Here is a 144179-nt window from a genome sequence, read left to right as displayed (position 1 = left end):
ATGATTACATAGAATTTGTATTAATCTATGTGGACGACATTTTATATATAGGTAAACATAAAGAAAGAAGAGAAACATTTGTAACTAAGTTAAATGAACATTTCTCATTGAAATCTTTAGGTAAAGTAAATAAGTATCTTGGTGTTCAAATTAGTAAAACTAGAAGGGGATTCAAGCTTTCTCAGAAAGATAAGATCATAGAACTTTTGAACAAATGTAATCTAAATGAAGCAAAACCTTGTGACACTCCAATGCAAACTGATTTCCTAAGAAATGCTGATGAATCATCCCCTGAATTCAAAGATAACACGTTCTATAGATCAATCATAGGTTCACTTCTTTACATTTCTAATTGGACAAGACCTGATATCGCTTTACCCCTCAATTTATTGTCCAGGCATGTCAGCAAACCAACGATGTATCATTGGGAAGCTGTTAAAAGAATATTAAGATATTTAAAAAATACTTTAGATTTCTGCTTAATGTTAGAGCCTAATAATGTCAAGGAACCGAAACTCACATGTTACGCAGATGCAGATTGGGCTGGAGACACTTCATGCAGAAAAAGTACATCTGGTTACTTATTTCTCCTAAACGGTTGTCCAGTTTACTGGTACACTGGCAAACAAGATTTAGTGGCCACTTCAACGACAGAAGCGGAATATGTTTGTTTATCTAAAGCAGCAAATAACCTTGTATGGTTTAATGATCTAATTTCTGATGTTTGGAAAAAACCTGCTCTACCTTTTGTCATGCATGAAGACAATAAAGCAGCCATTGAAATATCTAGATCTGACGCTATTGGACAGAGATCTAGACATATAGACATAAAATTTAAACATGTGAGACAATTATCTCAAGATGGATTTATTAAAGCAGTGCATTGTGAGACATCAGAACAATTAGCTGACATATTGACAAAGCCTTTGCCATCTAAACAACATAAATACTTGACTTCCAAGTTATATGTATTATATTGTTCTGAATCTGAATGTAATAGATGTAGCATATCGAATCGGCATTTAGAGGGGGATTTGTCACATGTAAATGCCTTATTCTCTAATATGTAAATAGTATATGAACGGGATATCAGGGGTTAATTTATTCTTCACTTATTAATGTATTCATGTTTCACCACTCCCATACCTAGCTCCGCCCATTGTATATATAAGGAGCTGCACACACTCTCTTCTTTGCTTCTATCTGTGAATATTCAGCGAATATAGAATGCCTTATGTAAATAAAAGAAAATATATTTGAACTCTTAACTCTTATATAATTTATTGAGTCTGATCCTGAAAATATTGCAACACAATCTACCATTCACTACATTCTATCTAACTCCCATTCATTTCAACAAGGTAAATTACACAGAAATGCACAATCTGAAAACCAGTGTATTAAATAATTGCTCAGAGTGGCTTTTCCCAATTGAATAGCCAGTAGCAGGCCTCCATTTCTGGCAGTTGTCCCAAATATCTGAAGGCTATGGAATTGGGAAAGTCAGGGACAGAAAACATAGCAATCCTGTTCATATAAAAGCAAGCTCTTGCTGTGCCTAAGCTCAAGAAATATTGTACAAGGACCCTGGGAAGTCCTTGATATAGCTAATGGTGCTTCAAATGTATTTGGCTGATTATTTTGTAAGGAACAGGTGTGTACATCTAAGGATGTGAATAAAAACTATTCTGAAGTGATCTGCACATCTTGCACATGTTTCTGAATTTTAACTCCCTGGTAAACAGCGTGATCCTGGAGGACTTTATTTATCCATAAATAGCCTCCTAAGGGACTCACTGGAAGAAAAGATATGATTAATAAAGAATACAGTTAACCAATGTGCTTAACCAAGATGCAGTCAGTTCCTGGAAGTGATAGGACAACATTGATATCAATAGGTCTTTTGACAGCTGCTTCAATTTGAACCAGAATGATTAGGGGACTGGAGGCTAAAACATATGATGAACGGTTGCAGGAACTGGGCATGGCCAGTCTAGTGAAGAGAAGGACCAGGGGAGACATGATAGCAGTCTTCCAATATTTGAGGGACTGCCACAGAGAGGAGGGGGATCAAGCTATTTTCCAAGGCACCTGAAGACCAGACAAGGAATAATGGATGGAAATTGATAAAGGAGAGGTTCAACCTGGAAATAAGGAGAAATTTTCTAACAGTGAGATCAATCAACCAATGGAACAGCTTGCCTTTAGAAGTTGTGGGAGCTTCACCGCTGGAGGCTTTCAAGAAGAGATTGGACTGTCATTTGTCAGAAATAGTGTAGGGTCTCTTGCTTGGGTGGGTGGGGGTTGGTCTAGATGACCTACAAGGTCCCTTCCAACTCTGTTAATGTGTAAACTGAGATTCACTAGCCTGTCCTAATCTTAATCTGAATTTTACCTGAGTATTCTTTATGAAAACAAACCAAAATGAACAAGTGACCCAGGTAGAACAATAATCCCAAATTCAGTCAGGAACAGTTGACTACAGATAAATCACAACAAACTGGCAAAGACCCCCCCCCAAGCCTCCTCCCAAAGAAAGGGAGAGCAAAAACAGATCTAGATTGAGCAAAGTAATAAGAATTAAAGCAGGATGAGCCAAGAGAATTGGAAGCAATCAAGGGAATCTCTTCACCATAGAGGAAATTAGTGAAAAATATTTCACTACACTTCAATGTGTAACAGTTCAAGTGATTGACATTTTTTAAAAGAGAATTTTGGTTTAAGATGTTTATGTTCTCTTTGGCAGAGAGGAAACTTCTTGCCAAATTATTTCCAGGTACCACTTATTAAAAAATTGAATCTGTCTATTATAGCTTCAATATATTCATTATCACAAGAAATAGACCCTAGGGCAGTGATGGCTAACCTTTTTGCCATCGCGTGCCAAAAGCGAGGGGAGCACAGGGGTGTTGTGCCCACACGTGCCCACACCCATAATTCAATGTCCCCCGCGCATGCATGCGTAACCCCCACACGTGCGACCCCTGCTTTTGGCACGCGATGGCACAGTGGGCCCGATAGGCCTGTTTTTTGCTCTCCCCAGGCTCCAGAAGCTTTCTTGGAGCCTGATGAGAGCAAAAACGGCCTTCCCCATCCCCCCAGAGGCCCTCCGGAGACCAGAAATGGCCCATTTCCTGACTTCTGGTGGGCCCGGAAGGCCTGAAAATCAGCTGGCCAGTGTACACATGTGCGCTGAAGCTAAGCTAGGGCAATGCTCGCGTGCCCAGAGATATGGCTCCGCGTGCCACTTGTGGCACTCGTGCCAAAGGTTCGCCATCATGGCCCTATGGCAATGAAAGATGTCATTTTGGTGGGCAGAACACTATTACATCATTGTTCTTTCCAAGCAACCAGTGGTGGGTTCCTCCCGGTTCGGTCCGGTTCGGCCGAGCCGGTAGCAGTGACAATATGATGTCACCGAACTGGTTCTCCCCCCCCGCCCTCCCACCCCCCCACCCGCCCCACGTTATTCTTACCTTTTATTTGGTCCCACCCCCAATCTATTGCTGCCTCCTGAGTCCCAGCTGATGATTAGAGGGGAAAAAATGTTTAAACTCTTGCCACAGGGCTTCAAAGGGCCGTCCTACAGCTGATCAGTGTTAAAAGCAAACAAATGAGTTGGGTCGTAAGTGCGAGGACTGGTCGTAAGTGCAAGGACCTTTCAGAAATGACTCTGACCAGCTAGCCACGCCCACCTAGTCACATGACCTCCAAGCCACACCCACAAAATAAGCCACGCCCACAGAACCGGTAGTAAAAAAATTTAGAACCCACCCCTGCAAGCAACCATAGAGAACACATAAGAAATAGTCTTGATCTCATGGTCTGCTTTAGCCAAATTAATCCTATTTCAAGAAATACTTTCTCTATAGCTAACTATCCTTTCTTGCAGATTACACTAGGAAGCCACTTTCTATGGTAACAAACCACTTGCTCCCCAAATTTTTCCAGTATACATCTCTTTCTTTTGTAAAGAAACCCCTGGTGTTGGTGTCAATGTAAGAAATTACTCTCATGCTAATCATCCTAAATGAAAGGGGTTGGCCTGACCTACTCAAATAGTAAAAATTGCCTAACTAATCATAAGTACAAAATAGGAATCCAAATATCGATCAACAAGAAAGAACATTAGGGAAGAGATAGGCTAGGGATTGATTGGTGAATCTATTGATATTCCATCAAGTTATTTTCAACTCCTAGCAACCACATAGCTAGAGTTTCTCAATCTATGGAGAAATCCAGGTTGGTCCTTAACCTGGTATTTCATGCTTTTTAATCAGCGGTCACCACCTGGTGGTCCGTGGACCATGGGTGGTCCGCGAGAAAATTTTGATGGTTCGCAGAAAAATTATTTGCATTTTTAATATTGCACTAAATCAGGAGTCCTCAAATTACAGCCCTTGGGACCGATATGTGCAATGAACATTTGTGTTGCTGCAGAGAGTCTCTCTCTTCGAGGTCTTTTTGTGTGGGTCGGAGGGAGGCAGAAATTCCGACTTGGGGTCTGCTTCGGCCTCCTGGTGCAGGGCTTTGGGCGAAGGCTGGAGGGAAGTGCCGCTGGTGGCAAAGAGCCAAAGGGCCTCATTCCAGTGGGACTGCATCATGGCCTGGAACTGGCTGACCATCTCAGCCCGCTGAGCCTCCAGGTACCTGGCTTTGCACTCTCACAGGTCTTCCCTCTACTTGGAAAGCCTATGCTCGTAGTCCTCAGTGAGGTGCTTCTGCTAAGCCTCCTTCTTGATCAGATCCAATTTGAACTTAGCTGTTTTGCCAACTCTTTCTCGTGGTGGCTGCTTAGCTCCAACAACTGCTTCCTATTGGGGCCCTAAGGAGCCTGGGCAGGGAGGCCCGGGCAAGGAATTGGCCACACCCACCAGTCACATGACCACCTAGCCACGCCCATCCAGCCGGTCATTAGACAGATCATATTAGTGGTCCGTAAGATTTAAAATTATGAACTTAGTGGTCCCTGAGGTCTGAAAGGTTGGTGATTCCTGCTTTAAATGATGTACTCATCATCCCTGTATCTGAGTCTATCCCCCTTGTTACTGGTTCTCCTCTTCATGTCTTTTGTTTCACCTTCCCCAGCAGAACAGCCTTCTCCAGAGAGCCACATCTTTGCATAATGTGTCTTAAGTAGGGGATTTTGAGCTTGGTCATTTCATTGCTTTGAGTGAAAATTGAGGTTGATTTGTTCAATGATCCATCATTTGGAGCAGGTATACTTGTTAGTTATTCTTAGCCATGCTCTAGATCCCCACATTGCAATATTGTCTTCAGGATTCATGCAGCTCATCACACCACATTAATCCTGAAGTTGTCAGCAAAGGCCACCTTCTCCCAAGATCACTTTGCATTGCAGTGAAAGAAAAATGTATAAATGAAGTTTCTTTTTGCTTATGCTCCATACAATTTTCTTGCTGGTGTTATGGAATTGGTTTGCCATTGATTCTTCTTGGATATTTTCTTTTCTTTCAACTTCCCAGTCTATCCTATGTCCTTGGTAATTCCTAGTGGATTTATCTAGGTATGAATCAAGCGAAGTCTGGCTTAGTTTTGCATGATCAGCTAACATCAATCTTCCTGGTGAAGAGAACTCAGCTTTCATCTATTGTTATATGTATACACTTGTAGTCATACTGTGCTGGGTTGCAGAATTTATTCATATCTCATTTCTAAAAAGCAATTACTCAAGGTTTTTATATCCTGATGTATCCACACCGCAACTATGTTCCTCCTAGTTAATGGAGTCACTGTGGGTACGTTTGAAGCAGAACTTAAGTTTCAGTAAAATGTGCTAAGTACACTTAGCTCAGAAATGTGAGATGGAAAGAGCTCTGCTGGATCTTGCTGGGAAATAAACGACAGATGTTAGCAATACTCTGAGATTCTTGGAGCAGTGAAAAGAGAAAGGCAAATTTAAAACATGAAAAAAAAGGCAATATTAAGATATAAATGAATTGGATTGGCCTGTGCTTTAAAAAGACCCAGTGACAACCCTTCTTTAATAACAATGTTATTAAAGCTGTTGGTGCTGTTTTCCTCCTCCAGTTACATTCTATTTGTATGTTTGCAAATAAACAAGATTGTGTACAAGTCTGGAATGATCTCTTCTCCTAAAAAAAGCCAGACTTGGTAAGTAGTGCCCTTGTGTTGGTACCTGGAGGTAGAAAGTTTCCTTGGGTCCTATGAGAAAGAAAATAGAGAGAATGAGAGAGAGAGAGAGACAGAGAGAGAGAGAGACACACAGAGAGACAGAGAGAGAGAGAGAGAGAGACAGAGAGACAGAGTAGGAGAGAGACAGAGACAGAGACAGAGACAGAGAGAGATAGAGATAGAGATAGAGAATGACAGAGAGAGAGAGAAAGAGACACACACAGAGGGAGAGACACAGAGAGAGAGAGAGACACAGAGAGACAGAGAGACAGAGACATACAGAGAGGGAGAGAGTCAGAAAAAGAGACAGAGAGAGACAGAGACACACACAGAGAGAGAGACAGAGACAGACAGAGAGACAGAGAGAGAATGAGAGAAAGAGAGAGAGAGAGATTATTAAGTCAATTGACCATGTCAAATGTATAAAACTGATACAAAAATTCAAATAAATATAAAGGAAACAGTAGCACATGTTCATAATAAATCAGCTTCCCTATAGTTAACCTTAATATGATCTAGATATTCTGCCCTTTTCATAATGACCTTTAAAACAAAGAGTGAAGTCTTGGTAGTGATTTTCAGGTTCATTGCCTGTGGGCAATAAAGCTATTGGATTGTGCCCCAAGTACCAATGATTATTAGAACATAGTTAGGAATTCAGCAAGAATCGCTGCTTTTTTAAAAATGATGTTATTTTCTAATTCATTGAAGAGACATTGGGGGCCTAGATATAATTGCTTGTTCCCCATGGAATTGCTTCTCTGTAAACATGCAGAGGCTTGCACCACAGAAGAGTCCATGGAGGAAGGGAAATTAAGTTTTCACTTTGACATGTGATACCTTTTCCCCCCCAAATCAACAAATTGTGTAATAGGTTGTGTAAGATACGAAGCTGCCATGAAAGGTTACCGTTTCCCAGAGATACGTAGGATTTCTGTGCATTTTCTGCACTTAGCATTCTAGGAAGTCGTACAGATGCCACAAATCCCTCATGAAATGTTTTGCAAAAGATTCAAAAGACAAGGTAAACAGTGTGTGTGTGTGTGTGTGTGTGTGTGTGTGTGTGTGTGTGTGATTGGGACACAGGAGAGTTTACACAATGCTTTTACATAGAGAAGAAACATAAATGTCTGGCTTCCACAGAGCAAGCAAGTGGAAAATAATGCACTCACAGGAAAGCAAAAGACGGATCGGTTGATCATTTCCTGAGGTTTGTTTGAAACGGTTTTCCTAATATCACTACTGCACATTCAGTCATCTTGACAAGTCATATCTATAATCTTATCAATGTCTTCTGTTGACTATGTTTATTTTTTTTTCCAGGTATAGTATCTTGGTTGTGTGATGTACGTTAGTCTACCAGGTAGCTACTGATGATAAGAAGCATGCCCCTCAAAAGAAATAGTGAAATAGTTCAACCCCAGAAACATTAACTACCACAGCAAAAAATATTGTAAAATCAGATCAGTCACGTGGCTGACCCATTTTATCGCCATGTTGTGGCCCATACGCGGCCTGTGCAGCTAGTAGCTGATTCAGACAGCAATGAGGCTGGTGTGGTGCTGCGCCAGCAGCCTGTGCAGCTGGCACTCGAGTCGGACAATGAGGAGTCTGGAGAAGTTGTGGTGCCAGAGGTGGGGATTCAGCCAGGGCCTTCAGAACCTCCAGAAGCTCCCTTAAGTGAAGAGGACAAAGAGGAGGAGCCTCTTCTTGATGCACAGGCACGCAGAGCTGCCAAAAGGCAGGAGTGGCTCCTTAGGAGGAGGTTTCCTCGAGAGTAAGGCTTGGGGCTAATTGGCCACTCCCTTAGCCTATTTAAGGAGGAAGGCCGACTGAAGCAATTTGCAGGGAACAACTTAGTTCACATACCTTCATGTCTTGTCTTGCTTATCTTATCAGCTTCCTGCAAATTGCTTCTCGGCATTCTGCCAACCATAGTAAACTTTCAGTTATTATTCTTTGAATTCTTGGCAGCTGTTAATGCAATTAATTAACAGCCGTTGTTGTAAAACACTGGTTTATTTAGTAAACTAAGGTTTGAAAGGACTTTTTGTATACTGCGTTTTTTGGGGTCCGTAGCTGGGGCAGAACACACCATTATAACATGTAACAGTAATGGGCAGGCTTCATTACATTTGTAAATTGAGGACTATAAAGTAGGATAACAGATAACAGATTAACAGAGTTGGAAGGGACCTTGTAGGTCATCTAGTCCATCCACCCCGCACAAGCAAGACTGCCTCTATTCCTTATCTGGACTGCCTAGCATCTAAGTCCACAGAGAAAGCAGATAGCAATAGTGATTCCTAGCAGGCATAGAGCAGACAGTCCAGATTAATAACATCTGTTAAGGCCAGATCAAAGCAAATATATGCATCTGGCTTAAATAATATCTTAGTGAAAACATCATAAGAAAGACTCTTCTTTTCACTAGTAGAATAGAATGGCCCTTTGTTCTGGGCCATGATTTGTTTGAACTATAATTTATTTATTAAAAACCATTCTCGGTTAAATTAACTATTATTGCCTGAGTTTGAAAATCCATTAACCCATCATAAGGGCTCAATTCCCACAGTTTGCCATGTCAGTGTTTCTCAACCTTGGCAACTTTAAGATGTGAGAATTTCAAACCCCGCAAAATTCTTCAGCCAGACAGATATCATGATTCAGTGCAATGTTTGGACTTAGACATAGAAAAGAGAGGACTGCTTAAGGAAGGGATACACAAAGACCAGCTGTGTGGGCTCACTCTCTCCATGTTCTATACAGACCACTGCACTTCCTATTAACCTTTGTATCAGATAATGTAGGAATTATTGAGTATTCTGTTAATAGTTTACAATTATTTACATAAGGAGATACAGTATTTGTTTGTTTGTTTTTATGCCTTTATTAGTTTACCTTGCATGCATGAAGACAAAAAGCAAATATACATTAGCAAGTGTCTTTTGTAATAAACCTTGAATCCTGGCTTATATAGTGTAAAAAGTCTGTTAGGTAGCAACATACCTGGATGTATAACTGAATTATTTTATGGAACAGAAGGTAAGTATTCTATGTTTTGTGCTATGCTCCCAAAATGAAATAACTTAAAGTGCCTAGAAATTATGTCATCTTTGAGAATGTAACCTAAGTATTCAAAGATCTGATAGTAACTGACACGCTTGGCAGATAATCACATTCTTAGGGGAAAAAACTGATTAAGTCCTACTGAAAACAATAAATAGGCACAGTCAATTTAACTCTAATAACTGATTATGTTGCAAATAACCTTAATCTGTGTCTGAACAATCACAGTTGAACACATGGAGAAAGGAAACTCCTGCTGTTTGAAATTTGTGCATCAAGAAGCCATATAAAGGCATTCTTCACAAATTCATACTGACCCTTATTAGTTAAAACCATACAAAGATCTTCAAATAATTGAGAAAGACAAAACATCTCTTGCCAGAATACATTCTGCTCAGATTATGGGAATTATTTGAAAGGTGGCTTTTCTTCCTCCATAAGAACCAGCTTGCCACGTTTTATTAAATCCTGCTCCTGGGTCTCCAATCATTTGCAAGAGTGAGCAAGCCAGCATTTATCTCCATGTTGCAAAAAAAAAAGGCCAATTTTTGTAAACCAAGTCATTGGTAAAATCAGCCTGGATCATTATGGTCCTGCTTTGTTGGCAACGTCACAAAAGCCTTTCAAAAACATTCCTCAAACAACTTCAAGAAATTCATCACAATGGCAAAGGCAAAATGTGCAGCCAGCATCCCCCACTGACATTCTCCTCTATAGCTGTCATGGTAGATTGTTACGTGAATTTCGAGAGAGAGAATTTCTAACATGCTGACCTAGTAGCCATGGCAACTATAGTGCTATGATTATAAGTTATTCCAATGCTTTTTCGCATTGGCCACAGGGCCCTGGTAATTTATATGACTCAGCTGCGCGTCTGTCCACAGCGATACGGAATCCATAGAAAATGCTGCTTGAAGTTCCTGTCCCTTTAGTTATGCATAGAGTAAGACATTCACAATCCCTATGATATACAGCAAGATTCATGGGAACGTTCCCTGCAAATTAGTCACTTCCAAATCTGAGGAAGAAAGAGATGGGGTTGGTGGTAGGAAATCTGGAGTTTTGATATTAATGTTATGTTTACATGCTTATAACATTTTTATGCATCCTTTCATGAAGAACAATTCCAGGATACTCAACATAACCTTTCTCTAGGGGTCTTTCTTTTTACCTTGTTTGCTGTTTATACCCCGCCTTTATATTTTTTTTTACAAATAACTCCAAGCAGTGAACATCTCTAACTCACCTTCCTCCTCCTATTTTCCCTTCAACAACAATCCTGTGAGGTGCGTTGAGAGAAAGTTGACTGGCCCAAAATCACCCAGCTGGCTTTCATGGCTAAGGCAGGACTAGAATTCACAATCTTTTGCTTTCTGGCCTCTGCCTTAACCACTAGACAAAACTGTTATATCTTTCATAATATAACAATAGATATATAGATATTGATACACAGACACACAAATACACAGATACAACTACAGATTGTGGAATGTAATGTATATTGCTTATAAGTTATAGCCTATAAATATGATATTATATTTTATATTATTATATAAATATTTAAAAAATGCCGATTGAAAGGTCGGCAGTTCAGTGGTTCGAATCCCCAGTGCTGAGTAATGGGGTGAGCTCCCATTACTTATCCCAGCTTCTGCCAACCTAGCAGTTTGAAAGCATGTAAAAAATGCAAGTAGAAAAATAGGGACCACCTTTGGTAGAAAGGTAACAGCGTTCTGTGTGCCTTTGGCGTTTAGTCATGCCGGCCACATGACCATTGATACGTCTTCGGAGAGCGCTGGCTCTTCAGCTTTGAAACGGAGATGAGCACCGCCCCCTAGAGTCAGGAACAACTAGCACATATATGCGAGGGGAACCTTTACCTTTACCTACAAATATTGTAGGTGGATGAGGTATTTCTAGAAACAACTGACTATAAAATAGTTTAGCTGCTTTCTAAAAATAATTTTAATTTTAATTTTAATAACGCAGATTTTTATTCAAGAGGCCAGCACTGAAAAGCACCAGAGATCTAACAGGAGTGGCAGCCTGGGAATGACCTTGACAAGTTTTTGCAATGTGACAACCTACGGATACACAGAAATTCTGTGTTGAAAAAGTTGACAGTTGCAATTCCAGCAGCTATAGAAAACTCATGGTTGGGGAGAAGTGACCTAATGTCATTGTGAGCAACAGATTTCAAGAAGAGCCTATTGTTCCTTTGTGCCTTTCCTGTGAGTCAGAAGGATCTGATCAGAGATATCTTGACATCAATAAAGCAAAAAGAGCTTGGGAGATGAAATGGATGTCTTAACCTACAAAGCGTATATGGATGGCTCATGCAGACCTTGGATTACTCATTCCTGACCTAACTGGGTTAGGCGAATATTCACAGTGGGTTTTAACTTTTTTTAAAAAGTGGGTTTTCAGGAACCACTTGAAAAATTGAGTTAGTTGCTGATGTCCCCCCCCACCCCACCCCAAAAAGAATAAGCGGTGGAAGCAGATGAAAATTAGATTTATTAGGCTTGTGGTGGTTATAAAAAGCCAAGAGAAGCGTATGGAGAAAGATCAAAATCAAAATAGATGTAGTTGCTGAAGGGAGCAAAAAAGAATATTTTGGTGTCCCTTTGATACTATAGAACTACAACTTTGAGATGGGAGGAGACTCTCAGATGAATGAAGTGGCCTCTGAAAATGACTTAGGTAGCATTGTAATAGAATGTGTCCTCTTTAATCAATGTTGATGAAGATTCTCAGTCATCCAGGTCTGGAAGTTGTGTCATGGCAACGGGACTTACTTTCTTATTGGTTTGAAATGTTTCACTGCTTTTCCAACTAGCTTCTTCAATCTGAAAAAGTTGGTTAAGGGAACCTGAAAAGGTAGAGAATCACTGGAGTGTACCAACTCCTAAAATTCTTAGGGGTCATTAAGTGTGTCCTCCCTGGTAAAACTGTGAAGTTGAATTTCCTGGGGACTGATGAAAGAACAGGATAAAATATGGGGGACAGGTTGTGTCTGAGGCCTTCACCTCTATTGAAGGAAGAATAAATGGCATAAATGGGTTCACTCACTCCTCTTGCAAACCACCTATTTTCTGTCAAAAAGGTGAACATTACAATCCTTAAAAGAATGTCCTTTTTCTTTTAAATGAAGAAGTAAAAAAAGTCTTTAGTTGATATTTGGGAATCACCTTCAATGAAAAACTCTAAAAAAAAAAAGAGATGAGAAACCTCAAGATGACTACTTCTCAGTAACAAAGTTATACCATGAATATGATTTGATGGATGTTTTCTTTCAGAAGCAAATGAAAGCAAAAGGCCATGACTCTTCCTCAAACTTAAATATATATAGATCAGGTATTGCCATTTTTAGTCCTCTCCTTTCAGAATGGAGATTGGAAATTGTGTCTGAATGCTGGATTGTAATTCCATCATTCCACCCAGAATATCCAATTGTCCCAGACGATAGGAATTGAGGTGGCATCACAATTTCTGAGGATCTATAGATTTCTCATTTTTCTTTTAACAGAGCCATTGGCAGAGCATTCTCTTTCCATTTCAGTTTTTTCTCAAACAATTGGAAAAAAATTTCAGAATTCTGATAGCCGATGTCCTGATAATGATTTGAAATTGTGAAATTTTATTTCAGGATGCATAAAGGAATGAATATATGTAAGATATCTGAGGGGTGATCAAAATTTGCAAGATGGCAGACAAAGCATCACAACTGAAATCATGTCATCTTGCATATTTGGCACCCTGCACTCCTCTGCAGACACTATTTAAGTTTACATATATGTACATATAGATACATATAGAATGTCTTTCATATTAAATATAATTTCCTATTTGCTTCAATATTTCTATCTATTTACAATTATCTGGCTGCTTTTGTTAAGACTTAGCATTAGGATAATTCTCAAACAGAAAATTCTTTCTGATGATTTCATCAATTCCAAATCTGCTTAGAAAACAATTTTGACAGAGTGTAATCAATCTTCTGTTCCTTATGTGATCAAATACAGAACACAGTAATCAAAACAAGCTGTTTTAAAACAGGTCATCTGTGTTTTATTGAATTCAACATGGACATTAAATAATGGTTTCTATCCAACTATCTTTTCAAATAACATGAGGCATTTTCAATTTTATTGAACCCATAGTTCCAACCTATATGGAACAGCTCCAACTTGAATGAATTAAAGATTGTGTTTACTGTCCTTTTGTGTTAAATGTTTAAAAGGCAATGTGGCTAATGATGCATACATCAAATGTAAAAGACATTACTGCAGAAAGCTAGAAGACAATTTGACAAAACCTTAGAACATCCAGTGAAAACTTTCTGATTAAACCTACATACAATTTAAGATGGACTGCCCTCCCTGTCAAATTTTTATATATATATAATTTGTATTTATATATTTATACCCGTCAAATTTATATCTATTTATATCTGAGTCAGAGCTAACTCATTTTGACATTCAATTTCAAAAACTTACATACTTATTTTGTACTCTCTTAAGCAACTATTTTTCTTCATAAAATATATTCCTTCTCTCTCCAATAATGCATCTTTAAATATGTTTTATTCTGATGAAATTCCAAATGTAGTTTATCTTGAATATGTTTAATGTAGTTTATTTTGAACTAAGTCATATTAGTTTGAACCAAGAACTTGTTACAATATTTAGGAATAATCTGAAGAACAATTGGGTTCCTCTCTGAGCAGAAATGGGCGATTTGAGCAGATGGAGAACTGCATTAGGCTCTGTTAAACACTTTATAGAATCACACAACTTCATGAGTGGTGGATGAAGCCTCAACACATACCACGTATATACACAAGCCCAGTACCTTTTCCATCAAATTTTCAAAGGCATAGGGGTAAAGTCAAAGTCTTTAAAAATGTAGCTAAGGCTGCATACATAAGTGGCCTTAATTCCTATGTCTGGTGAATGATTCAGATAATGGGAAATGTAAGAAAATTGTCATGGCTGTAAAAAAAAATAATGATGGCTCATATTGTTGACCCAGGCCCTGAAGACACAGTATATGTGCAGATGGCTCCTCTTTTCTCAGGTACTTGCAGACTCAGGGATTCAGAGTCATGGTAGGTCACCAGGAAAAGCACCCAAGATCCCGGGTGAGTCATCCGAGAACATGTAGTGCAGTGATGGCTAACCTTTTCTGGACAGAATGCCCAAAGCATGAACCCCCAAAATGCAATGCACGTGTGGCCCCCTGCATGTGCCCTGGCCCTGCACATGTGCGTGTGCTCTTCTCTGCACACGCCACATGCACCGCGCATTGTTGTGGTCCACCAGCAGCCTGAGGAACTGGCAGCAGAGTCAGACAGTGATGAGGCTGAGGTAAAACAGGGGACAGTCGTGGAGGCTGGGGAAGGCCCGGATGAGGGCTTTGCGTCGGAGGCGGAGATGTGGCCAGGGCGATCAGGAAGTGATATGCAGACTCCAGAGCCTCCAGAGGCTGACAGTAGAGAAGCAGAGGAACAGGAGGAGCCTGTTCCTAGTGCACGTATGAGAAGAGTTGCCAGAAGGCAAGAGCAGCTACAGCAAAGAGGATGTCTCAGGAGTAGGGCCAAGAGATGATTGGCCCCTCCCATAAGACTTAAATGACCAGCAAGAGCTCTTGGGTTCTTTGTCAGAAAACAACGTTGATAGACTTGTTCTTGTCTTGCTGCATTTATCTCTTGTTGGCGTCTTCTGCTTCTGAACTTCTGCCCAGAGAAGCCTTTGGCAGGTTGCCTAATTATACCAAGATTGGTGATTAGACTGAAGAATTTGTGTTATGAAGAATTTGTTTTGATTTAGTTTGGACTATGTTGAGAATGAGTTAATTCTAAGCTGTTCTAATAAAGCCTGTTTGTTTTGGAACTGTTTGCATCTAATACTACCTACTTGGGCCTGGGTCACAACACGCATGTGCTGCAGAGACCCAAAGACCAGCTGCTGGTGGGAGGAATGCATGCATGTGCAGTGGAGTTGAACTAGGGCGACGGCTCGCGTGTCATCAGAGAGGGCGCTGCATGCCACCTCTAGCACCCATGCCATAGGTTTGCCATCACGGATGTAGTGTCCTTAGGGAAACACCCAAAAGAACAAATTTAGCTACTTCTAGCAATTTCTACTTCCTCTTGTCTATGGTGCACCAGCCTTTCTTTTAAAAGGGACCTGTCTTTGTTCAGCTGAATAAACACATAATCTTAAAGGCACTTTCTGGTTCTTTTGTGTATTTCTACCAAGCCATACCTCAAATCTGGCACAACAATATCTGCTCCTGAGTTTTAGATATTGTCATTCTTGGTGGAATACCTCTTTCAAATGGTAGTTTTTGAAGGTTCTGTTCTAAATTATTGAGAATGCTAACCAACCAAGCCAACCATCTGATATTTCTATCCCAATGAGGATAAGAATGTAGTTCTTATTCTAGTTGGATGTCTTCAGCTCCTACCCATTCCCAAGGTCAAGAATTGCAGCTGAAGAGTCTCAGGCAAGATGAGAGAAAACATCCACTTCCCTGAATGTAGATGTTGCTTCAGGTGGATGCTTTGTCTATGGATGCTTAGTCAGCAAAGAAACTCATTACAGTACATTGCATGAACTGAAGAAGCTTCTTGGATGAGAAGCAAAACATCTTCAAGGAAAAACAAAGTCCAATTGCCTTTTGAAAAAGCACCTTTGGGACAACCATCACCTCACTGACTGAGAACCTCCATAATAATTACAGCACAACTTTGAAACACAGTGAGCAGTTGACTCAATTCTCTATGTTTGTTAGCTGAGACACCATTTGCTTTAGATGTTTTAATTTGAATTGCTGCACTGAGCAGGAATTTGGACACAGTGCTCTAAACAGTCCTTTCCAGCTCTATTAGAAGAGCCTTCTAATAAGGGATAGATAGATCCCCCTATCCCTTAAGGATCTTGATATCTGAATCCAAAATTATTCAAGATCTCCAGGCTAGGAATTGAGATCACTTGATTTAATGTTGCATCTTTTCTAACCAGTGCTGCTCAGATATATTAGGCCTAAAATGTCACTATCCTGGTCAATAAGCATGCTAGCTAGAAAGACTCAATCTGGAGAAGACTATATGTACTTTATGCATATAATAGGATTATTAATTATCTCTTGCATTTATTATAAAATATTTAATTTTCAATTATAGCTATGCATTATTTACATTGGAAATATTTCTTTTAGGACTGTTTCTGGCTGCCAAATAAGAATTTCATAGAAAGGTGAAATTCTATCATATGGAAAATACCACCAATTTAAATATTTAATATAAGAACACAATATTGTTTTGCTCCTTTCTGGTTATGCTTTAGTAAGAAAATAAATAATTCAAAAATGTCTGAGTGGTTTCATCTTGATATTTTCGAAGAATATTTTTGCCAATCATTAAGAATCTCTTTGTCTTTGATACCCTTTAACTAGTTATCTTGTTATGTTTCAGTGTCCTATCAACTTTTACAATATATAATATTTCAAATTATGAGAAGCCAGTATCAACATGGTATTGGAAACATATATCTTGTTTACGGTAAAAATCCTGATCTTTAAGTTACATCTGGTCTACAGCAAATCCCAGCTGTTATTTTAAAGTTATTTTCCATGTCATTGCTAGAGATAATAACAATGTGATGGGGTATCATCTCAACCAGATAGAGAAAAAAATGTGTGATGGATTTGTAAACAACATTTTATCTTTATTCTCAGGAAGAAACACAGCAAAATTGTCACTGTTTTTGTTCACTGAAATATACAAGTATAATATCACAGAATTCATCTATTTTTGATGTTACAATACATTCTGGCACCCCTTTACAAGCCAATGGACTGGAAGTAGCAAGTGAAAGTATAATACAACCTGGAATGATTCCAACATAATCATCTATGAACTCTATGAGGTGATTGATCAAATCGTGACAATTTTTTTCTGCAGACAAAATTATTTTTGAACCAGTCAGTCATTCCACTATTGCAATATGAACCAATGAACAGAATGGAAGCAAATGTTCCTTGTTTGTTCCCTGTGGGAATTGGTTCTGAACTGGTTCTCATTTTCTTCCCACTAGTTGAGATGGAAGAGTTCGCAGGCTGGTTAGAAAGGAGACAATAGCAAACCCTCTAAAGTTTATTCCACTTAAGATGCACATTTATCTGAGCATGTAATGTGTGGGACTATTCATATCTGACTTTGCTGAAGGTGGTACATGTGAAAGAAGAGATCATGATAAGTGATAATGGATGTTGCGGTCTTCCAACTTCCCCAATATGGATGCTACTGAGATAGGGAAAAAAAGGAGACAGTTGGGGCTTATTACTCTTTTTTCAAGAGTAATAGGTATTCAATCCAGGGGTGCTATTCATCAGGTTCTGTCAGATTCTGGAGAACTGGTAGTGGAAATTTTGAGTAGTTCGGAGAACCGGCAAATACCATCTCTGGATGGCCCCAGAGTGGGGTGGGAATGGAGATTTTGCAATAGCCTTCCCCTGGAATGTGGTGGGAATGGAGATTTTGCAGTATCCTTCCCCTGCCATGCCCACCAAGCCACGCCCACAGAATCAGTAGTAAAAAAAATTGAATTCCACCACTGATTCAACCCCTAATTTTAAGGGTGCTCCCAACATACCAATCTAATTGGTTCAGTTTAGAGATTTTAAAATATGAAACATATGGATTAACTTTTCCAAAACTGAGGTATATCTGTACCCAAGGAAACTGAAAAAGCATGCAGGTAGATCTCAGCAATGAAAAAAAGGGATTCTCCTAAATATCATGCAGCCTATTTTTGTTTTTTGCTTCTAAAATTATTTGCAATGGATTACATTAGCTGCTATTAGAAGGATAATTATAGATTGGATGGCCCATCTATATCTCCATGCACTTATTCTGGTTTACAGTGATCTCCACAATCTCTTAAAAACAAAGGCCAATTTTTAGCTTGCTTTGGTTAGTATCAATGATATCCCAGGCTGAAAATTCTCAGTTACAAATGAATACATCCTTAAAGCAGAAGAAAAAAAGCCTCTCACAAAAAAAGCAAATACAGCAACTACAAAACAAAAGGAAAAAGTAGCTTTGTGTTGTAGGCTTTGCTGCTATCCCAGGGTATTTTTAGGTGTGCATAATAGCAATTGTTGATCCTATATAAGCACTTTTTATATGAAGATAGATAGATAGATAGATAGATAGATAGATAGATAGATAGATAGACAGACAGACAGACAAAGAGGTAGAGGTAGAGGTAGAGGTAGAGGTAGAGAGATAGATAGATAGATAGATAGATAGATAGATAGATAGATAGATAGATAGATGTTATAGATATTATATATGTCAAATGTTTTCCTCAGCACACACACAAAAATGAATAGCAAATTAAATCAGTGGAATGTACATAACTTCTGCAACCATTCTAGGCTCCATGACTTTTTCATAACAGTCTTTGTACCTTTGTATCTTTTATTTGTTTCAGGAAACATAAGTATAGACACATGGAACATAGTTGGAAAACAAAGCATAAAGTGGTCTTTACAATTCCAGCAGATTTGTAGATTGAAAAGACAAAAACATTGAAAAAGTAATATAAAGTCTCCTTTTGATTAATGGTACAACTTGTAAATAGTCTATTCATGTGAGTTTTTTTTTTTTTTTAAATCTCTCCATCTGATGAAAACCTCTCTGAAAGCGCTGTCAAGAATCCCTCTTCTCTCTGAAATGAGGGAGGCATGGAGGAGATAAAAGACCTTTTTGGTGATGGCCTCCATACTTGGAACTCCTGACTTGAGAACTAGATGAGGCTCTGGTCCTCATCGTTTTTAAATAAAATTTCAAGACAGTTTTATTGCATCAGACTTTCAAGGCTAGCTAAATGTAATTGGTGTCCAGCTTAGGGGAGGGTTACTTTATTATGGTGGGCTTCGGGTTGTTTTTATAATTTTATGTGCTTGTTGTGTTTGTAATTTTAGATTTCTATAACCTGCCCAGAGTCTTTGGAGGTGGGTGAATGATAAAAGTGCAGAATAAATAAATCACAAAGGATTAAGAAGAATGGCAACTGCTACCTTTTGATCCCAGATGGATGAATTAAGCAAATCAACAACAACAAAACCCATCATTCCTTCTCCAGCCGGTGCTCTCCAAATATCCTAGACTTCCCTTCATACAACCTCCAGGCAGCTAATAAACGATGCAAGGGAGGATTAAGGAAATCCGGTCCACCTGGTAAGCATTAGGAGCAGGGGCAAAAGACCCCAACCTTTTCCTCTTCTAGCCTTTGACAAACAGCCAACCTCGTCCATACCTACCTCGCCATCCTGGCTTTGGCACTTCTTTTGTTTTGCTCTGAGCAGGTTGCCGTTTCCACAACGCGCTGCCTCTGATGCCCCCCCCCCTCCCAACAAACCCGGTCCCCTCCTCCCGCACCTGCTCTTCTTCTGCTCCGGGGCTAATTAAACCAAAGGTGCCTAAAGGGAGCTCTCCCCTGGGTTGCGCTCAAGCCAAGAGCTGTGCTAGGAAACTCTGCTCGGAGCTGGGGGGGGGGGGCGATGCTCCCCCCCCCCAAAAAAGGCGCTACTGGATTTCCAGCTTCCAGGGGCGAGCGAGTTCCACGCTCTGCCTTGGCTCTTCTCCCCCTCAGTTTCCCTCCTGAGCCTCGCTCGGTGCCTTCGCCAGTCTTTGTGTGCGCAAAATCAGGACGGCGAGTAGCCCGCTGGGCTCTGGAGCCCCCCCCGCTCGGTTTGGCGAGGCCGAGATGGAACTGTACGGCAAGGTAGGGGCTCTTTTCCCTCTGTTTAAAGTGGGAGGGGAGGAGGTCCAACAGCGATGAAACTACCCGAATCCCCTCACCCCCATCCACCCCCATCAAGGGGCCGCCTCGATAGGTCCACGCTAAGTGAAGAAACTCTGCTGGCGGCAGCTTTCCTACCCAGTGAAGCGTCTTCCACCCGAAGGCGCCAGAATGGAAGGAAACCCATTGGGGTGGGGGTGGGGGAGAGGCGATGGAGGTTTAATCCGGTTAGAAAACGTGGGGAGTGGGCGAGATTCACTTCACCTCCGGCTAGTCTAATGGAGAAACCCCGGGGTTTTTTTTGGGGGGGGGGGGGGTTGAAGGCTTTTTATTTTATTTATTTTTTATTTAATTTATTTAATTTATATACCGCCCTTCTCCCGAAGGACTCAAGGCGGTGAACAGCTATAATAAAAACAATGTGCAAAATAGAATTTAAAAGCAGATTAAAATAATTAAATCATAGGCCGAATTTAAAACTCTCATTTTAAAACCAGTTTTAAAACCCCATTAAAACCAAATTAAAATCATTTTTATCCCCCCCCCCCTTCCTCAGAAAGTTCAGCCAGCAGTAGCCCAAGCAAAGACTTGCCCAACAGCTGGGAAACTATAAAGCCGAGGAGACCCTTGTTTCCGTTTCCATGGAGCGATTACACTGGGGAGGGAATGAAAGGGCGAAGCGAAAGGCCCGCGAGAGTCCCTGGGAGACGTAGTTGTGGGGTAAGGAAGGCTCCTCTTCGATTGGGCAGCAGCCCTAGTCGGCTCTGACTACAATTCCCACAGATCGTTGCGAAGCTGGTTGCGGTGGGTGGGGGGGGGAGGAATGACACCGTGGACAGCTCCCGTGCTGATCGCTCTGCGCTGGATCCCTGGCGGAGCAGCGGCTGAGCGTGTCGTTCGCTGCTGTTGCTCCTGCCTTGAGCCGGGCGTATAGTCTGGCTTGGCTGTAAGGCTCGCTCTGCTGCTTGGATCCTTAGCGGTAGTAAATCCGCGAGGTGGAAGAAAGCGGAGAGAGGAAGAAAAGACGTGCGGTTGACAATGAGGCACGAAGGTGCTGTGCAGGTTAGTGGCACGTCAAAGGGGAACCGGGAATATTCCTCAAAAGGGACTTTTGGGCGCCTGCATTCACACGATCGGGGCGAAGGGACAGCGGCTAGGAGGGGAAGGGCTGCGGCGCCCGAAAAAGGAACCGGTGGTTGAGTAATTCGGAGATCTAATTTGCAAACCGGAGGGAGAGAAAAGGACGGACGATACTCAGGCAAACATCACGTGTCAATTCCCATCGCAAACATCGTGTGTCAGTTTTCCCTTGCGTGTCTTTCTTCCTCAAACATTCTGATCCCTTCATTTGTTCTCTTTGGCCGACTAAGGAGGAGAGCGAGGCATTAACTCGGAGATTACGGACCAATTCAGAGCGTTGAGGACTAAATGCAATTTGATAGAACTGTCTTTCAGCTGGCAACTCCATTTGCAAAGGCTGATTCAGGGCAAGAACGGAACATCACCAGCGTTTTAACACCATAGAGGAGAGGGGCTTCTACTCTTATTCTTTGTATATTGTATATTGATCCTTTCTTCCTTTCCTCCCTCCCTTCCCAAAGTGAAGTCTCCAAATCCTTTAGGTAGCCATCCTAAATCATTGCCTAGGGAGTAACACTTGAACATATTAGGTCTAATTTCTGACTATATGTTATGCAAGATTCAATCAGTTATACATGTAGCCAAAAGGAAATCATATTGTGCTGAATGAGTCTTATAGGTAAGCATAGTTTGTTATCTTAATATTTTGTTAACGTTATATATCAATGGACCTTTGATGAGTGATGGATCTGCTGCCAAATCTTGGCTGGAAAATTCTGGATGGCCACTAGATGGAAAAACAGTGTTCAGAGTTTCCATTATCTCTTTACTACTCTCTAGTGGTCATTTGAATATTGCAGCCCAGCTCTATGCTACTTAAATCTTCCTAGAAGTCACTTTTGTATTTGAATTACTAAATTTTCAAAGCATTGTCTTTAATCATAGCTGCATTTGAGCTAGGGAAAAATTAAAATCTAATAAATATGGAGAAAAGGGTTATATTTTTAAAGAATCGTTGTTACTCTTGAAGTAATAGCCTATTAAAATTGAAAATTAGTTTGATTCCCCTTCCCAGGAAAGTCTTGCTTTACTTTTAAGCACAAAATAAAGCTCCATCTTTGGAAATTGACAAAGCTGACCATTTCTGCAGCCCAAAGATAAACTACATAATCTACTTTCTATCTACTCCCATTTGGAAGTAAAATCCATTGGCCCTAATGGGACTTCAGTGTAGATGTGTATAGGGAAGTTTTGTTAATTTCTGTAGTTTTATTGTATGGCTTGCCTTAGTAGTTGTATCATACCTATTGACAAATATTGCTATCTAGTAGAAATATTATGAGCTGCAGAATATTTACAAGGTTTTAATTTGGCAAATGTGCTTCCTTAGGGACTGTTCATCTAAGGTCAAATTTCAATTTTTTAATAGAATTATTTCTTGTTTACTGTCCCCCTACATAACGTTTCTGTAGGGTGTGTTTGACTTTGAAGTTGAACTGCAATAATTCATTCAGATCGATTGCTAGTGTTATGTTACATGATGAAATCTATTTACCCCAGAAGTAATTATAAATATATCCATCTGCAAGAATTAAACTCAAAAGAACATGAACTCTTTACAAGTGAATATATGTGTGTGTGTGTATAAAATATATCTTCATGTTGTTAGGCAATTTTTTTATTAAAAAAAAGCATTAGAACCCTATAGCTGAATAAAAATATTACATATTTTCATAGTAAAAATGAAAGTTATAGTCTTATTTTGCTTCTGGATTAGTTACAAGAATTGCATTTGTTCAGAAAACACATTGTTACATTATTATTTAGTTTTGAATAAATTTTGTAAGCTTAGATTCTAAACAAAATTATGGAGTTAAAGTAGAACATTGGTTTCACATGTCATTATCAATAACAACAATGCTTTAAATATATAGAGCTCCCTGCTCTCTCTATATCCTATACACTTAAAAGACCCAGGTAAATTAATTGAAAATGGAGGAGAATCAAACAAGGTTAAGTAAAGAAGGATTCTATCATTTAAATTGCTCATAATTTAGTTTAGCTACAGTATGTATTGGGATGAGATTATCAAGCAAAAGCCTTGGGGGGGGGGAAACTAATTTTAAGGTATCTTTTAAAGCAGAGGTCTCCAACCTTGGCAACTTTATGGCTTGTGGACCTCAATTCCCAGAACTCCTCAGCCAGCATGTACTTAATGACTGCCTGAGGAATTATGGGAGTTGAAATCTACCAGTCATAAAATTGCCAAGGTTGGAGACTCCTGCTTTAAAGGAAATACGGAAGTAAATCAAGATTTAGAGGCAGCAACAATAGGGAAGCAGCTGAGCAGGATTGTTTTAGATCACTAATTACAGCAAAATTGGATATACAAAGCATACTAAAGAAAACCAAAGAAGGATTTAGGAAGTGAAATCATAGTGATGTTGCAATAATTTTACCTCTGAGGCTTCCACCACTAGTTAGAAATTAAACAGTACAGCTAAGTAATATTCAAACATTGGAATCAACAGTCTTATGCAAGGACCTTTTTCAGAAAACCCAATTCTTCTGTTTTTGAAGACCCATCTGTTGGTTTTGAGGTAGGGGATCTTTTCTTCTATCTACACACACGTCTTGCTGTCATGGCATTATGCAAAAAAAGTTTTTGCTGCTTCTCAAAGAAGCACAAGCACTGATTTTATATAAACCAGATGCAACAGCACTGTCAAAGCAAAGCTGTGGAAGATTGAAAGAGACTAATAATACAAATTTGCATGTCTGCTGTGTAATTATAATTAGAGAGTATCAAGGATTCTCAGAGATACCAAAAAAATGCAATCATGCAAAGTACTTCTGATTAGCATCAAAACCTCTCCCTCCTCCCAGTCCTTCTGCTGAAAATTAGACCTATCAAAACAGCACAGATCCAATTCAAGACTATCTAATCCCACAACTGGGAAAATTGAGTCAATCTGCCCCAGAGTCCCAAAATAAAATAGAAGTATAGAAGTGGGTAGAATCAGGGGTGAAATCTAAAATTTTTTGCTACTGGTTCTGTGGGCGGGGCTTAATTAGTGGGCGGGGCTTGGTGGTAAGGTGACTGGGAGGGCGTGGCTTGTTGGTCAGGTGGGTGTGGCCAAGTCAATTTATTTATTTATTTTACTTATTAATTAAGCTTATATGCCGCCCTCTCTCCGGAAAGGACTCAGGGGGGCTCACAGCAATAAATTTAATGGTGTTAAAAACCATTAAAACTCCCCTTAAAAACCCCTTCAGTCCAATCTAGCCTGGCGAAATAACCATGTTGTAAGGTCACGGCGGAAATAGTGCAGGTCAGGGGCCACCCGGACTCTCCAGGGAGAGTTGATTCCATAAGGTAGGTGGTAAGAATGTCACTTCTTTGCTCTTTTTTAACCTACAAAACACAACACAACACAACTGGCTCACCCACAATATAAAAGCAGCTGTGCTAGACTCAAAATGGCCCCTGCAACAAGCAGGAACCTCACACAGCCACAAAAAGCCCAAAAAACCAACTTTCACACTTCACACACACAAAATTCCACATACAGCTTTGTGAGATTTTGTGTGTTTGTGTAGTTAGAGTGAAACACTACAGAAACACACTAAATCTCAGAAAGCTGCACAAATATTATTTTATTTTTATTTATTTTTATTTTTATATAAAAGCAGCTAAATTTAAAACTTCCTAAACTTTAAATGGCTAGGTCTAAAAAAAGAACAACTAAAAAAAACCCAATTAACTATTTTTTTAAAGCTCCCAAAAGGGGGAAAAACTTACCCAATAGAACAGGGGTCTCCAACCTTGGCAACTTTAAGACTTGTAGACTTCAACTCCCAGAATTCCTCAGCCAGCTTTGCTTTGCTGGCTGAGGAATTCTGGGAGTTGAAGTCCACAACTCCCTGCCTGCTTGATTGCAGGCAGGGAGATTCAGTTGCTTGCTGATGCAATGGATTGCAGGGATTACAGCAAGGCATTGCAACCAGCAGCTAAGGTAAGCAAGCTGAGGGGGAAGGGGGAGGGATTTTTGCTACTGATTAGCAGGCAACTCAGCTGGGGTCGTCAGAGCTTGGATCGTCAGAGCCATTTAAAAGGAAAAAAAATTTTTTCTTTTACATGGCTCTGGCGATCCCAGCTGAGTTGCCTGATTAGCAGGCAACTCAGCTGGGATTGTCAGAGCTTGGCTTGTCAGAGCCATTTAAAAGAAAAAAAAGGCTTTGATGATTGCGCGGCTCAGCTGGGCATGGGGGCAGGGATTTTTGCTACCGGTTCTCCGAACTGCCCACCGCCATCGCTACCTACTCGTCCGAGCCGGTCCAAACCGGGAGCATTTCACCCCTGGGTAGAATCAATCTGACCAGCTGCTTTGCTTTGCTTTACAAGGTTTTCTCTGTGTGCACAGAAGGTGTGCAGAGGTCATTAAAATATCCACTTTGATTTGACAGTCTGCTTTGATAGTACTATTTGAAGTTTTATCAAACACTCTATTGAAGATCTGTCTAGCTGTACTGAATGTGTTGATAATTATTCAAGCCCCAAGCTATTCCAGATTATATTATGAGTTTGAATTTGGTTGGGATGCGGATTTCTCTTTTTTTTCTGAAAAGAATCTTTTTTCTTTCTTTTTTTTTTTTACAAAAAATCAAAGGCTGATTGGATTCATTTGATTTTGTCAAATGAGCCTCACTAAACCAATAGCTATTTACTCTCAGATGCAGAACTTGTGACTGGAACTTCTGTCATTAAATCAGGCAGCCACTAAGTGAATTACATTCAATTTGATGACATTTTGGTGCGGTCATTAAGCAAATCACAATGGTCATTAAATGAATCACATGGTCATTAAGTGAATCTGGAATCCCTCTCCCATTGACTTTGCTTATTGGAAGTCAGCTGGGAAGGTTTCCAAATGGTGATCACAAAAGCCCAGAATCTGAGGTAATCATTGTAAATAAATGCCATTTGGCAACTGCACGGATTTTGATCACATGACCATAGGAGGACCAATCAAAAGGTACTTTTTAGCACTACGGTAACTTCAAATGGTTGATAAACAATTGTAAATCAAGGACTACCTGTAAGGAGACTAGAACTCCAAATTACCCAATTTTCATTTTCTGCCCAAAATTTTAAGTAGCTATATATTTTTAAAAATAAAATAAAAACTTTCGAGTTGAGCTAGATGCCTGATATCTTCACGTACACTTCTACATAATTTTCTTAACAACAGTATGGTTAGCCTTTGTCATCTTCCCTGATATTTTATTTCTCAGTTTAACTTACAATTCTGGGTTGTCCTAATTCTCCTATTGTAGTTCTTCCATTTAAGTACTAACATAATAATAATAATAATAATAATAATAATAATAATAATAATAACAACAACAACAACAACAACAACAACAACAACAACAACAACAACAACTTTATTGTCATTGTCCGTATATACACACTACACCCATACAATGAAATTCACTTAACACCCAAAGACCAGGTCCAACACACATAACAATCCCCAAACACACTCCCACCCACCACAGTTCACCACCCCTAAACCACCCAAACATCCACACAATAAACCAAGTAATGCTGTCCAACATGCTGCCCTTTAGTTCATTGTTGAGTGCAATTATAGCTTATATAATTATGGAGCAATGGTGAGTTGCCCCCGGTTCGCACCGGTTCTATAGAACAGGTAGTAAAACTGACCCTAACATCATGAAAACGCTTCTGCACATGCGCTGATGCTTCTGCACTTGCGCAGAAGAGTGCGCGCACACAAGCGAAGCAAGCACATGCATGCAGCCCTGTTGCAAACTGGTAGTAAAGGTAAGTAGAACCCACCCCTGAGTTGGAGATATTTTTCATGGTCACCCTCACCCTATACTTTTCTCACAAAACCATTTAGATAGGTCTTCCCAGTGCCACCTAAGAGTCCAATCAGTATGTCACACTTCTTTTCTTTAGTTCTCATGAAACAGTAACTTCCTCAAATAGCTCATACCAGACATTCATTAAAGAAATACAGATGAGGAAAATCAGTATCTGGGAGGCCCAGTTTTCACGAATGAGATCAGTATAATACTCTGAAACTTTCAGAATCGATTAGATAAATTTGCCTGCATTCATGTTTCTTTTCCACATCATCAGAAATTTTATACGTTCAAAATACACAGGGAATCTCAGAACTAAAATGATTTGGGCTTTTCTTTCTCTGTGTTGCCAGGCTCGTTCAAACATCTTCAGTCAGCATTAGAGTCAGATCCAGAAATATGGAGAAGCAACATCACAAAAAAATCTATTGTACAAGTCATTAGGGCTAAGCACCATTCTAATAATTTGATATCATTGTCCTCATTGTGAGCTTCTGATGTTTGGAAAAGGAGGAGCTGAAGATGAATTGTCCTTCAGAAAAAGACTTGAAATACTGTGAATTATTGAATATGATGGCTGGAACTCAGGAAGTATAATGGTATGAGAGAAAGGCTTTGAGAGGTGGGGTGAGGAAGTGTTGTCTAGGGAATGGCCAGATAAGAGATGGGATAACCCACAGCTGCATAATGGACAGAGAAAGAGATTTGGAAGCTAGCATCTTGGGCTATCACGGGAGTGGCAGGAGATTCGTACTTTCAGACCTACAAGATTCTGTTAATGTAGCCTTACAGTAAAATAGAGTTGGAACATCTGGTTGTGTTTCATCTCTGTCTGGTTTACATGGGAAGGCTGACAGGAAGCTGCTTTTGATTAGGCATTGGCTGAAAAGAGAAATAATGATTGGTATGAGGAGTCATGGTGATGTCACAAAAGTTTCCTTGGAGTCAGGAAATTTCACCACAATTAGCATTAGTTTCTGCATAATGAAGATTATGTAGGGTAGAATTTATGGGCTTTCAGACATCAAAGATCCTCAGTATGAACCATGCAGCTATTAAAATTCAGAGGAAAATTGTTCTAATGAAAACGAATCTTCTGTGTGGCCTCCTTCATTCATAATGGCCACTTTGAAGATAGCAAATATTGGTATAAACCAGCATGCTTGCACTAGCCTCTTAGTGTATGATAGAAGCTGACAGGCAGTGCAGTAGAACAACTGTCTCATTTGCCATATGAATACAGAATGTCTCTTTAGCAAAGTCAGCAATAAACATTTTGTGCATTATCAACATTAACTCAGACTTCTGGTATATCTGGTAGGTAACTTCTACATGTTTGCCATCTGCTTTTTTTATGAATGTCATATGTGAGTAAAAGATTGTTCCTATGGTAAAAAGTGTCCTAGGCCATAGAGGAACCTATGGTTATGTTACAGAGAGTTCAGAGCAGTGGAACAGTTATCAAAGTTGTGCAAGTGTTTGGAACAGAGATGGGATTCACATAATTTACCTACCGGTTCACCCAGCACCAAAAATGTGAGTGCATGTGCCAGAGGTGGGTTTCAGCAGGTTCTGACCAGTTCTGGAGAACCGGTAGCGGAATTCTTGAGTAGTTCGGAGAACCGGTAGTAAAAATTCTGACTGGCCCCGCCCCCATCTATTCTCTGCCTCACAATTCCCAGCTGATTGGGAGGAAATGGGGATTTTGCAGTATCCTTCCTCTGGAGTGGGGTGGGAATGGAGATCCTTCCCCTGCCACGCCCACCAAGCCACGCCCACCACACCACACCACGCCACACCCACCAAACCACGCCCACAGAACCAGTAGTAAAAAAAATTGAACCCTACCATTGGCATGCACCACCTCCACGCATGCCCTTGGCCTTCCACGCATGTGTTTTGCTCACATGTGCGCTTCCATGCATGCACCCAGCCTCAAAAACGTGCCTAAATAGGAAAGCATAGAGCCGGGGCAGGTGGGCTGACTGCATGATCAACATGATCACGTGTGATGATAGTCTGAGAAAAAACAATTCAGGAATGTATAGAAACCACCCTTTCAGACTGCAAAGCCTTTGCAAGTGGTGTGAGAGTTTTAGCTATAGGTCTCAACATCCAGGCAACATGATAATGAGACAAATTGTCCCTTGTTATCACTTACCACGCAGATCAAAGTTTTAAAGTTTTAAACCATCATCCTGAACCGAACTGGAAACCAATCAATAAGCAAGAAAATATCTGTCACTGCAGAAGATGTACAATAATACAATATAATATACTTAATCATGAAATTAATTTTACCATGACTTCCTCTGCTTGCATGTGATAGTTTCAAGGAATCATTCTTTGTTTACTTAACACATCCTTTTTCAGAATTAGACAATATGTGATCTGAGCATCTTTTTGATCATCTTCAAGACCTTTGTCTCATCTTTTTTAAAAATCTTTTTTTTTAAAGAATCTTTTAAATTGCAAATAAAAACCTGGAACATGGCATGTGGCAGACCAATGCATTAACAAGGAAACCTCTGGGTCCTCAACAAAACAAAATAAGTAATTGATGACCACTTTCAAAATATTGCCACTTTTCCAGCATTGAAAAAGAAGCTGGGAGATATAGAACATTTCAGGGATCTAAGAAAAAATGGAAAATATTGTCAACTGACCATTCTGATCAATATTTGTTTAATGGCTAGTCATATCTATCATGTATGAACAGGCCGTTCTAACTACCTCAATGAAAAAATATTCCTCGCCACATCCTGAAATATCCCTTCCAGATTCTGATTGTGCCTTCAGCCTCAGAGTCCTAAAAATGGGTTCATAGATAACCATCCAATCATCCATATTTGTGCAGTCAGTTTCTGTCCATGCATATAAAAGTCCAAACATCATTCAAACAGGCAAATGGATAGTTAATGCATATTATTATTATAACTCAGCTCCATCCTGATATTCCCAACACAATTGTTAATCATTGGGGAAAAGCAAGTCAACACAACCTTTAAAATGGGAATACTGTAGCTACATTCCATGAAAGAAATGAGTGACAGTGTATTTCAGTGTAGTGATAACAATAGTAGTTCCTGAATCCTAATATATATAGAGAACTGAAAACCTCTCCTTTAAAATGTTTTGCACTTGTCTGCAAATAAAAGTCAAGCACCCCAATTTCGCAACAATGAAAGCAGATGTTACCAGTTAAGAAATGTTTTCAAAAAGGAGGCTGAGAGGATCAATTACACATAGAAGGATTGAAAAGCCTCAATAGCATTTGAAAAATATCACCCGCTTGAAATTGTGTTTTATGTTGTAGCATTCGTATTGTAATAGCAGAAAACTCAAAGTCTGGGTTTAAAGGCTGACAACAGGATACTTCATATCACTATCAGCTATTCATTCCCATCGGTACAAGGATATTCTATTGGCTTTCTGTTGGACTGGAAATGAAGAAAACTAGGTTCAAATCTTCATTGGTGTAGGCCAAGTTTAAGTCAATTGCATCCATTCAGTTCAACTATCTTCCAAGGTTGTTACAAAGATAAAATGAGAGTAAGGAATAAACTATGACTCCTAGGGCTTCATGGAAGAAAGAAGGATATGAACGTTTTTAAGTTAATATGTTTTCTAAAATGCCATTCATAATTTCCACCTACCCTTTTCAAAGGACTGTGTTTTCTATGGCTGTGCTCTGTTTCAGGTTCAGTTCGGCCTGCTGCTTCAGAGAACAATGTAGCCTCTATCTGAAACTCTTTAAAGCAGCTGCCATATCATCATTATTTTTTAACAACCCCATAATCCCTTGCAGGGTGGAGTCTGAGCAACTGAATGGAGTTAGCAAAGTGTTTAATAGCTGGATGCCCTTCCTGTCGCCAATGCAGAGTTTTGTTCAGCAGATATATACAGTACTCATTGTGCCCAGAAAGAGAAATATCTGCCTCTACCTAGGGTAGAACTCACAGCCTCCTGATTGTGAGGCAAGAGCTTCCCCTCTAGGCCACTGCACGACTCTTTAAAGCAGCTGCCATATGATTCTGCTAAAAGATACAACTGCAGACTGACAGGGGCTATGCTCACACTCTAATGTGGTCCTTAGGTCTTTTGGATTAAAACCACTGGGCAGCCTACAACTTTTTTTTATGAGCCTGTGTTTCCATACCATGGCAGACCTATTCTTTAATTACCTAGCCGCAGGGGTGGGTTCTACCTACCTTTATTACCGGTTCACATCGGGGCTGTGTGCGCTTTTCTGTGCATGCGCAAAAGCTTCTGCGCATGCACAGAAGTGTTCTGATGATGTCAGGGTCGGTGGGCGGAGCCTCCCACTAGTTTTACTACCGGGAGCAACCCACCACTGCCTAGCCCCCACTATTTGAGTCTGTCTTGGCATTTGGGCAAGGCAAAGCAATCGTCCTGTATTGCTATACCAGTTCTCCTTTGGTATAATATTAGCTGGATAACTGATATTAAGGCAGAGGCATTTGATTTAGGAAACAAACTATCTGCTTCAATACTTCAAACAGGTTTCTGAATTGTCAGGTCAGACTGACATTTCATATTGGATTCAGCCTAGTTTGTACACTCTTAATGGAGATCAATTTCCCTGATTGCCCATATTCTTGGACTGAAAAAGCACCATGGGAGGCTTTCCTTATTATGTTTTCACTTAGGACTATTGATTGATACGTGGGAAGCCAATGAAGATATAGATCATCATTGGAAAAATAAATAAATAAAAGGCAGGAGGACATTTAACACTTATAGGAAGTGCAAGAACTCTACATACTATCCATTAGAACAGTGTTTTTCAACCTTAGTTAGCAACTTTAAGATATCTGGACTTCAAGTCACCAAATTTCCCAGTCAGTTAGAGCAGGGGTCTCCAACCTTGACAACTTTAAGACTCTGGGAGTTGAAGCCGACAAGTCTTAAAGTTGCCAAGGTTGGAGACCCCTGAGTTAGAGGTTTACTACAATGTTCTCCTGTTTTTTAAAAACATAATACCAAATTCATTTCCATCATAGTGAAGAATTTTTATGATTTTTTCCCTAGCAGAGCAGAAATTCACATATTTAGGGTATAAGTTCAACAGTGGCAGGAATTAACCAAAGTTGAGTGAACATTCAGCAAGGTCACAACAAAATACATATATTTGAAGTTCCTACTGGCCAAGTTAAAAGTCAGAATCTTTTGTCCTGGCAGATGGATGTACTTATACATATGTACATAAATTTAAACTCTAAATACCCAGAGGCAATCTATTAGAAAGACTCATTTAATGATGACAGCTATTCTTCTATTTTTTTTGTTCTTGGTAGCAATATTCTAAATATAATTCTTCATGAAGTTCTTTTGAATACGTTTCATATCTTTATTAACTGTATCAACAACAGCTATAATGTGCTATTTATTTATTTATTTATTTATTTATTCATTCATGTATTTCTATTTATATGCCATTGTGTCTTTGGCAATAGAAAGACATATAAACTTAAAGTAAAAAAAATAACATGAATATAATGCAATTATAATCCAATTGAAATTTAGCTATATATAGCTATTGTCCCATATTTGCTCACCCTCCTGTCCTTACCTACTTTTAAAATTACAATCCCAATACATTACTCAAAGCCAGCCCCACCCCCCACCCCAAAAGAATTATACTATGTATACACCATTTTAAGTTCCTGGAGGGGAAAGCAGGATATCAATTTGGTATAACAAGATTATAATACAACAAGATAGAATGGAGAAAATTCACAAAGCTAAGCAAAAAAATTTTTCTTTCTGCTTTTTCAGTTCTTTTGTCATTTCATCTTCTTTGGCCTAGGCACTAGAATTCTTCTCCTTTTCATAGCAATTGATTCTAATGGTTGGGCTGCTATTTTAGGAATGCTTAAAAACATTTCTGTGAATATACACAATATTGGCCATTTGGATAACAGCAGTGGTGAAATCCAAATTTTTTTACTACCAGTTCTGTGGGCGTGGCTTGGTGGGCATGGCGTGGCTTGGTGGGCATGGCTTGGTAGGCATGGTAGGGGAAGGATACTGCAAAATCTCCATTCCCACCCCACTCTGGGGCCAGCCAGAGATGGTGTTTGCCGATTCGCTGAACTACTCAAAATTTCCACTACCAGTTCTCCAGAACCTGTCAGAATCTGCTGGATTTCAATTCTGGTTAACAGAATTAATTAGCACTGCTCCCTTGTGGAGAGAAGGGTTGCCACTGATTTTCTAGAACCAAAATATTCACTATGATTATCTGTATTATTTGAATATCATAAGATCTCCTTCAATTTCTACACAAATACTTGGGCCCATAGTGCTGAGAAGGCTGGTGAAAAGATAAGCACTTTGGAGTTACATGAAGCAAACATAACATTTTTTTTTTTAAAACCCTCTCTCTTTCCTCATCTGCAATCTACAGATGGCATCTGCGCAAGATACCCGATATGGCCAAAAGGAGACATCAGATCAGAACTTTGATTATATGTTCAAACTTCTCATCATTGGTAACAGCAGCGTTGGGAAAACCTCCTTCTTATTCCGTTATGCTGATGATTCTTTTACCTCAGCTTTTGTAAGCACTGTTGGGATCGATTTCAAAGTGAAAACAGTCTTCAAAAATGAAAAAAGAATTAAGCTACAGATTTGGGTAAGCAAGCATACTCTATGTGTGTGTGTATGTGTGTGTTTTATCTCTGCTTTTCAGGATTGTATATTAAATGTTAAAGGCAAATTACTCTACTTCAATGTTTCTTGGCAACTTTAAGACATCTGGACTTTAAACCCCAGAATTCATGCTAGATGGGGAATTCTGGGAGTTGAAATCCACATTTCTTAAAGTTTCCAAGATTGAGAAACATAGCTCTATTTTGATCTTTCTTCACAATTGAATGAATTAATCTTGATTATTCTTCCATTTACCTTTCTTGCATTTCACCAGTCCAATCCGGCCATTTGGTAGAGCGATGTAGTTGCTCCAAGAGGAAATGGTGAAGAGCAGGGGTGGGTTCTAATTACCTTTACTACCAGTTTGCAATGGGGCCGCGGCATGCACAGAAGCATTTTGATGACATTGGGGTCGGTGGGCGGAGCCTCCCACTGGTTTTACTACCGGTTCTATAGAACCAGTACGAACCAGGGGCAACCCACCACTGGTGAAGAAGGAATAAGAAAATATAGAAGAACAGAACGATACATACCATATAGTTTGTCCAATAAATGATGTCTTGTCCTCAGATGCTGGCTGATTTTGCCCTGGTAGCTGCCTTAATGGAGTATTTATGAATTACTTGACCTACAGGTAGAATGGAAAAGCTACCATTTTCTTTCTTCAGGAGCAAACTGTCTTCAAATAGCATTGAATCTGCCTTAGTTTGCTTCCACCTTAGTTTCCATCCTCTGGAATCCATCCTTCTCTGATGATGGGACAATCTGATGTTGATTATATATGACTCTGCTTTTAAAGGATTGATGTCTGAGTGGCTCTGTTAATAGCTGCACAGAGCAGGGAAAACAACTTTGGTAGAGATATTTGGGAACTGTTACCTAAGGAAAAAGGGCTGAAGCATTTTATAAGTCCAGAAAGAACAAGATAACATTCAGATATGATTCAGGTAAACATGTCTCTAATTCAATGAAGTATAAGAAGACAGAGGAAGTACAGCATGATCTGATTTACTAGATTCTGCAAATGTTTACCAGCATAGTGCTAGATTTCCTAATATTATGAAATAGGAGCCAATGGTCCTTCAGTTCCTGTTCTAGTCTTTCAATGGTGATAATTGTGACATCTTATATTATTCTTTTCCTTTTACTATTTGGAAAAAAGAGAGAATATTTAACTCATATTGACTGGTTTACAGTTTTAGAGGCCTGGATTTTTCATGACTTTCTCGTCTCAGTGCTTTGAGACATTAGTTGTGGAAGTCATTAATATTTATTTCCTGGAAATACACAAACACATTAAAATGTAAAAGCTGGAACCTAGTCTTCCTATCTTACAGAATACCCTTTCTACTAACATGTGCTGCTATGGGCCCATCTTTAAAAATATCTCCTTCTCCCTAATCATCTGAAGGTAGAGTTCTGAAGAGTTCTAAATATTTGTTATTGTTAGTTGCGAAGTCATGTCCGACCCATCGCGACCCCATGGACAATGTTTCTCCAGGCCTTCCTGTCCTCTACTATCCTCTAGAATCCATTTAAGCTCACACCTACTGCTTCAATGATTCCATCCAGCCACCTCATTCTCTGTCGTCCCCTTCTTCTTTTGCCCTCAATCTTTCCCAGCATTAGGCTCTTCTCCAGTGAGTCCTTCCTTCTCATTAGGTGGCCAAAGTATTTGAGTTTCATCTTCAGGATCTGGCCTTCTAAAGAGCAGTCTTATTCTAAATATATGAAGTTCAATTTCTTTATATATGCAGTTGAAACAAGTGCTACAAATGAAAGCATCTAATAGGGTCTTAACTAAAGTCAACTCTTATAAATTGGCAAGGTTTTACTTCTGAGGCTTCTCTCAGAACAGGGCTGAACAAGAACTCTCAGGAGCTCCAAGAATCTCTTCAAATGTCACTACCATATTGAGAAAATGTCTTAATTCATGGGGAGCATGTCAATATAATTACAGAAACATTTCAGTAAATAAATAAAATGTAATTTAGTTAAAATTTAGGTGTTGTTCTGAACTTTCCCATTTATGTAAGTCCCAGACCTTGTTTTGAGCACAAATCCCAGCATGCCATTCAAAGCCCTTTGACCCAAATGTGGGAACCAGGGGTGAAATCTACTTACCTTCCCTACCGGTTTGGAAGTGCGCGCTTGGACCCTTTGCGCATGCGCAAAGCCTTCTGCGCATGCGCAAAGGGTCAAAAACAGGTTACTTCCTAGTTAAAAGGAAGTAACGACATCCAGGCAGGTGGGCGGAGCCTCGCACTGCCGCTGCTACCGGTTCTCCAAACCATGCGCTGCCACTGCTACCAGTTCAGCTGAACCGGTACGAACCGATAGCATTTCACCCTTTGTGGAAGCCCTTGTTTTCAGGTCAGCTAAAGGCTTTCTACTCCCATCACAACTCTATTTCACCTTATTAAGGACTTAAAATGTACATTTGAGCATATGTGATGGGTGGTCATTGTATGGGCTAAAACCTCACTTGTACCTCCTCATTCATATCTAGCAATTATTCCCATCCTTGTTGTTATATGCTGTACACTATCCTAGATAATTGTAAGTGCCTAGGGAAGGCTAATATAATGCATATTGTTTTAGAAGAAGCCTATGAGCTATTGGGATGCTTGCTGATGCCTCCTCATTACCTGCTTATTATGCAGCAATAAATTGTCTTTCAGTTACAGGAGATGCACTTCTTTTTTTACTGTGAATCCTTTTTAGTATGCATGCTATTGATAAGTCTCACAATGCAAAAATAGCTAAAATGAATGTAGGGTCTTATCATTTACACTAATATGTTTACAGATAAATATCAGCAAAGCATTTTTTTCAATCTGGTAAATGAAATATGTCAAAACTGACTCAAACTTTTGCCTATATTCCACTTTGCTCACAGCTTGACAAACAATGGTGGTGGTGGGTGGGTGGATTGGAATACAAGGGTGGGGGGAATGGCTTCCAAGCATCGTTGTTTCCAATGAGACATTGCACCCCCTTCAAGGACACCCAGAGCAGATGCCACAGTGTGATCAGCTGGTTCCCAAATCAAAACAAACAGAAATGATTGGTGGATATAATGGACTGTGGGATGGTCTGTGGGGAAATGAACTATGTGTGAATTTGCACAGGAAGCCCAGAGCTAGCTTCGCTTCTTCTGTGCCAATGTGGATTTATTCAGTAAAGTTTATAAAATAATGTCCCAAGAGTGTCTTTTTCTGGATTCACCAGCTGGACAGCTGACAATGAGTTTCATATAAGGTAGATGTGAATCACTTTGCATAATAGTTCCAATTTAAAGGAATATTTATGTGCATCCTTTTGAACAATAACACTGAAGGATACTGTTCTTCCATTATGTAATAGCTTGGATTTAGAATCTGATCATTCCATATCCTCAGCTACATAGACATTTGAGGCTTCCAAAAGGACCACAGGTTCCTTGAGTCTAGAATTAGTAAGGTTCATGCCTCTTTTCTCTTTGCAAGTGCTGAAACCCATGGTCAAATGTCTCCAGGTTCTATCTCTGGTGAGGACATAGTTCTTGTAGGCTTTCTAAAGTTGGAATGAATTTTTGTAGGGGAAAAGTTTATTCTATCCAATGAAACAAAAAAGTGAAAGACTTCTAGTTGTAGCCAAAGAGCCAAGGAGATCAAATTAAAGAAAAATGAAGAACAGAATGAGATAGTTGATGCATCAAGCAGATCTTTATGGTTTCTGCATTGTTTAATGGGAACAGAATTCATTAAAATTTTGAGCATTGTCTCTCAAAAAGCAATTGTTGTCCATATTGTTGTCCTCTTGTATAATTTTAGATTTCTGCATTAAGTGATTTGTTAATGCAGCTGGAATACAATTGGATGATGGATACCCCCAAGGCTACTGATGAAAATAAGATATGAATCTTGAGAGAGTTATTCTGTGGAACACATTTTAAATAAATGTGTTCCTGTTGTCTTATAACCTACAATAATGGTTATAATAATAACCATGCCTATAGCATTGCTGTATAGTTCTAGTGAGGAGGCTCCATTATTATTAACATCTCTTCACCCATTATTTCTTCTTTTTAGCTTTGTTTTTAATATGTTGATAATAAATGAAGCTAAAGTACTTTGGGACTTTAGAATTCAAACAGACATGCACATAAGATCTCAAACTTAATCATTGTTAATAAGAAAGACCAAAAAAAGTCTGGATAGTGGACATGCCAGCATCTGGAGAGAACAGAATAAAAGAAATAACTGGAGAAGATAACAAAATATAAAGACCAGCAGATAGAAATAGAATGATTGTGGCAAAAGAAACCAAAGGTAGAACCAATAGTATAGAATCCTTGGGTGCAATTCCAAAACAACTGGAGCACCACTTAAAACACCATCAGCATTGACAAATTCACCATCAGTCAATTGCAAAAACCAGCTTTATTTGAAACAGCTTACATCCTGCAATGAGACCTCTAATATCATCAAACATGTAACCCATCCCAGGTTCTTGGGAAGGACTTGGCAGATGGATAAAAATGCCAAATCCAGTCTAACCATCCTGGTAATGAACAATTAACCACAACAATAATAAAGTGATACTTCAATATCTAGAAAGGACTTCTTCAATATCTAGAAAGTTGAATTTATCAGACCTGAACAGCATGGTTTTACAAAAAAACCACTCTTCTTGGAGCTGCCTATATTCTTAGACACTTGATAGTTCTTAGCAGTGGTGGGTTGCCCCGATTTGGACTGGTTCACAAGAACCAGTAGTAGAACCGGCAGGAGGCTCCACCCACCGCCCCGGATGTCATCATAGGTGATCTGTGCATGCACAGAAGTTTCTGCGCCTGCGCGGAAGCTTGGCACACGCGCGATCCCGTTGCAAACCGGTAGTAAAGGTAAGTAGAACCCACCCCTGGTTCTTAGGTCCTTGATTAGGATTCGAATTATTAGTTTCCACCAGTCTTAGACTGAGAATCTAACTGTACATTTCTCACACAATTATTTTGGATATTTATTGACCTTGTTTTAGCTTTGTTATATGCTACCTGTAATCACTTGTTTTTGATGAGCAAATATACACTATAAATTTGATAACTAAATAGTTCAATGCGCAGATTTCTCCAAACTACCTTATTAAATAAACAGTGCTTATAATCCATTCATTTACATTTGAAATTATATTATAAGGCAATTGCATGCTTCACACACAGTATGCATTTATAATTGAAAATGATTGTAATTTGCATCAGGCATTTATTTCAAGAAAAGTAGTATTGGAATATTTGATGTGTGTTGTGTAGTTGCTCCAATTCCTGCTCACATGTATATTTTTGAGTTAAAAGTACAATATTAGTTTGTATAAGCACAGAGAAAAATATTGCATTATTTTGCTTGTTTTATATCAACTTTTGTTATTGTGGATATACAGTATAGCCAAGGCAAGGCAAGGTGCATGTACATGACATTTTACAGATATTAAGCAAGGGACCTAGACTACCTGCATGGGCTTTCTAGCCTGATTGTGCAGAATAAGGCCAGATAGAGTCACATGAGTAAACATATAGGATATATTAGGAACACTTCAAGGTAGTTATATCTTTCTTGGATTCATGTAGCTTGACTATAGATGTTTTGCAAACTTGAGTTTGTTTAAGGTGTTCCTGAGAGGTACTGCATGGATACTCAGGTGCACTCTGAATCATATTTGTCCTTTAAATCCATACCTTTACCCCAGCCCAAGTACAGAAGGTTCCAAATTCCCCTAGATTCTGATGTCTGCAATTTTAAAAAGGGTAACATTGTAGATGAACTTTGTAAAACATTTTTTAGAGTCATTGGCAGTAAGAATAGATAATAGCTCAGGTCAGTAAAGCAGCCTAAGATGCCTATTAGTTGTACAGGATTTTAACTGCCACAATTCTAGTCAACAAGACTAAAAGCCTTGATAATAAGTCTAAAATTGAATATAAATAAGAGCTTTCTGTATTCCTAATACATCTACTCTGTTCTGTACTACAAAAAAATTTGATACCAATGAAAGTCCTCTCTTAAGAAGCTCAAAGTAGCTCAGTGATATAATTAAACCATAACTGATGATACTATTCCTTTTAACCAGAGGTGGTATTCAGCAGGTTTTGACCAGTTCTGGAGAACTGGTAGTAGAAATTTTGAGTAGTTTGGAGAACCAGTAAATACTACCTCTGACTGGCCCCGCTTCCATCTATTCTCTGCTTCCTGAGTCCCAGCTGATTGGGAGGAAATGGGAATTTTGTAGTAATCTTCCCCTGGAGTGGGGAGGGAATGGAGATTTTGCCCACCAAGCCATGCCACGCCCGCCAAGCCACGCCCACAGAACCGGTAGTAAAAAAAATTTGAATCCCGCCACTGCTCCATACCCAAAAACCTTTTAGCTTTTAACAAAGCTTTTAACACTATGTTTTGTTTTGTTTTTTTAGTGTGAATTTTTTGGATTGGAAACCTATACTGGATTGTCCACTTAATTTAATCAGAATTGTTTAAAACTAAAAATTTTAACAGGCATTTTCAGATAAATTGGTCAATCACTATTTAATTAATATTCTGGTGTCTGGTCCTTCGTACTGCATCCTCTGGTGGGTTGCATCCAAAAATATGCCAAATAATATGGGTGGAAGCAACAGGAAGATTCTGGTAGATTGGCTGTGGAAAATCAGTTGTTCTGCTCCTTTCCTGTGATGCATAAGCACAGGCTAGCATTGCATGTTGTACCATTCCTGATCTCTTTGTTCCTGTCACTCCTGATGTATTCTGACTCATTAAGAACCAGAACATTTATTAGAAATTGGTGAAACTTTCTGTCATTCTCTAAAGCCTCAGTGACTCATCAGGAGGTTTGCTATATAGTTTTTTGGGAGTAAAACCAAGAAATTAAACATCAATAGGCACCATTGAGATCCCGTTGAAGTAAATAAGTAAATATGTAAATAAGATTTCTAACAGCAGAGTCAGGGCAATAAAACATTGGCAGGGCAGTCCATTCAAGCAAATTTAAAATCATAAGCAATAATAAGTTGAAGTTGCCATAATGTTCACCAAACATTTCTGGACAAATAGAATTACAAAAGTTGGACCATGAACCAGCAAATCTGTGTTGACTCAATCAAATGATTCAGCCAAGCATAGCAATTTGTCCTGTAAATAGTGATGGCTGACTTCATTCACTTTCACACAGACTTGGGAATCTGCAAGTTCTTTTGTTGATCAACAAAGAGCTACAGATAGAGAAAGGCATCAGTTTGACAAGTCTAAAGTGGACATATGGAAATGAAAGTGATAAGACTGCCAGTGATGAAATTACCAGGGGTGAAATCCCAACTTTTTCCCTAACAGTTCTGTGGGCATGGCTTGATGGGCATGCCAGGGGAAGGATCCTGCAAAATCTCTATTCCCTCCCCTCCTGGGAGAAGGATATTGCAAAAATCTCCATTCCCACCCCACTCTGGGGCCAGCCAGAGGTGGTATTTGCTGGTTCTCCAAACTACTCAAAATTTCCGCTACTGGTTCTCCAGAATCTGTTAGAACCTGCTGGATTTCACCCCTGGAAATTACCTATTAAAAACCAACAGCCAGGGAGCAATTGCTTAATGTTTTATTTAGCTTTTGAAGGGCACCCCTTGGCAAAATATTCTGGAAGTCCCATCCCAATGCATACTTTTGGATCTTTCCTCTCCTAATTTTTTTTCTCTCCCCCAACTTCCCACCGCCCTTACTTTTTCTGATATTTCTTTCTTCATCACTTACCAGCAACAGAGCAACTGTTCTTCTTCTTCCCTCCAAATATTAAGATGGAGCCAGTATGCTTCGTGTTGGCTAAAGTTTTGAAGTTGGATGGGAAAGTTGGTGTTGACTCACAGGGCTCTTATTGTTGTGGGGGTATAAATAAGTATGTCTGCCATCTTGAACTCTTGGAGAAAGATAAGGATGTAAATTCAATAAGCGAAAGAGTCTGTGTGCATTGAATCTGGCAACTAGATTTATCCATAATGTCTGCACGGAAAAAACCCAACAGCTTAACTCTCCGTTTATATTGTTAAGGATAACATCATATGTAGCTTTGCATCTGGAGATCTTGCAAGCCATGGGGCTTTGGGGTTTTACTGGGTGATCTAGTTCTAGCACAGGGGTGTCAAACTCGATTTCATTGAGGGCTGCATCAGAGTTGTGTTTGACCTCAGGGGGCTGGGGAAGGCGTGGCCAGCTTGATGTCACTCATGTTGGGGGTGCCTGTGATGGCCCGAGCACTCTGCCAGCAAAAATGGGCTCCCAAGCTCTATTTTTGGCTGCAACAGCCTCCTGCAACCCTCTGCCAGGGAAAATGGAGCTAGGGAGGGCCACGCACAGTCCTCCTGAGCTCCATTTTCCCTTGCAGAAGCATCACGGGCCGGACCTTTGCTGTTTCCAGGGTGGCCCTGTAGGCCAGATCTAAACATCCTAAGGGATGTTTAAACATCCAGCCCACAGGCCTTGAGTTTGAAACCCCTGTTCTAGCAAATCATTATTCTCATTTTGGCTACCTATAAATTTCCAACTAGAAACACTTTTAATCTGATGTAGCAGGGACTATTCTTGTGTCCATAGGAACAGAAGAACTAAGTTGGATCAGGCACAGCACCTTCTACTCCATCATTTTCATTCCACAGTGACCTCTAGCTACCAACCTGAAGCACATGAATACAAAAACACCCTCATTCTCATGCTTTCTAGACCTGTGTTATCCACCCACATATTGTCTAAACAAGGCATTATAGGTTGCAGAGTTGACGTTATTTGCTTTAATAAGCTAAAGCGATGATGTGATTTGTCTGACTAAGGCTCCAACACCTCCAGTGACTCTTCTGGTATTCATTAAGTATCTCATTGGGACTACCAAAAGAGATTGGTGGATAGACAGATACTCCTTCCTGCTACTGCAAGTTAGGGTGTGTGTAAAAAGTATTTGTTGCTTGTGCAACGAGCAGAGCAGAAACACACAGGGAAGGAGATAAACGTCCAGCTCTTGTGAGAATAATACTTTATAGATAACAAGCAGTCTCGGTGTAAGTAAAACAGTCCAAGGTCATAAACAGTAATATCAGTCCAGTAAGTATCTTCCCTTACCAAAGCAAACAGACTTTAGTAACTCTTGGTATTCAGTACCATATAACAGACGCAGTAAGCAACAGGATACAATCAGGTATCAATCCGGAAGAAGCAGGAAGAAGCAGGAAGAACGAACGCTTCTCTGTGCTGCTTATTTATGCACTGTAGCCTAATTACAGGGTTCAGCAAACCCTGATTACGTGGCTCAGTTGTTTCTTAAAGGAACAGATATTGCCTGACCAACAAGTTAGGAGTAAGCTGCAAGCTGAACCTAACATTCTCCCCATTGGACAGGACAATATACACAATAGATACAGAAACAATAATGCACATCCAAATCATACATTGTACAGTGGTAACAATTACATTTCAGATTCTTAATCCAAATCTTTCACAACAATTGGTGTGTTTAATGGCATCTTGCGCTTTGGTAAAGTTATCGGCAATATTGTCCTCTGATGCGCAATATTCCAATGTAATCATGTTATCCTTAACACATTGCCGAACATTCAGATAGCGTATATCAGTGTATTTAGTCCTTGTCTTTACAGCAAGATTCGTTGCCATTTTAATGGCTGCCTGGTTATCCTCATAAACCGTAATAGGATAATCCATTTTGAATCCAATATCTTCCATCAACTGTTTATAATAAATCAGTTCAGTACATGTAAGTGATAGACAAGAAAACTCCGCTTCCATGGTAGACAAACTTATGTGTTTCTGGCGAATTGATTTCCATCCAATCAGGCAGTTATCCAACATGATTGCTATTCCAGACGTAGATTTTCTGGCAAAACTGGCATCAGCATATGCCTTTAATATCATATTGGCATTTGGTTCTAAATACATAGCAAAATGCAATGTTCTTTTAAGATACCTAAGAACACGTTTAGCAGCCTGCCAATGCCTATCAGTAGGCTCTGAACTATATTGTGCTAGTTGATTAACACTAAAAGCTATATCAGGCCGTGTCCAGTTGCTCAAATACGACAAACTGCCTATTAATGATTGATACAGTTCTTTACTGAACTGTGGACTCTGCAAACTATCCTGCTGGAATTCTTGTGCCATAGGAGTCTTGGCAGGTTTACATAATTCCATCCCATATTTTTTCAACAATTTGCAGATCTTATTAGATTGTGATATTTTAAATCCTCTAGATGTTTTTAGGATATCCAGCCCTAGATAATGCCGTATATGTCCTAGATTTCTAAGTTTAAATTTTGTTTGCAACTGACCGATAATCTCTCTGGCCTCAGTGTCAGTTCTGGTAATTATGGCAATGTCGTCTGTAAAGAGTAACAAGAATGAAACACATCCATCCTGTTCTTTTTTAAACAGACATTTATCTGCTACGCCCTCATAGAACCCAATGTTATGTAATTCCTGCACTATACATTGGTTCCACTCGTAACCTGATTGCCTTAAACCATATAGGCTTTTCTGTAGCCTCCAACACTCAGTGCTATCCTGTGTATCATAACCAGGAGGTTTCTTCATATATATTGTATGCCTCAACGGAGCGTTCAAGTAAGCTGTCTCGACATCTAAATGAGTAATAGAGCATTTATTTCTAGCTGCCCAAACAAGCATCGTTCTCAAAGTGCTCGCTCGTAAACTTGGAGCAAAAACTTCATCATAGTCTCTATCTGTCTGTGAGAACCCTTGTGCAACAAGCCGAGCTTTATGGGTTACTACCCCATCTACACTTTTCTTTATCTTGTAGACCCACCTACAGCCTATAAGTTTCTCATATGGTGGTATTCTTACAACTTCATAGACACCAAGCCTCTTCAATGAATCAATTTCTCTATCCATTGCCTCTTGCCAGGCTTTTTGCTCCTTTTCTGGATATAATCTTATATCATGATAACTGGATGGTTCGATATCTACTTGGCAAACCACTGTGGCTTTATAGCGATCTGGTGGATGCCGGTCCCTGGAAGATCGTCTAGGCATAACAGGACTAACATCAGGTATATTGGGTTCATCCTCCCCTAACCCTGATTCCTGTTCCTGTTCTTCAATCTTAATAGATGGTTTATCATCCATCTCAGATGAACTATCATCAGGAATATGGTCTATCTTAACATCAATATCTGTAAAACCATAGTCTGCTTTTTCTAACCTGTCCCAGCCTTCATGTTCTAGGAATTTAGCATTAGCGCTACACAAAACTTTTGTTGTTCCTTTTTCCCAGAACCTATAGGACCTATGGTTAGCCTCATAGCCAACAAAAATCATTTTCTTTGCTCTCTGTTGGTCCTTCCTTCTCTGACTAACTGGTATATGCACCCAGGCTGGTGCACCAAAAGTATGTATATAACTTAAATCAGGCTTCCTCCCGTGCCATAAAGTAAAAGGTATTTTTCCTGTAGAGGAGTGCACCACATTATTTAAAATATGATTGGCACATAGTATTGCTTCTCCCCACAATTTATCAGGTAAACAAGCATCAGCCAGCATAGTCCTAGTCATAGCTTGTAGGGTCTGGCCTCTTCGTTCAATATATGCATTATGTTCTGGCCGAAAAGGAGCAGAACGTTTATGCTGTATCCCAGCATCCTTCAAAAACTTAGCCAACTGATGGTTAGTAAACTCAGTTCCATTGTCAGTAACAATGCATTTCACCTTAAACCTCTGCTTCCTTTCAACAAAACGAAGCCAATTTGTGATACATTGGAACGTATCACTTTTGGACTTCATAAGGTAGCAAAAACCATATCTGGTAAAGTGATCAACTATACTCAAAATATAGCATGCTCCCCCTAAACTGGGTTTCTTTGGCCCTATTAAGTCTAAAAAGACTACCTCCAAAGGTTTAGTTGTTTTAAACCCATTGCAGCGGTTTGCAGGTGTAACTTTACTTTTATGCTGGTTACAAGTATTACAGTTCAGGTATTTGCTGCAAGCCCTTAATTTTATGCCGTTAGACTGCTTAACAGTCGAATGCAACAACCTGAAATTCAGATGACCAAGCCTTCTATGTAGTAAATGTAAGCATTCATCATGAGGCTTTACATTTCCAAATTTAGCTTTTGACTGAACTAACAGTAATGACTTATCCCTAATAACAAATAAGTCGTCTTCTAATTCTGCAGTAACTACAGTGCCTTCACATTCCAGCAAACATTTGTTGTTTTTAAAAGTTACTGTAAACCCAGAATGTAGTAATGACTTTACAGATAAAAGGTTATATTTCAAACTAGGGATATAAAGCATGGGTAAAGGGTGCTTACTAATAGAACATTGAACAAGTCCCTCCCCAGCTACAGTCACATTCCAGCCATTAGCTAATTTGACCTTTTTAGTACTTTTCTTCATGTTTAGAAACAGTTTTCTGTTTTTTGTTATTGATTGAGAGGCACCGCTATCAATCACCCACCAATCATCTTTTATATTATTAGATGAACTGATTGCTAAATTACACCCTTTCCTGGGTTTAGCAGAGTTTCTAGCAGACACTTTCCTATTATTACAATATTTTGCAATGTGCCCCTTAGCCCCACATGCATAACAGCGTTTAACAATATTGACATTCTCATATACAGCTTCCACTTTTGGTTGCTGTTGCATCCTTAACTGGTCTCGTTCCTGCCTACGTTTGGCCTCATCCAGTAACCTACCAGTTATACTGGCCAATGTTAGTTCATCTCTAGACAATACTTCTAATGATGAAACAAAAGAATCATAACTGTCATCCAACGATGAAAGAATAATATAAACTTGCTGTAGTTCAGTAAACACAAGGTCTTTCTCATGTAGCTCCTGGAAAAGCCCTGTCATGGAGTCCAGGTGAGCCATCATGTCTCCTCCTTTCTGGAGATGTAAGCGAAATAGTTTCCGTGTCAGGTAGATATGGACACCCACAGAGTCACGAACGTAGAGCTTCTTTAGCTTTGACCAACACCTCGCAGCAGACTCTTCGCCCCGGAAATGGACAAGTTGCTGATCTCCCAGTGTCAGGCCAATGATGCATAAAGCACGCTCGTTGTCCCTGTGAAACTTTGCTATCTTTTTGGCATCTTCTTCGTCATCAGCATTCAGTGCAGTTATGTCCGGTGGATTAATAACCACGTCCCACAGTCCTTCTTTTCGCAAAAGTAGACAGCATTTTGTGGACCAGGTAACATAGTTTGTTCCATCCAACCGGGTTATAGTAGAATAACTTGTACCTTGCTCAAAAGCCATCATCTTGACTACTACACCCACTGCCTGCACTTCTCACTTCCACAAAAACAAATTAAAGAGCCCTGGAACGTTCTGGGCCCATAACCAATGTTAGGGTGTGTGTAAAAAGTATTTGTTGCTTGTGCAACGAGCAGAGCAGAAACACACAGGGAAGGAGATAAACGTCCAGCTCTTGTGAGAATAATACTTTATAGATAACAAGCAGTCTCGGTGTAAGTAAAACAGTCCAAGGTCATAAACAGTAATATCAGTCCAGTAAGTATCTTCCCTTACCAAAGCAAACAGACTTTAGTAACTCTTGGTATTCAGTACCATATAACAGACGCAGTAAGCAACAGGATACAATCAGGTATCAATCCGGAAGAAGCAGGAAGAAGCAGGAAGAACGAACGCTTCTCTGTGCTGCTTATTTATGCACTGTAGCCTAATTACAGGGTTCAGCAAACCCTGATTACGTGGCTCAGTTGTTTCTTAAAGGAACAGATATTGCCTGACCAACAAGTTAGGAGTAAGCTGCAAGCTGAACCTAACAAGCCCCATACGTGACTCAAAATAAATCAATGCAGCAGCTTTATTTCATTATTTAGGAGTGGAAAGTCAGGTTCTTTGGCAGCTGCCTCAAAATGAACATAAATCTTCTAAATCAAGAAGTTCCACCATGTTCTTCTTTAACAAAATTTATCAAAATTAAGAAGACAAGGTGACAAGAATTTCAGTAATGGAACTATTTTCCAGTGAGAACCAATTGATCTCCTATTAGATTAAAGCAGAAACAGCTTTTCTGTGAACTGGAGAGGAGGTAGGTATTTTTACTAATAAGGGAAGAACTTACAGCTGGTTATTTACAAAACCTTCTCCTAGGTCCTAATCAGTCTGTGAACTGACTGTTGAGAACTGATTGCCTCATAAAATAGCTTGAAGCATCAACAAAGTAAAATACCCCAGTGAAGTTTTACACAGCCCTAATATTCCTTAACTGCTGTAGAAAAGAGGTTTACTTCTCTTATATTTTAAACTAGGATTTGAAGGCTTGAGTTACCTACCTGAGACATGATAGAGATTTTGTGCCTCCTTTTAGGCAGAAGTGTAAACCCAATTGGTTTCCCTGATTTTAAAAAGACATAGTATATTTGACTCAATGATTGTGCTATAAACTGAATTCCCACACTATATTCATTCTTAGCCTCCTTTTGCAAAACAATTCTTTATGGTTTATGGCATTCAATAATATTCAGGCTTATTTAGAGATGTAACAAAATAGAGATGAATCAAGATGGATAGTACAGATATGCAACTCTTTAAAATAATTAAGAAAATGTGCCTTGGAGAGTACAAGAATGCAAATATAGCATCTCTCTGCCACTAGTTAACCAGTCACATCTTTTTCTTTAACTACCATGTGATCATCTTCTTTTAATAACCCCATAATCCCTTGCAGGGTGGAGTCTGGGCAACTGAATGGAGCCAAGGGTTTACTGGGTGGATACCCTTCCTGTCACCAATGCAGAGTTACATTCATCATGCCCAGAGAGAGAAATATCTGCTTCTACCTAGGATTGAACTCACAGCCTCTTGATTGTGAGGCCAGAACTCCACCTCTAGGCCACCGCACCACTCTCTTTAACTACCATGTGATCCCAGGAAATATTATAGCTTTAAAAAAAAAGTTTTATTCCAGTGTTACATTCATGTTGCCTGAACCACATTTTTGCAATGAAGTCCAAAGTGGTGCATATCCCTAAAGGATAAAGTAAGAGTTTATGTGCCTATTAGTATCAAAATCAAGGTACTGTAGGTCATCATTGCCATAAGTCCTGTTTTGGTCAGACCACAACTAGAAGATTGCATCCAACACTCAGTACTACATTTTAGGAAATACATCAACAAAGTGATCTAGGTCCCAAGAAGAGCAACTGCGATGATGAGAGATATTGAATATGTTTAGCCTGGTGAAAAGAAGATTGTGAGGGAGGCATAAAGAAGATAGGATAATTATATAGAAGTATATTTTAATCGGATCTCAGGTAAAATTTCCTAGTATCAATGTTCCTAATGTTTATTTTTGTTGTACTTTATATCTGTGGGGCCAAGGGGGAAAATAATCTGCAAGAACAGACTGCCTCAGGCAGTTGTGGAAGTATTTAAGGAGAGGCAGAGCTCTCCTTAACAGAAATACGTTGTCGAGGTTTTTGTATTACACTTTTCTTTCCCCTTTCGGGGGGAGAAAGGGAGAATGAAGGAAGATCTCTATGCAAGAATTGTTACTTTTAATTAAATTGACTTTTCAATTTATCTCTGGATATATCCCATGGGAATACAAGGTTATGAAACCATTATGATTGTCAGGAAATGTTACTTTATTGATTGCAAAGAAATCTCAAAGCAAATCCTATTCGTTTCTTAATTTTTATGAAATGTGCATCCATTCTTGCTACCTGAATTGTAATCTGTTGCTTTTGGCTGCAGTACCCCAAGAAAGTGACCGTACTATCCTGAATGTGTCTATTCAAATAGAATAGTTTGACTGGGTTCAATGCTGCTTACACCTAAAAGGATGTATGCACAGAAGCTAAGCCTTGTTGTAATGATTCTCACTATCTGAAGATGTACTTGAAAACTGTTTACCTGTTATGGAAACTAGATACAATGATTTTCAATGTTACTATTTCAGCTTAATTAGAACTAAGTTAAACTGAAAGGAACTAAGACATTGTAGTTATTTCCTACAACAAGTTCAGGATCTTTAAACTACAAATCCTATAAGTTCCTTGAAAAGTGACAATTAAGGTATTTACAACACATTCATCTTATAAAGAAAATATGGATAAAAGACTTTGGGATCACATTTCTCTAAATTCTTTTGTTTGTAGTGATGTTGCACAGTCTGTAAATGCTGGCTTTGGAGTACGAAATATTTTTGTGCTGCATAATAGCAATGGGTTAAATCTAGATCTTAAAAAACATACTTTTTCAGTGTTCATAAAATATAGAGATGTGTGGGGTCTATACAAGACCCTACTGTTCCGACAGGCGGGGCTATCAAATTGATTGATTTTAAATTGGGTTTTAATTTTGGGTTTTAAAATTCGGCCAAAACTATTTAATGATTTTAATTAATTTTAACTAGATATTGTATATTTATATATTTGTATTTTAATTTTGGCTGTACACCGCCCTGAGTCCTTCGGGAGAATGGGTGGTATATAAATAAAATTATTATTATTATTATTATTATTATTATTATTATTATTATTATTATTATATTTATTATGCCTTACTAAAGAGTATTTGATAAAAATTCATAACAAGAAATTGTATTTCCTTCTTCTCATTTTTTCCCATGGAAAATATTGGTGATTGGACCTAATGTCACCCAGATAATTTCCTTGGTTAAGAGTGCCCTTAAAATTGAGTCATCCCATTGCCAGTCCAATATCTACAATATTAGAACAATAACTATCGTTTTAATTACAAGTAAATTAATGAATTGGTCAAAGTCTTATCTTTTACTTTACAGAATTATCTTTGTCCCTCTTCAGCCTTCCTTGATTCCAAAGTCAAATTAAATCCAACAGGAAAATATCATAAGAAAATTTCTCTCATGGTTATTTTTGAAATTAAGAAGCACTGACAGAGAAGCTGCAGAAAGCTGTAGACAGAACGGTAGAGTCAGAAGGGCTGCCTTAGGCTATCAATGCCCTGTCTTCACAAAAATCCAGTTTAAAGGATCTATGACAGATGTAATAATTTATGATAGATATATTCAGTGAAAGGGAGCCCACTAACTTTCCAGATAATGGACTTCACTTTTGAAATGCTCTTACTTTTAGGAAGGTTTTTTTTCTAACTTTCAGTGGATTCCTTTCAAATATTTGAAAAGTATTATCATATTTTCTCTGCAATCTACTCTTTTTCAGGTATTCTCAAATACTTCTCTTCATAGAGAAATATTTCTCTTTCTAGGTAGTTGGTTCATGTTCTTTGAACCTGTTACAATTTCTCTGAATCCATACGATATAGTGTCCAGAAGTGAATGCAGTACTTCAGAGAGGAAAATTTAATGCAACCTAAAATTGCATTTGTTTCTTTGCAACCTCATTATACTGGTGGTTTATAATTAATTTGCAATTACTTACACTTCTAGAATGTTTTTTTCACAAGAACTATTACCAAGTAGGGTATCTCCTATGTGATATTAATGCATTTGATTTTTGTTTCCTAAACAAAGAATTTTGCATTTTCCACTTAAAATTCATTCTGTTATTTTCAGTCAATTTCTCTAAATTGATTTGCATTTTCTTTATGGCTTTAAGATTGATATGTGTTTTATTTATGAATTTTAGGTAATTAATGATTCCACCAAATCTTGAATTATCTGTACATTTCATAAGTAATCATCCTAGGCATTAATAAAAATACTAAGGAGTAGAGTTTTGACAGCACAGTAGATACCTAAGTCCCATTGGATGAGAAATGATTTATGAACAGATTTTGGGTATGATTTATGAGCCAGCTATGCATTCATTTACTTATCATGCATTCAGCCAGTACAATTAGATTGCTAAATATCATGATATACTTTGTCAAATGTATTGCTGAGATGAAGATATATCTAAAGCATTTCCACAGTCTATTAAGAGACATATCCAATCCAATAAAATATCCAATCCAAAAAAATTAGGCAAATCATTCCGATGTTTATTGTTTTCAATGTACTTACAGATCCATTTTTTTAATGATCCCTTCTGGAATTTTTCCAGGTGTTGATATTAGACAAGCAGTCTGTGGTTCCTCTGATCTTCCTCGTCTGAAGATGAATAATATTTGCTTCTTTTAATTTTCTATCCCTTTACCAATTTGTAGAAAGTTAGCACCCACTCCTCTCCTAGGAAAATGAAATATTTTAGGAAATATTAAAAGGGCAGAATCTTTCCCCTAAAAGGGAGACAGAAACTCAGCCCCCACCTGCTCCTTTGTTAATGGGCCATTAAGGTCTGGGCCAGTCTATTCTATATAACTAAGATCTACCTCCTTCAACCAGAGCCATAATAGGAATTGCCCAAAGCCCCTTCATTCATCCAGCAAGGCTCAACCAAGCCTTGGACACAGACACCCTACAAAGTTACCCCTGCATGGCCCCATGGGAGTCTTACAACCAATCAGAACACAAGCTCAAATTCTCTCTCTCTCTCTCTCTCTCTCTCTCTCTCTCTCTCTCTCTCTCTCCTCTCTCCCTCCCTCCCTCCCTCCCTCTCTCTCTCTCTTTCAGTGTATTTCTCCCCACTTAGAACTGAACCCAGATGGACATTACTTTCAACAAATTCTTCACAATCCTCAAAGACAATATACTTAGGGCCAAACTGAATATCAGTAAGTATCATGGGTACCCAAAGATCAAATTAATCAGAGTTTTAGAGGTTTAAATTAATTCACAATTGACCTTTTTGTGACACAGCAAAAATTTAAATTCTTCAGTAATACATGAAGAACAGCTTGGTTTATTAGCAAGGACTAAGTGTATTATAATGAGGTGGTTTCTTTTGTGGCTAAAAGAATGTCATGGGGAACAAACATGGAGCCACTTGCCTTTACAGTGAAAAAGAAAACTGAGTTTGGAGATCACAATTGAGTTGAAGTTGTATATCTTCCTCAAGGAATCTCAAGGGTTCCCAAAGAATCCAAGTCTGACACATGGGCTTCAATAAAAGTAGGAAGCCTCTTGCGGTGCTTTGGAGCCAAAGCTGCAAAGTCACATTTTAATGAGCCCATGTTTTTATTAAAGGTAAAGGTTCCCCTCGCACATATGTGCTAGTTGTTCCGAACTCTAGGGGGGGGGTCATCGCTGTTTCAAAGCTTTGAACAGCTTTGTCCGAAGACATCTCCATGGTCATGTGGCTGGCATGACTAAATGCCAAAAGCGCACAGAACGCTGTTACCTTCCCACCAAAGATGGTCCCTATTTTTCTACTTGCATTTTTACGTGCTTTCAAACTGCTAGGTTGGCAGAAGCTGGGACAAGTAATGAAAGCTCACCCCGTTATGCAGCACTAGGGATTCAAACCGCTGAACTGCCGACCTTTCGATCGACAAGCTCAGCATCTTAGCCACTGAGTAATTGAGTCAATTGCTCAAACACTGAAATGACTGAACTGTAAGAAGAAATTTTGGCTACAGTTTAACCATAAATTCAGCTCACCAACTCTATGGGAATAACCTCGGAGTCTTGCTTCTGCATTGCCTTCTTTTTTGTGGAAACAATAAGTGAATTAGCCCGACTGGGAATTAGACTACTGGTTAAATTGTCTCTAAAAGAAGCTGAGACTTCCAGCAATTGTTATTTTTCTCATTCCCTTTGAAGTTCCCATTCAGGCGCCTCAGACCTATTAAGAGTTGAAGTGCGAGCTGATTTCCTTACAGCCGGACTGGTTCTGTGGTGCTTCTTTTTACGTAAGGAGATATCTTCACTCAACTTTTGATTCTTCTCTTTTCCTCCCTCCCTGGAAACTTGCAGCTAGATTTTATTTTATTTTATTTTATTTAAAACATTTATGCAGCCACCCATCCTTCAGTTACTCTTTTGGATATTTGATGTGGCCTGTAATATTGCCTCTTAAGAAACAGAAAAGCAGAGGCAGACCAGCAGACAGCTCAGGAAAGTTCTTGCTGACATGACATCCTTGAAGCAGTCTATGTCTATAAGTCTACATTTATTAGAGCAGGGCTCTCCAACCTTGACAACGTTACAACTTGTGGACTTCAACTCCCAGAATTTCTCAGCCAGAGCATGCCTCAGCCAGCGCATTCCAAGTTGTCAAGGTTGGAGACCTCTGTATTAAAGGTACCTTTGCAGTTCCAGGATGCATTTTAAAATGTACTTCATTTAGAGATGGGGTTACTCTTGATTGATGTTCGAGTTTGATATCATCTTTTTAAATTTTGAAAAATTATGCTCCCACCCCTTATACTTCAGTGATGCATCTGCCTTCACTGCTTCTTAAGGTTATGCTATTTCTCATAGCTTGAACATGTTTCAGCTTTCAGTAGGAATTGTATTTAGGAAGAATGACATTTTGACAGTCAGGCATCTCTAATTTCTTAGCAATCTCGCTCTGACAAACCCACACATGTAAAACAAACATATACAACAAAACTGTGTGTGAAGGGGCAAGATAGCAATTTCCCCCATTCTGTGTAGAGTGAAAATCAGGATATTTTTCCATTTCCAGGTACTGCTACAGTTCAGAGAAGAAAGTAACGAGTAAATGTTTTCCGTAATTGCTCTTGATCAGCTGGAAGGTGCATTGATCATGGTGTTCATTACCTGTCCTCATCTTTTCAAGGCCATCAGAAGTAAATATGACTTCAAAATACTTGGGAGGCATTTGAGAGTGGATACCGTCTGGGGTGAAAGTACTTTGGGCCCAGTGACTAGACCACTTTTTAGTTTAGAATTTGCTGAGTCATTTCTCTCACTAGGAGAGACAATGGGAGGAAATGACTCAGTGAAAGAGCATCCTATTAGGTAACAGATGCAATTTTCTAACATCCACTGTTTTTTTTTCCCTTTGTTCTGCCTATTTGCTTAAATGGAAATAATTAGTTTTGTCCTCTTGATAGAGTGGGGCTACTATTTTCTGCCAGTTTACCATCTACAAAAAAGTGATTTATTCAATGGCCACTAATGTCTCTTCAATTAAAGAAACTAATAATATTTTGTTCCAATTAAGGGTGGCTGTTCCGAGAAAAACTAATTGATATGTCTGCCTTTGGATGTTTAGTTGCCTACACACATAAAAACACTATGATTCCAGAGAGGACCAAAAAAAAAAAATAATCCTTAGGTGAATTTCCCTGCTCTGCTCCAACTTTTTATATTTAATACTGAACACTGTTTCTCTTACCTAAATTGAATCAAAAAAAGTTGGTCTGCTAATTGCAGTGGCAAAACTTTGATCTAACAGATGTCACTTAAGATTTTTTTTTCTTGCTGCCAACTTCTTTGGGCAATTTTCTCCATCTCTTGCTGCTTTTTTCTAACTGACATGAGGTAGCCATCTCAGGTGATAGATTGAGAATGATGACAGATCAAGATTAAATTTCAACCTACCATTCTGCCTCCTGCCTCCTGAAGAGGCTCGTTTGCCCATGGTTGTGCTCTAAGAGCCTCTAAGAGCGAGGTTGGGCAGAGGGCATAGCTTGGTAGAAGTAGGCCACTCAAATGTCATAACTTTTTCTGAAGAATCTACTAGCTATTAGAAACAGTACATACTTGGGAGAGCTGCATTAGCTAGTTTCTTGTAGAAAATTAGCACAGCAGTTCACAAGCCTATAGCAATCGCAATAGCACTTAGACTTATATACCGCTTTACAGTGATTTACAGTCCGCTCTAAGTGGTTTACAGAGTCAGCATATTGCCCCCAACAATCTGTGTCCTCATTTTACTGGCCTTGGAATGATGGAAGGCTGAGTCAACCTTGAGCCGGTGAAATTTGAACTGCCGAACTGCAGCTAGCAGTCAACTGAAGTAGCCTGCAGTGCTGCACTCTAACCACTGCACCACCTCGGCTCATATATAAATAGTGGTCTATATAAATAGACCACTGTGCTCTACTCATCAGAGAGGACAATCAGAATGAGCCATGCTATTTCATAAAGCTCCACTTGAAAGACCTCTTATGAGGATTGCTCATTTTAGTCTAGTGTCTGCTGTTATAAACATTGCTAGTGACTTTTCTGCAGGAAAGAATGATTAGTAGATGATGGCAATACAGCCTGCAAGTGAGGAAAATAAGCAACAGGTTCAAATATAAGCAAGTGGGCAAGTGATGGCAGTGGCTGTTCCCCCTCCCAATGGGAGATCTTTTGTGCCTTCCATTTTTCACCCTGTTTGAGTTTCCAGCTAACTTATTTGCAATGGAAACACTGGGATTTAAGTGGCAGTCTAGCATCTATTGGAGGAAGCTGCAAGGAAAGAACAATAGATGAGGGGAAAAAGCCTTCCTTGCTACAGCTGCTTCTGTAGCTAATTGTGCCCTCTGCTGTGTTATTCTGTTGTAATTTTTTATTACCAGAGAATTTGTCTGGTGAATAAACTATAGAATATGGAACAAGCAAGGCACCTGAACCCTTTGCTAAATCCTGAATGAGGTTTTACTTTTAGTGCTTTATCCCAAAGGTGCTTTTTCAGCAGGCAACTGGACTTTCTTGTTTTTCTTTGAAGACGTTTTGCTTCTCATCCAAGAAGCTTCTTCAGCTCTGACTGGATGGTGGGGACTGGAAGGATTTATATTTCTTGCAGACAGCTAGTCATTTGCATTCTTTTAGAGCAGGGGTGCCAAACTGGTGGCCCATGGGCCGGATGTGTCACACGTAGGCCATGCCCACCCCACTTCCAGGGAAAAGACGTTGCAATGCATCACATGACAGCAACGTGATGCCGTGAGTTTGACACCCGTGATTTAGAGGATCGTTGAAGCCACTGAAGGTTTTTCTGCGTCCTCAGGGTCACCTGAGTAGTGCAAATGGGTGTGGAGCCTTCTTGGCTGCAGGATGTTTTCTGCCCTGTGTCCCTTCACTGTTGAAGACAGGAGCAGGCTGTTGGAGAAGAGTCTGTGTTGCCTGCATCTCAAACTAAAGTCCAAATGGTTCCCGTAGTCTGCTATTTTTCTGGAAATCCATTCATACTCTCACACCATTTGAAGGGTATTCATCCCAAAGTGCATAGCCAAAAAAGCCTATGGAGATTCTCAGCAGGGGTGGGTTCTAAAATTTTTTACTACTGGTTCTGTGGGCGTGGCCTATTTTGTGGGCGTGGCTTGATGGTCATGTGACAATTCTTTAGGATTTAGCAGAGGTACTGGTCTACCAGGCTTTTAATTGCTTGCAGAGCTGTACCAGTCTACCCATTTATTTTTGCAGGTAATGGTCTGCTCATTTGTTTTTGGAGGCACCGGTCTACCACCAAACTGCCTTTTATCACTGATCAGCTGTAGGGCGGCCCTTTGAAGCCCCGCGGCAAGAGTTTGAACAGTTTTTCCTTATATCCCATCAGCTGGGACTCAGGAGGCAGTAATAGATTGGGGGTGAGGCCAAATAAAAGGTAAGAATAATGCGGGGGGGGCAGGGGGCGGGGGCAGGGGGCAGAACCGGTTCAGTGACGTCATATCGTCACCGCTACCGGCTCGGCCGAACCGGGCCGAACCGGGCCAAACCGGGAGGAACCCACCACTGATTCTCAGTCATCCAGGTCCTGGTTGTCCGAAAGGTGCTTTTTCAGGAGGCAACGGGACTTTTTTTTTTCTTTGAAGACGTTTCACCTCTCATCCAAGGAGCTTCTTCAGTGTCTTCCAAAAAAAAAAAAAAAAAAGAGAGAGAGAGAGAGAAAGTCCAGTTGCCTCCTGAAAAAGCACCTTTCGGACAACCATGTCCTGCATGATTGAGAAACTCCATAGACATTTAGTGCTTTAGATTTAGCTGCCAAATATAACTCATTACTTGCACAGTAGAAGCTTCAATGGATCATGCTGGAAAGCAGCCAAATCTCAAAATTATAAAAGGCACACTAACAAGGATTTGTGATATCTATCCTGTTGGCTAAAAGGAAACAAAGCCTGAAACTGGTAAATTGTGGTGAGCTGACATCACCCACTGGTATGCTACCCAAACAGAGAGGCAATCAGGAGATCTGGAAAGAAAATGACCCACAGAAGAACTGAAAAATTTATTCATGTTTATACTGAATGGAGTTTCCTCTAGCAAACTTGCTCCAATTTCCTCTTCTTCTATTTGCTTGTTATAATTTCCTTTGATTTCCAAAACCCATCCCTGAGTGACGCCAGAGATTTCCTTCTAGTGCTGTTGAGTGCATGATTCCTTTTACAATTAACTAATTGTAGATTTAGGTGGAGAAAATTAACAGGGCCAAACTGAAGATGTTGGCTGCTTTTCATCAATCTTAATTCTCCCAGCTTTGCAACAGAGAAGGAAATAAACAGATTATAAATAAGTCTCTTGGAGGCAATTTACCAAGAAATAAACAGGCGCCAATATTTATATTGATGTTTTTGCATTTATTGTAAAATTTTTGGGATGATGAACTTATCTCTAGAAACCTATGAAATATGCCCATATTTATTTATTTCCAAAACTTAGAAGTTCACCCAGTTCCATAAAGACTCTATATAAACCAAGTTTCTCAACCATGGCAGTGTGAAGATCTAGGGCAGTGATGGTGAACCTTTTCGGCACCAACTGCCGAAAAAGGAGCATGCATGCGCCTGGGCAGCAATCCGGAAGAGGAGCTGCCCAGGGCACATGCCCATGTCTGAAAATGAACTTCCGGTTTCAGCTACTGAACTTCCAATTTCATCCAGCTACTTTTCCGGGTTCCTGGCATGCATGCGCAACTGACGATCAGCTGGCTGTCACGCATGCTCACGCAGGAAAATGGAAAACCAGCTCTTCTAGTTTCCAGCACTGCCACTGCAAAAAGGCCAGCTGATTGTTATGTGCGCACGCACACCAAAAATCCAGAAGAGGAACGGGCGATGCTGTGCATGCCAGGCGACATGGCTACATGTGCCACTTTGGGCACGGGTGCCATAGGTTCGCCATCACGGATCTAGGGACTTAAACTCTCAGAATTCTCCAACTAGCCATGGTGCCAAGATTGGAAACACTGCTCTACACACAGCACTACACTTATATCAAGCATCTAATCAGTTCAGTAGAAAAGCTAACTATTAAGAAAGAAGAAGTAAGATAGACTCATTCAAGACTTTGAAAGAGGTCTTGACCTAGCACTCTTCTTCTAGGACAGGGGTCAGCAACCTGTGGCTCTGGAGCCACATGTGGCTCTTTCACCCCTCTGCTGCGGCTCCCTTTCATTCAAAATATGCGTCACAACCGCCAATGTGCGACACTCGCCGGCACACGAGTTGTTGAGCTTTTCAATCCCCAGTAGGCCAACCATGGATAAATCCAAGAAAAGAAAAGTTTCAAAAGAAAACAGAACATTTAATTCAACTACATATGCTAGTTTTGTGGCCGCTCAAGAAATAGTCAGGCACGGGAAGGGTTTTGTGTTTTCTTTTCTGAGGGAAATGGGTCCAAATGGCTCTTTGAGTGTTTAAGGTTGCAGACCCCTGTTCTAGGATGATTTAGAAAGCATCGTACTAAAATTTCCAACTATCCCATAGTATTTAATTTTGTTATTCACAGAGAGAAGCAGAATGTTTCTCTGCCTCCACCAGAATTATTGTGGGAAGGGAAGGAAAAATGGGAGACCTCTTAAGAAACTAGTGTAAATATGAAAGAGTTTGCAGAAAAGAAAAACAGACATACAAAGGAAATTGAAGAAAATGCCTGTATAAGACAGTCATCAGAATCTGTAGGGATTGTGTCAGAAAGGCTAAAGCTCAGAATGTGATGAGGCATGCAAAAAAATGCTCAAAGCAACAATGCTTGGGGATTGGGGGGAGCAAAGAAAAGCCAAGACATCTGCTGCCAAGAGGAAAGAGTGGATTAATGGCTGATGGCAAGAAATGTCTTAATTCAAATTTTACATCTGTCTTCTCTCAAAAGGGAAACAAAGCCCTAACTGGCCAATGATATACCTCTAGTGGGCGAAGAGAAATACAGCTCAGGCTAAAGTAGGAGATAGTAAAAGAACACCAAACTAATTCAAAGGCAATCAGAGGTATCCACAACTCAGGAGGAGGTGGAACCATATAGCAGGCACAAATGTATATCAAAGCTGTGCCGTTTTTTATATGCACATATAGATACAAAGGGGCGGAGAATATCTCTGATCCATAGCCTGATGGAGCCAAGAATCCTAAAAAAGAAGGCAGAATCATTAATTGTATTTTTTTTAGAACTGTTGGAGAACCGGTCAGAACATGGACAACAGTAAATGTCCTTATCTCCAAGAAAGCAGAGACTAATATTGAACTGTTCGTTATCAAATCTGTAGAAGGCACAAAACTTGGAAGGATAGCTTTAGAAGAGAATGAGAAAGTTCAAAAAGATCAAGATAGACTTGACCGTTAGACTGAAACAGGATGGAAAATGGTAATGTCCTGCATTTGGAGAGGAAACAAAAATGAAAGACATAAGTATGGGATGAAGCAGGCAGGGCTTCACAGTATCACATGCATTAAGAGTCTTAGTGTTCTAATAAATTGCAAGTTAAACAGAGCTACCAGTATGATTGCACGTTTTAAAAAGCAAATACTATTTTTTTTGAAAATATTAGCTGCAGGAGCATATAATTCAGATCACAGTAAATAATGGTCCCACCAGTGGTGGGATTCAAAATTTTTTACTATCGGTTCTGTGGACATAGTGTGGTGGGCGTGGCATGACTTGGTGGATGTGGCTTGGTGGGCATGGCAGGGGAAGGATACTATAAAATCTCCATTCCCTCCTAACTCCAGGGGAAGGATACTGTAAAATCTCCATTCCCTCCTCACTCCAGGGGAAGGATACTGTAAAATCTCCATTCCCTCCCCACTCCAGGGGAAGGTTACTGCAAAATCCCCATTTCCTCCCGATCAGCTGAGACTCGGGAGGCAGAGAATAGATGGGGGCGGGGCCAGTCAGAGGTGGTATTTACCAGTTCTACTCAAAATTTCTGCTACTGGTTCTCCAGAATTGGTCAGAACCTGCTGAATACCACCTCTGAGTCCCACCCTATGCTACCATGGTGTGTTCCCTTCACTGACAGTCTTCAAACAGAGAGTAAACGGTCATCTGCTTTAGATGATCCTGCACTGAGCAGAAGGTTGAACCAGATTATTCTGAGAACCCTTTCAGTTCTATGAGTCACTGTGCAAATTCAAACTAAGACAACCTTTATTGCAAAGAGATTGCAACTCTTTATAATTATGAATCTAATTTGACCATTCTGTAATAGAGAATGGTATTGTCTGTTTCTCATCTGGCTTAGTTTCTGGGTTTACAAGTAAAGGAAATTTTGTTTTTCACTCTTGTCCTTTATTTCAAGACATAAAGTGGGTAAAATATTCTAATAAATATTTTTATTAATCTATCTACATTTCACTTCAAATATAATGAACATTCGTTAGCATTCATTGAGCTAAGTTCATGTTCTGCATTCAAGAAAATCATATTATGAGCATTAAATAATGGTGGGATAGTCTTCCACTTAACTACCCAGTATTCCTTCAATCAGCATATTGCTGACTGAGGAATTCTGGGAGTTGAAGTCCACAAGTCTTAAAGTTGCCGTTCTAGAACACATCCCCTAACAAGGTTTCCTGCTGAATAGTAATCTCCAAACATCTTTAAAGGAGACTTCTTCCTCATTCAACTTCCTGTAAAGGTTTATTTAGAATTTTCTCTGACTATTCCACTAGCTTCCGCAAAAACACATATTCCCACAATGATACATGTGTAACATTAAACATAACGTACTTTAAATCATCCCCAGGCATTAATTTTGTTCCCAGATTTCTTTGTGAGTTTGTTGTTCCCTGCCCAGATTGGGGCAGGTTATAAAAAATGTTAAAATGCACAAATACAGATGTATTTTAAAATAAATTATTTTAAACGGTTCCAGAACAAGGAAGAAATGAGGGAGACTGATACCCTTCCATTCTAATAATGAATGCCAGCCGTGGAAAATCTGGGGAGGTTATTTGCTCTGCAGGCAGAAAACAGTTTTGACCGATGTTGTTGCAGGCTGAAAGACAAATATGCAAGATGGGAGAAATTCCTCAGAGAACGAAGGCAGACTCATACTTAAAATTCAGCCTCATTTCAGATGCAACATATAAATATAGCACAAGTACTAATCAAAACAAGATCCTAAATATCTTGAACAACAGTATAAGTGAGCTCTGAATGTTCCAAAGCTACCACTTTCTGCAATGAATGATAACATTAGTCCCTGCCTCAACAAGGTCAGGAGAAAGTCTTGAATTCAATTACTCATATTGGTTTTTATGGATTATGCTAAAAGAGTTTTAGTGCACTTAATCAATATACGGCTTGGTTGTTTTTTTTTAAAGTCCTTGATTGATTTATTCTTTTTTATTTTCTATGAGTTTTTAAATTAAGTGGCGGGGGAGGGGAGGGTAGCTGCAAATCATTCGGATGCAAGGTTTGGATTAAAGAGGGAGCAGCTGCCCAGTTTGGAGGGGAGGAGGGTTGTTGAGAATTATAAACAAGTCCTCTTGCAGCTTAACTAAGATAAATTGAGGAGGACCACTTCACAGCTTGCAGGGTTTTCCTTTCCCCAAGGCAACTGACAAGAGAAAAATAAAAAAAAGATAGAAATTCCAATAAATCATTTGAATCAAGAAACAAAGAGTAAGCAGTCAGATTATCAGCCATCTTTCCTGGAAGCAGATATAACTGAGAGAGATCATTGCCATCAACCAGCGGTGTCCATCCTAAAATTAGAAGCAATTATTCCTGCTTCTAATGTGTACTGACTTTGGCCAAAACCAGATTTCAGGACTAAGTAGATAGATTTCTGTCTTTGTTCTAATACTGGATTTCCATTAAGTTTCTGACCTCTTCTTTGGAGTGTTTAAAGCTGGTTTACTTATTTTTATGAAAGAGAAGACCAGGGATCTTATGTTTGTGTAACAATCAGATCTTAGTGCTACCCCTTAAAAAGATCACTGCCTGTTTATCTGAAACATGACATGAATATTTCTGCAAAAAAGCATAGCATCACTGCAAATTTTGTTACTAAAATATAATATAATATTAGGCAATATTTAAAAAACAAAAGATTTAAAGGGATGAAAAATTAAACATACAGGAATATCTATGTATTTTTTTGGAGAACACATTTCTTCATCTAAATAGCTCTAGCTTGTTGGCAATTATCTGGATTTACACTGAAACACTAGAAAATTTCAACCCTTTTAGGCATTTTGAAGGAGAAAGATATTGCAAACTTCTCAGTATATTTTAGATTCAGGAGTGGTATCCAATGGGACTACCTCCAGAATGCTTCAAACCAAGCTATTTCTAGAGCTCTGCAAAGGGCATGGAGGTGGTTTGAGTAGCTTCTGGACTTCTATACACTGTGAGCAACTGTAGAATCCTTGGTGTTCTCTGGGGGGGGGCACAGGATAGTTCAAGTCCAAGCTACAAATATTCTCATCATTTGGTACAGTCACAAACTCTTGTTTCTGGGCAAGGAATCTTTCAGTCAGAAGTTACATAGATACATGTGTATACTGAGTATTTTCAAATGCAAAAGACTACACTTTTACTCCTCTGTTTGGGAAGAAAATAAAACTGAAGGATTTTCCTTGTTCCATTCCTCTGCTGAGTTGATTAAGTGAATCTAGGACATTCAACCACTATTCTTCATTGAGAGCTGACTGGTCTTGTAACACTTGTGTCCCATCTGGCTATTCAGAACAGTTTTCTTTCCTTCAAGGGCTGCATTCCCTCAGGAATAAACAATTGGGGCTTCTGTGACAATTCATAATGGAACACCCCATCAAAGTAACACCTCACAAAGGAAAGTGGTGCCCTGTTCCTAGTCAACTGAGGGGCATCCTCTTTGCTTTGATTTGCTTGGTTAACACCTTTTTATTACAGCTTCAGAGAGATAGCAATAGCACTTAGACTTATATACCGCTTCATAGTGCTTTTACAGCCCTCTCTAAGCAGTTTACAGAGTCAGCACATTGCCCCCAACAATCTGGGTCCTTGGAAGGATGGAAGGCTGAGTCAACCTTGATCATGGTGAGATTTGAACTGCTGAACTGCAGCTAGCAGTCAGCTGAAGTAGCCTGCAGTACTGCACTCTAACCACTGCGCCACCTCGACTCAGTGGGGCTGACCTGAACCTTTCTTTGTTACACCTCTACAAGACATATTCCCACAATTTAGGAAACCACCTGTGATCTACATACTACATATGTATGTGTGCCTCACTCTACTTCTTGTTCAATTAGAAGAGAATATAAACCTCCTTGAAAGTAGAAACTCAGGATAATTGTTTTAAAATATAGCAATTAAACATATTCACCTTTGGAATTTTGATGAAAGTTAGCTGCAGCTTCATAGCCAGTGATTTGCTAATGCTTGCTATAGTCTAGTTGTCCTTTTTGTTATAATACTCAAACTTAAGATCAGATATTTGCAGATCTTAATGATTTGTACTTAATGTTTCGGTTAAAGTCTATGTACAAGTATATTGAGGTAGGGTATATACCTACATTGCTAAGAACCTGACCTCTTTAAGGTTGCCACCGATTACAGGAAGCACTGAAGCATCTTCTCATTCACTCCAGGGTCCCAAAATTTGGAATGTCAATGACTTTAGTGTGTTTATTGGGCCATTTTGTTAACAGCAGACATACCCTTTGGAGACTAATGTCTGCCAAAACTTGAGTAAATTGCTGTCAGGGCTGATTTAGTAGTTTATTGGTAGTCTGTTTCTTCATACCAGACAATCTCTGATCAGTAGAATATAAATAGACTTTCTCATGCCATAGTAATTTTAAAGTTTATCATAAAATTCTTTTTATAAGCTGAGAACTATGGATGCTTTCAAATAAATTTATCATCAAAAATAATTTATGCAATTTCCAGAACTGAAGCTTGTCATGGGCACTTCATAGGGATGTGATCGGGGTGAAATCCAGCAGGTACTGACAGGTTCTGGAGAACCGGTAGCAGAAATTTTGAGTAGTTTGGAGAACCAGCAAATACCACCTCTGGCTGGCCCCAGAGTAGGGTGCGAATGGAGATTTTACAATATCCTTCCTCCAGTATTGGGAGGGAATGGGGATTTTGCCATATCCTTCCCCTGGAGTGGAATGGGAATGGAGATTTTGCAGTATCCTTCCCCTGCCACAACCACCAAGCCACACCCACTGAACTGGTAGTAAAAAAATTTAGATTTCACCACTGGATGCAATCATCTGATATTGGTCTTCTTGGTTCTGACAATAGTAGGAACATTCACATGTGGTTTTCATCCAGTCTTTTGGGATCAGAGGCCCCAGTTAAGATACTTTTTCTCTTACCATAAGTTTACATGCTGGTTTGTCTTAGATATAACTCCACCACCAACCCCGAAGTTAGTATTTTAATTTTTGTCAGAACTTTACATGACTATATTTATGCCTTTGTGAAATTAATACCTCTTTTACTATGGTATCAAATAATAGGATTTTGCAAGATTTTGGTTCTACTCTGTTTCACTTCTTTGTTTCTTCAAAATCAAATATTTGATGGAGAACAAGTTAAGAAACTAATGTCACCTTTAAATGCCCAACAATAATTGAGAGAAGCCAAATAATTAGAAAAGAGATTCGTGCTGGGATGGTGCTCCCAACTACTCTTCAACCATTTTTACAGAAGGGGTGACTGTAAATCCTGAAACCCAGCCTCAAGAATCAATAACAGTTCCATCTTGTCAGAATTCAGCTTCATTTTATCATAGATAGCCTTTTACAGATTGGAGACATATGACAATTCTGATGATACCTTCAGGAAATGAGATTTAAAGCGTTCACCTGCATTTTGATGACCTCTGTTGAGGAATATGCACAGAGTAACCCTTGAGTAGCAAGAGTGTGGACATGAGAAATGGCTGAGAGTGATTATGAATAAGCACTGTCGATACAGACACACTGAGTGGTGATATTCTTTTACTTTTAGGAAAAAGCAAAGCAAAGTCCAATAAACAATCCAGGTCATACACATACAGTATAAAGATAGTTAAAATGTCAATCCAGGGATATTCCAAGAACAAAGTCTTCTTACCAGTTGCTGTAGTTATATGCAATAAAACAGTTCTTTTTAGAGTTGCAAACAGGAACAAGTACAGCAGTAAAACAATCAGTAAAACAGTAGAAAACAACAAGTAGCAATGATCAAGCAGTGATCATGCAGAGAGAACAGGCAGAGAGGAGCAGAGGTAGCAATAATAATGTAAACAGACAATAAGCCATGATTCAAGCTTCCTCTTAAGTACATTGTCTCCCAGAGCTAGCCAATCAGAATACAGTATGATGCAATACAGCATTACATTCTTAAAGCTGTACATTACATTTTGACTGCAAACATGCATTGATGGTTTATATATATTGCCGACCCAACCAGTTAGGTAATAGACATTTCCTAACAACAATTATCTCCAAAGCCATAAATGATCACCTCCAACAATTTCATTAAATTCATTAAATAACATGGGATGCAAAATGGAATATTGCAAGATCACTTAAATAAAGTTCTCAAGGGGTTGAACAGATGTTTCCCAGTATAATACATATTCCTCAAATAGTGGTTCTAAACAGCAGTTCCTTCCTACAGTACAAGAGCTCCAACAAGATGCTATCATTAAGAAAATCTTAAATCATGAAAAAAATGACAGAAGTTACAAGAAAGTCAACTTTCCGTAGTCTGCTTCTCAATGCAAACAGTGGGTTGGCATCTCCATATCTAACCCATTTCCTCTAAGAGCTACAGTGCTACCACCATCTTCCCAGGCTTTGCTCAATGCCAGATACTAGATGACGTTAAAAATGGATACGTCCACTGTCAATCTTTTTTTTTTTTTTATTGAAAAAGTTTTTCGAATACAAGTTTTTCCCCCTTTTCCTCCCTTCTTCCCTAACCCCCCCTCACCACCCATCCCCCCCTGTGACTTCTTCTTCACAACAATAAACTAATTCATAATTAATTACATAATATTTTACCATACCCTTACTCACTCCTCAAAATACTGACCCTTAGCATAGTATTCTTATAACTCCGCTTTTCTCCGCTTTTCACAATCTACCCTTTTTCTCCTCCCCCAAACTTATAAAATATTATTATTATTACAACAACATAACCTTTACTTTTATATATATTAATTTAACATTTCAAAGCAGCCTTCTCCAAATTTAACATTTATTCAGTTCTATCCAATTCTTCCACTCCCCGAAATATATAACTTAAAAATCCTTTTTCTTAAACTAATCAATCACTAAACTAACCTATTTCAACCCAGTTTCCTGCAAGATTACCATGCACTACAATTCTAAATATAATCCACTGCCCACTCTGCTAAAATATACATATGTCTATATATACATTCCATTTTATAAAAAAAAGAAAAGACAATAACTTTAAATTTATAATTCATTCTTTGATGTCTTTCCACTAGATTATTAAATCCGTCATCCATAATAGGGTAACATAGCATCCTGGTGCAACAGTTTATTCAAAATCTTCAGTCATCTTCTGCCCCCATCAATAATGAATATCCTCATGTATATATAAAAGTAAAAACAACCACCCGAGTGACATTATAATTATATTCCATATAGTTGTAATTGTGGTTTTCATCAGGATTATAAATCCCCATCATCTTAGTGGGTAACAGCCAGATCTTCTGCATGCCCCAGCATGACTCTCTTGCCTTGTAACTCAAAATAGATATAATATATTTATCGGTAAAAGAAATCCAAAATAGATAGTTCAAATCCAACAGTATAAGGCTCTTTCCACATCCCAAAATCACGGCATTGCAGAGATCTGCCACTTTCCTCAAGATAGTGTTAAACAATAATTCGCCTCCAATATCTTTTCACATATTCATTTATTTTTTTTAAAATCCCTGGCTTCACTGTTGCTTGGTTTAGAAACTACTATTTCTACGAGATCTGTTTCTTTTCTTTTTCTTTTGCGGGTTGCATTTCCATCCAGATTTCCTTCCTACAAGTTGTGTATCAGCTGTTCGGTTGTCATTCTGCTTTGTAGATTGATCTTGTTGGTTTTGTTTTATTATCTCATATGTCTTTTCCATCACTTGTATATCAACTAATTGATTTGCGCACTTGTCTGTAAGTTGATAGTTCATCACATTAGAATCAGATGACACTGCTCTCAAATTTATAGACAGTCCAGCTGGGGTATCCAAAGAGTCCAAAGACAGTTTATCTACCACAGCCTCTGTAATTTGATGTTTTCCCTTTATTTCCAACTCCTTTTGCTTGTCCTGTATTATGCCTAAAGATGTTAAATTTATTTTTAAAATTTTTTGATAAAATTCTTCCGCTTTTTCGACAGTATTCAGTTGGTATCTTACTCCTTGGTATCTCAATATTAAACCAACTGGGACGTCCCACCTAAATAGAATATTCCTTTTTTTTAACTCATTCACTAGAAAACCAAATTTCTTCCTCTCCATTAACATCTTGGGCGGGAGTTCCTTAAAAATCCAAATCTTTCTTCCACGAAATTGCAAAGCAGAATCATAAGAATTCTGGACAATATTATTTCTAATTTCTTTGTCTGTAAAATAAATCACCACATCTCTAGGCAATTGCCTTTGTTTTGCCAACCAGGAGTTTATTCTATAAATTCTGTCAATCCTGCAAAACACTTCATCAGGTTGAACCTTTAAAATCCCAGCCAGAATTTCAGAGGATATCTTCCTTAAATCATCTCTGTCATCTTCCTGCAAACCTCTCAGTCTAATTGCATATTCTGTAAAATTGTATTGGATCATTAAAACTTCTCTTTCAATCCTCTGTTGTACATTTGTACATTGTACATTTTCTTCATTAACAGACTTTTGATCAGCCTCCATTTTAAGTTTGTCTTCTGAACTATTATCCTGAATGTTTACCAAATCCTTTTTAATTTTTTGGATCTTGTCATCCAAATTCTCCTCAGTTTCTTTCATTTTAGAGTTAGTATTTGCTTCCAACTGAGTCATAAAGTCTGCTAAGCCTTTAGCTACTTTTAGAATCTTTCGATCCAAAAAGCCAAACTTAGATTTCACCAATTCACCAATTTCTTTGATTTCCAACTTAAATTTTTCAAGTTGCTGATTCACAATCTCATCCCTTCTTACAATCTCCTCAAGAAGAAATTCTATTATATTAAAGTCAGGTTTCTGAGACTGGAGAGTTAAAACTTGTTGATGTAATTTATTAATGGGGGAATCCCCCCCCACTGCCTGTTTGTCTAGTTTTATAAGTCTCAGTGCCATTTTTCCACGCAGACAAAATTTACTGGAAAAGAGAGAAAAAAAAAAACTTTTTTCCAACCAAGATCAATATCAGATCCTCAAAGAGAAGGAAAAAAAAAAAAAAAAAACAGAAGTGAGAGTGAGATTTTGCCTCAGTTACAGCCAAAAATATTCATTCCGCTACTTTGTAATTGAAAACGGAAGGAGTTTCCCTTTCAGCCTCTCTTCAAGCCGCAGCAGCAATCGCCATTTTAAAAAAAAAAACTTTTTTTTCCCTTCACTTCACTTCTTAGGCAAAATAGAATAAAAAGAATACTTGCGCTTCAGGATCAGAGGTCCAACTCATATCTTCTTTAATTAATTTATTTGACAGATTTACAGGCTTGCTTTTGCCCCCTAGCTCTGCGTGTAGCAGAGATTTCCCAGAGCCCGGAGCATCGGCTGGGGATACGGGGAGTCTCTTCCGCTCCCTCCCAAAAGTAAATAAAAAACTTTTGGGATTAGGCAGAGGACTCTACCCACCCCAGCCGGCTCTATTTCCGTTTCCTAATGGAAACGGAGTTTTTTCGAGCCGCCATTCCGCTGAAAAAGGCGGCTCTTACAGGCAGTGGGTTCGACGATCCCGAAGGAGCGTCCAGCAGGGACAAGCAGCAAACCGGAAGTCCATCCACTGTCAATCTTAAACCATAGGGGTGAGGCCCCAGTGTATCTTTTGCAAAGGAACTTAAGGCTGGAATTATTTGATGCTCTTATTAGCCAAGGCATGAAAGAATCTAACACATAATTGGTGCTGTAAATAGAATCGAGAATCTTAACAGCTACCTTAGGGGACAATTAATAGAACTGATTCAAAAAGATATTATTAGATAGTGTGATAAACACCCTAGACACAACATTTCCCAAAGTGATACTGATCCTATATGAATCTGAGTGATTTCATGTCTGAAGAATTGTACAAGTTGTTCATAACATAGTTAAGGTCGGATGGTACCAAAGCATTGCTGAAAGAATTAGAGCAGTATTTCTCAATCTTGGAAGCTTGAAGATGGGTGGACATCAACTTCCAGAATCCCCCAGCCAGCGCTGTTGGCTGGGGGATTCTGGGAGTTGAAGTCCACCCATCTTCAAGCTACCAAGGTTGAGAAACACTGAATTAGAAGCTAGCTTATCTGTAAAAGAGCTCTAAAAGTTCCCTGAGATGGTTTTTTATCTACTCAATGATGGAAGAAATATGTTTTCTCCTTTCTGATTCCTATCACGCAGACCTTATTAATAAACCCACCACTGTGTCTAGCCTGATTCTGCACTACTAATGCATTATATTTACAATAATACCTCCAGTGTGCCTTGTTCCAAATGTTCCATGACCAAGCAAATTGCCTATCCTCATGTTTTGTCCACTGCCATAACGATATCCTGAAATATTATAGGCACCAACACAGCACATAGGTTGCTAAGGAGCCACTATATTAATTATTTGGGAGAATTCATTGTTCCTATTTCAACAGGTAAGTCAGTGTAATGTAATGGACTATGAGAATAACTTTGAGAAAGAGGAAGAGCTACAACCAAGGTAATGTCAGATAAGAGAAATCTCAGCCCACAAAACAAATGGAATTTGAGAAAGCGTCTCAGACATGACCCTCCCTACTTCTTTTGAGGATAAAGGCAAGGAGGGGAGAGGAACATTCAGAGTTGCAAGGTTGACGTCAAAACTTCAAAGTAGACTAGACCACTATAACTATTTTTATTATAGGATTAAAGGTAAAGGTTCCCCTCGCACATATGTGCTAGTTGTTCCCGACTCTAGGGGGCAGTGCTCATCTCCATTTCAAAGCTGAAGAGTCAGCGCTATCCGAAGATGTCTCCATGGTCATGTGGCCGGCATGTCAAAGGTGCACGGAATGGTGTTACCTTCCCACCAAAGGTGGTCCCTATTTTTTCTACTTGTATTTTTTACGTGCTTTCGAACTGCTAGGTTGGCAGAAGCTGGAACAAGTAACGGGAGCTCACTCCATTACACAGCACTAGGGAATCGAACTTCTGAACTGTCGACCTTTTGGTCGACAAGCTCAGCATCTTAACCACTGAGCCACCGTGTCCCTTTTTATTATAGGGTTACGGTAACACAATTTTGTATCTTCATGGATCTCCAAAACAATTTCATTCCATAGGAATTACAGAAATGCCATCCTGCATGTAGTTCTACAATTGCTTGTGAATTTTTTCTATTGCTACAAACAGAAATAGATTTATTTATTTATAAAATTTATAGGCCGCCCATCTTACCTCAAAGTAACTTTGAGTGGCTCATAATCATAAAATTATAGCTTTAACTTCTTCCTCTTACATACTTCCTGCTCTCTCCCCATTCTTTCACCTGCTCTGTCCTTATTTGGGGAATAAAGCTGTGTTTGGATTACACTACCTCAGAAGGCTAAGTGACCGGATATTTCTCTGCAGAGAACTTGAGAAAATATTTGCATAGAATACTAACCTCTCTTTCCGGCTAACCTGTTAGGTTTTTTTTAAAAAAATTCTGTTTGTTTATTTGGATGCTGAGAAGTACATGTAGTCCTTGACTTACAAAAATCCTTCGAAGTTTATTTATTTATTTTTATTTTATTTTATTGAATTTCTATACCGCCCTACTCCCAAAGGACTCAGGGTGGTGAACAGCCATGAAATAAAACACATACATATACAAAATTTAAAATTGAATAAAATGAATTAAATAAATTTGGCTGAATTGATACCCATAATTTAAAATACCCATATTTTAAAATACAGTAAAAATTTAAAATTTACACTTAAAAGGGAGTTACAACACCACTGAAAAAAGTGATTTATGACTGTTTTTCACACTTACGGCCATTGCAGCCTCCCATGGTCACATGATCAAAATTCAGACGCTTGGCAACTGACTCATTTTTATGACAGTTGCAGTGTCCCAGGTCATATGATCACATATTATGACCTTATGACAAAGAATCAGTGAGGAAGCCAGATTCACTTAACAACCATTTTACTAATTTAAAAACTGCAATGATTCACTCAACAATTGTCTTACTTAGAAACAGAAAATTTGGGCTCAGCTGTGATCGTAAGTCAAGGACCTATTTGTTTTTAGTATGATCCAGTTTGAATACCACAGAAACAGATTTATCTCCTAGGTTATATTTCGGAGAACTAGAGGATAAAGTTTCTTATCTGCTTCTTCAGAAAGTAGAAGTGGACTTTTAAATTAGAGATTAGATTCCAATTTAACACTATGAGAGACTTCTTAATGCTGAAAATAATCAGTGTGAAAATGGGATTATTATTAGTTGAGGGTGAGCACTGCCTTTCCTTGGAATTATTATTTTTTTTTAGCTAAAGCTAGCATATTTTATCTGTTGTTATAGATTGCTGTAACGTTTGATTTCCTGCATCAAGCTTTGGGAATTGGGAAAATCAATAATCCCAAATTGCATGACTGGATCCCAGGAACATGCTCAGACATAATGTGGTTTGTTCAACTTTGGCTAAACATGATATATGAACCCACCCATTGATGTTTCCTGCTTAGCAGTATGAGAAACTGGGACTTGTGCCATAAAACTGTCAGTAAATCTTGACTAAACACTTTGTGTTAACTAAGGGTTTTAAGCAAAACCTTGAAATATTTTGGAATTGGCAAATTGTTAAACAAAGGAGTAATTGCTGATTCACAAACCTATTGTGGATAGGGATGCTGGTGCCTTGTGAGCAGTTTTGGTCTTGAGAGGAATTTGCTTATAAGCAAACTTTCTTGAGATTGAATTGTCAGGCTGTAGTCCTATATATATTTATAATCAAATTGTCAGGCTATACACCTATGTATGTTTATAAGCAAACTCACTAGTACAGCGAGACCTACAGACCTACATTTGAGTAAACAACTATCTGATTTAAGGTAAAGATTAGATTCTGCTAGCTTTATTTCTACATGAATCATCACTACATACCCAACAGCCACCATTATCAAAGAACGTTTTATTATGCACTTTCTGTACAGCATGTATCTATAGCTACAATTACAATACCTGACTGACTGACTGACTGGTAGCAAAGCAAAGAAAAAGCTCCTTAAAAAATCTTTATGCATTTTCACCGTTCAACCAGGAAAAAGATGGATTGCCATGGTAACATCATAATGGAAAATAGGGCACGTTTTTATCAATATTTGTCAGGCTTACTATATGCTGTTAGATTTTTGCTTAGAAAATTACTCTGGAAGTAGAAAGAGACCATTGCATTTTAGAGTTAGGATAATCTGATCAGTGGGTAAATTAGCATCAATGAATAAGCAAAATTGAATTGATAACCTAACTAGTTTTCCATAGAAACCTATGTCAAGATTTAATGAAAAAAAGTCAGTATGAATTTTTAGTAAGAAGTATAAATTAAATATGGAATTAATTATTCTGAATGGTCTATTAGCATAATAGCTAGACATACAACATGCAACAAAAGGACTACAAAGTTCACTGAGCAGGGAAATTGATGGGAAAATGTTAGCATTGTAAATGAAGTCATATTTAATTGCATTAATATTCACACTAGTTCTTGACATGGTTCTAATAAATTATGAATATATCAGTTGTCATTAAGGCACTTTGTCATAAATGAAATTGAAGTACTTGGTTAATTTTTTTCAGAAATACCTTGTGTATGGACTATCTACTATGAAGTTTCCCCATGTACATCAATTGTAATGAACGTGTCATTCATGACAATGGACTCTGCAACATACTGGACATTTTCTTCTTATGATTATATTTGTTTAATGTTGTAGCAACAGTTCATGAATATGAATGCAATAATTGGGACAGAGGAGATGTATAATCTGTAAAACCTATTTAAATGTGCATCAGGGGAAAATTAATGTAAAGCCTATTTAACAGATTTATATAAGCAATGCTGCATTTTGGGGAAAGTTTTTGTTTTGTAACTAGATATAACTGCAGTTAGACAAAACTGCCTGAGGACAAACAAAAGTCATTTGTTTATTCTGCACCATCCAGATGTTTGGATTACAAGTTCCTCCTCCTCCAGTTACATAGCCATGGGTGCAAAACACAGCTTCCCATACAGTACTTTATAATAAAATTTAACTGGCCTCTTTATGTAAAAAGAAATTATAGAAAGAGTAAACTGTAACTAAGATGCCTTCTATACAGCATCTAAAGTGTGTATGTTGGAATCAGGTCAATCAGTGATTTGTCTCATCATGTGAGAACCTCCAACCAATGATCCCTCTAACCAACTAGTGTGACAGCATAAAACAGCATCCAACTACGGCCACTCATCATACTGCTTGGGGCTTTATAGAGTCATTGCAGGCATCACAGTATCATCCTTCTGAACATAAATTAAAAGAAATATGACTGGTGACAAAGTAACACCATGCTCCAAAGCTGGGAGATGGGAGTTCCACCAGTGGGAATAATGTTCCACACCCAAATTCATTGGAGCACAAGATTTTGAAAACAAAACAGAAGTGAATTAAGAACAGGTAGTCCTCAACTTATAACAGTTCATTTAGTGACCATTCAAAGTTACAACAGCACTTTAAAAAGTGACTTATGACCATTTTCACACTTATGACTGTCGCAGTATCTCTGTGGCCATGTGATCAAAATTCAGATGCTTGGCAACTGTCTCATATTTATGACAGTTGCAGTGTCCCAGGGTCATGCGATCACCTTTTGAGACCTTCCAACAAGCAGTTGGGAAGCCAGATTCACTTAGCAACCATGTTACTAACTTAACAACTGCCTAAGTGATTCCCTTAACATCTGTGGCAAGAAAAGTCATAAAATGGAGTAAAAGTCTCTTAACAAATGTCTCACTTAGCAATAGAAATTTTGAGCTCAATTGTGATCATCTTTGCGGACTACCTGTATAAACCTGGAGCAGAATAAATGCCACAAGTTGTAAGAAAGATACACTAAAGTTATTCTTCCCATATGATTTTTCATTTATACTTAACCATCACCTACCAGGCCTACCAGAAGAATAAAAGCAGCTTTAATGAGGGAGAAAACTACTCTCAAGGGAAAGCTATTACATACATTCTCCTCTTAATATTTCTGTGATGAAATCTGCCTTCCAGGGGACTTTGCAATAGAGAAACAAATATCTTTGCCATGGCTCTAATATAATTTGTAATTTGCCCCAAAATGCAGTCAACATCAAATATGCTGACAGATAAAGATGGCTTATTGTCTAATGTGCATTTGAGCATTTTTGGGCTTATCATTTCATGTTGAGACTCACCATTTATTTATCGGATGAAAATAAATCACAGTTGTAGCAATGGAATCTAACAATGATTTCCATTGTTAGCTTCCATTGCTACAACTGTGATTTATTTTCAGATCCATCATCTGAAGTAACTTAGTTCCAGTTTTGCCTAGATATACCATACATATAACACTATCAAACAGTGGAAAAGAGGTTTTGATCTCCCGAAATGTTATTTTTATTGAAAATGATATGTTGAAATGCCAACGGTATGGGGCTGATATAATTCAAAGTGTTGAATTTCACTGCTTATTATTAGACATTAACTATTGATATTTCATGGTTTTAGGATACAGCAGGTCAAGAGAGATATAGGACAATTACTACAGCCTACTATCGGGGCGCTATGGGCTTCATTTTAATGTATGACATCACCAATGAAGAATCTTTCAATGCTGTACAAGACTGGTAAGTAAAATATATTTAGGAATACATTGGCAATAAAGGATAGTTGACCTGACAACCACATCTTGTAGTAGCAAATTCAAAAGTTTAATTATGCGTTTAACATTGAAAAAAATCCTTTTGTCCTGATTCTCCCAAGATTCTGTTTCACTGAGTTCTAGTTCTTTGGGAAGAGGGAAATAGCTTTTCCTTGTCCATTTTGTTTCTTTGTTTGTATCCCTCCTTTATTATTTTTACAAATAACTCAAGGTGGTGAACAGATCCAATACATCTTCCTCCTCCTGTTTTTACCACGGCAACAACCCTGTGAAGTGAGTTGGGCTAGGAGAGAATGAATGGCCTAAGGTCACCCACTAGCTTTCATGGCTAAGGCAGGACTTGAATTTAACAATCTCTGGCTTTCTAGCCGGATGCCTTAACCACTAGACCAAACTAAGTCTACACCATACTCAATTTTGTATACCTTCATCATGTCCCATCTAATTCACCTCCTTTCTAGATTAAAAAAAAACTCTAAATGTTATGTTTCCACATAGGGATGCTCTCCAACCCTTTGACCAACTTAATTGCTTCCCCTGACTTTTCTAGTGCTCTTATATTCTTTTTGAGATGTCATGCTGATGTCATGATGTCATTTAACCATTGGGCTCACAGTGCGCAAAAACCAGATATACTTATGCCATTGATTTATAGAAGGCATCATGATATTACCATCTCAGTTTCAGTCCCATTTCTTTTATGTCTAACATGCTGTTCACCTTTTTTTCTTGAATCTATACTGTATATAATGTATATACTAATGCATATACTATATATATAGTATATAATGTATATACTATAAATGAATCTATACTGTGTCAATACCTTAATTGAACTATTTACCAGTACTCCAAGATCTCTTTCTTCATAAGCCATTGATAGTTCTTCATGTACACTTTTTTTTTTAAATTATTATCCAGTTTTCTTCATTTTACATCACAGTTTCAAACTTTGCAACAGCAATATACCGGTATATATCCACTTCCATTATATATTCTATTAAGTCTCCTAATATACAGTATCGTATTCATTTTATTTTACATTTTTATAACATCCTCCCATAATATTATTTACAATAAATATTCTATCATTATCCTTACATTTATTTCTAAATTCTAGACCGTTGATCGTCTTTCATTGTTACTATTCTAATCTTTGCATCTACTCTCCAACCTATTGTACCATATGTCCCAAATTAAATAGTGTTCCATTTTTCTTTTATCTTTAATTTCCATTGTTAATGTACACTGTTATTATTATGGTAAATTACACAATTGGCCAGATGTTTAGACTGGATTTGGCATTTTTAATCCATGTATCGAGTCCTCCGCAAGGATGTGGGATAAGGCAGATGTTTGATAGTGTTGAATATATCATTGAAGGATGTAAGCTGTTCCAAGTAAAGCTACCTTCAATTGATGGTGATCTTGTTATTTCCCTCCCCTCCTTTTTTCTCCCTCCTCCCTTTTAACCCCCCCTCAAATTCATATCAATCCAGTCAATTCAGTCTTTCCTTCTTTCAACAAAAAGTCCATACGACGTTTCCAGTCTTTCAAAAGGTCTATATCATTTCTCCCCTGACCATGCTGGTCAATTTCATCATTCCTATCAATTCCATCAGTTTTATAATGCAGGCTTCCACTGTGGATATTTCATTGTTCTTCCAACTTTGTACATCTGGTACTGTAATCTTGCTGCAGTTATTATATATCATGTTAATTTCTCATATTTGTTTTCTAGTTCAAAGTGCCTAAGTCTTTGATCAAAAACATTCTGGTTTCATCATATTTTCATAAATTTGTTATATATAATTGAAGTTTTTTCTTCTTTTTTATTGTATTTCTTATAAATTATCACATAATGAAAATATTGTTTTCATTCTTGGGGGGAAATTCAGATCCTTCATATATTAAATTATAGTTTTTAAATCCCATGTCTGTATTTTAACTTTTGAAAAGTCCCATAACTATAACTTTAATTTAATTTCTTTGATTTCTTCTATTTTCTTTTCTTTTTTTAGTGTTCTGATTTGCTGCAATGCATTTATATTTGTCTGAATAATGTTGGTGTAACAGACATAAAAACATTATTCAGATGAGCATCAACACACAGCAGCAACTCAGAATATATATATATAAAAAAAAAAAAAGGAAAGAGACCATAACACATCTTTCAATAAATGGATACCAACTGATTCCTGGCAAGTTCCTAAATTAATCCCTGTAGGATTTTTGGCAAAAATTTTCAGAAGAGGTTTGCCTTTGCCTTATTCCTGCTGGGTTATTATATGATTTTCAACCTACAGCAAATATCTTTCAAGGCCAGAGATCCCACCTTCAGCTCAGCACTGTAGGATATTGTCTAGTTTAGGTACTGTAAATCCAGCTTTATTTGTCAACCTGCCAGTGATGACATTGTGGCTACCATCATTTAGAAGAAATGTTACAAAAGCAAGGTTTAAAATAGGAACTTTCTAACACAGCTCCTTCTTGTCATTCTACCTGCCAAACCATCTTCCATGTTTCAAACTTAGTTTGCGTATATATGACAATATTGTCCTTTGATTTAATAGATACCTTTTTTCTAATTTTATTAAAAGCATGTGTACCCCAGAAAACATTTCCAATGCTGGGAAAAGTGCACTCTCAGCTTTGTAACTATCATTCGGAGAACAATCTGTTCCATTAATATTTTAAGATTTACATCTTTGCTTCCCATTGATTATTTATAGAATTGAATCCAATGCTTCACCAATACAGAGCAACAAGATAGACAATCCTGGCGTACACCATGATTGTGGAAAACTTGGGGAAAACGATCATAGCACTTTGAAGACATCCTTATTTTTTCTTCTGAGATATCTTATTCAAAGAGCATGGAATCATTGTTTTAAAGGAAACCTTGGAAGGTCCAACCTAAAGGTCGGTCCAGAAAATCTAGAGCATGAGTGTCAAACTCAAGGCCCATAGGCCGGATGCGGCCCAAAACTGGCCCACGGTGCCACCCTGGAAACAGCAAAGGACCGGTCTGTGGTGCCTCTGCCAGTGAAAACAGTGTTCGGGGTGGGGGCACATGGAGCCCTCCCAGGTCCCGTTTTCAGCCACAATGGTCTCTTGCAACCTTCTGCCAGTGAAAATGCCCCCTCCCCTGAGCTCTCTTTTCTATGGCAGAGGGCTGCAAGAGGCTGTCGTGGCCAAAAATGGGCTCTGTTTTCACCGGCAGAGGGCTAGCAAAACAAACTAAAAACAAAAGGAGAAATGTTTCCCCTTTTACATTTGAGCATGCAAGAAGGAACAGGAAAGGAGGAAGGGAAAGAGGAAAGACAAAGAAAAAGAAGGGAAGATGGGAAGAGAGCAAGGAAGGAAAAATAAGGAAAGAGGGAAAGGAAGAAGAAAGGAAAACGAAGAGGAAAGGAACAAGAAGAAAAGAAAGGCAGGCAAGCAGGAAGGAAGGAGATTTTAATGAGAGTGAGGGAAGATTTGAGGGAAGTCCTGCCTTAGCACTTGGCCACCACAGGTGCCCCCGACACAAATGATGTCGAGCTGGCCATGCCCCCACTGGCCATGCCCTTCCCCCCAACTCCCTCAGGTCAAACACAACCCTGATGTGGCCCTCAATGAAATTGAGTTTGACATCCCTGATCTAGAGGCTCTGGAGTATTTCCAATAGAGGTCTGCTTGGTATCTGCCTGAAGACTTTTTGAAAGCAGGAGCCAACAGTTATACAGAATACAGAATAACAGAGTTAGAAGGGATGATCTTCTAGTATGTCTTCTAGTATGATCCTCTACCCAAGCAAGAAACCATCTACCCATCTGGACAAATGGTTATACAATCTCTTTTTAAAAATCTCTATAAAAACACCCACAACCTCTGAAACCAAGTCATTCCACTGATCAATTGTTCTCACTGTTAGGAAATTTCTCCTTAGTTCTAGGTTGGATCTCTTTGACAAATTTCCATCCATTACAACTTGTCTTATCCTCAAGTGCTTTGGAGAATAGATTATCACCCTCTTTTTTTATGAAACCCTTTCAAGTATTGGAAGACTATTATCATGTCACTCTTAATCCTTCTCTTCATTAGACTAGATATATTCAATTCCTGCAACCATTCATCATATGTTTTAGCCTCCAGTCCCCTAATCATCTTTGGTCCTCTTCTCTGCACTCTTTCTAGAGTCTCAACATCTTTTTTGCATTGTGGCGACCAAAACTGTATGCAATATTCCAAGTGTGGCCTTACCAAGGTATTATAAAGTGATATTAACATTTCATGTGATCTTGATTCTATCCCTCTGTTTATGCAGCATAACTTTATGCAACATAACTAAGTTTATGCAGAATTCAATTCAACCTTTATTGTCAAAGCACAACACATGTACAATAAGATTGGCTGAGCCTCCCTTTGTGCACCCTCCCAACATAAATACATTTCAATAACTCACAGTGAAGGAAACCAATAAACCTAACCCAATAAATCATACTAACAACACACAATCCTCTATACATATATGTGCATAACATTGCATTATGATATATTGCCCCAATATGAACATGGTGTGCTGGCCCTGCAAGTCTATCATACTGCATGCTTACAATGTTACGTATGTTCCAGGTTTGGTCTCACCAAGGCAGTATATAGTGTTACTAATACTTCACACGATTGTGATATTATTCCTCTCTTGATGCACCCTAGGATTGAATTATATGTTGATGATTCAAAAGAAGATACTTGTCCTGAAGCTTTTCCCCCAAGAATTGCCAGTCTGCTTGTTCCATCCCATTCTCATCTTTTTAAAAATGTAGGATTTTTTTTTTGTTAAAAAAAAAAAAGACATGTAGTACTGTACTAAAGTGTGCAACATTTTCATTGTGTAAGCAAGAAAATGTTTTAGAGCAAATGGGGTGGTCATTACCAGTTGTATCAATTTCCCAATACAGGTTCAGTGTTTCGATTCAAATATTTTAGCATAGTTGCTATATTTTTTCACCTATGCAAGAATGAAAATGTATGAGAGACACAATGTATACTAGGGTAAATTTCATTTCTTTTTCTTTTCTCCCATCTTTCATTTCTTTTCATTTCTTCTGCTCAATACCTCTCACTCCTTTCCTGTACTTTGCCTGAGTTGTTTATCCTGAAAGGAAAGAATGGTCATGAATGTGTGTGAAATATAAAGTAAAACAAACAAAACAAAAAGTAAAAGCAAAAATAGCATATTGGTTTCAAAGTCAAGCAATATGTGCCTTTAAAATCAACATACAGTTTTTGCCTTTCTACTCCCAAACCAGTGGTGAAATCCAAATTTTTTTTACTACCGGTTCTGTGGCCGTGGCTTGGTGGGCATGGTATGGCTTGGTGGGCGTAATGTGGCTTGGTCGGCGTGGCAGGGGAAGGATATTGCAAAATCGCCATTCCCACCCCACTCTGGGGCCAGCCAGAGCTGGTATTTGCCGGTTGTCCAAACTGCTCAAAATTTCTGCTACCGGTTCTCCAGAACTTGACAGAACCTGCTGGATTTCACCCTGCCCCAAACGATGGTTTGGCTACCAGTAGTAAAAAAAAAAGTGTATCTAGGCTGTATGATATAGGCTAAGGTTGTATCTTTTAAAGTTCTTCGTTCTGCATCCAAATTATACCTAAGCTTCAATCTTACTGTTCTGTTACTTTCTACTTAGTTTCTCATTCTCTTTACTATCTAACAAGAGGCCTATGTTATTGCAATTAAAACACCATTTGTGACATATTCTATCTTGGTTTGTAACTGTTAGCTCAAATTAGAGCAATGTGATTTTTCACCCCTTCCTCTTTTAGTAGATATGCAAAAGTGCTGGGGGGGGGGGAACCCACATGTTTTTTTAGCATTGTCTCAAGTACATTTTAAGCTTCAAACTTCCATGCTGCTGAGTTCTATATACAACGTCTGCAAGCATCATATAATTGGAACTGCTGGATTTGATTTATTTTCACTAATTGCTTTAACCAAATTCAAACATGAAATAAATGAATGCCAAGAGCCATTTCATGCTCCTCTCATGTACATTATTGAATTAGTTCTGGCGTAGATGACATGGGCAGCTGTTAACTCTTTACATGCTGCTCTACACTGCGTACATTTGCCTGTGTTCTGTATTATCTTGACAAAATTGATGCTGTTGCTTATTAACTTGGTGACTCGGCACATCTGACCCGCCTTTTCAGGAAGTTGCATACGAGATGGTCACAAGCAGGCAGGGAAGATGCTTGAAAAATCTCCCTGTACGGTTTCCAGCTTGTGAGAAAGCAATTCCTACTCATGTAGGATTCTGTTTTTCTGGATAGCCATACAGACATTTTGAAAAGAAAAATTTGAAATATTGTAGTGTTTCTAAGGGTGAATCCTGAAAAAAAAAAAGAATACTGTAGAGGCAAACAATCAGCTTCACAACTGGCTATCAGACTTTATGTAAAATAATTGTAAAATAATTTTTGAATGAAAGAACTCAAGAGTGTCTAGATTGTTTTCGGAAGGTTGAAAGTGAGATCAGTGGGCAAAAGGAGTTTAGCAAGCCAAAAACTGGTTTAAGAGAACTTACACTGGTATTTAGCATGCAATGTAAGCATTATAATACTCAGAGAAACAAATGATGGTTGGCAAGACTGATTCTGTTTTTACTCTGGAAGCTCTCTCTTACTTGCTTTGGTTTCTAACCTTCTTGTCATTTTTCCCAGACTCATAATTTAAAAAAACAACACCCCCCCGAATTAGGTAGACATTTACCAACCATATTATCATATCATGGACTGATTATATGTTTTAATCCACAGCTAACGTATACCTGTGAAGCTGTGAACATGCTGTATACTACTATTGTGTTTATCAAGCTGTTGTGCATCACAGCATAAAAGCTTGATTTCTATGCTTGGGTCAGTAAATGAACCAATGTATCTGCACTGACTGATAGGCACAAGACTTAGCAGTTCTGTTTACAATTCTAAACCACACACTAAAAATGCCCAATGGATGGAGGTCTTCTATTATTGCCTGTATGTTTTAAAAATGCAACTAGTGATGATCATCAAACAGACATTGCTTATGTCAGGGAATGGCTGTGTGCTCAGCCAACACTCAGTCAGGACACGTATGTGATCCCACATGCAAATTTGGAAAGAATGATTCTTTTCAGTTATATGTTGAGTGAAGCCTTCTCTGAAAGCTGTTTTCTTTTTTTAAACATATATTTAATTTTTATTAAAGAATAAAAATAGTACACATTTTGAAAGAGAAAAATAAGGAAAGAAAAAAATAATCAGTAAGTAAAAGAAAAAAGGGCAAAGAAACAGGCAGAGAAAAGAAAAGAAAAAATTATAAAGAAGTAGCTTTCGGTCTTCTTAACAGCAGTTACAAGTACATTTACATTTTACCCTCTTTCTCTAAGGCTACAACATAATCCCCCCCTCCAGTATAATTTACCTTTGCTAATCATTAAACTCATAAATCCAACTTCATTGCTTTCTTTTTTCAGCAAAAACGCATAAGAGATTTCCAGTCATTAATAAATTGAAAGCTGCTGTCTGAGGGAAAAAAATGCAGTCCCTTTGCTTCTAACTGTAAAGGCAAAGGACCAGGCTGTGGAGTGCTTTGTGCTGATCAAATTGGATGGCTTTACTAATAGTGGATGGCTTCCACTAGTGCAGGATTTTCTGCTGGGCGCACCAATAGTGACCAGCCTGCAGCTTTTTTTGCACCACTTGCTAAAGATTTTCCAGGATTACAGTTATTATTATTATTATTATTATTATTATTATTATTATTATTATTATTTAATCTTTAGTGAGATTCACAGCCTTTGAGGCTGGTTAATAGCTCAGCAGCTCGAGTCCTAACCAAGGACCTAGGAACTGTTAAGGTATCGTCGGAGGATGTAAGCTGTTCCAAGTAAGGTGGTTTTTTTGTAGAGTCAAAATGTTCAAGTCTGGCAAATTTAGAATTTCTAAATAGCGGGGTAGCCCTTTGGGTATTGCTCCAAGGGCTCCAATTACAATCGGGACAACACACGATTTCTTTTTCCACAGTCGCTCAACTTCAATTTGCAAGTCCCGGTACTTTGTGATTTTTTCTTGCTGCTTATCTTCAATCCATGCTATTTTCAATCCGTGCGTTCAATCCATTGTTGTTGTTGTTGTTGTTGTTGTTGTTGTTGTTGTTGTTGTTGTTGTTGTTGTTGTTAATTATTATTATTATTATTATTATTATTATTATTATTATTATTATTATTATTATTATTATTATTTTATTAATTAATTTATTATTTATTTATTGTTTATTAAACTTTTATACTGCCCTTCTCCCGAAGGACTCAGGGCAGTGTACAGCCATATTAAAACAAACAAAAACCCAAAAACTTAAAAACAATTTAAAATATATAAAAATTTGGCCCTTATGTTAAAAACATAACATACACCCAATTAAAATTCATTTTCTAAGCCAGCCTGGCCTGTTGGAACAAAAGAGTCTTAAGGGCATGGCAAAATGTACGTAAGTCGGGGATCATGCGGATCTCCGGGGGCAGTTCATTCCAGAGGGCAGGTGCCCCCACAGAGAAGGCTCTCTCCCTGGGTGTTGCCAGTTGACATTGTTTGGCTGACGGCACCCTGAGGAGTCTCTCTGTGGGAGCATATTGCCTGGTGGGAAGCTATCGGTGGCAGAAGGTGATCTCGTATATACCCAGGTCCTAAGCCATGGAGTGTTTTAAAGGTGGTAACCAACACCTTGAATCGCATCCGGAAGACCACCGGGAACCAGTGAAGCTCGCGCAGAAGAGGTGTTACATGGGTGCACCGTGTTGCCTCCATAATCACCCGCATGGCCGCATTCTGGACCAATTGGAGCCTCCGAGTGCTCTGCAAGGGGAGCCCCATGTAGAGAGCATTACAGTAGTCCAGACGTGACGTGACGTCAGTTGGGGACAATCTTACATGACCCTTTGGAGGTGGTCAGCCTGGAGTCCCTTCTGTGCACACCAAAGGTCTCCCGGGGTTGGGTTGCTTTCACATGTATTCAAGCTTGGAACTGCCTATTAAGAATAAAAGGAACCATTACAAAGTAATGCCGCCAACCATCAACTCTACAGATGGTCCAGAGGGATACCATGGTTGATGATTTTGAAGACTGTTAGGAAGGTCCAACATCACCAGGAGGGGTACAGTTCCTTCATCCTACTAATGACATCCATAAATATGATCAATGCTGCCTCTCCATCCTAGGCTAGGTCTGAATCCTGACTAAAATGGGTCCAGGTAATCTGCTTTCTCTAGGATGCTCTATTTCTATATATCAACCATAATCTGTATAATGTTCCCCAGAAAGGCTAAAGATATAGTGATAATTAGCAAAAATAGAATGGTCCACAGAGTTTCCCTTTTTAAAAATTATCTACGTCCACACATTAAACCCTAATGTGATTTGTTTCATTAACATCAGTGGTGGAATTCAAATTTTTTTACTACCGGTTCTGTGGGCGTGGAGTGGTGTGGCTTGGTGGGCGTGGCAGGGGAAGGATACTGCAAAATCCCCATTCGCTCCCCACTCCTGGGGGAAGGATATTGCAAAATCTCCATTCCCACCCCACTCTGGGGCCAGCCAGAGATGGTATTTGCCGGTTCTCTGAACTACTCAAAATTTCCACTACCTGTTCTCCAGAATCTGTCAGAACGTGCTGGATTTCAGCCCTGCTTAACATGTTGCATAATAGCCATGTGCCAACTGAAAAACATTTATTCAGTAAAGCATTGTTAATCAAATCATATTTTACCATGACTTGTAAGTCTAAGCATGGTTTTTAAACCATGTTCTTGGCTTAATATGTGAACTATGAAACAGCAAATTGTTCATTGAACCATGAGTAAACATAAGGGATGAACTCAACTACTGAATATTAATGCAAGCCATATTTTTTTATCATAGATTTTAAAAAATAGGTCAACCGCTCTTATTGTATTAACTTGGCTTGATTTTCATTTTTGTTTGAAAGGAAATAAGAAACAACAAACAAAATAAAAGAGCGTGCTGATTTTTTTTCAAGGCATCAACTAACAACTCAAAGTTTTTCATGGATTATTTGACAAGTATAAATTTGAAAACTTTCTTTAATTTATTGAAATTTAATGTATGGGCCTTGTGGTGATTATATTGGGTTTTCTTTTCTCAAACATAATTAGAATTAATATCTGTTGATTTGAAATGGTTTTGCATTTGTCCCAAGCCCAAATCAGCAGCATATTTTACCATCTTTATCAGGGGTATCAAACTCAAGTTATCATGTGCTGTATTATGACTTTTTTCTCCTTCGCTAAACCAGGCATGGGCCTGGCCAGCGCGTGACACATGCAGCCCACGGGTTGGGAGTTTGACACCCCTGAACTTTATGAAATATATGTGATATGCAGGGGTGGGCTTCAAAAATTTTAGCAAGGGGTTCTCTGCCCAGTTGCTGGGTGGGCGTGGCCATGGTGGGCATGGCCTAGTCGCCCTCCTGCACCACTGCATGGAAGGCCATTTTTGCCCTCCCCGGGCTCCGGAGGCTTTCCTAGAGCCTCTGAGAGGGCAAAAACAGCCTCCCCCAGCTCTGAAGGCCCTCTGGAGGCTGAAAACATGCCTGTTTCCAGCCTTCCAAACTTCCGGTAGGCCCATTTTTCACCCTCCCTGAGCCTCCCCAAGCACCCTGCACTTACCTGCATCCAAAACGGGCCATGTGGGGACTCCTGGGAGGGGAGGCACATGGTGGGCAGGGCCAGCCAGGATTGGGATTTGGAGGTTCTCCAAACTGCACAGAATCTTAGCTAGAGGTTCTCCTGAACCCCTGCGAACCCCCAGCAGCCCACCCCTGGTGATGTTTAAATAGATATGAAGGCACCTCAAGCCATAGTCATGCTAACCTGGAGTTATCTGTTACTAATTTCAAGAGCACATATATTCAAATAGGCACACAGAAAATGCAGGTGGATGTTTCCTGTCTCAAAATAGAACATTATGTACTGAAAACAATTGTGTCCCCCCCCCCACCCATCTGACAGAGAAATAGACAGATGGAGCTCGGTTTTGTTGAGCAACTAAAGAGGTTAAAAACCAGTCCCACATTAACTTTCATGATTCATTCTAGGCGTATTGCAAGGTCTAAAAGAGCTTCTACTGCAGCTAATTGACCATTAAATAAAGTCTGATAGTCTTTATCAACTGTTCTACCCAATTAAAGCAAAAAGATAAGATTTTAGGTTGCTGGTTTGGTTTTGTTATTTTGCATTTTGCATGCTATTAAATTGTAATTGTGGTATTCAGTGTTGCAAAAAAATATAATGAAATTTAAATTTCTGAAGTAACTATTTCCATATGAATCTTCATGGAAAAGCATTATGAGAATTTTTTATATCCATGCCAATTCCTTTCTAAATACCTGTCAGTCTATCCATGTAACATCACTAATGTGAATCTTTGCATTATGGCTTTCTAGCCTACAGTATTTTCTGAATACGAGCAACAGCTCATATTCAGGAAAAGTCTGTATAGTTAGTTCTCAACTTGTGACCATTTATTTAATAATGGTTCAAAGTTATGACAGTCTTGGCAGAAGCCACTTACAATGTGTACTCATACATACAATCATCACACCACCTCCGCAGTCATGCAATTGTAATTTGGGCACTTGGCAACTGGCTCACCTTTACAACCGGTTGCACTATTCTCCAGACACATGATCATGGCTTTTTTCCTTTTTTCCCAACTTCTGGAAAGAAATTCCATTGGGGAGGATCCATTCACTTAATCATGTGATTTATTTTAATGACCACCATAAAAATTGTTGTAAAGTTGGGACTTCCGGTTGACGCCACGGCAAGAACGGCTGGAAAATAGCAAAGCTACACAAAAACCAGCCGGCAACTGCCGTTGGGAGACCTTACAGGGTCAAAGCCACCTTGGAGGCATGGTGAAGAAAGGAGAGGCACTTCGTTGACCACAAGGAATTTGCAATTTCCTCATTGGGTCTGAAGAAAACTCTCCTGAACAACAGCAGGGATAACGGCCATTTTTGGCAAGTCACAAGCTGTGACAACCCAGACCATAAGATTTGTGCTGGAGTAGTGCATGGACAGAGCATTGAAACTAGGTGAGATAACTTCTAACTTTTATTTTAAAGACCTAACTCAAGTAAAAGAATTTTAAAAATAATCTCCAAGCATTAAGAATGTGGTGTTTAGACACTTAGAAAAGGCTAAAGAATAAAAACTAAGAGGTGAAAGAAATGCCCAATGGAAGCTATAATATAGAAAGCCTGGAAAAGAGCTAAAACTATCTGAAAGGTGATTATTGGGAGAAACTGTCTTTGTTATTTTTATTTTTAAACCCCTGGATTTATTTGACAGTCAGCTGTTTTTTGGCACACTGTTTAACATTGGAATTTGGAGCAGAAGAACCATCTACTGGAAGGAGAAGAACAGCATTATGTGAGAAATTTCAGTGAAAGTGAGATTTGTTTAATACACATAAAGGAAGAGAAAATAAACAACACCTGGAAGGCGCTTGACCTTGATTCTGTTCTAGAAGATGATTTGGATGTTTGGAAATACTTAGTGAGTCTTTTTTGAAGATTTTAAATACAAATTAAATTGCAAATAATTAAACTGTATTGAAACTGTTTATTGGATGGTGGATTTGAAAGCCTTGAGGAAACTTGCTGGACTAATTTGGATTTGGATTATTATTGTTATTTGACAGAACATCCTATGAGGCAAAAAAAGAAAGGTCATAGAAGAAAAGAGAAAAGAAGAAAAGCTAAATAAGAACTTTAAAATTTGGACAATTGAGAAGGTGAATAACTGGAAAGACTAAAGAAAATTAAAAAGACTAAAGACTAAAGAACTTTAAGGACTATAAATTTAGGGGATTTGGAAGTATAATTTTGGGATTGATTCAATTTTATTAGCAATTGGCTTTGTTGGAGTTTTTAAATATCGGGACGTTGGAACCTTAGAGATATATTGAGTAATTTTTATATCAAATTATTACAAAATGTCTCAACAAGGGATAATAGAGGCCTATGAAGAAATGTTATTGATGATCAAAAGTATTCATGAAACAATAAAGAACAATAAGGAGTTAAGGGGACTGTCTAAAGATAAAGAAGTGAGTGTAGAAGATCCTCAACAAATGTGGGGGGGGGGGAAATGAACATAATATCCAGAAGATAGATGAGAAACCAGAAGAAGTGGTGGAAGTGACAAATCAAAATCAGATGCAAGAAGATAAAGATAATGAAGAGAAATGATTAATAAGTAGGAATCCAATAGATAAGAGTTTATAGTAGAATGTGGGGGGGAATCTCTTAAAAAAAAAAAAAGAAAGGTTTATGGATGGGGGCTCAAATGATGCAGCAGAAGGAGATAAGGGGCAAGCCGAAGGGAATATTCAGTGGATATAAAAATGTTAGAAAGAGTTACAAGATTCCAAAAGAGAGAAATAAAAGGGTGAACCAAAAGTCAGTAAATGATGGAACTTCAAAAAGATTAAGAGATGATGAAAAGAAATAAAATATATTAATCGGGTGATTGTATACAAAAAAATAAAAAAAAAGTAGAAAACACAAATAAGGAAAATAGTAGTATATATACTGACAAATAATATAATTTATTATAATCAAAGCAAATTAAGGTTAGGAGGTGGACGTTTAGGATTAGGTGACCTAATTGTATTATCATTATTAACAGTGTGTAAAAAATGTATTGAAAATTAAAATTTTTAAGAATCAGGAATTGTGGGAACTTTGAGATATAATCCCGGGACTGATCAAATAATAATTGGCCTTATTAGTATTTCTAGACATTTGGGATATTGGAATTATGGTGGAATAATGAGTAATTTTTTAAAAAAATATCAAATATTAGTGATTCAGTAGGGGATAATAAATATATGGTATAAAGAAATGTTATTGATGTTTACATGAATTTAGGAAAAAAAGTGTTAAAGAATTATAAAGAGAGAATGGTATTGTTGAAGTTGGAAGATTAAGATTATATATATTTAATTGTATCACTGTTAGCATTGTGTAAAAAGGACACTGACCCAGTCAATACACTGTCCACAAAATATGTATGGTGTTAAAGGAAAACTACAAATAAAACATTTAAAAATTGTTCTAAAATTGGGTATCTTGACCTGCAACCAAATAACTTAAAATGGAAATTCCAGCCTCAATTGTGTTGTAAGTCAAGAACCATCGGGCAAGTATTATTTCCAACAGTGGTCCTAAGTACTATTTGTATCTGTTCTCTAACTCTCACCCTCAGCAACTATAAGATGTGTGGACTTCAGTCCCCAGAATTCATATAAAGAAATATTGCTTCTTCAAGTTAAATTGTTGTCATCATGAGGAGGTGGGTACACATAACAAGAAACCCAACATAATCACTGCTCATTAATAAAGGTAATTTAATGTAGTGTGCAAAATAAAAGAACAACAAAGAACAAGCATGTGATGCACATTCAGTGATTTCTCAGTGAAGTACATTCTCAGGACTGTCTTTCAAAATCAAAATATTTAAAATGGTTCCTTGGTCACCATGGAGATCCTTACTGTAGAGCTGCAATCAATCCGAATATAAATCACAAGCTGAAGTACATGCTATTGAGGTTGTGTAGAATTATTAGGAATATTTTTCATCGTTTCCTCTCTTCTTAAAGATGCATTTTTCTATTATAAAATGAAGTAGACCTCCAGAGTATGCTTAGTTCACAATTAGTTTACAATTAAATGATCAATTAGTTATACCTTAGTTCACAACTAAACGATCAATTAAAAATTATGTATGGGTTCACATATGGAGAAAAAGGTACTTTCCTTCCACAAGAAAATATCCTGCTGTAGCCAGCACATTTCAGAATGTAAAGCTTGTGGGAACAATAGCATTATTAATTTATTCCACTGTATGTTGCATCTTAATACAGAACACTAGGTGTACCAAGTTTGCTAGATGTAGAATATCCAATCACCAGGCTGATTTCAATATGGTATTTTCTGAACTGTATTTTAAAATAAAAGCAGAAAAAGAATGGAGATATCCCTTTTCAAAATCAGAATTAAGAAAAAAAAGGAGGCATTACATTCTAGAAAAAAACGGTACAGTTCTTCATTTATTTCCCTACAGTCTTTATCGAGACGAAAAACCTGAACCCCTACGAATTTGTTTGAAAATTCATGACTGACTGCTTTGTAATTTTTAAGCAACACCATCTTACAGAGAACATAAAAACTAAGTATACATAAGGAATACAGACATGCATCAATATACACATGCCATCTTTAACTCTTTTTCTTCCTCATGAGCAGACTGAAGATATGTTCGTACTTAACTCTTTTGGAGGAGAGAGTGAACCTGAATGGCAAAATCTACTCTAGCTGGGCAAATTAATTCCCAAAGCAAACATTTCAGATTTTTCCTATAGTGAAGAACTGCCTGCTAAAGATCCTGAGTAAATATTTCCTAAAATAAAGCTTGGCTTTTGTTTTAACTCTTCCTTTTTAGATAGTATACTTTTTCAGTTCAGATAAAGAAGCAACTTATTATTTACATCGGGTACCAATGCATCACAAACCAATTCTCATTTCTGGCTAAAGTGGGTAGATAGACCTTGTTCAGCCCCTGTTTTTAAAGTACTGTATTTTTTGGAGTGTAAGATGCACTGGAGTATAAAATGCACCTACCTTTTTCGGGGAGGATAAGAAAAAAAAGAAATCTCCCTCTGCCTCTGCCTCTGAGCAATTTTGCCTCATTGCTGCAAACAGCAAACAGCCTGCCTTACTTTCGTTTTCGTTTTCAGCATAGCTTGATTAGCACAAGGGAAAAAAAATCTGCTCCAGCAATTTACCTCTTTGCAGCAAGCAGCAGAGCCCTGCGCAAAACAGCTGAGAGCAAATCAGCTGAGAATCGGGAGGCTGATCCAATCAACTTGTGCTAATTAGGCTGTGCTGAAGCTGAAAGGAACAGTTTTTTCTTGCTGTTTGCTTGAAAGGAGGTAACTGCTGCAAGGCAGAGGCCAAAGGGTGGGGGCCAGTGGGTGGGCGGGGCTACATTCGGTGTATACAACGCACCTAAATTTTCACCCCTTTTTAGGGGGGGAAAAGGTGTGTCTTATACTCCGGAAAATATGGTACATTTAGTGGCAGTAAGGTACCCCAGATTCATGCCAGTTGCCAATTGCCCAAATTTTGAACACATGAACTTGGGGATACTATAATGGTCATTAAGTGAGAGAAACAGTTGTGAATCATTTTTTCAGTACTGTTGTAAGTTCAAACATTCACTAAACCATGAGTCCCCAATCTCTGGGCCGCAGCCTGTTCCTGGGTCATAGCCCATTCAGAACCAGGCTGTGCAAAGTGTTGGGTGAACGCATACAGCTCCATTTGTGCGAGTGACGGGCACTCTGCACATGCATGAAGCTCTAATTGTGTAAACAGCAGGTGTGCAAATGGAAGCTTCATGCACGTGCACAAGTGCCAACCACTCATGCAAATGAAGCTGCGCATGCAAGCGAACGTGCGCACCTGCCGCTCAGAGAATCATTACTCTCCCCCCCCCCTCGCCGGTCTGCAAAGCTGGAAAGGTTGGGGATCACTGCGCCAAACAGCCTGGACTGAGAGGGTTTTTAGATTTTGGGGGGTTTAATATAAATTATATATGTACATTTATGTATTTTATATTTTTAACTGGTTGTTTTATTGTTGTGAGCCGCCCTGAGTCCTTGGAGATAGGGTGACATATAAATTTTATTAAATAAATAAAATAAATAAATAAAATAAATATAAGCTGAGGACTACCTGTAAAGAATATTGTGATATTCTCAGTTACAGTATAGGGAATATAATGGTAAACTTGTAGTATTCCAGAGAATTTAGAACTGAGCATTTTTCCATTCTGTTGGAAGAAATATCTATCTGGTTCAGTTCCAACCTGGGAGAAAGGCACTGGAAACAAAATGGAGGCTGGAGGCTGATTGGAAAGAGGGTCCATTTATTGATGAAGTAGAAGCATATGGGTGGTTCTGGGCAGCTGACCACATGAGGCTGAGAGTGACTGGTTTTTCTACCTTCTCTTGGGCTTTGCACTTGAACTTCCTGTTCTTGTGCAAGAACATGTATTCTATTGGCTGTTGTCAAACTCCAATGGGGCCATGAGGGGTCATGTTTGTCTGAGCCAAGTTTGGTTGAAGTGTGCTGGATGATGCAATATCCTTAGGAGATGTGCAATGTAATGAGCTCTTCTACTAGATAATCCTATTATGTCTTGGAGGATCATGTCTTAATCCAATCACCCTGGAGTTGAAGGTCTTTTGTCTTATAGATAGGCTGGCCCAGTCCTCCTGGGGTTATTAAGAAAGACTTGAGGGCTGCTTTCTGTCTTTAAAAAACATGTTTCTTCTTTAGGGAAATATAATCTGACTTTTTAAATATTCCTCAAAATATTTCATTCTTCTGGGGGTGGGGGGTGGGGTTCCCACAATTCCAATAAAATCATATCTGGGGAAAGCTTTATAGTCTGATTAGTATTGACTAGGTCGTTTCATTGCTAGGTCAAACATGACTCCATTTTGAAATACTTTAGCAGCCTCTGGGAAATTTTTCATATTAATCTGTCATGGTGCAGTAACTATGATTACAAGCTACGAAAGAGTGCTTTATTTTACGTTTCTGGCTATAAAGGCTGTCCTGGAACTCAAGTAAAAAAAAAATGTAGTTTTGTAATTTTCTGCAGTCAGAATGCTTTATTGAAAGAGATCACATAAACTTTGACTGCATCATAAGGAAAGATATCAGTGCATGACTATATGTTAAATATAAATCTCTGATTAAAAGGAAGTTATGAAGTTCCATTTCTAGATGGAAGATTAAAATCAAATATATGAAAAAATAACATAAGTGCATGTCCCATCTGGCCATTTACATGCACTTATTTTGGGAGATTGTGACTTGCTGGGTCTTCATCAGAGGTGGGTTTCAGCAGATTCTGACAAGTTCTGGAGAACCGGTAGTGGAAATTTTGAGTAGTTCAGAGAACCGGTAAATACCACCTCTGACTGGCCCCGCCCCCACCTATTCTCTGCCTCCCAAGTGCCAGCTGATCAGGAGGAAATGGGGATTTTGCAGTAACCTTCCCCTGGAGTGGGGAGGGAATGGAGATTTTACAGTATCCTTCCCCTGGAGTGGGGAGGGAATGGGGATTTTACAGTATCCTTCCCCTGCCATGCCCACCAAGCCACACCCACAGAACCAGTAGTAAAAAATTTTGAAACCCACCATGGTCTTCATATCTAAGGCATGCATGCACACATACACAATACACACCATTTTGGACACCTTTTCCCCCTCTTAGTGATGTGAGATATTTTCAGCCGTTGAGGGAAAGGATTAGGGTTACACTAACAGACAGTTTTTCTTAGGAAACTCTAGTTTCCAATATTCAGTTTGCAAACCAATCAATATTATAAGCACTGACAACCTTGAGTGGGCATTTCATAATAAATCATTTCTATACAGTTTCAGATTCCCCCTTTCCTTACTGATTTAAATAAGGTTGAATTGAGCATGTGATAGTAATCAAGAATGATTTCAGAAAATGTTCCCTAATTAACAACTGGGAAAAAAAGGCATGATTTCTTAGTAGGGGACTCGGAGGATTTTATAATTTGCAGCAACGTCTAGCACATTTTTAATTAGCATTTCCAGGTTTGCATCAGGGATAATCTGGGGGGAAAAATGCCTTTACCAAAAACATATGAACTCCCACAACTTTCTGTATCAAATTGAACTTGCAGATTTCTGAAGGACTACAGAAGTCTCACAGAGCCATTTTTGTTTTTATTTAAAGATAGCACTTAACACTTAGAGTTACAGTAGAGCATGCGCTGACTGAGAATTAAAGTCCACAAGTCGTAAAGTTGCCAAGGTTGGAGACCCCTGCTTTACAGCACTCTTTGAGCAGTTTACAATGTCAATGTCAATATATTGCCCCCAACAATCCAGGTCCTCATTTCACTGACCTCAGAAGGATGGAAGGCTGAGTCAACCTTGAGCCCGTCAGGATCGAACTCCAGGCTAACTCCAGAGTTAGCTGGCAGTACTGCATTTTAACCATTGGATTATTATTTATTATTATTATTATTATTATTATTATTATTATTATTATTATTATTATTATTATTATTATTTATTTATTTATTTATTGAATTTGTATACCGCCCTACTCCCTACTACTCAGGGCGGTGAACAGCCAGATAAAATACATATAATACAAATGTTAAAAAGCATTAAAATACAATTAAATAATTTGGCCCGGAAAACAAAATTTAAAACACCCCAAATTCTTAAGACAAATTTGAAATTTAAAATTTTTTTAAAATTTAAAAGTTTAAAAGAGAGGTTTGGCCAGGCCGGCCAGCTGAAAAAGAAATGTTTTGATGGCACGGCGAAAAGGTGCAGGTCCGGGATCCTCCGTATGTCCGGGGGGAGCTCGTTCCAGATGGCGGGTGCCCCCACAGAGAAGGCTCTCCCCCTGGGGGCCGCCAGTCGACATTGTTTGGCCGACGGCACCCTGAGGAGCCCCTCTCTATGGGAGCGTACTGGTTGGTGAGAGGCTACTGGTGGCGGAAGGCGGTCTCGTAAATACCCCGGTCCTAAGCCATGGAGCGCTCTAAAGGTGGTAACCAAAACCTTGAAGCGCACCCAGAAGACCACTGGGAGCCAGTGCAGCTCGTGCAGGAGGGGGGTCACATGGGAGCGCCCCGTCGCTCCCATAACCACCCACGCGGCCGCATTCTGGACCAGCTGGAGCCTCCTCAAGGGGAGCCCCATGTAGAGAGCATTGCAGTAGGATTACTGCAATGTAGGAATCCTGCAATGATTATTGCAGGATTACCACCAGGATTCTTTTTCTTTTATTTAGAGATAAAAGTGAAACAGAAAACAGGTATAAACATCACAATTAATGATTAATATATTTATTCAAGTGGCTTCTCTGCAAAATCTAGTGCCCATTTCTAGTTCTGATCCTTTCACAGAGATACACTTGTGATGAACAATTTTCAAATAGAGTAAATTGATGAACATACAGAATGATTAATAACTGTCATGCCTGAAAGAAAAGTTAATAAGTGTACAGTGAAAACGACAGTGTGATTCCCACAAAAGAAACATAACAAGTGGTTGCATTCATTATATAGGAGGTTAGGGATTCGTTTATTGGGTTAGGGAGTTTCTTTCTTTCACTGTGAGTTATTGATACGTATTTATGTTGGAGCGTGCACGAAGGAAGGCTCAGCCAATCTCATTGAACACGTGTTGTGCTTTGACAATAAAGGTTGAATTGAATTCAATATAGATGAATGAAATTAAATATTTCAGTGTTCAGATTTTTTTTTTCTAAATTACAGTAATAATAACTTTATTGTCATTGTACTATATACACCAGTATACCCATTCAACGAAATTCACTTAACACCCAAAGACCAGGTCCAACACACATAACAATCCCCAAACACACTCCCACCCACTACAAATTCCCTACCCCTAAATCACCCAAACATCCACACAACAGACTAAGTAATGCTGTCCATCAGCTCACTGATGGTGGCCCTTTAGTTCATTGTTGAGTGCAATTATAGCTCTGGGATAAAAACTATTCAGAAAACGTGTGGTCCCAGTTTTAATTGTTCTGTATCTTCTGCCAGAAGGCAACAGTCCAAAAAGATTGTAAGCAGGATGGGAAGAGTCTCTGAGAATGTTATGCAACTTCCTCAAACAGTGAGATTCGAAGATGTCGTCCAGGGCTGGTAGCTGGAGCCCGATGATATTCTGGGCAGTTTTAATGATTCTCTGTAGAGATTTTTTGTCTGCTACAGAGCTACAGTCTGGCTCTATAGAGCATAAATTGGTCTAGAAGGGCAACTATCAGTTAATGTCTGTAGTGTACATTGCCTTAGATCCATCAGAATAAAGCCTGGGTATTATGGCATTAGTATTTATAGAATATTTAAAGAACAACAACCAACAATCACAGCTCTTTCACAATTTATCCAAGTAGAACAATAATTATATATGATAGCAATCAGTAAAGCACAACTTCATTCTGCTGACTTGAATAGATCCTGAACATGTTGCAATACATTACTAAGAACCTAGAGCAATACCTTTGATTGACAATACTAAAATGTAAGTGCAATAAGTAGCTGAAGACAATACAGTCCTTGGATTATAATATCAGACTCTAGATCTATGATATCCTCAAATCAAAAGTGAAGGGCTGTCTTAGTAAGAACTATCTGTTGTTCTCCTGAAGAATGAGAACAGACAGTAGATATTCTTTTATGTAGAATTCCAGACGCCTGGTATCATCACCAAGGTGTTTCTAGCCTTAGTAACAGCAGCTATCTCAATAATTTCTTTGGTTCATTTTAAATCAAGAAGAGTATTGATTGATTTACTACACAAGATTATGGTCCTGACTGTAAAGTATAGGTGATAACACTGTTAAGTGCCAAGATAATACATCAGGAGGAGTCTAGCAGCTTCTTTTCTGGCTAACAATTTTTATTAAAAGGGATTAGCTTCTCTGAGCTGCAGCATATGCCTTTTAATAAAATTAATTGGTTGGAAAAGGTACCACCAGAGTTTTCCTGATTTTTTGCTTTTCACACAACTCTCCAAAATAAAGTACTAGCAGGAGAAAGTTAGAGAGAAAGCTAGGGAGTTCCAGAAAAACATCTACTTCTGCTTCATTGACTATGCTAAAGCATTTAATTGTGTGGATCACAACAAATTGTGGCAAGTTTTTAAAGAGATGGGAGTACCAGACCATCTTATTTGCCTCTTGAGAAACCTATATGCGGGTCAAGAAGCAACAGTGAGAACTGGACATAGAACCACTGATTGGTTCAAAATTGAGAAAGGAGTTCAGCAAGGCTATATACTGTCACCCTGCCTATTTAACTTATATGTAGGGACATCATGAGAAAGGCGGGACTAGATGAATCACAAGTTAGAATTAAGATTTCCAAGAGAAATATCAACAACCTCAGATATGCAAATGATACCACTCCAATGGCAGAAAGTGAAGAGGAACTAAAGAGCTCTTGATGCGGGTGAAGGAGGAGAGTGCAAAAGTTGGCTTGAAACTCAACATTAAGAAAACTAAGATAATGAATCTGGCCCTCTCAATTCCTGGCTTGATGGGGAAGAAATAGAGGTAATGACAGATTTTATTTTCCTGGGCTCCAAGATCACCGCAAATGGAGACTACACATGGGGACTGCAGCCAAGAAATTAAAAGACACTTGCTCCTGGGAAGGAAAGCTATGGCAAATCTAGACAACATACTAAAAAGCAGAGACATCACCCTGTCAACAAAAAAAGTGTATAGTCAAGGCTATGGTTTTCCCAGTTGCAAAGTATGGCTATGAAAGTTGGACCATAAGGAAGGCTGAGCACCAAAGAATTGAGGCCTCTGAACTATGGTGCCGGAGAAGACTCCTGCGAGTCCCTTGGACTGCAAGATGATCAAACCGGTCAGTCCTAGACAAGATCAACCCTGCCTGCTCTTTAGAAGGCCAGATCCTGAAGATGAAACTCAAATACTTTGGCCACCTAATGAGAAGGAAGGACTCACTGGAGAAGAGCCTAATGCTGGGAACGATTGAGGACAAAAGAAGAAGGGGACGACAGAGAAAGAGATGGCTGGATGGAGTCACTGAAGCAGTCGGTGTGAGCTTAAATGGACTTCGGGGGATGGTAGAGGACAGGAAGGCCTGGAGGAACGTTGTCCATGGGGTTGTGATGGGTCGGACATGATTTCGCAACTAACAACAACAAATGGTCTACATAGAGCCGAGGTGGCGCAATGGTTAGAGTGCAGTACTGCAGAGTACTTCAGCTGACTGCAAACTGCAGTTCAGCAGATCAAATCTGACCGGCTCAAGGTTGACTCAGCCTTCCATCCTTCTGAGGTGAGTAAAATGAGGACCTAGATTGTTGAGGGCAATATTATGCTGACTCTGTAAACCACTTAGAGAAGGCTGTAAAAGCACTATGAAGCAGTATATAAATCTAAGTGCAATTGCTGTTGCTAGAAATTAGATAGTCCAGAGCTTTACCATAAAAAAGATTAAGACTCAGATGTCTGGTCTTTCAGTGGAGCATTCAGAACATTTTCATTTTCAGATCATTGGAAAACAATCTCACAGTTTGAGCTTCAAGCTTGCTCCTCACATATCTTTTGTCAACCCTGCAGCGAACCTGGCTGGGGCCATCTTTGAGGCTTCAGGGTTGCCGATAGATGGGAGGGGGAGGGAAATAGTTAGCTGGGGTTTTGCAACCAAAACAAAAGGTTTTCCTGTGGGAGGAATCATTCCAACAGGTGGCTGGGAGAGGAGGAGCGAAGTAACCAAGCAACTGCCCAGCACCTCAATTGGACCATGTGACTCATGACTTGGGGAAGGGGAAAAACTTTCTCTTTTAATTAGGTGAAAACCACGGGAACTTTCAGAGTTGGTTTTCACCAGTTGTGCCAATATGATGTATCCAATAAATTTGTTCTTTGAGGAATCTATCTGCTTCGGAGTTCTACTTTCTATGGGTGCATGACTTGGAACGCTGACATCTTTCTTTTCCTGAATCACCTTATTGCCTCTCTTGCCTAGAAAATCTGCCTTCTATACCCAAAGAGAAAATCTTTTGAGTAGAAAGCATGGACATAATCTGTGAACAATTTATTTATATTTTGATCTCCTTCTTATATTCAGGAGGGCAGATTTCATATCTGAGCGCAGTTACGGTATTCAAGGAAGAAAATCAGATCATCAGGGAAGTTTTTGCCAATTTTCTCAGACTGAAAGCAGCCTTTCCCTAAATCTATATCTGTGTGGCTTGGAGGGGGCCATGCCTCTGGGATTTTTCATTTAGTCTAATCCATCATCACTGTGAATACCTGTCAGGTCAGAATTGCTTTCGGATGAAACATTTCTTGGCTGTTGATGGACAATTTCTTTTTCAAGACGTTGTTGTTTTTTTATCACTGATTAAAAAAAAATACATTTGGTACAAAACAATATGTGAAGCCATCATATTTTCCCCCCTGCATATATCTTATGTGGAAGTTAAGTAATTAGATAACTCCCAAGAGGGCACAAAATAATAATGAAGAGTTTGGGGTAAATGTCTTCCTTTCCATAATATGCCATCTTAAATCCTTGTAACAACCTGGGGAGAGTGGGGAGAGAGAGAGAGACCAATATTCTGCATCATATTGTTATCTGATGAAGGACTCCAAGCTTGTTTCCAAGGTAACCAATCTCATCATTTAGCAGGCGCTGCCTTGGTGTCACCTGTTTCCGATGAATTTGATTGTTTCCATTCCCAGAGTCTTGGAATTATTTTATCCTTTCCTTTATTTAAAAATATATATAAACACATTTCTCTAGATTTACCTTTGCTACTTAAAAATAAAAGCAAATGGAAAGCAAGTTAATATTTACACTATTCAGCGGCCACTAGTTTGTGATGGTAACTAACACTTAAACAAATTGCTTTTCTAGGAAAAGTGGATTAATCTTGGCACTGTTCAAGGCTCTCTACTTTCTGGCGCCTAATAGTTTCCTTTGTTCTGCATTTAAATGGCTGCTGGAGAAAACAACTCAATTTTAAAGAGAATAGTAAGATATTATCAATAAAGGATGAATGTCTATCGCAAGATGACAAAGACCAATCACACAATCTTCTTGTTATTGTTAGTTTGCTGGGGCTTGGCTGATAAAATAATGGCCAGGTATTGCTGTTCCTAACTTTTTTTTAAAAAAAAATTATATCAAATATAGGCAATCTAAGTTCTCCAGCAGCCATTTAAATGAACTCATTTCTGAAGCTCTACAGTCTTGAATGAACTCATTTTTAAAGTTCTACAGTCTTGAATGAATTCACTCTTGAATGAACAGTCTTGAATGAACTCATTTTTAAAGCTCATTTTTAAAGCTCATTTGAACTCATTTTTAAAGCTCATTTTAAATGAGCTTTAATGAACTCATTTTTAAAGCTCTACAGTCTTAACCAACCAAAACATAGTTTCTCCTTTATTTGAGATGACCAAAAAAAACTGTAGAGAAGGTCTAAAATAGCTTTAACAACAACAAAAAAGTCATTTTGTTCCTACCAAAACATGAGTTTAAAAAGGGGAATAGTCAATTTGGCCTCATCTATGCCCATTGCCATTTGGCATTACCAGCCTGCCCAATGGGGCTCTTATCCCTACTCTCAAGAACAAACACAAATAAGGAAATAAAACCAAATCTGTAAATTACAGTATGGTCTCTTAAAGTAAAAGATGAGTTCCACTGTTCCCATTTTGAACACAGCCTTATGAGACAGCTTCTATATGAACTTCCTTCAGCTACAAGCAGGCTGACACCCAGGGCTTTGTAGTGATACAAATAGAGTTATAAGGTTGGGAAGGACCTTAGTAGTCTTCTAGTAGAACTCCATGCCCAAGGCAGGAGTCTCTCTGCCATCCTGGACAAATCTTAAAATCCATCAGTGATGGAGCACACACGATTCCAGGAGGCAAGGGGTTCCATTGACTAATTGTTCTCACTGTCAAGAAATGTTTCCTTAGTTTCAGGTTGGTCTCCCTCTGACAAGCTTCTACCCATTGCTTCTTGTTCTATCCTCTGGTGCTTTGGAGAATAAATCAGTCTCTTTTTCTCTGATGGTCCTTCAAGTATTGGAAGATGGCTATCATTACCTCTACTAAGCCTTCTCTTTGTTAGGCTAAACATACCTAGTTCTCTTAGCTGTTCTTGGTGTAGTTTAGCCTCCAGTCCCCTTATCATCTTTGTTGCTCTTCTCTGCACTCTTTCTAGAGCCTCAGCATCTTTTTGGTATTGTGGTTCCTAGAACTGGACACAATATTCCAAGTGTGGTTTTATTAGTGAAATATAGAGTGAAACTATCACTTCTCATGATTTTGATGCTAGCCCTCTGTTGATGCAGCCTAGGGGAATAATCCATATGAAAAAAAATAAATCTTGGAATATAATTGATTGCAAGCTGTACAATGTGGTTGCAGAAAAGGTAAATGCAGTTGTTGGTTATATCAACATAATTTCTATCAACCAGCCATCAACATGATTTCCAAAGCATGGGAAGTGGTGTTTCCAGAATTGCATTTCAGGCCTTTACGAAAGATACGAAGAAGGGCATTTAAGATGATCCGGGCACTAGAAGCTATAAAGAGTCATTGAAACTGTTGAGTTTCTTTAGCCTCGGCAAAAGAAGACTGAGATGGAATATAGTTGTAGTTTTCAAATACCTGAAAGATTGTTTCATAGTAGAAGGTCAAAGCTGTTCTCTTTCATTCCAGAATAATGGATGTAAACTACAGAAAAACAGATTCTGATTTAATATTTTTTTTTTAAGAACCTAATTTCCTAACAGAATAGTTAATAAAGTGGAATCAATTATCCAGAGATGGTGGGTGGCCCTTGGCAATATTCCATGTTGCCAGCTGTGAGTGTAGCTATCTTTCCACACAATAACTTGACAATGGTGTGAAGCTTAATTGACCACAAACTCATTACTTCCAAATTTCCAATCAACAGCAATAGTGTAATAAAGCCTGCTTCATCATAGGGCTGAATTATTTTTTGTATGAAACAGATGGCCGCTCAATAAAATTGTGACCAGAACACATAACCTACAGATTAAACTAAGGCCACATCCATTTATTTTTACAGAACAAAACACCTGCAATGAGAAGGTTCTTAGTGCATATACTATTACCTTTTCTCTGCCAAACAAAGTATTTTGAAGGATGGTATAATTTTTTTTAAAAAATAGTCAAGGAACAGATTCTCATCCAAACGGTTTAGGTAGGAATCTTTCAATCTATCATATCTGTGTCTACAATTCAAAGTTATGAATTACCTTCATGAATGACATACCCCCCCCAAGTCTATGGAGATTCTCAGTCATCCGGGCCATGTTTCTCCCAAAGATGCTTTTTTCAGGAATCAACTGGACTTTTTTGTGTTTTCTTTGAAGATGTTTCACTTCTCATCCAAGAACCTTCTTCAGCTGTGACTGGATGGTGGGGAATGGAAGGATTTCTTCCATTCCCTCCATTCCCCACCATCCAGTCAGAGCTGAAGAAGCTTCTTGGATGAGAAGCAAAAGATTTTTAAAGAAAAAACAAGAAAGTCCAGTTTCCTCCTGAAAAAAAGCACCTTTGGTACATACTCCCAAGTCATTCATCTCTAAATAGCAAAATATTTGTTACCCAGACATAGGGTGTTGTTCATCTCATATTCCATCATCTTAACTGGCAGTTCAAAGAACCCCCTTTTTCTTAAAATTATCTTTGATTGTTCCCAATGCTGCATTCCTCTGTTTTCCACTCATTGACTGCCATATTGGGATCAAATATAGCCTATGAAAAAACTCTCTTTGATGTCAAGCAAATATAGAACTACAACTCAGATCCCAACATATATGTAGGTGTATCACAGGGAAAGTCTTCAAACCCTAGGCCAGTGATGGGAAATCTATGAAACATATGTCAGAGGTGGCATGCCATATCATTTTTGGTGAGATGCCAGGCTTCAGGAACCCTTTGGAAGTTATGCAAGAAGGCCTTGCTCTTGTGCAGTCCGAAACATCCAAAAATTGCACATTCATAGAGCCTTGGTGGCGCAGCAGATTAAAGTACTGTTAAGTAACACCAGCTGCCTGCAATTACTGCAAATTCAAATCTCACCAGGCTCAAGGTTGACTCAGCCTTCCATCCTTTCAAGGTAGGTAAAATGAGGACCCGGATTGTGGGGGCAATATGCTGACTTTGTATAAAAAAGAACACCACTAGGGGTGGGGGGGGGGAAAGCCCTACTAAGCAGGTATATACAAAAGTATGAAGGCTATTGCTTAACGCATTGTAAGCCGCTTTGAGTCTCCAGAGAAGGGCGGCATATAAATTGAACCAATACAATACAACACAATACAATGTTAAGGGGAAAAAAGATTCCCCTCAGATTCCCACCAAGGAATCTGAGTACATCTCTATAGTTGGTCCATGATGGCTGGGTGGGGGTGGGGGGCTGAAAAAACAAAACAGATCTTTTCATGGGTAACAAATGGGGCATCAGGGTGAGAATGCTTGGTGAATTTAATTTTTTTTAATTAGAGAGAGAAACCTTTTTCTAACAGTCTAGTGAAAGCTAGTCTAGTGAAGAGAAGGATGAGGGGAGACATGATACCAGTGTTCCAATACTTGAGGGGCTGCCACAGAGAGGAGGGTGTCAACCCCCAAAGCACCTGAAGGCCAGACAAGGAATAATGGATGGAAACTGATCACGGAGAGATTCAAACTGCAAATAAGGAGAAATTTTCTGACAGTGAGATCAATCAACCAATCAATCAACTTCCCTTCAGAAGTTGTGGGAGCTTCATCATGGAAGCTTTCAAGAAGAGACTGGACTGCCATCTGTCAATAATGGTATAGGATCTCTGGCTTGGGTGGGGGGTTGGACTAGAAGACCTACAAGGTGCCTTCCAACTCTATTGATCTGTTAATAAATAAACAGGGCTTCTCTCCTTTCCCTTGTTGTTTACCTCTTTCCTTTACCTCTTTTTCATTCTTTTTTGTTATGTTCTCTCTCTCTCTCTCTCTCTCTCTCTCCCTCTCTCTCTCTCTCTCTCTCTCTCTCTCTCTCTCTCTCTCTCTTTCCTTTCCATCCAGTTCAATTTCTTTCTTCTCTGATCCAATCTCCATCATGGGATTTTTGTCCCCTGTTATTTCTCCTAGATGGAGATGGGAATGCCCACATGTATACAATACATTTGTGCAGTAATGGATTTCAAATCCCGTCGCTACCAGTTTGCTCCTGGATGCATGCATGCTTGTGCGTGTGTGCAACACTTCTGTGCATGCACGGAGACATCCGAGTGGGTGGGCGGAGCCTCCCGCCACCACCACTACCGGTTCGTCCAGTCCGGGGTGAACCGGTAGCAACCCACCATTTGTGCATTTGTGTGTATGTGAATGTTTTGTATATGAGAAGAAGAATGGTCAGTACAGGTAGATGAAGGATCCATTAATTATATAAATAGGATACTTCAATTTACAGGCAATTAATTTTAATCAGTAGTGATTAATCTATTTACGTATTTATTCTGGTCATACTCTTTTTGAGAGCATGGCTTCTGGCAGGCATTTCTACTCACATGTTATGTATACAAACATGTATGTTACAGAGGAAGAGGTGTGCAGGAATGGTTTAAGTAGAACTGGCTTTCTGCTTTCACAAACAGTCATTGCCTGGGTTGTATATCTATATTTATAAGATTTTCTGCGTCACCTACATTTTCTGCATTGCATGAAAAAAGTACATCTTCCTCCCCTTTTCCTTATCACTTTCTATAGGACAATCGAGAACATCCTGTCTTATTGCATTACAGTCTGGTTTGGAAGCATTACTGCTTCAGAAAGGTGGTGCAGGAAGGCAGTGCAGAGAGTGGTGAGGATGGCAGAAAAGATTATTGGCAGTTCACTCCCTTCTATCCAGCACATAGCTTGAGCAGAGTCCGCAGGATTGTCTGGGACGCTTCACATCCTTTTCACAACCTGTTTTCCTTGCTACCCTCCGGGAGGAAGCTTCATGGTATCTGAAACAGAACATCCAGATTCAGTCATAGTTTTGTTCCATACAGTATCAACCTTGTGAATTCTCAAGCTTCCTCTTTCCGCTATGTATTCAAGATGGACTGTGATTAATATTTATATGTATTTATATGTTAGGGTGTAGGGTGTAGGTATATACCAAGGCACTTTATAATGCCTTGGTAAGGCCACACTTGGAATACTGCATTCAGTTTTGGTCACCACGATGTAAAAAAGATGTTGAGACTCTAGAAAGAGTGCAGAGAAGAGCAACAAAGATGATTAGGAGACTGGAAGCTAAAACATATGAAGAACGGTTGCAGGAACTGGGTCTGTCTAGTTTAATGAAAAGAAGGACTAGGGGAGACATGATAGCAGTGTTCCAATATCTCAGGGGCTGTCACAAAGAGGGAGTCAAGCTATTCTCCAAAGCACCTGAGGGTAGGATAAGAAGCAATGGGTGGAAACTAATCAAGGAGAGAAGCAATTTAGAACTAAGGAGAAATTTCCTGACAGTTAGAACAATTAATCAGTGGAACAATTTGCCTCCAGAAGTTGTGAATGCTCCAACACCGGAAGTTTTTAAGAAGATATTGGGTAACCATTTGTCTGAAGTGGTGTAGGGTTTCCTGCCTAAGCAGGGGGTTGGACTGGAGGACCTCCAAGGTCCCTTCCAACTCTGTTATTCTATTCTATTCTATTCTATTCTATTCTATTCTATTCTATTCTATTCTATTCTATTCTATTCTATTCTATTCTATTCTATTCTATTCTATTCACATATGTATGTATATAGGATAACTATATGTGGGTTATCTTATTGTTTCTATCTACTGTTCTCTTTGTGGGAATCATTTTAAACTCTTCTGATAAATGCAATAGATTATGTTCACTCGAAATAACTTCTGACTAGATTCTATAATTTAAACTGGCAACCCAACAGTTAGTATTGGCCAGATGTCTTTAACCCTTCCACCTGCTACCTTCCCAGCATGTTGAAGTTCAGCTCCCATATTCATAGCCCTGGAGCAGGACACAAGGTAGGGGAAGTCTTGAATAAGATATGCTTCTTAATCCCACTCTAGGATTTAGGTGTGCCCTGAAGTATCATGAAGGCATCCGATTTAAGCGACTCATAATAGGGTAACATTAGAAGTTGATATCTGAATGGCACAGCAGAATTTCTGAGGGGAAGGCAATATCTTTTGCTAGCAAAACAACTTGAGCTGTTGCTGCCCCAACACTTGGCAAGAGCCTTGAGTTTTGCTTGTGTTGGACAACAACAGCTTCAGGCTGTTGAATTTCAGTTTCAGGCTCCAACAACATACCTCTAGATTGCCAAATTTGCAATGATGCATACTGGTCTGGATTGGAATATGGCTTTCCTAGTGCCAGCTTCATTTTGACTTACAGTTGTTTTCATAAGATATGAGAACTAGTCAATTTGCATTATTTATGATTCATATTAGTAAGAATCTTTCTCATCTTGCAGCATTATTGTTGCAATTTGTTACTGACTAGTGATTATGATTATGATTATGATTATAAATATTGATTGGTGTTCCCTTACTATTTCCTCTATGTCTTTTAGGTAATTTCTAATCTGTGCAGTTTGGCCTCTTAGAATGGCCTGGCTTTTCTAATGCTTTCTTATCAAAAGCTTCATAAAGATCTACTAGGAATTTATGTTACTGATTTGATCCTTTAGTAATGAGAATTACTTGGCTCTGCTGTGAGAATTAAGTGGAAGCAATTCAGTTCTTACAGGCAAAAAAGGTTTTGTTTTCTCTGTCCACATAGCATAATGCAATTTATTTCAGAAAATAGCAAGCATAAATGTTGACAAGTGAGATGTAGCCTTTTGCAATTCTGATACTGCCTAAAGAAGTCTGCAAGGGGTGCTATCTAAGGATCAGTGGTGGGTTGCCCCCGATTCGGACCAGTTCACAAGAACCGGTAGTAAAACCGGTGGGAGACTCCCCCACTGACCCTGACGTCATCAGTAGTGATCTGCGCAGAAGCGAAACGAGCGAGCGCACACGGGCACGATACAAACTGGTAGTAAAGGTAAATAGAACCCACCCCTGCTAAGGATGCAAGTTGCCAAATTCACCGTAAAGCAATAAGTGGAATGCTGGAGATTCAAAAGACACCTCCTCGTTCCAAAATTTGATGACATTGAACAAATGTCATGGCTAATATACACATAAGTTAGAAATGGAAACTAGACACTAAAACTAAAAAAAAAAAAAAAAAGAAATGGAAACTAGAAGCTAAGAGAATCTTTGGGGAAGGAAAGTGGACAGAATGATAAAAGCAGTTGCAAAAGCAGTTTTGCAATATAAACCCTGCCCTTTTGGTCACTTGAATTGTGACATCACACAATATACAAAAGGGGTGGAGCTGGTGCCACAATGCTGCTTGCTTTGTCATTTGTTGAGATGTGTGGCTACAGCATCCATGTATGTGTGTGTTTGTATCTATGTATGTATTTTTGTATGTGTATCAGATAGGATCTGTCATGACCAAACAACTTCAGAAATACCTTTGTTGAATAGGAGAATGTTGAGCAAACACCATGAAAAATTATCCTACTGGATCATATAATTCACACAGAAAATACTATGTGGAATCACTATCCTAATTCTACTGGGACAAAGTAATACTTCAGCACCACTCTTATAAGATAGCAACCATATTCCAAATTTCTTTTCTGAATTCGTGTCCAAACCTGCATAAATCAGAACAGGTTCAACATTCTTCAGAGTCCTAGAGACTAAAGCAACCTTGATGACAGCTAAACACTAGCTATCTAAACACTAGCCAGAGGGTAGGGGGTTCATGGAGTGGTACTACAGTTTTAAGAGAGTCCAGAGTTGATCACTTAATTAAATTGACCCACAGGTAGTCTTTGCTTAACTATCACTTTTTCAGAGATTGTTTGAAGTTGGAAAGGTGCTAAATGGATGGTATTTATGCTTGTCCTTGAAGTTTTGGCCATGGTAGTGACTCTGCAAACATATGATCACAACTGGCAATTGGTAGCTTAGCAACTGGCTCGCATTTACAACAGTTGTAGGGTCCTGTGATTGCCATTTGTGACCTTCCTTACTAGCTCCCAAGCAGCAAAGTCAATGAGGAAGCCAGCAAGGTTGGTTGCAAGTCACTCTGGTAAGTTATTCCTGTTCCAACCATTTTTCCCCTTGAGGAGCTCCTGCGTGGTAAGATGAGTGCAGACCCTTGGTACACAGGCTGCCACCCACTAGGTGGCACTCACACCCCACCATCCACTGCCTGGCTTTTCTGTGCTTATGCCATTCTGCACCAACCACCTGGGCCTTCCTGCATTCATGATACACAAAAACTTCCCCTCCTGTGTCTTCCCCCGCTTTGTATCACTCACCTGCCCACTGCCATGCTTGGAAGCTGCCTAAAGAAAGGCATGCTATGACTGGAACTTGCAACTTCCTGTCAGCTTCCCCATTTGCCAATTGGAAGCTGGTGGGAATTCACAAGTCCTGGTCATGTGTGGCCCTCACTGAATGACCCATGGCAATTGCTTAACCATGACAACTGGTATCTCTGGGATTGCCATTGCTAAGCAATATGGTTACCTGACATCAAATTTTATACCCACATTGCTTAGTGTTGAGAATTCCTGTTCCAGTTACTGAAGTTAAGCAAGAATTTCATATTTTACCTATACTTCATCGGAAACAACTTATTTTATAAGTGCATGGGACAAGGAACTTCTAATTCAGTGGTGGCATTTAGCTGGTTCTGTCTGCTTCGGGCGAACCGGTAGCAGCGACTGCAATAGGCCCCGCCCACCCACCCAGATGTAATGCCGTCCTATTTAGTCACATTTTGGAGGCTGTGCACATGCACGGAAGGTGCATGCACAAGCAAAGAGCATGCGCGGAAGGCCTTAGCATGCGTGAAAGGTGGGCTCGCTCACATTTGCGAACCGGTAGGGAACGTAAGTGAATCCCACCTCTGTTCTAATTCAGGCATGTTCAACCTTTTGATTTGCCTGGGCTTCATTGAGTGAAGAGGAATTGTCTTGGGCCTTAACTATAAAATATATAATTAATTATATACTGCATATAACAAACTTCTTTTATTTTTAAATATTTTTTATAAAATCTTTTGGGACTGCATTACTAGCTGACCAAGGCCGAATGCGACCCGTGGGACGTAGTTTGGACATACCTGCACTACACCTGGTGTGTCAACTAGAGCTGGCTACTGCTATTTTCTATTTTACGTGACATTTTCAAAAGCCTTTTCTTTAGGGTTTTTTTCTGCATTCTTTTTTTTTTTTTAAAGAATCCATTGTTCCTACTGAGACAAATCAGTCCGAGCAGCCCTAAGATTGATTGCATACCGGAAGGCTGACAATAGGTAGTGTGCATGGAGCAAAGGACACAACTGATGCAATGGCACAACAAAGAATAGCAGTAAAAATTTTAAAAAGCTTAATGCTGTATTATAAAATATTGTTTACTGCTCCTGCACAGTGGCTTTGTAGCCAAGTCATGGTTTATTTTCAGCGCCTAACCTGCCTAGAGAGATGTCAACAGGGAAATAGATGCACATTTTAAAAAAGGGGAAAAAAAAGTAAGCTGCTCGTTTCTAATCTGCACACACTTAATTCATCCTACTTTGCATGCTGCTCCACGCCGTCTTCTTCTTGCCATATAAGGACTCTGTGGCATCTTCCCGCAGCACCCTGCCTCTCTTGAAAACAGCCCCAAATGGCTTTGTTATCTTCCATGTCTATGCTTTAGGCCCCACTCTGTCCTGGCTTCTATGTACCACAGCATTCGTTTCCTTCATTCATGCCTTCCTGCAGGTAAGTCAAATTCAGGTTCTTAACTTCTTTCTGCATCTCCCGAGAGGATTCTCTTTATTTGATGCCCCTTCTATTGTTGCTGTCTCACACCCTCCTCCTCCCCCCCCCAACATTCCCCAGACAAATAAAAGGAAGAAAATGAACAAACAATTCTGTTTGGAGATTTTTTTTTTTTTTAAATGTGATACATTTAATGGCAAAACAAAGCAAACATGTTGATTGGAATTCTGTTTAAAATATTTTGCATACAGAATCCCGAAGAGAATCCTCCGTGCCTTCTCTATTTTCCTTAGCACGTTCTTGGAATTCGCAGCAGAATGTTGTATGCAATATTTTTACTGTTAAAAGGAAGCAATATATTTGTTGCCGTTTGCATTATGATTCCAGCTGTAGCTGGACTCTGAGTATAACTCCATACATGGTTCAGTCATTGGGTACGTAGCATACAGTAAGGGCAGGGATGATTCGTGGTACTTCCTGTGTTAACTTCCTTCGGAGTATGCCATTTCTGTATAGGTTTTACCTGTGTTTATTTTACCTTTACCTTTCCATTTTTTATATTGAGTTGTATACTAGATTTGGGTCACAGAAACAGAAGCAAAACAAAAAGAACACTCCTGGTGAAAATAGCATTGTGCTGCTATCTCTGTTGAGGATTAATTTGAGTAAGCAGCTTTGTTGATGTCGTGGTGTTAGGTCTTTTGCTCTACTATTTAGAATTGTCAGGTCTACAGATTCTGAATCCAGAGGTGGCATCTGGGAATGGAAGATGGGAATGCCACTGTGATTTAAAAATCAAAAGCACTCAGAGTGATGTGCAGTTTAACTCTCCTTTTTCGCCTCCTTTTGTATTAAAAGGGATACTTCTTCCGCATACCTGAGTATTCACCTGTTGGTCATTCAATCTATTGACCTTAAAGAGAAACAAAATAAAGTATATGAAAGAACTAATACTGAAAAAAAAAGGAGGCCATTAAAAAAAAAGAGGAGAAGGGAAATGGGACATTGAGCCTTGGGATAAAATAATGTTCACATCTTTATTTTCTGATTTCTTGCCCCAAGATTAAATTATTTTCCATAAGTCCTCAAAAAAATTAATATTCGAGCTATGTGCAAATGTTGAGTGAATACGGTTTAGCCTGGATTGTATTTAGTTTGCCATGGCTATTTAGAAAGCTTTATAGCCGGGTTTCCAGGACTTATCCTTTCATACACAGTAACATCTTGATGTATGTGTGAAATGTTGATATGATAGTGTCAGTAGTGCACAAATGGGTACACATCTGAAAGAAAAGCTTGTGGGGGCAATAAGCTGACTTTGTATAAATATACAAAAGTATGAAGGCTATTGCTTAACGCACTGTAAGCCACCCTGAGTCTCCGGAGAAGGGCGGCATATAAATCAAATTTAAAAAAAAAAATAATAAAAAAAAAAGCTGCATCTCTCCTGCTTTTCCTGGCCTCTTGGCTCATTATAAAGTTTTATTCAGGATTGGTTTTACCATGTTGTTGTTAGTTGCGATGTCGTATCTGACTCATCGCGACCCCATGGGCAATGTTCCTCCAGGCCTTCCTGTCCTCTACCATCCTCTGGAGTCCATTTAAGCTCATGCCTCCTGCTTCAGTAACTCCATCCAGCCACCTCATTCTCTGTCGTCCCGTTCTTCTTTTGCCCTCAGTCTTTCCCAGCATTAGGCTCTTCTGCAGTGAGTCCTTCCTTCTCATTAAGTGGCCAAAGTATTTGAGTTTCATCTTCAGGATCTGGCCTTCTAAAGTGCAGTCAGGATATTATTATTTTACTGAGATTTACTAGGTGGTGTAAAATTTCAAGGTGGTGTAAGTGGAGGGAAAATGGGAGGGGAAGACTCCAGAAGGACCCAGAGTGTGGAAATGTGTTATGGTTCTGGTGTGTATGTATTTTGTCTGCTTTAGATGCACAGAAATGGTGGAGTGCCATGTTGGAGGGAAGAGACCACAAAAGATATAACAGACAGACAGGAGAGTTGGTGAATGGGCATAAGAGAACAATGTTGAACCATTATGCCATTTTTACATAATTGTACTTTGTATTTTGGGATAATAGTTTGTTTGTTTATTTATTTATTTATTTATTTATTTATTTATTTATTTATTTATTTATTTATTTATTTGTTCGATTTATATGCCGCCCTTTTCTGGAGACTCAGGGCGGCTTACAATGTGCTAAGCAATAGCCTTCATACTTTTGTTTATACCTGCTTAGTAGGGCTTTCGGGGGGCCCCAAGCTGTGTTCTTTTTTATACAAAGTCAGCTTATTGCCCCCGCATTTTACCTACCTTGAAAGGATGGAAGGCTGAGTCAACCTTGAGCCTGGTGAGATTTGAACTTGCAGTAATTGCAGGCAGCTGGTGTTACTTAACAGTGCTTTAGTCTGCTGCGCCACCAGGGCTCTTTAGTAGGTTTTTCTTACACAATCAAGAATAGTGCAGGTGTAATCACTGTATTCTATTACCTTTACATGCAACATATACAGCATTTACCTAATCAACCAAGATTTTTCATATAACTGAATGTGGTGGATGAGTGTCCATTTGTAAGCAAACATAAGTTTCCACAAAATGTCTACTGAATTCTGGATCTTTAATTAGTATTGTATTTAATTTCACTATCTCATGACAACTTCTGTGCCTAATTTGTCAGTACTATAGAGATAATACTATTAGTAAGTATTATCTATAGAGATAATACTTACTATAAAGACAGCATTTCAAAGTAGACTAAGAAAGAAGCAAAGTTTTTGAAGGCAAACCTAGACATTACGTGCAGGGTACTGAAACATTACTCTTTTTGTGATGTCAAATAAGGTTTTAAAATGTTTCTTTGGGAACTCTTTGACAAGATCCAGAAAATAAATTATGCTGAAGCCGCAGACAGCAGAACTAATTGGAGACAAACACTGCTTAGTGTTTGTCTCTTTCAGGTCAAAATTCTACTGAATAATTACATTGGTGGGGAAGGAAGAAAGGAAGGAAGGAAGGAAGGAAGGAAGGAAGGAAGGAAGGAAGGAAGGAAGGAAGGAAGGAAGGTGAAGATCAATATTTGCCAATCATTTCCACCAAAGAAGGTCGTGGGAGAAAATTGGCATATGTGTCATTGATCCTAAATGCATATTTGGCCGTTTATAAAACCATGTTCAGACAGTTAAATTTATATGCAGAATATTAAAACTGAACTGGAAATATAATAAATTATTTTTTGTAGGTTTTTTTAGGTTTTTATTAAGTTACATAGTTATACAATTCAACAGTTTTCGTTCAGGCTGCAGTTTTTGCATTTACACAAATTTATATACATGGTGTCTCTTAGATTACTTAATTGATTTAATATTTACACTCTCCTTTTACTTTTTGCGTTTACCTTCCAACCACTTATACCACATTTCCCACACCGTGTAAAATTCTGAATTCTCTTTCTCGTTTATTACGTGAGTTAATTTACACATCTCTGCGCATTCTAATATTTTTCCAATTATGTGCTCCTCCGGTGGCTGTCCTTTCTCTTTCCAGTGCTTTGCATACATTATTCTAGCAGCTGTGATAATGTGCATGATTAGATATTTCTTTTCCTTCCAGTAGGTCCTTTTTGGTATTCCCAGGAGAAAAGTTTCTGGTTCCAAATCAACTGTTTCTTCTATTATTTCTTGAGTCCATCTTCGTATCTTTTTCCAGTATTTCGTCGCTTCGGGGCATGACCACCACATGTGGTAGAAGGAACTTTGGTAATGGCCACATTTCCAACACTTTGGACTCGCGTTTGGATAGATTTTCACTATTCTGGTGGGAGCTAAATGCCATCTATATATCATCTTATACTGGTTCTCTTTATATGCTACCGCTCTTGTCTATTTAAGATTGCAATTCCAAATTGTTTCCCAATCATCTAAATTTATACTACATCCAATGTTTTTTTCCCATGCGATCATCTGTTTTTTGACTACCTCCTCTTCCCTTTGATATTCGAGCAGATACGTGGCTAGTATCTGCTAGTATAATTTGGCTAGTAATTTGTTTTCTGTACCCATCCAAATCTTATCTAATCCGTTAGTTCCTAGTTTTATGCCAAATTCCTTCTTGTCTTTCTGGTATCTCAACTTAATTAGTAAATAAGGCCACCAATCAATATGAATACCTTGCTCCTTCAAGGCTTCATTTGTTTTAAGATTCCCGCCACTATCAAGGATATCTTCATATCTGAACATTTTTTCCCCTTCCTAACATATTGGGATATATCATGGCCTCCATTATGGATATCGATTTTGGGACCTTCGTGTAATGCGCTTGTCTGATTTCTTTCCAGGTCTGCATTAGTGCATCTCTTGTTTTATGCCTGTGGAAATATGTCCTTGTCCTTTGGCTTTTATCCCATAAATGGGCGTGCCAGCCTCTCTGCAGATCATGTCCTTCTAGTGTCAGGATTCTTTTATTTTCTAAGGTGGCCCATTCCCTTAACCATACCAAGTTTGCTGCTTTATGATACACTTCCCATGCTGGGAGTCCAAAGCCACCCCTATTCCTTTTATCCTGTAATGTTTGTAAGGCAATCCTTGGTTTTTTCCCTCCCCAAATGAATTTCCTGGTGATGCTATTCAATTCTAAGAAAAAAATTTTATCTAGGTAGACTGCTATGGTTTGGAACAGATATAATAGTTTAGGCAGGATGCTCATCTTTATTATTATATTTTCAGCCTCAGGAAATATAATAAATTAAATACATTAAAACTTCACATTTTATTGTATTTACAAGTGACTCCAGAGACTCCTAGAGAGGCTCCTACAGACTCCTAGAGAGGTTCTGGAGGCTGGGGACAGCAAAAAATGTCACTTCCTGTCCCACCGAGAGTTGGGAAATGGGCCCTTTCAGCCTCCGTAGGGCCTCCAAGGGAGTGGGAAAGGCTGTTTTCGCCCTTCCCAGATGCATAGAGAGGATCTGGAACCAGGTAAGAAAGAAAAACGGGCCTACCAAGCGATCATGTGCCAGGAGCAGAGGCGGGTGGGGTTGCATGTGCATGCATGTGGGCACGTGCGCGTGAGCCCCTCCCCCGCCCCCTCTCCTGGCACGCGATGGCAAAAAGGTTAGCCATCACTGCCCTATACCAATCTCTTCTTAAATACCTCCAGTGTTGGAGCATCCACAACTTCTGAAGGCAAGCTGTTCCACTGAGTAATTCTCTCCATCAGGAAATTTCTCTTTAGTTCTAAGTTGGTTCTTTCTTTGATAAGTTTCCATTGTTACTTCTTGTCTTGCCCTCAAGTGCTTTGGAGAATAGATTGTCCCTCTCTTCTTTGTGACAGCCTTTCAAATATTGGAAGACTGCTATCATGTCAACCCTAGCCTTTCTCTTTGGTAGATTTAATATATCTGGTTCCTGCAACATTGCATTATATGTTTTTGCCTCCAGACCCTTAATCATCATTGTTGCTCTTCTCTACAATCCATGAACCAAAAAATTCACAGCTGGACATACCATACACCATTGTACCTGAATACAAAATCTCTATTAACATGGTGGCAAACTTTAGACCATTTTCATGTGTGTGTCCTCGTGCCCACCCCCACCCCCCACCCTTATGACACTGGACAGAATAACTAGAATATGAGCTTACAATTGTACATATATTAGGAAATACTGTTTGGCTTTGCTAACCGGGGTATGCATTTGTTTATATTTATGGCAAGAAAAAAAGTTATGTAGATGGGAAGAATGGAAGAGTTACCAAGTACATTTCCCAAACATAGATATGATTGGAAATACAGTTATGTGCTGAAATTGAAATTTTTCAATTCAGATATTGAAAAGGTATAATAATTACCATATTTTTCAGAGTATAAGACGCACTGGAGTATAAGACGCACCTTAGTTTTTAGGGAGGAAAATTTAAAAAAAACTGATTGGTGAGTGGATCGCCTCCCAGAATACCCCCATTCAGCTGTTCCCAGAGGTGAATTTTAGCAACAGGTTCGTTGGTTGTGAGCTCTGTGCCTTGCTTTTTTTTCTGCCTCTGAAACATCTGAAACTCCATTTCAGGGGGAAAAAAAAATTCTGCCTCTGAAAGCCTCCGAAACAGAACTTCAGAAAAAAAACTCTGTTTGGATGCTTTTTTTCTGAAGCTTCTTTCAGAGACTTTTATTCTGAAGGACTATCTATACTCTGTTCAATCTCCTTTCTTTGGTATTGGTATATAGATTAACTTCTTCCCATCTGTTGGTTATTGTGTCATTCTCCAGATTTGTTAGCATAGTTTGGTTAGAATCTTTACTGATTCTTCTTTTGTTGCTTGCCATATTATTTTAGATAAAAGCCTTTCAGAAGCTTTTTTTCTGAAGCTCTGTTGGGAGGCTTTTTTTTCTGAAGCTTTTTTTCTGAAGCTTCTTTCAGAGGCTTCTTTCAGCCTCTGAAATCTCCGTTTGCGAGGCTGGGCGGGGCTACATTCAGAGTATAAAATGCACATTTTCACCTTCTTTTTTGAGAGAAAAAGTTGCATCTTATACTCTGAAAAATACAGTAGTAAAAAGCACATTGTTTTAGGGAAAATAACTTGCAAAAATCTGCATACAGTATAGAAAAAAAAATAAAAGCAACATATTCCAATAAAGCTATTGTAAAGGATTTCAATTTAAAAAAATTAAAGGGGGAAGGAAGGCACTTCATTTAGAACCAGAGGTTAGAGATTGTGTCCCTGCAATGTCCGAAATTCTTTCTGACCTGAACACTGCTCCATTACTGTAGTAATCTGGCATTGATATGGCACTCACAGGGCTAGAGGGAGGCAGAAAAACAATGAAGGTCCCTAGCTATTGATTGTGGTTGGCCAGTTGTTGGTTTAAATATTTATGAATGAATGAATGAATGAATGAATGAATGAATGAATGAACGAATCTGTATGAAAAATTTAACCCAGTACTTGAGAATTCTGTCTAAATACTCAAGTCCAACCCCCTATCTCTGAGCAACCCGCTCTCCCTCAGTGTTGGTAGAGGCAGAAATGTTTTGCAAAAATGGAGAAAGGACTTTTGCCAGTCACTAACTATTTTATTACCAGCTTGTGTGACATAGCACAAACATCTCAGAGTCCTGTTGGATTGGAAAGGCATATAACTCCAGTAAATACATGAAATAAATTTTTCAGCACAGTTGGCTAAAGTTATGCACATATATTTAGAGATGGCTCAGGATTCGTTTTAGCAGGATGCCCATCTTCGAACTGATCCGCAGAAATTTACCCAAGTTTACGCGTACAAGAATCTGTTCTTCATAAAATGTACTTTTCATATTCAATGGATCTGTTCATAATAACATGTCTTCATCTGGTAAAAGTTCTGCATGTGACCTAGTATAAACAGAACTAATTTGAAACAGGAGATGTCCTAATCTAATTTTCTTGGAACATCACCTCATGCTGAAAACAAACACTTCCAAAAACCCACACACAATTTCCAAAGAAACAAGGGGAGATGTTTTATATGGTATTATTGCACACAATTTAATTTTGATTTTTTTAAATTTTGAATGTTCACTCCAGATAAGGAACATTTGTACATTAGAATCACAAAGAAAATCAAGAGCACTGAACAATCCAAAAATTACAAACCAGCCAGTAATATAGAAACTAATATTCTGAACAAATCTATTCCTCTGGTTTCTCAGAAAATTAGATCATCTCTGCAAAATATTTCTATTTTACCCCATTCTTATATATTTAGAAAGTTTTTATGGAAGTTTTGAAGTTAGTTTGTAATAAACAGGCAGAGGAGGCAGTGATATGTTATTCTTTTCCTTTTCTATTACACTTCTTTCCATTTCTTTGCAGTGTCTCTGATTACATATATTCCTCATTTGAAAAAGGGCCATATGATTTCATAATGAAATCCCTTAGAATAAACCCTTAGAATTTAATCATAACATAGGAAACCAGAGCAGTTGAAGACTTTTGAAAGATGATTATACAGTGAAAGACTGGACACTCAACCTTCCCTGCTACATCCAGTCATGATAGCATTTCAGTTATTTATTTATTTATTTATTGGTTCGATTTATATGCCGCCCTTCTCCGGAGACTCAGGGCGGCTTACAATGCATTAAGCAATAGCCTTCATACTTTTGTATATACCTACTTAGTAGGGCTTTCGGCCCCCCCCAAGCGGTGTTCTTTTTTATACAAAGTCAGCTTATTGCCCCCACAATCCGGGTCCTCATTTACCTACCTCGGAAGGATGGAAGGCTGAGTCAACCTTGAACCTGGTGAGATTTTAAATTAAATTTATATGCTGCCCTGAGTCTTCGGAGAGCCTTGGTAGTACAGTGGTTTAATGCACCCTGTTATTAACACAGCTGCCTGCAATTTCTGCAGGTTCGAATCTTACCAGGCTCAAGGTTGACTCAGCCTTCCATCCTTTCTAAGGTAGGTTAAATGAGGACCCAGTTTGTGGGGGCAATAAGCTGACTTTGTATAAATATACAAAAGTATGAAGGCTATTGCTTAACGCATTGTAAGCCGCCCTGAGTCTCCAGAGAAGGGCGGCATATAAATCAAATTTTAAAAAAAATTAATTAAATTAAATTAAATTTGAACTCGCAGTAATTGCAGGCAGGTGGCAGCACTTTAGTCCGCTGCTCCACCAAGGCTTCTTTGAAAAATAATCCAAAATCAATGCACATTTTTTCCATGAGGTTGAATGAGATAATTTGAGAAAAGAACTGAAGGAATATTTGATACAATACAGTAATAAGCCACCAGAAAAGTTTGTAAAATTAACACTGATAATATTTTTATCTATATGTAGGCTTACTACTCATAGAGTTTAGTATTAATCCATTTGTAACCCTGCTGTTGATAAAAGAAGCTCGAGACTGTGATGTGGGCCATCTAAACCAGGGTGGAACAGTTCAGACAATGGGAATGTAGCTTAACCTCCCAACCTTCCAGAGAGCTAAAGAGGTTATATGCAGAGGTGGTATTCAGCCGGTTCAGACTGGTTCGCCCAAACCAGGGGTCAGCAACCTGTGGCTCTGGAGCCGCATGTGGCTCTTTCACCCCTCTGCTGCGGCTCTCTGTCACTCAAAATATGTGTCACAACCGCCAATGTGCGACACGTGATTTATTGAGCTTTTCAACCCTGGTAATCCAACCATGGATAAATTGAAGAAAAGTTTCAGAAGAAAACAGAACGTTTAATTCAACTACATATGCTAGTTTTGTGGCTGCTCAAGAAATAGTCAGGCACGGGAAGGGTTTTGTGGCTCCCGGTGTTTTCTTTTCTGTGGGAAATGGATCCAAATGGCTCTTTGAGTGTTTAAGGTTGCAGACCCCTGGCCCAAACCAGTAGTGGAAATCACGGGTGGGCCTGCCCACCCACCCTGGCTCTTTGTCATCCTATTTAGGCATGTTTTTGAGGCCAGGCGCATGCGTGGAAGGCACAGGCACATTTGCGAACTGGTAGGGAAAGTAAATGAATACCACCCCTGCTTATATGGCGATATGGTGACAATCTTAGCAGAGACAAAAATAACATTTTGGGACCAGATTGTTAGCTTTTGTTAGGAATGAGAATAGGAGACACCTGGGAAGCAAATCCCTGCTGAACTTTGGCCATTTTGCATTATATGTTGCTCATAAAATTTTTGTATTAAAAAAAGTTTTTATTTTTTATAAACAAACAAACATACAATTCTTAATCAATCATACAGTGTATCATCTGAGTACATCTTTTGTATCTTCTTGTTATTCCGCTATATCTTAATTTTATCATTTCATTTATTGTAACATTCCCCCCAAATTTCTTACTTTTCTATTAATACATTTATCTATCTTTTTATTTTAGTAAAAAAGTTTTTTCAACAACAATTTTATCCTCAACCATCCTTCAACCCCCCCCCTCCCCACTCCCCCCCCACGACTTCCCAGAGCAAAAACAGGGTATAACATTTAACAAACATAAGCTAAAATAAACTAACTTACTACAAGATTCAAAACTCCCTCACACTCTTTAACTCCCCTTTTAAAGATTATTCATCAACCTTCCTTTTATAAATTCTCTTATCACATTTCACATTTGTTACTAAGATCCTTTCCATACCTTCTTATCAATAAGACATTCTACAAAATACAAGTTTCAACACTTTTTTAAAAAAAACTATTAATTAAATTTTAAGTTAACCATTTTAATATTTCAATAAGTTTTAGAAAGCTATCCAATTTAATTAAGCCTTTTTACTTCAATGAGACAGTAAACTTTTCAGATTTATTACTAAAATCCTCCTCAAAAGAAATTAATCTTCTCTTATCACATTTTACAATTGTTGCTAGGATTGTTGCTCATAAAATTTTTGGATGACGTAAAACTGGGGAGGAGGGATTGCTAACACCTGGAAGGCAGACTCCAAGACGTTAAAAGATCTTGATAGAGTTGGACATTCAATTAAATTCAGGAGTGAAAAATGGAAGGTTTAGCACTCTAGAATAACTAGATGCACAGAGGCAAGGTAAGCTGTACTTGGTTTAGCAATAGCACTTCTGAGAGAGATGTGGATATCTTGGTAGACCACTGACTAAGCATGAGCAAGCAACGTGTTGCAGCAGCCAAAGGATTGGCTGCATTAATAAAGTCATGGTGTCATGGTCACAGAGACTGATAATAGCAATCATATCAGGTAAGGAGTTTGGAGACTAAATCCTTTGAAAAACAATTAAAGGAACTGGGTACATTTCACCTAAAGGAAAGAAAGATATGGAGACTACTTGATAGCAATCTTCTAATACTTTAAGGACTGTGATAGGGTAGAAGGTATAGATTTATTTCCCATAGCATCTGAGGTTAAGAAAAGTCTCAGTGGGTGGGAGCTTCACACAGGGAGATCCAAACTCATAATAAGAAGGAATGGCATGGACCTGAGAACTATTATGCAGTAGAAGAACCTGCCTCCTGGAATTGTGTGTGCTCCATCATTGGGGGTTTTCAAAAACAGTTTGGAGAGACATTTGCCTGGGATAGTATGTGCAGGGATGGGCTGCTGGGGGTTCTCAGGGGTTTGGGAGAACCTCTAGCTAAGATTCTGTGCAGTTCGGAGAACCCCCAAATCCCACTCCTGGCTGGCCCCACCCACCCCACCCCACCCCTCCCAGGAGTCCCCACGCGGCCCGTTTTGGATGCAGGTAAGTGCAGGGCAAGTGCAGAGGCTCGAGGAGGGCAAAAAATGGGCCTACTGGAAATTTGAGAAGGCCTCCAGAGCCTGGGGAGGCCATTTTCGCCCTCCTGGAGGCTCGAAGAAAACTTCTGAAGCCTGGGGAGGGCAAAAACACTCCCCCCTCGCCATGTTGCAGGAGGCTGACTAGGTCACCCCCACCATGGCCCTGCCCACCCAGCAACCGGGCAGAGAACTAAAATTTTTGAAGCCTACTCCTGAGTATGCAGATTCCTGTCCAGGGCTTAGACAATGTGATAAAATGGCTGTACCTAGTTGCTCAAATCTTCAAAACAAATGCAATGTATTGATTATGAATGAAAGATGGAAGTTTTCAGACTGGCATAAATGACTAAGATAAGCCTCAGCTACAGATAATTTTTTTTTTTTAATAAAAAAGTTTTTATTTTCTGATCAAACAAGTATACAATATAAACAATCATTCAAACTATCATCAGAAAAAAAAAAATCAATTTGGTAAACTCAATCTTCAACCCCTCCTCACCACCCCCCACCCCCGACTTCCCAGAACAAAAACAGGGCATAGATTTCACCAAACATTCGCTAAAATAAACTAGCTAACTGCAAGATTTAATAACTCCCAAGACCCCTTAACTCCCCTTTTACAATTTCATCAACCTCCCTTTATATAAACACAAAGTAACATGTAATCCAATAACTCTAAGAATTTTAAAACCATTAACAAATCTTAAACATTCAAACCTAAAAACATTTTTCCCCCTCCTACTTTTCTCAAAGTTCAGATATTTTGAAATCTCATAACAAAAAATAAACCTTAGATATTCACTAATTAAATTTCTACATTTTTATAATTAACCATTAGTACATTAACTAGAAAACCAAAAAAGATTAATCAACCATTAATACATCATATTTAAAAATCAATATTCAACTTTATACTTTTTCCCCCTCAGTAGTTATAACACCTAAAACATAATCAATTTTAACCATGAGTAGAACAACTGCAAAGCCAAAAAAAAAAAAAATTAATCTTCCATTCTTGCTTTCTTATTTTGAAATCTCATAACAAAAAATAAACCTTAGATATTCACTAATTAAATTTCTACATTTTTTAAGTTTCTAAATTTCCCCCCTTCATTATTCCTCCCTCCAACTTTTAAAATTTGAAAGATAATCAACAACATAATTAACCATTAATACATAAACTAGAAAACCAAAAAGGATTAATCAACCATTAGTACATCATATTTAAAAATCAATATTTAACTTTATACTTTTTCCCCCTCAGTAGTTATAATACCTACAACATAATCATTTTTAACCATAAGTAGAACAACTACAAAGCCAAAAGAAAAGGTTAATCTTCCATTCTTGCTTTCTTTTTATATTTTTTCCAATCTTTCTGCATCCCTCCTACTTCTATTTTGAGGAGGTTTTTCATTTTAATTTGAGGTTGATATAACTGCAAAGATTGTCCCCTTTTTAAGAAAGTTTCCTCTGATTTAGAGCCCCCAAATCGCCTCTTCATGCTTATATAAATCAGTTCATTCCTTCGTCTGTAAAACCAAAGTTTATCAAGAGTTTGTGAGGAAAAGTTCAATTGTTTCTTTTCTATTAAATGTATAGATGCCACTGACAAGTCTCCTTCATCTTCTGAAACTTCGAAAGTCTGGTCATTTACTACTTTTTTCCAAACCAAGTCATAATTTTGAAAGATTCTATCAATTTTTCCGAAAAGAGCAGAGAGTAAACTCGAAAATTCTTGAGAAAATTCTTCCACCCTCTCTGCTGCAATATCTCCTGAGTTGTCATCATGCTCCGTAGTTGTTTTGGTTTCCTCAGTCATTTCTGTTGTTATCCCTTTAAGAATTGCTATTTGGTTACTTATAGCTGCAGTATGATTATTCATGGCTTCTTTTATAAATTCTGTAAGTTCTGCATCAAAATCCTTACAACTCTGTAAATCAGACAACTGTTTCGTTTCTGACACCTCCAAATAACATCCAGCACTTTCAAGATCTCCTTTCTTAGAAGCCATTTTATTTTAAAGAAATTTTCTTTCTTCCCACAACCATAAAATCATAAAGTCAGAGCCATCCTTTTGAGCAGCATTCAGCAATTTCTTTATAAACAATCTTTTCCCAAACAGCTCTTCAAAATCTATTCCAGCAACTTAAAGCCAGTCTCTGAGCACAAGTCTATTAGCAAAAACTTTTTCTAACTTTCCCTTTTAAAATCGCAACAAAGAAACGCCATCTTAACTTCCAGCTCAGAAAATCCAATTAGAAACATTGTATCCCCGGAGTTAAGTGTTATATTTGCAAAAAGCTTGTCCTCCTGCTTCTGTTCCGCCTGCTTTTTTGAAATCATTTAATCTTCTGTTTGACAGCAGAAATTGGACGCAACGCCTAGCTCTGTAAAAAAAAAAACAGAGTCCCCCCGGATCCGGAGCTTCAGTGGGCTGAACGGGGAGCTCTCACCCTCCTAACCCCTGGAATTAATCCAGGGGTTTTCAGGGAGCTCTACCCTCACCCACCTGCTCTCCTCCCCTTCTTTTCCCGAAGGGGAGATTTTCAAGCCGTTTGACAGCTGATTAACGCTGTCAGAACGGCTCAACGGAATAACGGGGGCGGCGGTCTAAAAAGACCGTCAATGGCGCTGCGGAGCCAACCCGGAAGTCCGCTACAGATAATTTTGAAGGGTTGGCCCAAGTTCTTTGGAATCCTGAATTAGAAAATCCAATTGGAACGTACTCATCTGTTAATATCCAGGTAGTCCTTCACTTATGACCATTCATTTAATGGTGGTTCAAAAATTATGACAGCCTTGGAAAAAGTGACTTATGACCCATCCTCAAAGTTACAACCATCAAACATGTACCCTGCAGTCATGTGATTGCAATTCAGGCTCTTGGCAATCAGCTCACATTTATGACGGTTGCAGCATCTTGCAATTATGTAATTGTGATCTGCAATCTTCCCAGCCAGCTTCCAATAAACAAAATCAGTTGGAGAAACTGGATTCACTTAACAATCATGTGACTTGTTTAATGATTGTGGTAAAAAAATGGTCATAAAATCATGTCAATGACATGATGACACACTTAATGACTGCATCATTCTAGTTACAATTGTGGTCATAAATCAAGGATTACCTGTAAGCGCATATAAAATGTTTGTCCTGCTATGAAAAATCAAAAACTGCATTTTGCTGTTATCCAAGTCTGTATAAAGGTAAGATCAGTTTTGTAAACTTGCTGATCCATTGACGGATTTGTTTTCTTTCTCTGTCTTTCATAAGGTCAACCCAAATAAAAACGTACTCTTGGGACAATGCACAGGTTATTTTGGTCGGCAATAAATGTGACATGGAAGAGGAACGTGTAATCTCTGCTGACAGAGGCAAACATTTAGCAGAGCAACTTGGTAAGAAAAGCCCTGACAGCAGGGAATTCTACAAACCATTCTGGAGAAGTTTTGCCCATTCTTCTCCTCCATATTTGTCTGGATAGAACTTCTGGAAAGAGTTTAGACATGTATAATGTAATGTGCCTAGTCTTGATAGCCAAAGAAAATGAACTGAAAAGTATATGACTGTCAAAATAGATCAAACACAGTGGTGGGTTGCTCCCGGTTCTGTCCGGTTCTTGCGAACCGGTAGTAAAAGCAGCGGGAGGCTCCGCCCACCTGCCCAGACAACATAATGAATGAACTGCGCATGCGCAGAAGCTTCTGTGCATGCGCAGAACCGTGCATGTGAGAGAAAGCTAAGCATGCGCTCCTGTTGTGACCTGGTAGTAAAGGTAAGTAGAACCCACCCCTGGTCAAACAGTATATAACTTCCAATATATGTGAAGTTAATTATTTGAGATTGGAATGATTCTGACCTTCTATGTCATGCTATGCTGCTATTTTTCAAAAGGAATACAATGTGTAATAAAGATGCCGGATAAAGAGATATTGAATGTCTGAGGCAAACTTCCATATGGTTGGGTGTAGATTATTTGGAGTATTTTCTCCGCCCATAAATAGTTGTCTAGTACTTAATCTTCATCAGAAGAACTTTCCAATGTATCCCATTCAACAAGTAGAGTAGAGGAAGCTTCTCAGTATTCTTCATGTAATGGAGGATTGATAGCAGAAGTGGTGGAATTTATGTTCTTGTCCTCATTTTTCCAAGTGGATTTTAATTACAGAGGATATCATAATTTTATTTTATTTTTTTATTTTTAATTTGATTTATATGCCGCCCTTCTCCGGAGACTCAGGGTGGCTTACAATGCGTTAAGCAATAGCCTTCATACTTTTGTTTATTTATACAAAGTCAGCTTATTGCCCCCACAAACTGGGTCCTCAATTTACCTACCTTAGAAAGGATGGAAGGCTGAGTCAACCTTGAGCCTGGCGGGATTTGATCTTACTTTAATTGCAGACAGCTGTTGTTAAATTACAGAGCTCTGTCTGTTGAGCTATCCAGGCTCCCTGGATAATGCTTGTATTTATTTATTTATTTATTTAATTTTATTTATTTTAATCCTATCTCCGTAGGATTCAGGGCGGCTCACATAAATATCCGAATAAAAGCATGTTAAAATACATGTTAACCCCCCCCCAGTCCAGGCTGAACAACCATGTCTTTAAATCACGGCGGAAGGTGCGGAAGTCAGGGGCCAACCGGAGCCCCAGAGGAAGTTGGTTCCAGAGGGTGGGAGCACCCAAAGAGAAAGCTCTGCCTCTAGGGGTCGCCAGTCGACACTGTCTAGCCGACGGCACCCTGAGTAGGCCCTCCCTGTGAGAACGCACTGGGCGATGGGGAGCTGTTGCTGGTTGCAGATGGTCCGACAAATATCCTGGACTTAAGCCTGAATGCCACCTCTTGTCTCTAATTCAGGCCAACTTCTATTTAACAAAAGAGCTTTGACGTCCATCAGTATTTCCTTGAGAGAAAGGGAGGTTTGAAGACAGTGTCAATCTGCCCACTCCTCAAGAAATTCACCCTAGATTCAGTGAATATGAATAACTCCCATTCTATCTCTACCTCCCCTTCTTGGAAGGGTAAACTGATGTGGCTCCACTTACTGAGGGATTTGGTGCAGTGGTGGGTTGCTACCAGTTCACACTGGATTGGGCAAACCAGTAGCGATGGCGGGAGGCTCTGCCCACCCGCTTGGATGCTTCTGCGCATGCACAAGCTAACCAGTAGCAACGGGATTTGGAACCTACCCCTGCTTTGGTGGCTACAGATGATTTTAACTACCTAGAATCTAGTTGGAGTGAAGTGGTGCACATGTAAAATATACTATAATATATACAGGGAGACCTAGTTTAGGGACTGTTTGCATTTACATTAGTGATGAAAAAGTAACTTCATGACCAGTGCATTAGAATCATCTCGGTGAAATGAGTGGCATAGAATTTTGATAAGAAAGAAAGAAATAATAAAGCACAGCTGCAGTTTCACAAGCAATGTGAAAAATAAAGGTCACAAGCTTTAGAGAACTCAAAAACATTTGTACTTAACCCTTGCAATCCTTGTTTTGATCTAATGAAAATATTTATTCCCTATTGGAGAGCCAGTTTGGTGTAGTGGATAAAGCAACAGGCTAGAACTCTGGGAGATTGGGAGTTCTACTCCCACCTTAAAGCATGAAGCCAGCTGGGTGATCGTGGGCCAGTCGCTCTTTCTTAGCCCTAGGAAGCAGACAATGGCGAACCTGTCTAAAATCTTGCCAAAGAAACTGCAAGGACTAGTCCAGGCAGTCAACAGGAATTAGCAAGGCCTTGATGATATCCCCTCATCCCAATTGGGTTTGTGCATAACTTTAGACAGGAAGGAAAATAATGCTCTGAAGTCTGTCTGTGATGTGAATATAAAAACCTGTCAGTGCCTCTGTACGCTAATCACATCTTTACTCAAGATTATGCAAAGCCAACAGCACAATCCTGGGGGAAGACACAGCTTATATAAAGAGTTGCATAAGTCAAAACAGTTCTGAAGTCCTTTTTCTCTGTTCAAATCCAGAGCATTGTCCTACCTTCTAATGCGGATTTTGGATTTTGTGACAATATAATCTAGATGAGGGGTCTCCAACCCTAACAACTTTAAGACTTGTGGACTTCACAAGCAGCAAAGCTGGCTGAGGAATTCTGGGAGTTGAAGTCCACAAGTCTTAAAGTTGCCAAGGTTGGGGACCCCTAATCTGGATCATGAGTCTCCAAACTCTGGTCCGTGGACTGGCACCGCTCCACAGCATGCCAAAAACCAGGCTGTGCAAACAAGTGAAGCCCCATCTGTGGGATGCAGGCAGCACAAACCACATCCCCTCCAGTTCATGGGAAAAAAACTCTCTCCCTAGAACCAGTCCCTGGTGCCCAAAAGTTTGGGGGGCCGTTGATCTAAATGCATTCCATGGTTAGCTCTCTACTTTCTCACAAAGATCTGAACTAATCAGAAATTGATGGAGCTGACTTTTATTTCCTAGTCCCATGGGAAACAAAACAATATATCAATCCTTGTTTTAACTAGGAGATATAAGTACCATATTTTTTGGAGTATAAGATGCACCTTTTCCCCCCTAAAAGGGGGTAAAAATTTAGGTGCATCTTATACACCGAATGTAGCCCCACCCACCCACTGGCCCCCACCCTTTGGTCTCTGCCTCCCAGCAGTTACCTCCTTGTAGCAAGTGGCAAGAAGAAACAGCACATTTCAGCTTCAGCACAGCCTAATTAGCACAAGTTGATTGGATTGGCCTCCCGGCTCTCAGCTGTTTTGCTCTCAGCTGTTTTGCTCAGGCCTCTGCTGCTTGCTGCAATGAGGTAAATTGCTAGAGCAGATTTTTTTTTTCTTGTGCTAATCAAGCTATGCTGAGAACGAAAATGAAAGTAAAGCAGGCGGTTTGCTGTTTGCTGCAATGAGGCAAAATTGCTGGGAGGCAGAAGCAGATTTCTTTTTCTTGTTTTCCTCACCAAAAAAAGTAGGTGCGTCTTATAGTCCAGTGCTTCTCATACTCTGAAAAATACGGTAGTTCCTGATTTACAATCACAATTGGGATCAGAATTTTTGGTCATGCTATGTGATCAAACCTGATTTTTACAACCATTTTTACAACAGTTGTTAAATGAATTATGACATTAAATCAATCCAGCTTCCTCAATGGGCTTTTTTTTTTGCCCCAAAAAAGGTCACAGATTGTAATCATGTGACAGCAGAATGCTGTAACCAATCATAAATTTGATCTGGTTGCCAAGTGCCCCGAATTACAATCGCGTGTCTGCAGGGGTGATGTGACAGTGTGCAATGATTGTAAATGCAAATACAGTTGGTAATTCACTGTTTCTGAGTCCCTTGTATGTAACTTTGGACCCTTGTTGAATGAACTGTCATTAAGCGGAAGACTAGATGTATACTATATTTACCTTTACTGGTTTCCTTAGTCCTTTCAGTTACATTAACGTTTTCAGCTGCAATATATAAACCTTATTCAAAAGAGAGATGATTAAAGTTTGATGATATCCGTGTTTTGGGTCTCGTTCACTAGGTTTTGAGTTCTTTGAGACAAGTGCCAAGGACAACATCAACGTCAAGCAGACTTTTGAACGACTTGTGGATATCATCTGCGACAAAATGTCTGAAAGTCTGGAGACCGATCCTGCTATTGCTGCTGGTAAACAAAACACGAGATTAAAGGAGACCCCACCACCACAACAACAACCGACCTGTGGCTGTTAATAACATCATTGTCAACCATGGCAACTCCAGTGTGTTCTTTGGCCAATAGAGTATTTACCTAGGTCTATACGCCTTTATTTATAATGTCTTACTGGTTCATTTCAGAGGAGTATACCTCTTCTTTAATGTCCATTCCTGGTAAAAGATGTATTCAGAGTTACAAATGTGTAAAGAAAGGACTCTCTAATTTCTCTGCATTTGGCCTCAACACTTAGATGGCTGCTTGTCTTCTCTGTGACCTTTCCTTTCTTCCTTCTAAATCTATCGCTGCTTCAGCTGGTGCTGTGACCTCCGTCACAAATTCTGCCTGGTTTTGACTCTTCTATCACCCATTTTCAGTTATTGCTATTTATTCCAGGGCAATGACAAGTAGTTCAGAAATAAGACTTCTATTATTCAGCATTCTGGATCAAGGTAAAAACTGCTGAAGTGTAGCAATGCGATTCTGCAAATGCAACCGTAAGTAGTCCTCAACTTATAACCACAATTGCGACCAGAACTTCCATTGCTAAGTGATGCAGTCATTAAGGGAGTTGTATCTGATTTTATTAACCTTTTTTCCCCACAGTCATTAAGTGTGCCATGTGGTCATTAAGTGAATCTGGCTTCTCCCATTGACTTTGCTTAATGGAAGCCCTCTGGGAAAGTCACAGATGGTGATTAGGTGACTGTGGGAAGCTGCAACCATCATAAATACATGTCGGTTGCCAAGTGCCTGAATTTTGATCATGTGACTGCAAGGACGCTGAGGCAGTTGTAAGTGCAAGGACCAGTTCTGACTTTGAATGGTTGTTAAACAAATGGTCATAAGTTGAGGACTACCTGTATATTATCTAGATAACTTGCCAGAAGATGAGTGGTTCCATGTGGCAAGGATCTGGCACTTTTAGAGAAATCATATGGTGTCCCTAAATAATTACAAGCATGCCACACTCTCATTTTCATGGTAAGTGAAGTTTCCTACTCCAAAGCCAAGATACCCAAGTTCAGAAATAGGTTTTGCTGCCTGCTTACTTCTAATTGGATTTTTTTGATCAGCACTGATTTTCTGGCAAGGTCCCATCCATCATTAGACCAGAATTTGTCCATGCAGTCCTTCTAAAACCTCAGATGCTATTCCCAGAGTCCTTCCAAAAATTTCCATCATTTTATGATTCTTAATGTGACTGAATTAGAAAACTATTAAATACCGTACATCTAGGGCAATTTCATTGCTTGCATGTTTATCATTACCATTTTCATTATGATTCAGTTAAAATGATATTAAATATAATGTTTGTTCTTGTTGCCCATTTCTTTGTTCTGGTCCACCAATTCATTGTAATTCACAATAGAATCCAAGGTAAAGTGGACCCATAGCCAAACACTATCGCACAGTGTTTGGCTTATTTAGATCACATTTATGCAACGTTTAATTCAGTTTCATTAAGCAAAACCGATATAGATTCCATACTGATCACATGAAGACAATTGTTAAGACAGATAGACAGATTGGCAGAAGTCTGTATGAAGCAGACAAAACCCTGTTTAAATTGTCAATGTGGTTCAGGGAAAATTAATCCAATTTTATTCCAATGCTCAAATCAAATTAATTATGTTTATTCAAGTTGAAATTTAGAAACTATTTGGACAAAACTTCCAAATCATCTGAAAAGATTTAGAGAATTCCAATCTGATTCAATTAGTAGAACTGACTGTTCTGCTTAATTTGGAAAATAAGTTTAATTCAGATGTCCATATGCAAATAATAAGATGTAACAGGGCTTATTTTTCCCCCATAATACCTCTTCTCATTAGAGAAAAGGAGACAGCAAGATTCTATCTGTAGATATCTGGATTCTTATAGCATATAAAGAGACTGCAAAAAAAATATTGTGAGATTTCAGCATTTTTGCATATTATCTCAGGAGATTTGATCTGGGATATTTTTTTTAAAAAAACATTAAAAATAGGGATTCACACTATCCTATGAAATGCACAATGGTGCCTGACATCTAGAAAGCAGGTGCTGCCCCCTACTTGCACTACGCAAAATACTTTAAGATTTCCAATACAGTTTGCATGTTTGTTTCCATATCAAACACAGACATATAAAATTAAATGCAGTCAATCTTTAAAGGGCTTAGCAAGTTCATTCAAAACAACTCTTCACAAGTACATATAATACCTGGCTGATGAGAAAATGCAAGTAGTAGATACAAATAGCATCAACACATGAGGAGCATAATAGGAGGAAAGTGATTTAGATATCTTTTCATATCAGTTTTTATATACATGGAATCTATGATCATTAAATGCATTTTTCAATATTGTCCATATGCCATATACTTGGTCATGAAAGAGTAAATCATTAAACCTTTTAGTTTTCTAAAAGTGCAGCTAAATTTACCAGCATGATGATGCTGAAGATATCTGGTGATCCTGTTGTACAGTGGTAGTCATTTATTAATTGATTAGCCTTACAGCCATATCAAAGACTGTCACAGTAGATTGTGCATCTAATGTTTCATTGCCACTGAAGCTCTCCTACAAGTTTGGGTCAGCAGCTCCAACATTTCCCCTTTTTCCTGTATATTGACCATTGCATGGTCCTAAAACATTGTGAGGAGTGCCACTTAGAAACAAGAGTCACCAAGGTAGTAGCTGTGACTATAACATGTCCATGGAAATTTTATGTGTTTCAAGAACACCCTTATAATTTTAATGTGATAGATCTATTCTAAAGGAATATGACAACAGTGGAGACTCATCTATTGAAGAACTGCTTCTCTGATTCCTAAAACTAGATTCCCTATTTGTCATGGTAAAGTCATTTTTCTGTTCTTATTTCCATTCCATTTTCATTGACATCATCGGGAGCTATATAAAAGGTCTTGACTGAATCATTAGCTTTTAGCAATAATTTGACTCTGATTATTTTCTTGCAACTTTTAAGGAGATCATCTGAATTTGGATGGTTTCTGATTACTATTATTATTATTATTAACAACATTAGTAGCAACAACATATTCAACAATTGCAAAAAAAATAGACTATATCAAATGATTATGAAATCTCTGGATGAATTTACCAGGGCAATGTGCCAAATATTTTAATTATAGTCCCCTGTGCCAAGATATTTACTACACACTATGTTAATTAGTTCTCTTTCTGGAAGTAGGAAGTAATTTTATCTCAACCTGCATGTTCCATCTTCACCACTGATTTGGGTCAAAAGCCTTCTAATGAGTGGGGCTCCCAAATAAATATTAGATGTTTATCATTCTTCATTATATCATATTTTAAATATGGATTAAATTCCAGGTTGATCAATCAAGAGTAATAAGAGATAAATTAAAAATATAATTAATTGCAAGAAAATAATCTTCCATGTATCTGATTGTTGTTACTTCAGAAGGAGAATAAGATTTAAACCAATGTATCCCATGTATAGATGAATTTCTAGAATTTCTGGCCAACATAACTGGATGCATATTATTAGGGGAGGGATATCTATTTTGGCCCTGTTTATTTATATATGTGTGACATATTGTGAGACATATATACACATATAATTACCCTTATTACTAGCCTCTTTCTTTTTCTTTCCCACTTCAAATGGATGCTCAGATAATTAAAATGAGTGCATCTGGGACTAAGCTCCTTAAATGCTAAGAGACTATTACAAAAACATGGAATAAGGAGCATTTGGACATTCAATGTCCATACTTTTTACATAGTTCAGGCAACTCCTACACCACTACTATTGTCTTCTTCTTGCCTCAACTGGCCCAAATGTGTCAGAACATCCTCTGATTTTGGCCTCTCTGGGCCAATTAATATATTTCTTTAGGTAGAAACTAGGTTGTGGAGGAGGAGAGATTTACTCTAGAACAGGGTTGTCAAACTCAAGGCCCGGGGGCCGGAGGTGGCCCATGGGGTGCTTAGATCTGGTCACTGGGGCTGCCCTGGAAACAGAGAAGGACTGGCCCACAGTGCCTCTGCCAGTAAAAACGGAGCTCAGGGGGGCTGTCCTCCCGAGCTCTGTTTCGCTGGCAAAGGGTTGCAGGAAGCCATCATAGCTGAAAATGGAGCTTGGGAGCCCATTTTCTCTCACAGAGCACTCAGGCCGCCACATGCACCCCCGACACGAGTGACGTCAAGCTGGCCATACCCATCCTGGCCACGCCCACTCTGTGCCCCCCGAGGTCAAACACAACCCTGATGCAGCCCTCAATGCAGGGGTGAAATTCACTTATCTTCACTACTGTTTCGCAAATGTGCATGTGCCGATGTCTGCGCATGTGCAAAGCCTTCTGCGCATGCACAGAGGCTTAAAATCATTGCAAAAAAGCAACATAATGACATCCGCGCGGGTGGGTGGAGCCTCCCGCAGCCGCCGCTACCGGTTCGCCTGAGCTGGATAGAACTGGCTGAATTTCACCCCTGCCTCAAAGAAATCGAGTATGACATCCCTGCTCTAGAATAAGCGCAAAAATCTAATCAAAATCAAAACCTAAGAAAAGGGGAGGGAAAATTAATTTTTTGTTCCCCACTGTGGTCCTGATTTGACCACCAGTTTCTGCAATTTATATAGCCAAGTGACAACTTTGGGCCAGGATAAACTGTAGCACAGAGGCTGGTTCAGACTAGAATGTAGAAATTAGCTATTTTTTAAAAAGTGAATGTAGGTTAGACTCGATGAGAGTGGTAAATACGTGTGTAGGTTGCGCCACTTCAGCCTGTAGGTGGAGGCTTTTATATGCATGATATTTACAATTTTTTCCTAATATACATAATCTGGTATGCAACTTAAATTAAAATTTCCTCTATCATTAGTTGAAACAATAGGAATGAGTTGGCTGTTGTTGTTCCATGATTCCTACTGAACAACTTTCTCTAGATAGAATCTTTCAAATGCACCAAAATCATTTAAGAATATATACAAAAAAATTACAAAAATCAAACTGAAGTTTAGAAAACCGGATAGTAACCAATATTTTGCTTCTTTATTGTTACATAATTGAGGTGGAGATTGAGTGAGCAAAAAAGAGGAGGAAATGGGGAAACCAATATTTAATCAAGAAATTTAATTAGGAAAATTGCAGTAAATCACATTCTTAAGTGTTTTGCTCCCTGCAGGAGAGCAAAAGATTTCTTCATAAAATATCTTTCAGATGTGCGAGTCAAACACTTACAGTATATTATCCATAAACACATAATGCAAACAGAATCTATCAACGGTTTTACATATCTTATCAATAAATTAATAATTTGGGATTTAAACTCACTTTATGAAATTATGAATGTGCTTTGTCCTTTTCGTGCCATTAATTCAAGATAGCACATAAACAAAAAGCAAAAAAATAAATAAAAAAACTATATATAAAACTGTTTGCTTGATGTCCAAAATGCAGAATAGCTTGGTCTGTCCTTTCTGTCAAAATGTTTCCTTACTCTTAGCTGCAATGTATGTGACTGTTAATGGAACCATTTATACTTTCGTACTTATACAGAGGGCTTTTCCAAATGATTAATAATGCAATGGAACTTATTTTCTGCAGGATTAATTATCTATGTTGGTAAAGTGCTTTCTAGCCGGGATTGTATATTTCCCCGACATTCAAGAAACTACTGTTCCTGGAAAACTGAGATTCTTTTTCCAATGTTATAGTGCTACCTGAATTACAAAGATATATTGTATATACCATAGATTCCTATATGATCGCGCTAATGATATCACAAAAGAAGAGTGGCACAGGTAACTTACTGCTCTGGGTGGTAAGTCTGATTGGTCCATTGCTAAGATAAGAAAGAGGGAGCTTTCAGAGGAGCTAGAAATGTTTAAACTCTTCTCACTGCAAATATTTAGATCTTGCTAGGAAAGCCCTTCACGGACTTTGCCTTGCCACTCTGAAATCATTTTCATTTCATGTAGCTAATCCTTATTTGGGAAGACCTGAGCATGCTTTCACCTTTCTTTAATACTCTCCTCCATTTTAAGTGAAATGGTTTTGCATTATTGTGAACTTCATTAGCATGGGGCAGCCTCCCTTGACCCAACACCTTTCAGAGATGTTTGACTACAGCTCCCATTCACCAGCAAGCAAGCATGCTGGCTGGAGAATTATGGATATTTTAGCCCAGTGCCAGTAAAAGGCATCTGGTCAGGGATGACTGACATGGAACACTACCTGAATAGCTAGATCTACAGTATGTGGCCTTTCCAGAGCTTGAGTCTGAAAGATTCAATTTTTCTTTCTGGTCAGCTCAGCTCTGATACATCCAGCTGTACTGCCTGCACCTTACTTATTTTAAGAATTAAGTGCTGTGGTGCACTATGTTCACTGGAGTTTGCTCCTAACTTGCAACCTTCTTGGAATGTCATGGTTTCTAAGAAATGTAACCGTGGTGCAAGATTCATGTCCGTTGATGTCCGTTTTTTGTCAATCATAGTTATTAGAGCTAGCTTTCAATGTAGATCGAAGTTTTGTTTTTCCTGTCAAGCACCAATATATTTTCATTTGAATATGGATCAAATGATGTAATTGCTTCTGTGATGGCAAAATCTACATATATCCCCACCCAAATTGTGCTAGAGACATCCAGTAAAACCTGGACTGAACTCTGAATTATCCTATATGGACCCATGTTGAACTGTCCTCAGCTTGAACTTTTGTCTGTTGAAGTTGAAGTTGTCCGTGGCAACTATGAATGTTGATTTTGTCAAACCAGTGCTATTATGGAATGACAAGACCCTGAGGGTCTTTTTGTAGATTTTGCTTGTTTTTGATATGGGCAGATTCTCATATATTTGTATGTATATTAGAAAGGCCAAAAACATTCACATCTCAGGTAGCTTTGGTTACTCATAAAACATACATTCATTCAATTAATAAGTTACTAAAAAGTTTAGAGCAGGGGTGGGCATTGGGCCATATATGCCCCTCCAAATGTTGAACTCCAACCTCCAATCAGACCTGTCTAACTTAGATAATGATAAGACATATCGGAAGTTACAGGAATATGGCCAATCTTGGATCTGTAGCCAATGGAACACTGTTTCCCAAATACAGCAAATAGCTTTGTGCTAACAGCTTTGGGAATCAGAAGTACTATGCTGAATACCAGCATTACAATTCCCATAATTATAGCTGGCCAATGTTTATTTATTTCATGTAAAAGGTCAGTCATATTTCATACCCATCCCCCACCTCCCACAGGCAAGTAGGGTTTTGTTTTGTTTTTTAGTTTTACATTTGAAAGACTTGAATTCAAAGTGCTCAATTCAGGTTAAGAGAACTTTGTTTTTATCACTGTTAAAAGCTTATTTACTGTATGTAAATGCTCAAATCTCACCTTACCAAATATATCTTATTTCTCATGGCAACTCATTTCCCTTCTCAGTTTAGTGGTGACAATCTCTGTACAGTTCCAGTTCCCCTCCTTTTTCTTCTCCTCTCCTCTTTGTCTCTTCTGCTATGTGGAACTTGCCAAGAAATTCATCTCGTCACTAGCAAGTGCCTCTAGTAATTTCCCAACCTGTACAATCTATATTTACAGTGGCAGCAGATGGCAGGCTCCTGAATACAGGATCCACTTGGCATTTTAAAGGAGAGACTGACCTTAACTTTTTGACCACCTAATCTCTCTTTCCAAACACATGAAACTGATACTAGGATTTGCTCACCACCTAACCATGATGAATTGGCAGGAATGGGGAATCCTGACACGTACCTTGCAAACTAGTGTTAAATAGAACCTGTGCTGTGATTCCTGTTCAACATATCGTGAATAACGTCAGCTAATGTGTTGTGACTCAGTTGGACTGTCGGAATGTATATACTCTTTAATAGTGTTTGTGTAACTGAAATATCTTAAATGTTGCATGAAGATGTTACTTAAAAATAGATTTCTTTTCTATTTTTGAACACCTCAAATCTGAGGGATCTTGGGCCAATCAGTGCAATATTTAACGACCTACTCAGTGTATATAAACTTGTGTGGAAGAGAGAGTTGTGTTGAATGTGTGAGATGCCTCCACTTGTTGGCTGATGACTGTGTGGCTTATTTCAACAATTTCTATTAGCTGTCAAGTGTCTGATAGTCATGTGTATATCATACAAATGCTATTAATAGTGTTGTGCAAAAATATTCTATTCCTAATTCTGTTAAATTATTTTTCTTATATGAGATGATTATATAAATATATATACACCCACACACACATATAAAAATGTCCATGTTTCCTTCTTTGCAAGTGCATGTTAATTTTACTTCTAGAACTATCTAAAAAAAAAGATTGTGCTAAAAATAAAAAGAGTGAAGAACATTTTTAGTTGAACCAGCTCAAATGTTTCTCCATCAGTTTGTGCTTGCTAATGTGGTGCGCTTATGGGTTTCAAATGAAGTTTCCAGTACATTTCTTCAGAAAAATTGTTAATATTGTTATATATAAAATCTTCTAGCTTATCCCCATTGAAAAAATGTTTTTAGCTCTTACCCTACACATTTCTTCAACTACATATTTTCTTAAAATGTAAATTTCCAGAATTCTCACCAATATTTGCATTGAATTTTTGGATGTGAAATCCACACTTTTGAAGAATGCTTGCATTGGGTAAAGCTACTCTAAAATACCATTATGTTAGGTCACATTCTATTAGATTAAAAATTATCTTCAAATGAAGACTATTAAGTAAGATGCCACTTGGCCTGACACTAGACGACGAACAGGATGGAACTTTTGGCTGGGGAATTCTGGGTGTTGCAGTCCACCAATGGTGGGATTCAAATAATTTAACAACCAGTTCTCTGCCCTATGCTGGGTAGGCGTGGTTGGGTGGTCATGTGACTGGGTGGGCTTGGCTAACTTGACATCATTCATCACATCCAGCCCCGCCTCTTGGCCATTCTCCCTTTCCCCATGCCTTGGGCCTACACAACACCTCCAGAAATGAAAGGGTTAACCAACCCTCAGTTTCCAGGTGCAAATGCCCCCCACCCCCAGTGAAAGGATGGGGAGAGACCAGCAAAACATTCTGCTCCCATCACCAAGGAAAGTAAGACATTGGAGGCTGAGCTTATTAAAAAGCACTATATATTTATGTCATAAATCCCATTGACTCCTCAGAAGCAATTTACAATTAAAGCCCATTTGCACCCCAAAAATAATAAATAAATAGCAAAAGGAGAAGAATTGACAATACTTCCGTGCAGGCAATTCTGAAAGGACTAAGCTAAAGCTGTATTAACCCCTTCCTTCCTTCCTTCCTTCCTTCCTTCCTTCCTTCCTTCCTTCCTTCCTTCCTTCTTCCCCTCCTTCCTTCTCCTTCTTCCCATCTCTGTCCTTCCTTCCTTCCTTCCTTCCTTCCTTCCTTCCTTCCTTCCTTCCTTCCTTCTTCCCCTTCTTCCTTCTCCTTCTTCCCATCTCTATCCTTCCTTCCTTCCTTCCTTCCTTCCTTCCTTCCTTCCTTCCTTCCTTCCTTCCTTCCTTCCTTCCTTGGCCTGTTTTCTGGGCCATTTTGGGGCGTTTTTCAGGCATTTTTCAGGCTATTTTTGGGCCATTTTTCTGGAAAATGGCTGGGAAAACGGCCTGAAAACAGCTAGAAAATGGCCCCAAAAACACCCCCAAAATGGCCATTTTCAGCCCATTTTTCAACCGGTTGAATTTCACCTCTGCAGTCCACACATCTTGAAAGTGCCAAGGTTGAGAAACACTGCTCTAATTCTTAAAACGTATTGTAGAAACATGGAACTATTCCAAATATATATGTATGTTAGATAACCTGGCAAATGCATCTTATAAGTGTTACAAGCCTATGTCCCTTCAAAAAACTTAGATCTTTCACTATACAGATATTGAAAACACAGTTCTGTGTTGTAATACAGTCTGAGATAGATTTACTCAGAAATAAGCTTCAGTAATTTTACTGGTAAGTAGATGGACTTATTTAACTTACAGACCAAACAGGAGCAAATCTGAGCAACTTTATCCAACAGATGCCAAGCATATTACTCACAGCAGCCCTGCAAGTAAATTTCCAAATCATACTCGGAAGAGCCAAGTTACCTTGAACAGGATAGCCAGATGACTATCCTCTGATGCAATATTGATTTCACCACCCTTACTGCCACAAGATAGGCCTTAATAGCAACTATTGCTCATACTGGTTTGGGTTTCTCTTTGCTATCCTCCTTTGGTGCTCTAGGTGTCCCTTCAACTATTGCATATCCCTCAGCTCCTTCATAAAACAAGAGAAGTTTGGGATCCATGGGAAAAGAGGTTGTGTGAGTATGGGCGTGATCTAATCCAGGAGTCAGCAACCTGCAGCTCTGGAGCCACATGTGGCTCTTTCATCCCTCTGCTGTGGCTCCCTGTCACTCAAAATATGCGTCACAACTGCCAATGTGCAACACCCACCGGCACACAATTTATTGAGCTCTTTAACCCCTGGTAGGCCAATCATGGATAAATCCAAGAAAAGAAAAGTTTCAGAAGAAAACAAAACGTTTAATTCAACTACATATGCTAGTTTTGTGGGTGATTAAGAAATTTTGCTTTAACATTTTAATTCAAAGTACATTAAACCAAATACTGGGTCCTTGGGCTAATTTTCATGAGACATTAGCAGAACCAACAAGATATAAGGAACCATTTCATTAAAATGGCAGGGCTTTTTTGCCTTGTTTGTGTGATAGCCTGAAAAAAGGTGGAGCTGTCTTAGGGAGCAGAGGTCAGGCGCTGTGCTTGCACAAAGTAAAAGCAAGTCTTTCAAAATCTTTCTGAAGCATGCACAATCAAGACAGTTCTGATTCTTTTTTACTTGTGATCAATTTAAGATTGAAAAATCTAACAACTGTTTCATGTAAAAAAATGGACTGTCCTCAATTCATTTGCAGAAAAAAGGGAAGCGTCTTCCCTGTTTAAAAATGAAAACACATTGTGCACTACTAGACAATGGCTATGGTGGTGCAGTGGTTAGAATGCCATATAGCAGGCTAATTCTGCTGACTGCCAACTGCCGGCAGTTCGATCCTGACCAACTCAAGGTTGATTCAGCCTTCCATCCTTCCGTGGTCAGTAAAATAAGAACCCAGATTGTTGGGGGCAATATGCTGATTCTGTAAACCACTTAGAGAGGTCCGTAAAACACTATGAAGCGATATATAAGTCTAAGTGCTATTGCTATTGCTATGGCTGCTGCAGGGGGATAACAAAACTGTTTTCTTAAGATTGGAGAGCAGTTTCCCTCGGAGCCTAAATAGTGTAACCCAATTCATAATGGTATCAAGATAAAGAATATGAAGACACAATAGAGTAGACAATAGGAAACTGTTTTTGTTCATGAAATAAAGTACCTCCATCCTATTCATGGGCCAGAATTACTTAGCAGCAGACATTCAGATTAACTATACATTTACCTTTTCAAGTCAAACTGAAGGGCCGTGTCTGAAAATATTTTTTTTCTCACTTTAGTTCAGAATCTGGGCACAAGATGTTTGTTTTCAAATGGCATCTTTCAGTTGAGATGCCTGTTGTTCAAAATCTCTTCAAGCCAGGCACTTTAAAAAAAATAAAAATAGCAAGGTAAAATACAACAATGCATTTAAAATGGAGAGTTAGTTACGGTAGTTTCAGGGTATTCCCATACCCATCCTAAGAATGATGGGATCCTCCTGCCCTGCACACTTGGCAACTTTGAAAAGTGGCTGTATTTGCATTCCTGTGGCTTTTGCTGGAGTTCCTCCATTGGAGGAGGAATGCTGGGCCAGTCAGGCTGCCAGAAATGTGGTTAACTGGTGTACGCTTGCTTCGTGTTCTGTTCCCTGAGAGGCCTCAAGCAGTGGTAAGGCACACAGTAATTGAAAGCACCATAAAATCCTCCAAGTGAGCATTCATCATGCTATTACATTTCTGGGTGGTCTATGGGCACTTTCAAATGGCCAGAGGACAACAGCCAAGCCCTCCCCAAGCTGTCAACACCATTGTCGCAACAGCCCGGGATGATACTCATATAATCTCTGAAAGAACAGCCAACTGACATCACATCTGACATATACTTAGCAGGCAGTTTTGGCCTGGCTGCCCAAAGTCTGGTGCAAGGGTCACATGGAACTCCCAAGGTATTACAAATGGGAGAAACAGAGAGTTGAGGTGCAAGTGCTAGTGTGAGTTCCTACCAGTAGATCTCTATCAACCCTTTAAGGAAGTCCAGACAACAAACCAAAACCATGAGTCCTAAAACATTATCTTTATTGTAAGATTTCAGTAACAGAAACTTGCAAGTCTGAAAACACTTTTTTTCCCTCCCCTGCCTTCAGTGCTGGCTTAACAACCGGTTCAGTGATCGTGCGCTTCGCTCCACGCTCATGCACAGTTTTACAAATACTATGTTGCAATATTTTCAGGATCAGACTCAATAATGATAATAAGAGTTAGAGGTTTAAATATATTTCTCTTTAATTATAACAGGCATTCTATATTCACTGAATATTCACAGATAGAAGCAAGGAAAATGGTGAAGGTGGCTCCTTATATATACAAGGGGTGGAGCCAAGAATGGGAGTGGTGAATTATGAATACATTAGGAACCAAAGAATAAGTTAACCCCCGATGTCCCATATATACATTATTTACACATTAGGGAATAAGGCATTTACATCTCACAAATCCCCCTCTAAATGCCGGTTCGCTATACAACACCAATTACATTCAGATTCAGGACAATATAAGACATATAATTTTGATGTTAAATATTTGTGCTGTTTAGAAGGTAAAGGCTTCGTCAATATGTCAGCTAATTGTTCAGAGGTATCACAATGCACTGCTTTGATAAATCCATCTTGAGACAATTGTCTCACATGTTTAAATTTTATATCTATATGCCTGGACCTTTGTCCAATGGCATCGGATCTGGATATTTCAATGGCTGCTTTATTATCTTCATGCATAACAAAAGGCAAAGCAGGTTTTTTCCAAACATCTGAAATCAAATCATTAAACCATACAAGATTATTTGCAGCTTTGGACAAACAAACATATTCCGCTTCTGTGGTCGAAGTGGCTACCAGTTCTTGTTTACCAGTGTACCAGTAAACTGGACAGTCATTTAATAGAAAAATATAACCAGAAGTGCTCTTTCTGCATGATATATCTCCAGCCCAATCCGCATCTGCGTAACATGTAAGTTTTGGTTCTTTACCATTACTAGGTTCTAATACTAAGCAAAAGTCTAATGTACTTTTCAGATATCTTAGAATTCTTTTGACTGCTTCCCAATGATACATTGTTGGTTTGCTAACATATCTTGACAATAAGTTGAGTGGTAATGCAATATCTGGCCTGGTCCAATTAGATATATAAAGAAGTGAACCTATGACTGATCTATAAAATGTATTATCCTTGAATTCAGGGGAAGATTCATCAGTGTTTCTAAGGAAATCAGTTTGCATAGGAGTGTCACAGGGTTTGGCATTGTTTAAATTGCATTTGTTCAGAAGTTCAATGATTTTATCTTTCTGAGTAAGTTTGAATCCCCTTCTAGTTTTGTTAATTTGTACGCCAAGGTATTTGTTTACCTTACCTAGAGATTTCAACGAGAAATGTTCGTTTAGCTTATTTACAAAGGTTTCTCTTCTCTCCTTGTGTTTTCCTATATATAAAATATCATCTACATAAATTAATACAAATTCAATATGATCATCACTCTTTTTTACAAAGAAACAGTTATCAGCAGTGGTAGCGTTGAAATCCATGGTCTTAAGTACTTTTACCAAGCAATCGTACCATCTTTTGCCAGATTGCTTTAATCCGTATAGACTCTTGTTCAATAGCCAAATTTCATTCTTATTAGTGTATTGACTGTGTGGTGCTCTTACATATATTTCCTTATCTAGTTTTGCGTGTAAATACGCAGTCTGTATGTCATATTGAAATACATCAAGATTGAGTGCAGATGCCACTACTAGAGCTGTTTTAACACTCTCTGTTCTCACTGTGGGGGAGTATGTGTCAGTGTAGTCCTCCGGATATTTTTGTGCATAACCTTGTGCAACCAATCTAGCTTTGTATAGAGTATTGCCTCCTTCTAGATTCTTAATTTTATAAATCCACCTGGTACCTATAATCGTTTTATCTTTAGGTGCAATCGCAGGTGTAAACACATTTAATCCTTGCAAACTTTCCATCTCTTTTTTCATAGCTAGTTCCCATTTTTCCTTTTCTTCACGAGGGAGTTTTAATACTTCCTCATATGTATTAGGTGTCATTTGTTCACCATCCATATGCATTATGTAATCTCTGTATTTATTTGGTACTTGATTTCTATTGTTTCTAATAGCTCTTTCGGGTTTGCTATGGTTATCATGCAAATATCTTGCTTCCTTTTTTGTTAATGTGTCTGTCTTTATTTTGTGCTGACTATTTGTCCAAGTTTTGGTTTTGTTTTTATTTTTGTTGATATTTTGATTTTCTATTGTCCCTTCCTCACAAGATTTTGTATCTTTGCATTTATTTGGAAATATTTCATTAAGATGTAATTTAGACCAATTGGCCTGTTCATGGAACACAGCTGTTCTGGAGACTATAAATTTGTTATTATTATCAATGAATCTGTACCCTTTGGTGCCAGTTTCATATCCCATAAATCTTAATCTTCTGGATACGTTTTCTCCCTTTCTTCTCAACTGCTTAGGTATGTGTACGTCTGCAGTGACTCCAAATATGTGCATGTGTGCTAATTTGGGTTTCCTATTATACATCACCTCATATGGTGTTTTATTCACAATACTGGACCAGGTTCTATTTTGAGTGTAATTTGAATAATGTAAGGCCTCTGACCAAAATTGTTTGCCTAAACCAGCATCCTCTAATGTGCACCTAATCATGGTTTGTAGTGTGGAATTCTTTCTCTCTACAATCCCGTTTTGGAACGCAGAAAATGGACTAGACGTGAAATG

At 38.8% G+C, this 144179-nt stretch overlaps 1 protein-coding gene across 1 annotated transcript; it reads left to right on the top strand.

The window, feature by feature from the left end:
- The first annotated feature begins 33447 nt into the window (after positions 1-33447).
- Positions 33448-129239, top strand: RAB3C (RAB3C, member RAS oncogene family). Its single transcript, XM_070935873.1, has 4 exons — positions 33448-33675; positions 75575-75693; positions 124809-124933; positions 129049-129239. Exons 1-4 carry the CDS (start codon positions 33448-33450, stop codon positions 129237-129239), a joined length of 663 nt encoding a protein of 220 aa, XP_070791974.1.
- Positions 129240-144179: the final 14940 nt, after the last annotated feature.

Source organism: Pituophis catenifer, unplaced genomic scaffold (genome assembly GCF_029215685.1).
Source record: "Pituophis catenifer annectens isolate HBS135680 unplaced genomic scaffold, rPitCat1.0.hap2 SCAF_2, whole genome shotgun sequence".
Classification (NCBI taxonomy): domain Eukaryota; kingdom Metazoa; phylum Chordata; class Lepidosauria; order Squamata; family Colubridae; genus Pituophis; species Pituophis catenifer.
Note: the sequence above shows the minus strand (reverse complement) of the source record. Positions and strands in the feature narration are given on the sequence as shown.

What these genes read in the sequence shown, in the direction of transcription:
- RAB3C (XM_070935873.1), top strand. Translation starts at nt 33,448, where the DNA reads ATGGCATCTGCGCAAGATACCCGATATGGCCAAAAGGAGACATCAGAT. An exon ending in GAATTAAGCTACAGATTTGG is followed by an intron (nt 33,676 to 75,574) that starts GTAAGCAAGCAT and finishes TCATGGTTTTAG; the next exon opens with GATACAGCAGGTCAAGAGAG. An exon ending in TTCAATGCTGTACAAGACTG is followed by an intron (nt 75,694 to 124,808) that starts GTAAGTAAAATA and finishes GTCTTTCATAAG; the next exon opens with GTCAACCCAAATAAAAACGT.